Source organism: Myxine glutinosa, chromosome 8 (assembly GCF_964187855.1).
Source record: "Myxine glutinosa chromosome 8, kmMyxGlut1.1, whole genome shotgun sequence".
Taxonomy (NCBI): domain Eukaryota; kingdom Metazoa; phylum Chordata; class Myxini; order Myxiniformes; family Myxinidae; genus Myxine; species Myxine glutinosa.
This window is the reverse complement of record NC_136268.1, coordinates 68943262-69087440: the sequence shown is the minus strand read 5'-3', so window position 1 is coordinate 69087440 and position 144179 is coordinate 68943262. Positions and strand designations below refer to the sequence as shown.

The 144179-nt window shown below is 46.6% G+C and overlaps 1 protein-coding gene, 1 long non-coding RNA gene and 1 other non-coding gene across 3 annotated transcripts; 1 reads left to right on the top strand and 2 right to left on the bottom strand.

Annotated features, from left to right (window-relative positions):
- Positions 1-24393: 24393 nt before the first annotated feature.
- LOC137433246 (U6atac minor spliceosomal RNA) lies at positions 24394-24520 on the bottom strand. The gene has a single exon (XR_010985638.1). It is a non-coding gene; the product is annotated as a U6atac minor spliceosomal RNA (small nuclear RNA).
- A 931-nt stretch (positions 24521-25451) lies between these two features.
- On the top strand, positions 25452-79383 carry PRPF6 (pre-mRNA processing factor 6). Its single transcript, XM_068124614.2, has 21 exons — positions 25452-25624; positions 26119-26287; positions 30018-30136; positions 30266-30344; positions 48892-49071; positions 49623-49784; positions 49938-50032; positions 50148-50304; positions 53436-53598; positions 54152-54270; positions 56141-56359; positions 57081-57203; positions 59622-59743; positions 60072-60210; positions 60433-60552; positions 63540-63716; positions 63881-64014; positions 64630-64721; positions 68623-68737; positions 78118-78244; positions 78561-79383. Exons 1-21 carry the CDS (start codon positions 25551-25553, stop codon positions 78711-78713), a joined length of 2838 nt encoding a protein of 945 aa, XP_067980715.1. The 5' UTR covers positions 25452-25550; the 3' UTR covers positions 78714-79383.
- LOC144893290 (uncharacterized) lies at positions 65952-107048 on the bottom strand. The gene is made up of 2 exons (XR_013624320.1): positions 106905-107048; positions 65952-66591 (listed from the first exon to the last, which is right to left on the bottom strand). It is a non-coding gene; the product is annotated as an uncharacterized LOC144893290 (long non-coding RNA).
- Between the last annotated feature and the right edge of the window lie 37131 nt (positions 107049-144179).

Here is a 144179-nt window from a genome sequence, read left to right as displayed (position 1 = left end):
CTATGTTTTTTCGTTCAAAATTTTGGTAGATTAGCAAAACTATACATTTTTGGAATATTCAGAGCATGAGGAATCCAAAAATTAATGTTTACATTTGTGTAGACACCTTTGCGAAAATGACACTCAGGACAGTGATGAAGATCTGTAAAAGCATATTCCTGAACGGTATAGACCTCGTAGATCCTGTGTATAGGACTTATAGTTCAATCTGATACTACCTATAACTTCCTATAACAACCTATAACTTCAAAGGACTTGCAATATCATGTATTATGTAATACAGTTATATCACAAATATAAAGACAATGGTTTTCAATTACCTTTGTTTGTTGCTTTTCTATAACCCTGAGCACTATTTTGAGGCCTTTATTGGATTCCTTGACCCAGAAAACATAGGATTAGCATATTTAATTAAGTCTCTAGGTTGACTAGAAGCCGAGATCGCGCAAAATATGTATTTTATGGCGGCCATTTTCAAAATCCAAAATGGCGGCCATGCAGGTGTCTGTGCAAATGCCAACATTGATTTTCAGATTCTCCATGCTCTGATGATTCCAAAAATGTACAGGTTTGCTAATCCCAAAATTTTGAAAGAAATTATATTTGTTAACATAGTGAACCTGACTATCTTCATCACTGTCCCGAGTGTCATTTTCGCAAAGGTGTCTACGCAAATGTAAACATTAATTTTTGGATTCATCATGCCCTGAATATTCCAAAAATGTATAGTTTTGCTAATCTACCAAAATTTTGAACGAAATTATATTTGTTAACATAGTGAACCTGACTATTACTGTGCAGTGTGCATTCTCCTGCTGAAACACCCTACACCGTGGACGTTGCGTTCAGACGGACCAGTAGCCATGGCTGGCAGAAGCAGACGATGGCAGAAACTGAAGCACAAGCACCAGTGGGTAATGCCGGGAAAATGGCTCAGATGATATATGCCAGAAATAACAGTGACAACTCACTAGCTCGGAATGAAGCTATCAATTGGTGCGGTGGACAAACAAAACTGCGTTGTGCGGACCATCCTGACATACTCCTAATCAGAGAGCAAGGAGGAACGGGTTATCGCAGCTGCTACAGAGACTGTCATACTCCTCTGCGTTGGCGCTGTCCTCAGGGATTACCGAACTACCAATGTGACACTGGACTCTGTCTTAAACATGCGAAGCAACTTTTGCGTGATGATGATGAATGTGGTGTGATCCGACAGCGTGACGATGCCAACACCGATTGTAACGTCCCCGATAACGACATCGACATCGATGCTGGTGTCCTAACAAATGACGCTGCTGCTAAGCTCCTCAGAAGAAACGATATGCCCGGTGATATCATTGATCCTGAAGACGAGCCTGAAGATGCTGTAGAAGCAGCCGACATGGCCATGTACGTGATAGATGGAGATGACTTCCCGAGTAATGTGGCAGTGGCACCATTGACCACATCATCTACACTCACACCGCTGTACATGTCAGAAACATCATAAACGACAAAATCAACTCTTGGTCACTTCACCCTGAACGACTACCTGAGAGTGATGACACGAGCAACCTACGCCAGAAAACAGGCTATAGCAACGCAGAAAATCCTTCAAGACATCTGTGCGGTGACACCAGGACACTATCCCACTGCTGTATCCAGAAGGTGTATTATTCCCAACAATTTTCTGCTCATCTGTGGAACATTCGATCATCGGAGCGCTGCCATCTGCACTATATACAAAACTTGAGAAACATCATGGAGGACAAATGGCCACATTGCAAGATCACATGCACGTTCGTTTACGCAACACTCTCTGCTTGCATCGCACAACTGCGAATACTTGCAATGGACTTTTGATGTTTTGCTGAACCATCAACTCAACTACAACTCTGCTGCCATTGCTGTGAAAAAGGCCTGGAACACCTACGTCCTCCAAACATCGGTCTCAGCACCAATCCGGAAAGCTCCATCAAATTCAATGAACTCGACTCCAGACAACAAGTCAACCGGCTTGCTGCATTGATGAAAGACATGGGCGGATTTGATTACTTCATTACCGCGACCTGCAATGACAGCAAAACGTTTGGAGTAGTGCTCATCACACGAGCGATCGAAAACCCACAACACCCGGACGTCGAGCACATCCATCAGTCGTACTGCCTCATCATGTGCAGAGCATGGGAGAGAACCAGCCGCTACTTTCTACATTGGCTGCAGCACAGACCAGAACAACCGTGTGAAGAGGTGCAGACGCTGTGGATGCGCTACGAGTTTCAGTCCACTGGCAGTCCTGGTAATCGGCCCCATATCCATGGCTTTCTAAAAGTGAAGAATGAGGATGAAAAGACAAAACTCCGCTGGATACGATGTCAGATCTCGAATATCTTTGCCACAGATGTTCGTTTGAACATTGACAGTTTACTGGAAGATGGCTTTATCAAAAACTTTCAGGAATACTGCCACATGTACGCTCTGTGCAACAAAGTCCAGGTGCACGACTGCAACCATGCCCGTTTCAGGTGTCAGAAGCAAATGGCCGATGGTACCTGGAGGTGTCGTGCACAACAACACCCACCTGCATTCCAGTACAACTTCGATGAACGACCAAACCTGTATGATCGAGATGTCCTGAAATTATTGGAAGAGCTCGGACTGGCAAAACTAGATGTTTTCGGGAACTTGAAAGAAACCAGAATGCTGACTGGAGGAAAATACACATACCCGGTTCAACCCAAGAAAACGTTCGTCCCCACAATACCACGATTCTGGCTCGCCATGCAATCCTGCACTAATGTTCAGCTGTGTGACACGCAATTCCAAGTGGCGTATGTGTGCAAGTATGCTGCCAGTGTGGACGAGAAGAGAGAAGCTGATTTCAAAGGCAGCAGCAGCAGCAAGGACCCGTCAAACGACACGGTTCACGTACTGCTCGGTGATCTCACGAATAAACAAAATCACAGGACAAGCAATGAAGAGCAGCAAGCATGGAGGAGAACATATGGCAAGGGAAATTGGTTTGCCCGAGATGATGTGGCGCAGTCTCCGTCTGCCTTTCATTACGACCAATGTGGAATACACACATGTGTCGACACAAGTGCCAGAGTATAGGTCGGCTGTGACAAAACAACGTGCACCACAACCACATGTGGTGGGGGACGCCATTGGACGAGGGACACCCAAAGCAGTGCAAGCACGACAAGGGCTCCAAACATGGCGCCAGTTTACTTACAATCAGACCATCGTCATTAGGCAATTCCTTGACGGATACTACTACCTAGACAACACCTGGAAGTTCTCGGTTCGTCCACCAGAGTTGATGCTTTTTGATGATCTGCACTCCTATAACCGATGGTTCTGCATGAAAACGTGCAAGCGGTACGAGATTGATGCCGCCCTTGCCTCATCTCCCTGGATCAGCAGGAACATGCAACGAATACGCCTGCGCCAGGCACATGTAAAGGACGCTGTGGCATTCGTGGAACAACAAGTGCATAGTGACATCCCGTCACGTGCCGAACAAGCTGCACAAATGTACCAGGCCATATTCGCTCCCCTACATGCTGAACATGAACATGATGACTGTGGTGGTGAAAAGTCCGACTTCTATCGCAAATTCGTCGATGTCACTGGAGTGTATAACAACATCGTGGTATTCACAGCCGTAACACCATTTGTGTTGCCAAGTTTCCTCGTCCATCTCCTCCTCAGCATGGGCAAATTCCACACAGAAGTTCATCTCTACTCCTGCCTCGACCTGAAATATGCTTTCGTAAAAGCTGGCCTGATTCCTGACGGAGTAACTAACATTGCAAGTATTCACCACCTGCCACGTCGATTATATTGAAGAACAACTCATGTGGCTCCCAATAGGAACGAGACAGTTCTCCAGGATTGTGCGTTTGTTGGTGGCCGGATTGAAGCGTTTCTTCCAGGACGGCGACTTTATCTATGAAGCAATGCCTCTAGCGACAGAAGTCCACTCTGAACCATCAACACCCAAATCGGACGATGATGAGGACGAGGAGGAAATCCAGGAGGCCGAGGGAGACCACGCTGCCCAGGGGGGCCAGGCTGCCCAGGGTGAAAAGGATACACAGGGGGAAGAAGCTGCCCAGGGGAGAGATTAACTGTCTGACGAAGCAGAATAAGGCGGCCAGACAACACAGGGACCCAAGAAGAAGAGAGGCTCGTGGGTCCACGTACATTTTCACTGACCGACAGGAGGGGGACCTTGCGGAGTGGTACCGGGAGAACGAATGTTTCCACAACAAGAAACCGAAGGCTTTCAAGAACACAGTAATGAAGAGGCGGCTGCTGGAGGAAAAGGCAGCAAGGTTGGAACGCCCCTGTACGTGTAAGTACCTCTTAAAATGTTTCATTTTAAATTTCCAATGTCCTGAAAATATGTCCCATAAATTTTGCCCAATGATCATTATTTTTGTGTTTGAAATTGGAAGCAAATATTTGCCCAATAGGGCCTATTGCTAAAATATTGCTAAGATGTTGGCCATATAATGCTCCTTAATATTGTACTAATTGTGACAAAGTATTACCATGCAGGCTGCTTGTCCTATTAAAATAATTAATGTCAAGAAACTGTAATGAAAGGGTCATTCACAATTTGTAAATGTCGCAGGGATACAGGGTATTGTCTGTTTTCTTGGTATGCTTTTCCAGTGAAATAATATCGACAAGTCTTGGCAGTCATTAATTTTTTATTTTTTTTTCCAGACCAGCAGCTGAAGACCTCTTTGAAAGTATGTGGACCAGATATGGGAAGATTACAGCACTCAAGTCAGGCCAGGGGGCTGTGGAGGAACTTTCTGAGAGGGACCAGACCATTTACAACACCAGTAGTATGAATCGGGGAGTCCTAGGACAGACCATATTCTCCCACATCCCCACATCCCCCTTGTCCCCAAACTGAAACTGCCTCAACTCAAAAACAGGAAGTGACTCACCACAAACCGGAAGTGACCAATTTATTTAATTTTCAGATTTCACGATTTTCAAAAAATACAAAAATGATTTTCAAAAAATTTCCGATTTGTCATTTTTCCCGATTTTCCCGATTTTTGTGATTTTATTGATTTCATGATTTTCCCCCAAAAATAATTATAACAACCAATTTTTAACCGTATGATTTAAAAAGATATCAGTACAACATTACAAGTTTGCGAGCATTTGTGAATATTTGTACATGTTTGTGAACCTTTGTGACCGCGAATGTGAGTTCCGACAGCGGGTACGGAAAAACCCAGGCTTACCACGGGCAATGCAATCCATAATGGGAATTACTCCCACATTACTCCCACATTACTCCCTCATTACTCCCTCATTACTCCCTCATTAATCCCGCATTACTCCCTCATTACTCCCTCATTACTCCCACATTACTCCCACATTACTCCCTTATTACTCCCACATTACTCCCTCATTACTCCTGCAATCTGTGACACACTATCAACTGCTCTCCCTACCTCCCCTCTCATCCTTCATCTGACCGCACTGTCATGAAATTCTGTCTAACGTCTGAACCCAGGTGTCATGCGTCTTTTGTCAGCTACGCGGCCGTTATAAGAACTCGGTCATTCAGCGCTATGATCATACCTGAGACATTAACTGTATGCTATGCTGGTGCATAAATAGATGGTACGTACCGCCACTTTGTTACGGCTTGCTTGTGCTCATCTGTAAACTCATTACTAGTTCAGATGTATGCTGAATATTGATATGATGTTCCCTGGTTCTCTTTACAGGTATTGTTAGGGATCGATTGATATTAAACTCATGATCTGAGCCAATGTTGTAACTCTGATTTTTCAACATTACTTCCTCATTACTCCTGCAATCTCTGACACACGATCAACTGCTCTCCCTACCTCCCCCTCTCATCCTTCATCTGACCATACTCCTCCCCTCCCTCATTACTCCGACGTTACTCCCTCATTACTCCCTCATTACTCCCTCATTACTCCCACATTACTCCCTCATTACTCCTTCAATACTTCCTCATTACTTCCTCATTTCTTTAATTCTTTGGGTTGCATGGACCACACGTCGTTTCAAAGGTGGAGGCATCTTTGACCATTTCGGTGTTTTTTGGGTCTTCATGGTGTTTTGGGTCTTTGGGGTCTTTGGTGTCTTTTTGGTCTTCATTTGGATGCATTACTCCCTCACCACTCCCTCATTACTCCCTCATTACTCCCTCATTACTCCCACATTACTCCCTCATTACTCCCACATTACTCCCTCATTACTCCCACATTACTCCCTCATTACTCCCACATTACTCCCTCATTACTCCCACATTACTCCAACATTACTCCCTCATTACTCCCTAATTACTCCCACATTACTCCCTCATTACTCCCTCATTACTCCCTCATTACTATATAATTACTCCCACATTACTCCCTCATTACTCCCACATTACTCCCTCATTACTCCCTCATTACTCCCGCATTACTCCCTCATTACTCCCACATTACTCCCTCATTGCTCCCTCATTGCTCCCTCATTACTCCCGCATTACTCCCTCATTACTCCTTCATTACTCCGTCATTACTCCCGCATTACTCCCTCATTACTCCCATATTACTCTCTCATTACTCCCTCATTACTCCCACATTACTCCCTCATTACCCACTCATTACTCCCTCATTACTCCCACATTACTCCCTCATTACTCCCACATTACTCCCTCATTACTCCCACATTATTCCCTCATTACTCCCTCATTACTCCCACATTACTCCCTCATTACTCCCACATTACTCCCACATTACTCCCTCATTACTCCCACATTACTCCAACATTACTCCCTCATTACTCCCTCATTACTCCCACATTACTCCCTCATTACTCCCTCATTACTCCCTAATTACTCCCTCATTACTACATCATTACTCCCACATTACTCCCTCATTACTCCCACATTACTCCCTCATTACTCCCTCATTACTCCCGCATTACTCCCTCAGTACTCCCTCATTACTCCCTCATTACTCCTGCATTACTCTGCCATTACTCCCACATTACTCCCTCATTACTCCCACATTACCTCCTCATTACTCTTTCATTGCTCACTCATTACTACCTCATTATTCTCGCATTACTCCTGCAATCTCTGACACTGTGGCGAGCACAAGGGACAATAATTCCGCGCACCAGTGGGTGGCGCGAGCGTCCAGGCGGGGAACTGAAATGCATGCCCCGCCTTTCGACCGAACGGCCACGCCCACCGTGGCCTCGGGACATATATGCGGGCTCTAAGCTCGAGCCCGCCGAGTGCTGAAGTGCGAGCTCTGAATAAAGACTCTTGTTGTATCAACGCGTTGTGGCCTACCACTCTGGCAATCGAGTCGTGTGTGCGCAGCACCACACTGGTGACCCCGATTGGTTCAGCCATTGATGACCCCCGAACGCGCCATGGCTACCAACGCCGTCGCAATCAAACTCCCGGAGTTTTGGGAACACAAGCCGACGTTTGGTTTGTGCAGGCCGAAGCTCAATTTCAGCTCCGGGGCATCACGGCGGATGAGACCCGGTACTACCACGTGGTTGCAGCCCTCGGGCCCGGCAGTGCCGTCTGAGTCGTGTCCATCCTTCGGCGCCCGCCGGGCGACCACAAGTACGAGGCACTCAAACGTCTCCTCCTCGCCACGTTCGGACTCACAGAGATCGAACGTGCCGACCGCCTCCTGGACCTTCCCGCCCTCGGCGACACACGACCATCCATCCGGATGGATTTCATGCTGTCGCTGCTTGGAGACCTGCGCCCGGATTTCTTGTTCCGCGCACTTTTCCTCCGCCAGCTACCGATACAGGTGCACCTCGCGCTGGCCGGTTCCAACATCACGGAACCCCGCGCCCTGGCCGGAGAGGCCGACAAGTTTTTCGCGGCCTGTGACACGCGGTCGGTTTACGGTGCTGCCGTAGTGGATTCCGGTGCAGAGGCTACAGCGCCCCCGGCTTCCCTCGTGGCCGCTGCTGCACCCCGCCCACTACCGCCGCCGCCACCACCACCGCCGCCGGCACGGCCGCCGCGGCCGCCACCGCCACAAAGCTGGTGCTACTACCATGCCAGGTTCGGCCGCAAGGCTAAAACGTGCCACCCGCCGTGTTCTTTTGACGGGTCGGGAAACGACCGGCCGGCGCTCACTGGCGGCCCTGAGCCTCGGCCATTCCGGCAGCCTCCTGTTCATCACGGACACCTTGTCCGGGCGCCGTTTTCTTTGCGACACGGGAGCGCAGTAAGCATCCTCCCTGCCTCCACGTCCGACAAGCAAGCCGCGGGCCGGGGCCCCGCTTTGCTTGCCGCCAACGGTACACCCATCCGCACATTCGGGAAGCGTTGCCTCTCACTGCGGTTCGGAGGGCAGCGCTTTCAATGGTCGTTCATTACCGCCAGCGTGCCAATGGCCCTGCTCGGCGCGGACTTCCTATGTGCGCATGGGCTGTTGGTCGACGTTAAGCGCAGACGTATCGCCCAGGCCAAAACCTTCAGCTCGCTCGCTTGTTCGCTGAGCGGCTCGTTGAGCAGCTTGCTGAGCGGCTCACCGAGCGGCTTGCCAAGCGGCTTGCTGAAAGGTTCCCTCCCGGCGAGGTTAGTCTGCACGCTTCCGGCAGCGGACGAGTTTACCCGCCTCCTTGCCAGTTTCCCGGCCCTCATGCGGCCCACCTCCTCAGCGGTGGCCGTCAAACACTGGGTGGAGCACCATATTCCCATGGTCGGGCCGCCGGTCTACACCCGGGCACGCTGACTCGACTCCACGAAGCTCGCCGTGGCGAAAGCGGAGTTCGCCACGCTGGAACGGCTGGGGATCGTACGGCGCTCCAACAGCGCTTGGGCTTCTCCTCTGCACATTGTGCCGAAGCCTGGCGGAGGATGGCGGCCGTGCGGTGACTACCGCTGGCTCAATGATGCCACCACCCCTGACCGCTACCCGGTCCCGCATATTCAGGACTTTTCCGCCCGGTTGGCAAACACGACCGTGTTCTCCAAGGTGGACCTCATCCGGGGCTACCACCAGGTCCCCGTCCAACTGGACGATGTCCCAAAGACGGCCGTCATCACCCCTTTCGGCCTCTTTGAGGTCCTGCGAATGCCTTTTGGGTTGAACAATGCGGCCCAGGCGTTCCAACGGCTCATGGACAGCGTCTTGCGCGACTTACCTTTCATCTATGTCTACCTGGAAGACATCCTAGTCGCGAGCGCCTCCCGGGAGGAGCACCTGCTCCACCTCCGCATGCTTTTCGAAAGCCTGGGCCAGCATGGCCTGATCATCAACCCCGCAAAGTGCCGTTTCGGCGTCGCCGCCATCGACTTCTTGGGGCACCACATCACCAGGCACGGGGCCGTCCTTTTACCGGCCAAGGTGGAGGTGGCCAGGGATTTCCCGTGCCCCTGCACGATCAAGGGGCTCCAGGAGTTCCTGGGCATGGTAAATTTTTACCACCGCTTCGTGCCCCACGTCGCCCAGCTCCTCCGCCCCCTGCACGAGGCCCTCCGGGGCAAGCCGGGCAAAAGTGACATCGCCTGGTCGGACCCGATGGCCGCGGCGTTTGCAGGCGCAAAGCTGGCCCTGGCCAACGCCACCATGCTGGCGCACCCGGCGCCCGACGCACCGATCGTCCTCACCACCGACGCATCGGACTACGCGGTGGGCGCGGTGCACGAGCACTGGGTGCGTGGTGCTTGGCAGCCGCTGGCGTTTTTTAGCCGGCAGCTTTGCCCGCACGAACGCCGCTACAGCACCTTCGACCGCGATCTGCTCGGGCTCCACCTGGCGGTCCGACACTTCCGCCATCTGCTCGAGGGCCGCCCGTTCACGGCTTTCGTCGACCACAAGCCCCTTGTGTTCGTGATGGCCAAGGTCGCCGAGCCATGGTCGGCATGGCAGCAGCGTCACCTCTCTGCCGTGTCCGAGTACACGACGGACATCCGTCACATCGCGGGTAAAGACAACCCGGTGGCGGATTGCCTTTCCCGGTCCGTCGCGCACACGGTCCACCTCGGGATTGACTATGCCCGGATGGCGGAGGACCAGACCGCCGACCCTGGCATCCAGGCCTTGCGGACCGCCATCACGGGCCTCCGCGTCACCGAGGTGCCATTCGACGTCGCGGGCGCGGCCCTCCTGTGCGACGTCTCCCTCAGCCGGCCTCGCCCAATCGTGCCCGCTGGCTGGCAGCGCCCGGTTTTCGACGTCATCCACGGCCTGTCCCACCCGGGCACGAAGGCCTCCCAGAAGCTCGTCGCGGCGAAGTTCGTCTGGCATGGCCTCAGGAAGGACGTCTGCGACTGGGCCAGGACGTGCCTCGCGTGCCAGCACGCAAAGGTCCAACGCCACACCCAGACCCCGTTGGCCCCGTTTACGGTGCCCGAGCGTCGGTTCGACCATGTCCACAGCGACCTGGTGGGACCTCTGCCCCCCTCGCGGGGGTTCACCCACCTCCTCACCATGGTGGACCACACCACACGGTGGCCGGAGGCCGTGCCATTGGCGGCGACGTCTGCGGCTGATGTGGCGCAAGCCTGCATCGCCACTTGGGTTGCCCGGTTCGGTGCCTCCTCGGACATCTCGTCCGACCACGCCCCCAGTTCACCTCGGAGCTCTGGGGCGCAGTGGCGCAAGGGCTCGGCGTCAAACTGCACTGCACCACGGCCTACCACCCACAGGCCAATGGCCTGTGTGAGCGCTTTCATCGCTCGATGAAGGCCGCACTCCTGGCCAGTCTCCACGACGGCAGCTGGGCCGACAGGCTCCCCTGGGTCCTGCTGGGCCTCAGGACGGCGCCCAAGGACGACCTGCGCGCGTCCTCAGCGGAGCTGGTCTTCGGGCAACCATTGCGGGTACCGGGCGAATTTATCCCCGACTCCACGGCTCTTTGGTCCGTGGCGCAACAGCGCTCCACCCTGCAGGAGACCGCCCGGAGGTTCGCCCCTGTGCCGACGGCACACCACGGTTGCCCGTCCTCCCACGTCAACCCAGAGCTTCGCACGGCGGAGTACGTCTTCGTCCGGCACGATGCCCACCGGGCACCGCTACGGCCCCCGTACGACAGGCCCTTCCGCGTGCTGGAGACCGGGTACAAATATTTCACCGTCGACATCGGCGGTGCCCTGGATCGTATCTCAGTGGGCCGCCTCAAGCCGGCCCACCTCGATCTGGACCACCCCCCGCAAACAGCTCTGCCTCCGCGTTGAGGCCGCCCCCCGGTGGTCAGACCCCCGGCACCCCCCAGCCTCGCCGTCCCGCTACCTCCCAGCCCTGCACGCATCGCCAGGGGGCGTTTCAGCCGAGTCATCCAGCTTCCCCGCAAGCTCACCCTTCAGGTGCACGGGAATTCTGGGGGGGCGTGTGTGGCGGGCACAAGGGACAATAATTCCGCGCACCAGTGGGTGGCGCGAGCATCCAGGCGGGGAACTGAAATGCATGCCCCGCCTTTCGATCGATCGGCCACGCCCGGGAGCAAGGCGTGGCCTCGGGACATATATGCGGGTTCTAAGCTCGAGCCCGCCCAGTGCTGAAGTGCGAGCTCTGAATAAAGACTCTTGTTGTATCAACGCGTTGTGGCCTACCTCTCTGGCAATCGAGTCGTGTGTGCGCAGCAGCACAACACTATCAACTGCGCTCCCTACCTCAAATACACAGCCAATACACAACAACCAATACACAACAACAACGGGCATTTTAAGGCCATTTTCCCTGCGAGAGTGTGGGTTAGCCGTTACAAACAATACCTGAGTAGAATTCTACAGCATAGAAACATCACCTGACCCAACTTTTGGCTTGCTTCGGGTTCGAGCCCACAGGCCGATTATATCAAAAGTGCCATGACCTCACGTGCCAAGTGCCAAGTGCCAAGTGCCAAGTGCCAAGGCGCTTAGAAAAGGCATCTCAATTGCACATCGTTGACATGATAGCTTGATAGAATGATACGACCACTCTGGGTGTTTTGGGTCTTCAGGGTATTTTGGAACTTTGGGGTGTTTTGGGTCTTCGGGGTTTTTTCGGTCTTCAGGGTCTTTTAGGGTAATTTGGGTCTTCAGAGGTCTTGGTGGTCTTGAAGGCCTTGTGGGAATTAAAGGGTTGTCAAAGGTCTGAGGGGTTTCAGTAGTTTAAACGTAATGAAGAGGGTGTAGCGGTTACCTTATTCGCATGTGGCGGTTACCTTTACCTTATTTGCATGTCCTTATTTGGTAATAATCCACGTGCGCGGGCCTGTGGGACTTTTGGTTGTGTGGTCGTGACGCACGCGCGGCTGTTGGAGCCACGCCCACCGAAGAGGGTTTTTGGTTTTATATAAGCCATTACGACTTCCGTTCGCGAGCAGTTGCTGGAGATTTCTGTACAATAAACAAGCTTTGTACCCAACGAAATGGCCTCTTCTTCTCGCCTTCGGCAACTCCTAAATTGGTGACCCCGGCCTCCCCCGAACGTATTCGGGGGCTGCAAATGAACACGGCAGTATTTCAACCGCAATTTCTTCCACAAGACCTAAACTCGAACTGCCGGAGTTTTAGCAACGACGAGCGGCCATGTGGTTCGCGCCTGCTCCGGGACCCTCCGAAGGAACGCCGTTACGAGGCATTGGCGGCATGGCTACTTCGTCGCCTTCGCGCGTACTGCTGCTCGTACCCTCCGCGCACACAGGCCGAGTACTGCTGCTCGTAACCTTCGCACGCACAGGCCGAGCACTGCTGCTCGTAACCTCCGAGCACACAGGCCGAGGACTGCTGCTCGTAACCTCCGCGCACACAGGCCGAGTACTGCTGCTCGTAACCTTCGCGCACACAGGCCGAGCACTGCTGCTCGTAACCTTCGCGCACACAGGCCGAGCACTGCTGCTCGTAACCTCCGCGCACACAGGCCGAGTACTGCTGCTCGTAACCTCCGCACACACAGGCCGAGCACTGCTGTTCGTAACCTTCGCGCACACAGGCCGAGCACTGCTGCTCGTAACCGCCGCGCACACAGGCCGAGCACTGCTGCTCGTAACCTCCGCGCACACAGGCCGAGTACTGCTGCTCGTAACCTTCGCGCACACAGGCCGAGCACTGCTGCTCGTAACCGCCGCACACACAGGCCGAGCACTGCTGCTCGTAACCTCCGTGCACACAGGCCGAGTACTGCTGCTCGTAACCTTCGCGCACACAGGCCGAGCACTGCTGCTCGTAACCTTCGCGCACACAGGCCGAGCAATGCTGCTCGTAACCTCCGCGCACACAGGCCGAGTACTGCTGCTCGTAACCTCCGCGCACACAGGCCGAGTACTGCTGCTCGTAACCTTCGCGCACACAGGCCGAGCACTGCTGCTCGTAACCGCCGCGCACACAGGCCGAGCACTGCTGCTCGTAACCTCCGCGCACACAGGCCGAGTACTGCTGCTCGTAACCTTCGTGCACACAGGCCGAGCACTGCTGCTCGTAACCTTCGCGCACTGGAGCCTCGTTACCTTCGCGCGCACTGGAGCCTCGTTACCTTCACGCGCACTGCTGCTCGCCGCTCCCGCAACTCCTACTGCTGCAACTACAACTGCTACCGCTGCTCGCCACTCACGCAACTACGACTCCGACTCTACATCCTCGGGAGGCCCGCGAGGTACCTCGGCAGCCTCCCCCGAGGCCTTGACCAGCCCCTCGGTCGACTCAACCCCACGGCGGAGTTTTTTCACGCGTATCGAGGCCAAGCACAGCTCGCGCCTTCTCGGCAACCGCCGAGCGCGCCTGCGAACTACGTACAAGCTCGTGAGAGTGTATTCTGGGGGGGCGCATGTAGCGGTTACCTTATTCGCATGTGGCGGTTACCTTTACCTTATTTGCATGTCCTTATTTGGTAATAATCCACGTGCGCGGGCCTGTGGGACTTTTGGTTGTGTGGTCGTGACGCACGCGCGGCTGTTGGAGCCACGCCCTTTGAAGAGGGTTTTTGGTTTTATATAATTATAAGCCGTTACGACTTCCGTTCGCGAGCAGTTGCTGGAGATTTCTGTACAATAAACAAGCTTTGTACCCAACGAAATGGCCTCTTCTTCTCGCCTTCGGCAACTCCTAAAAGGCTGTTAATTTTATTTGAAGAAGAAGAAGAAGACGTTTCCATCGCATTTCAACATAACGACGTACATAACCATATACGTTTACTCTATTATAATTAGACTAGCGGGGTCACCCGTGGGAATCCCACGGGCATGGATGTGTGTGACATTTCGACATATTGAGTTATATGCTGCACATTCATTTTTACAAAATGGTTACTGGCAAGTCATCAGATCCAGAAATGGTGTGAATTTAGTTATTTCACATAATATGTGACCCCTCACTCCTCTCCACCTGACACTCTCCTGTCTCCACCTGACACTCTCCTGTCTCCACCTGACACTCTCCTCTCTCCACCTAGCACTCCTCTCCTCTCCAAACCCTCACATCCCTCTCCTTTCCAATCCCTCACCTCTCCAATCCCTCACACTCCTCTCCTCTCCAATCCTTCACACGCCTCTCCAATTGCGCCTCACACTCCTCTCCAAGCGCGCCTCACACTCCTCTCCAATCGCGCCTCACACTCCTCTCCAATCGTGCCTCACACTCCTCTCCAATCGTGCCTCACACTCCCCTCCAATCACTCCTCTCCAATCGTGCCTCACACTCCTCTCCAATCACGCCTCACACTCCTCTCCAATCGTGCCTCACACTCCTCTCCAATCGCGCCTCACACTCCTCTCCAATCGCGCCTCACTCGCCTCTCCAATCGGCTTTCCCCGTCTCGTTTCTCTCCTTTTTCTCCCGTCTCGTTCTTTTTCTTGCTCCAAATCGGCCCGTCGGAATCGGAAATCGGCCCGTCTCGCCCGTCGGCCCGTCGGAATCGGAAATCGGCCCGTCTTGCTTTTGTGCTTGTGCGTAAATAAATTGTGTTCATGACACCATTTCTGGTGTTGGGCTAGCGGCTAGGGTGCCGGCTTAGGATCCTGGGTTCGAATCTCGGTCGATCGCCGAATTAATGCCAGGGGGGTTGACTCAGCCTGTCATCCTTCCGAGGTCGGCTAATTGAGTACCAGTTCACTGGTAATTCCCTGTTTGTCGTTGAAGGCGGCAAAAAGGGTTGGCGTCAGGAAGGGCATCCGGCCGTAAAACATTGCTTCAAAAAGGGGACAAAAAAACAACAACTACCACGGTCCCCGAAAAGGCCAACCCCCGCTTTGCGGGGAAAAATGGCCTCTAAACGGTGGTTTTTACACCATTTCTGGATCTGATGACTTGCCAGTAACCATTTTGTAAAAATGAATGTGCAGCATCTAACTCAATATGTCGAAATGTCACACACATCCATGCCCGTGGGATTCCCACGGGTGACCCCGCAAGTTTGCATTGACGTTCGTCGATGGACTCGTTCGCCCGTCTCATTCGTTTTCTTGCTGCATCCTGTTCAAGTCTGCGTTCTTCATCGATCGTCTCATTCATTTTGGAAATAGAAGTTTCCACGCAGCGCATGAATTGTCACGATCCTCAAGAGGAATTTGTCTCGTAATCATCAAATGATAAATGGCAAGTAAATTATATTGTGGAAAATTAAAGATTTCAAATAAACCTATTTAAAGTGTATTCGCACATAACTAATTTTAAAAAACGAAGAAATATCTCTCGGTAATTTCCTGAAACATATTTTACTTCCGGCTAATAATGTTGAATTAAATAAAAACGAAGAAATATATGTCGGCATCATTGTTGACGTTTTTGTGACGACTGTCATCAAACGAAAAAGTAATATATCTTAACGGAAAAGCAAAAGCGAATTTTTAATATATATCGACACGTTGCCGTCGGTGTCATGTTGGGCGGTGTATGATACACCATGACGCGATTTTTAAAAATATATCTCTGCATTTTCCCGCGTGTGTGGAATGTTCTCAATTATTGCTGACACCGAGTCCAAAACCATCGATAAAAATGAAATCATATGGTGAGTTAGATTGGAGATAAAGGCGTGAGAGAGACTCAATGGCCTTGAAGTTGAAGTTACAGGCGTTTGAGAATTCATTTCGTTCTATAAACGGCAACTTTCATTGGATTTCCTTCCCGTTTTTTTTCAACCGAGTCGAAAACTATGTTAGCGACTGTGAAAAATGAAATGATATATCGAATTTTTAATATGTATCGACACGTTGCCGTCGGTGTCATGTTAGGCGGTGTATGATACACCATGACGCGATTTTAAAAAATATATCTCTGCATTTTCCCGCGTGTGTGGAATGTTCTCAATTATTGCTGACACCGACTCTAAAACCATCGATAAAAATGAAATCATATGGTGAGTTAGATTGGAGATAAAGGCGTGAGAGAGACTCAATGGCCTTGAAGTTACAGGCATTTGAGAATTCATTTCGTTCTATAAACGGCAACTTTCATCGGATTTTCTTCTCGTTTTTTTTCAACCGAGTCTAAAACTATGTTAGCGACTGTGAAAAATGAAATGATATATCGAATTTAAAATAGATATCGACACATTGCCGTCGGTGTCATGTTGGGCGGTGTATGATACACCATGACGCGATTTTAAAAAATATATCTCTGCATTTTCCCGCGTGTGTGGAATGTTTGTGGAAAATTAAAGATTTCAAATAAACCTATTTAAAGTGTATGCGCACATAACTAATAAAAAAAACGAAGAAATATCTCTCGGTAATTTCCTGAAACATATTTTACTTCCGGCTAATATGTTGAATGAAATAAAAACGAAGAAATATATGTCGGCATCATTGTTGACGTTTTTGTGACGACTATCATCAAACGAAATAGTAATATATCATAACGGAAAAGCAAAAGCGAATTTTTAATATATATCGACACATTGCCGGCGGTGTCATGTTGGGCGGTGTATGATACACCATGACGCGATTTTAAAAAATATATCTCTGCATTTTCCCGCGTGTGTGGATTGTTCTCAATTATTGCTGACACCGAGTCTAAAAGTAAAACCATCGATAAAAATGAAATCATATGGTGAGTTAGATTGGAGATAAAGGCGTGAGAGAGACTCAATGGCCTTGAAGTTACAGGCCTTTGAGAATTCATTTCGTTCTATAAACGGCAACTTTCATCGGATTTTCTTCCCGTTTTTTTTCAACCGAGTCTAAAACTATGTTAGCGACTGTGAAAAATGAAATGATTTATCGAATTTGATTTGAAATAAAACTGGGGGAGAGCAAGACACCACGGGCCTACAAAACAGGACTCAAAGCTATGCGAGTTAATAAAATGGTGGATATTTGTTTATAGCCACTCCCAGAATGGGTGGAGCTATGGGTGGAGCTACTCTGCAAACCGAGTAAGCCACACCCCGGACAGACACCCAACAGATAGACAGACAGACAGACAGACAGAATCATCTACGGCTATTATAATATAGATGTGATCTTGAATGCCATGAGCTTCATGCGTACTCAAAAATAGCGTACGTAATATATCGACAAATCGATGGTTTTTTTCTTTCTTTTTTTCTAAATTCCCCTCGTTTCTCGATCTCTGCTGCTCATCTCACATTCTCGCCTCTCAAGTCTCAACATCAACCCCTCGTTTTGTGCTGGGCTGCAGCAAGACGTAAAGCAGTCTGATGCTGAAAAATACCATGCCTTTGACGAAGAGCAGGCGAGTTATCGCCGGCATCATGAACAAATGACAAATTCCGGGTGTTACAACGATCCTCCAAGAGGCTTCACGTGGCTGCAATTTGCAGATGCTGAGATGACCCATCGCCTCCACCTTAGGAAGGTACGTACTTAAACACCTGGCACTTGGAGCTGCTGGTGGAACAGAGCAGAGCCGCGGGTAAAGCAGAGCAGAGCCGCGGGTAAAGCAGAGCAGAGCCGCGGGTAAAACAGAGCAGAGCCGCCGGTAAAGCAGAGCAGAGCGGCGGGTAAAACAGAGCAGAGCCGCGGGTAAAACAGAGCAGAGCCGCCGGTAAAACAGAGCAGAGCCGCCGGTAAAACAGAGCAGAGCCGCGGGTAAAACAGAGCCGCCGGTAAAACAGAGCCGCCGGTAAAACAGAGCAGAGCCGCGGGTAAAACAGAGCCGCCGGTAAAACAGAGCAGAGCCGCGGGTAAAACAGAGCCGCCGGTAAAACAGAGCAGAGCCGCGGGTAAAACAGAGCCGCCGGTAAAACAGAGCAGAGCCGCCGGTAAAACAGAGCAGAGCCGCGGGTAAAACAGAGCAGAGCCGCCGGTAAAACAGAGCCGCGGGTAAAACAGAGCAGAGCCGCCGGTAAAACAGAGCCGCCGGTAAAACAGAGCAGAGCCGCCGGTAAAACAGAGCCGCCGGTAAAACAGAGCAGAGCCGCGGGTAAAACAGAGCAAAGCCGCGGGTAAAACAGAGCAGAGCCGCCGGTAAAACAGAGCAGAGCCGCCGGTAAAACAGGGCAGAGCCGCCGGTAAAACAGAGCTGCCGGTAAAACAGAGCAGAGCCGTGGGTAAAACAGAGCAGAGCTGTGGGTAAAACAGAGCAGAGCCGCCGGTAAAACAGAGCAGAGCCGCGGGTAAAACAGAGCAGAGCCGCCGGTAAAACAGAGCAGAGCCGCCGGTAAAACAGAGCAGAGCCGCGGGTAAAACAGAGCCGCATGTAAAACAGAGCCGCGGGTAAAACAGAGCCGCCGGAAAAACAGAGCAGAGCCGCGGGTAAAACAGAGCCGCCGGTAAAACAGAGCAGAGCCGCGGGTAAAACAGAGCCGCCGGTAAAACAGAGCAGAGCCGCGGGTAAAACAGAGCTGCCGGTAAAACAGAGCAGAGCCGTGGGTAAAACAGAGCAGAGCTGTGGGTAAAACAGAGCAGAGCCGCCGGTAAAACAGAGCAGAGCCGCGGGTAAAACAGAGCAGAGCCGCCGGTAAAACAGAGCAGAGCCGCCGGTAAAACAGAGCCGCGGGTAAAACAGAGCCGCCGGAAAAACAGAGCCGCGGGTAAAACAGAGCAGAGCCGCCGGTAAAACAGAGCAGAGCCGTGGGTAAAACAGTGCAGAGCCACGGGTAAAACAGAGCAGAGCCGCGGGTAAAACAGAGCAGAGCCGCGGGTAAAACAGAGCAGAGCCGCCGGTAAAACAGAGCAGAGCCGCCGGTAAAACAGAGCAGAGCCGCGGGTAAAACAGGGCAGAGCCGCGGGTAAAACAGAGCAGAGCCGCCGGTAAAACAGAGCAGAGCCGCGGGTAAAACAGAGCAGAGCCGCGGGTAAAACAGTGCAGAGCCGCGGGTAAAACAGTGCAGAGCCACGGGTAAAACAGAGCAGAGCCGCGGGTAAAACAGAGCAGAGCCGCCGGTAAAACAGAGCAGAGCCGCCGGTAAAACAGAGCAGAGCCGCCGGTAAAACAGAGCAGAGCCGCGGGTAAAACAGGGCAGAGCCGCCGGTAAAACAGAGCTGCCGGTAAAACAGAGCAGAGCCGTGGGTAAAACAGAGCAGAGCTGTGGGTAAAACAGAGCAGAGCCGCCGGTAAAACAGTGCAGAGCCACGGGTAAAACAGAGCAGAGCCGCCGGTAAAACAGTGCAGAGCCACGGGTAAAACAGAGCAGAGCCGCGGGTAAAACAGAGCAGAGCCGCCGGTAAAACAGAGCAGAGCCGCCGGTAAAACAGAGCAGAGCCGCGGGTAAAACAGGGCAGAGCCGCCGGTAAAACAGTGCAGAGCCGCCGGTAAAACAGTGCAGAGCCGCGGGTAAAACAGTGCAGAGCCGCCGGCAAAACAGTGCAGAGCCGCCGGTAAAACAGTGCAGAGCCGCCGGTAAAACAGGGCAGAGCCGCCGGTAAAACAGAGCAGAGCCGCCGGTAAAACAGTGCAGAGCCACGGGTAAAACAGAGCAGAGCCGCGGGTAAAACAGAGCAGAGCCGCCGGTAAAACAGAGCAGAGCCGCCGGTAAAACAGAGCAGAGCCGCGGGTAAAACAGGGCAGAGCCGCCGGTAAAACAGTGCAGAGCCGCCGGTAAAACAGAGCAGAGCCGCGGGTAAAACAGAGCAGAGCCGCCGGTAAAACAGAGCAGAGCCGCCGGTAAAACAGAGCAGAGCCGCCGGTAAAACAGAGCAGAGCCGCCGGTAAAACAGAGCAGAGCCGCCGGTAAAACAGAGTTGCCGGTAAAACAGAGCAGAGCCGTGTGTAAAACAGAGCAGAGCTGTGGGTAAAACAGAGCAGAGCCGCCGGTAAAACAGAGCAGAGCCGCGGGTAAAACAGAGCAGAGCCACCGGTAAAACAGTGCAGAGCCACGGGTAAAACAGAGCAGAGCCGCGGGTAAAACAGAGCAGAGCCGCCGGTAAAACAGAGCAGAGCCGCCGGTAAAACAGAGCAGAGCCGCGGGTAAAACAGGGCAGAGCCGCCGGTAAAACAGAGCTGCCGGTAAAACAGAGCAGAGCCGTGGGTAAAGCAGAGCAGAGCTGTGGGTAAAACAGAGCAGAGCCACCGGTAAAACAGAGCAGAGCCGCGGGTAAAACAGAGCAGAGCCGCCGGTAAAACAGAGCAGAGCCGCCGGTAAAACAGAGCAGAGCCGCCGGTAAAACAGAGCAGAGCCGCCGGTAAAACAGAGCCGCATGTAAAACAGAGCAGAGCCGCCGGTAAAACAGAGCAGAGCCGCCGGTAAAACAGAGCAGAGCCGCCGGTAAAACAGAGCAGAGCCCCGGTAAAACAGAGCAGAGCCGCGGGTAAAACAGAGCCGCATGTAAAACAGAGCCGCGGGTAAAACAGAGCCGCCGGAAAAACAGAGCAGAGCCGTGGGTAAAACAGAGCCGCCGGTAAAACAGAGCAGAGCCGCGGGTAAAACAGAGCCGCCGGTAAAACAGAGCAGAGCCGCGGGTAAAACAGAGCTGCCGGTAAAACAGAGCAGAGCCGTGGGTAAAACAGAGCAGAGCCGCCGGTAAAACAGAGCAGAGCCGCGGGTAAAACAGAGCAGAGCCGCCGGTAAAACAGAGCAGAGCCGCCGGTAAAACAGAGCAGAGCCGTGGGTAAAACAGAGCCGCCGGTAAAACAGAGGCGCGGGTAAAACAGAGTCGCCGGAAAAACAGAGCCGCGGGTAAAACAGAGCAGAGCCGCCGGTAAAACAGAGCAGAGCCGTGGGTAAAACAGTGCAGAGCCACGGGTAAAACAGAGCAGAGCCGCCGGTAAAACAGAGCAGAGCCGTCGGTAAAACAGAGCAGAGCCGCGGGTAAACAGAGCAAAGCCGCGGGTAAAACAGAGCCAGGGGTAAAACAGAGCCAGGGGTAAAACAGAGCCAGGGGTAAAACAGAGCCGCATGTAAAACAGAGCAGAGCCGCGGGTAAAACAGAGCAGAGCCGCCGGTAAAACAGAGCAGAGCCGCTGGTAAAACAGAGCAGAGCCGCGGGTAAAACAGAGCAGAGCCGCGGGTAAAACAGAGCAAAGCCGCGGGTAAAACAGAGCCAGGGGTAAAACAGAGCCAGGGGTAAAACAGAGCCAGGGGTAAAACAGAGCCGCATGTAAAACAGAGCCGCGGGTAAAACAGAGCCAGGGGTAAAACAGAGCCAGGGGTAAAACAGAGCCAGGGGTAAAACAGAGCCAGGGGTAAAACAGAGCCAGGGGTAAAACAGAGCCAGGGGTAAAACAGAGCCAGGGGTAAAACAGAGCCGCATGTAAAACAGAGCCGCGGGTAAAACAGAGCCAGGGGTAAAACAGAGCCAGGGGTAAAACAGAGCCAGGGGTAAAACAGAGCCAGGGGTAAAACAGAGCCAGGGGTAAAACAGAGCCAGGGGTAAAACAGAGCCGCATGTAAAACAGAGCCGCGGGTAAAACAGAGCCGAGGGTAAAACAGACCCTAACCCTAACAACTTTTGTGGCAAAACTGCCTCTATTCGGCAGACCAGATTGGTTTGGCACTAATAAGATTTCTTGTCAAATACGTGTTATTTTGCTCTTTTCAAGCACAATACACACTGTTTGATGAAACACACGTTTGTGCATGAGAATATCGACTTGCAACCAAAGAAACTTGAACTTTGGTGTCAAAACTGCTTCTATTCGGCAGACCAGATTGGTTTGGCACGAATAAGGTTTCTTATCAAATACGTGTTATTTTGCTGTTTTCAAGCACCCCCTGCTTTTTCTGTATTGTTTAATTGCAATGGCAATTAAAATATATATATTATTAAAATATTTTTTATGCTGGGATATTTTGGGTTTAGTGTAAGACTATGAGCAGAGCAGAGAGGGTGGACATTTTATTTTTATGTTTGATTTACTTATTTTCAAAATGTGTGCATGCCACTGATCTTCAGCACCCCCAACTCAAAATGCTTTCCAGCGTCCCTGGTTTGCAGATCCGTTAAATACAAGTTCCAACAACTCAGGTCGCTCCTGAAAGGAAATACGACCTGGAATATGAATTGCGCATAGGGCACAGAATTTGATGTATGCTCTTTAAATGTAGTTAAGAGTATATCTTTAAATGTAATTAAAAGTTTATCTTTAAATGTAATTAAAAGTGTATCTTTAAATGTAATTTAAAATGTATCTTTAAATGTAATTAAAAGTGCATATTTAAATGTAATTAAAAGTATATTTTTATATGTAATTAAAATTATATCTTTAAATGTAATTAAAAATGTATCTTGAAATGTAATTAAAAGCATATCTTTAAATGTAATTAAAAATGTATCTTTAAATGTAATTAAAAGCATATCTTTAAATGTAATTAAAAATGTATCTTGAAATGTAATTAAAAGCATATCTTTAAATGTAATTAAAAATGTATCTTTAAATGTAATTAAAAGCATATCTTTAAATGTAATTAAAGGTAAATATTTACATGTAATTAAAAGTGTATCTATAAATATATTTAAAAGTGTGTCTATGAATGTAATAGACACACTTTTAAATATCACCCTCTTCTCTCCACTCCCCCATCCTCTTCTCTCCACTCCCCCACCCTCCTCTCTCCACTCCCCCTCCCTCTTCTCTCCACTCCCCCTCCCTCTTCTCTCCACTCCCCCTCCCTCTTCTCTCCACTCCTCCACCCTCTACTCTACACTCCTCCATCCTCTACTCTCCACTCCTCCACCCTCTTCTCTCCACTCCCCCTCCCTCTTCTCTCCACTCCCACACCCTCTTCTCTCCACTCCTCCACCCTCTACTCTCCACTCCCCCACCCTCTTCTCTCCACTCCCCCACCCTCCTCTCTCCACTCCCCCACCCTCCTCTCTCCACTCCCCCTCCCTTTTCTCTCCACTCCCCCTCCCTCTTCTCTCCACTCCCCCTCCCTCTTCTCTCCACTCCCCCTCCCTCTTCTCTCCCCTCCCCCTCCCTTTTCTCTCCACTCCTCCACCCTCTACTCTCCACTCCCCCACCCTCTTCTCTCCACTCCCCCTCCCTCTTCTCTCCACTCCTCCACCCTCTACTCTCCACTCCCCCTCCCACTTCTCTCCACTCCCCCTCCCTCTTCTCTCCACTCCCCCTCCCTCTTCTCTCCACTCCCCCTCCCTCTTCTCTCCACTCCCCCACCCTCTTCTCTCCACTCCTCCACCCTCTTCTCTCCACTCCCCCTCCCTCTTCTCTCCACTCCCCCTCCATTTTCTCTCCACTCCTCCACCCTCTACTCTCCACTCCTCCACCCTCTACTCTCCACTCCTCCACCCTCTTCTCTCCACTCCCCCTCCCTCTTCTCTCCACTCCCCCTCCCCCTCCCTCTTCTCTGCACTTCCCCACCCTCTTCTCTCCACTCCCCCACCCTCTTCTCTCCACTCCCCCACCCTCTTCTCTCCACTCCCCCACCCTCTTCTCTCCACTCCCCCATCCTCCTCTCTCAATTCCCCTCTCTTTTTAATTCTGTCCGAAACGACTCTGCGTTACCCGGCAACGCAGGGTACTTTTGCTGGTCGTAATAAATGAATAATGAGTGATTTTGAGACGTGAATGCAAGTATCTGCATTACACCTACCTGATTGCTCCCTCCCCGACACCTCCGTTCCCCATTTGTGTTCAATTATATTTTATGCTTTCTTCGGTTTGGCTTCTGGCTGCTCAACTCCTTGTTATTCTCAATACCGGGATAGTTATCTTGTTTTACAATATTCTCCTTACTTCTGTCCCTTTTTACTTTAATATTTTTTTCATTTTTAAAATATATTTTAATCACAATACATTGTCAAGTCTCATGGGGATCTGAAATCTTACAAGCCCTGAATTTTTCTCGGGTTCCTCCACCGTTTTCTTATTTGATGTGTTTCTCTTTGTTGTTTGCGTTTCATCGAGTTCAGCACGAAAAAAAAATAAACTGAACGGATTTGAAAATCCATCCGAGGGACTGTACACACACACACACACACACACACATTGAACTAATGTGATGCCAGCAGACGTTACGGCACACGATCTAATCGCACAGGCGAGACATTTTCGAGGTGTGTCTCCCTTGTCTCTTTTCAATGAAAGTGATAAAAAAAACTTGGTAAGACGCCACAAGGTAGGTGGCAATGCCTTAACCGTATATGTATTGTATAGGCCCAGGGGCCTCTTCCGTCCTTGTCAAGGGGAGTGCTAACCTTCTCTCCTTTCATACAACACAAATACATCTGGTGTCGCGTTCCTTTATATGGTAGATGTCGTTCAGGCAACTTATAAGTCATGGTGACATGCATTTATTATTATTATCGCTTTATGAAGAACAATTCGTCTTTATTACATTAGATCACAATGAAAAAGCTGAAATATAGGTTTTCTTAATTAGTTGCTGTGTGTAATATGTATATTTTTCATCATGTTGCTTTGGCGAAATATAAATTTGAATATCACGTGAGTTGGTAGTCCAATCGGCATCGCCATTGTATTTTCTTTAATCCGTACTTATTCAGCGTCACTAATTCTTCAGAGAAACGTGATGTTGAAGTAAGCATTAGGTATAAATGAAAACGATACTTTATGTCGACTCGAATAATTCAATTCTAATGACAAGACCGAACTGAACCGGAAGTATAGCGATAAGAAAAAATCAGCTGTCACAGAGTTCGGATAGCTGGTTGGTTGGTTCTAAATGGGTTGGAATGTTATTTTCCCAATTTGAACTCTTATCCATGTGGGTAACCCTGGTTATATTACCAAAGTACAATCACTTTAATAAAGTACAAAAACATAATAATAATAATAGGCCTAATAATATCAAAACGTCAACCAATCGACTCTGGTCAAGTGCATAACTATTAACTAAGACCAAAAAACTAGTTTTCAGTTTCTTTCATAAAGAGTTCAAAAAGAGGAACGAAATCATGAAATGAGCAACATATTTGAGAATTATTGACCCCTCAAACTTCGAACGACAAAAAGTGAAAAATGCTCTTAGGCGGTGTATAAGTCAGCTACTCTTAGTGGTTATTAACGTTTTGCAACAAAAAATATATGAACGTAATGTCTAACCAAATACAGTTGAATATAAACGTGTTTCCGCCTCTAATAAATGGTTTTTATATTAAACTTGTCACTTTTAAGTGAGAATGAAGGCATTGTAGAATGAAATAATTATTAGCCCATTTAGCCGTCTCCGTACTCCGTAGTCCGTTGATCTAGCTGGGCCGACGCATTGGAATTGAGCGTTGCGAATATGTCCTCAAAGAAGAAGAAACACTTTCTGGGGATGCCCGCGCCACTGGGTTATGTCCCTGGTTTGGGCAGAGGGTATGGCGAGGTTATTACTGTAAACATTGTTTAAACAACCATGGTTATCATCTTCGCTTACTTCTATTTATTTGGGCCCTGGATAGTTAGGCCTCTACTTGATTTTTTGTTTATATTGTTTATATTATATATATATATATATTTTTTTTGAAGCGAGAATTGCATGTTCCATCACTACGACTCGTAGTACGAGGAAACATTCATTTTTGGGCAAAAATCAACGATTGACTGACCTGCGGGTCGCCTTGCAGATATTTCTATCATCACTCAATGTGTGGTAATCCATGTTGATGTAATGAATATTCTTTCCTTACGTTATTTCAATCCTGAGACACCAAGTTTCAGTTTGCAATTGGGAGAAATCGCGGTTTGATTGCGGAAGATGTATGTGATCAATACAATAGGGAGGATGTGATTCATCTGGTTGCTATGGGGACGTGCGCCACAATTGTATTTGTCTAAAATGGATTGTTTAATGTTTTGTACATTCGTAGAGCGACGGGCTTTACAACACGTTCAGACATTGGGCCGGCACGTGATGCCAACGACCCGGTGGATGACAGACATGCTCCACCTGGCAAACGGACTGTCGGTGATCAAATGAAGAAGAGCCAGCAAGAAAACGATGATGAAGAAGATCTTAATGATTCTAACTATGATGAGGTGCGTTTGACTGGAGAAAATTCCCATCCAGCAGTTTTTTTGCAAGAGCTGAATTAATTATATACTTGAACACTGTATAACACAAATCACCTCTTTGGCACTTTCAAATGCCCTATCTAAATAATAATAGCGTAAGGACTCGACTTTGTTATCCCTTTTACGCCGCACCCAGTGACCCGATGCCCACGGCACTAATGGATTTACGATCTACGAACCACGCTCTTTGTTTATCACGTACAGCCATACTCGAAAAATCTGAATTAGCCGACGGGGCCCAAAAGCATCTGATTAACTACCGATACGACGCCATTTTACGACGCCATCGTATTGGCGTCTGCTGGGCGAAGGCGAAGCAAGCCGTCCGCTGATTGGACAGGCGAAGGCGAAAGCAAGCCGTCCACTGAGTGGACAATCCAGAGCATGCATTTGTGCCGGTGTCGGCAATCGTTGTTCATATACGCACTCTTCATTCTCATCTTTCTTCCTAACTCTTACTCGGACAAGCAAATCCCCTATAAAACCACCGTTTAGAGGCCATTTTTCCCCGCAAAGCGGGGGTTGGCCTTTTCGGGGACCGTGGTAGTTGTTGTTTTTTGGTCCCCTTTTTGAAGCAATGTTTTACGGCCGGATGCCCTTCCTGACGCCAACCCTTTTTGCCGCCTTCAACGACAAACAGGGAATTACCAGTGAACTGGTACTCAATTGGTCGACCTCGGAAGGATGACAGGCTGAGTCAACCCCCCTGGCATTAATTCGGCGATCGACCGAGATTCGAACCCAGGATCCTAGGATCCTAAGCCGGCACCCTAGCCGCTAGCCCAACACCAACACCAACACTAGCCCAACACCCAACAAGCAAATCCCCTATGCCATCCATAATGGTACACTCTATCCATACACCACATCCTCCCTTCCGTGGATGTTCCACGGGTTTTGGCTAGTTTAGCAGTATTTGGATAAAATATTACGGCATTTTACGTCATCTCGACCAATCAAATTTGCCGTTCGTAGACCCCGCCCATGTCCTTGCTTCTAAAGAGTGTGCGGGGTCAGGTGTTCAATGAATTCAAGTTGAATGCGAGGTGTTTGGAACATTTACCATTTCTACCTCTGACCAATGATGCAGGGCACCCATGTTCAAATCTCATATGCCACAAGTGTTTGTCTATTCCCTTACTAATGTCCTTGTGATTCATGTAAACTACACTGATGTCCTGCAGTGTGATTGTGAATGAGCACCTTCATGAATGAGCCTTAGATCACTGAAAAAAAAAAACTAGAACGGCACTCGATAGAGAGCATACCTCTGCCGGGTTGGCCATATCACTCAATGGTGAAGAATCACTTAAAAATTCTACTAGCTGGATCCGGATCCAGATCTTCACCAAAATTGAATCGATTCTTCCTTGTCACACACACAACTTGTCCAACAAGTGTCGTCCAAATCCATCCATAACTTTTCGAGATATCCTGCTATGTATCGTTTTTGGCCCTATCTCCTAATGGTGAAGAATCACTTGTAAATTTAAGTAATCCTCATATCCGAATCCATATTCAGATCTTCACCAAAATCGAATCGAATCCTCCTTTTCAGACACCCAACCGGGCCACCAAGCTTTGTCCACAACTTTTTGAGATATCCTGCTATGTATCATTTTTGGCCCGATCTCCCTATCTCCCAGGATATCTCAAAAAGTTGTGGACGGATTTGGACGAAACTTGGTGGACCGGTTGGGTGTTACCAGTGAACAGGGAATTACCAGTGAACTGGTGCTCATATTTGCCGACATCAGAAGGATGACAGGCTGAGTCAACACCCCCCCCCCCCCCCCCCCCCGGCATTAATTCAGCAATCAACCAGGATTCGATCCCAGGATCCTAGGATCCCAAGCCGGCACCCTGACCGCTAAGCCAACACCAGGCTAGAATTGTAAACCCCAGTATGTAATCAAAACACCTATTTTTTTAATTTACTTTTATTACCTCCGCCACCAAAGGTAGATGGAGGTTATGTTTTCACTCCTGTCTGTCTGTTTGTGAACAAAATATCTCAAAAGGTTGTGGATGGATTTGGACGAAATTTGGCAGAGATGTAGCGTATGTGACAAGGACGAAATGATTAGATTTTGGTGAAGATCCGGATTGTCCCATATGCTACATCTCTGCCAAATTTCATCCGAATCCATCCACAACGTTTGAGATATTTTGCTCACAAACGGACAGACAAACAGACAGACAAACAGGGGTGAAAACATAACCTCCATCCACCTTTGGTGGCGGAGGTAATAACAGTACAAATTGTAAGGGAATTTATTTGATTGGTCCCGAGAGATGTTACAACTTCAGATGGGAAGTAAAAAAAAAAAAAAAAAAGGTCATTCAGGTAAGGGTTATCACCGAATGGAATCGTATGATATCACCGTATGAAAAGTACTGTATGGACCTACCGAAATAGTTAAAAGTTAAATGATTGTTATTGGCTAAATATATACTACAGGGCTCAACATTTACGATGTAACTATCGGGGATGCCTCTTTGAAGTGGTTGTACCCCCAAAACAAGTCGGGGGGCCAAATCTTCCCCACTCTACCCTGCTGCCCAGATTCGTCATGGCAGGGAGGCCACACTCAGAGTGCCGATTGACCCCACGGATTGGCCCACTCCCTCTTGTCTCTGTCTCTCCCTCTCTCATGGCCCTGTCTTCATGAAGTTTGGCCTGGGGTACACCATCTTGGATGTGAAGGATCTCTGGATCGCCCTTGCAAGATTGAACGGCTGTCTCCATGCTGCGGGCCTCTTTGAGAGAACCGTCCGGGGCTATACAACAACATTAACGGTCGTCAGACTGTGTGGGACAGGCAATTTTGTCAGTGGGATGAGTGGAAACCTCAATAAACCTGTTCAGAGCACAGGTCAATTTTACCACGCGGAAGTTACACAAACCAAATCTATCTTAACCTTGAATATAGTTCATTTTCGTGTAAAGCCACAGCGATTAGCAGCGATGAAGAAGATCTTTTTTTCGACCTGACCACCTCTCGTGAAAAATTAAAAGTAACATAATTGTATCGTAAAACGTAAAACCTACCTGTCCCGTGAACAACTTAATGTTGAACCCTGCACCATAGATTAAATAATAATCAAATTAGATAAAAGATGGCTTTATTTAATTTTCTCACTTTCCTTTTCTAATTGATCTCCTGTAAAGCAGGATGGTCTTTTTTTTAATGCCTCCGGCGACTTGTGTTTTCGGGTTGTGTGTGTGTCCATCTGTCCGTCCGAGGGTCCGTGATTGATTTTCGTTACCGCGATACCTTAAGAATGGGTGAATGGATCAAAGTTAAACTTGGTGCAGGTATGTATGATGATGGAAAGATGAACTGATTCGATTTTGGGGTCACGAGGTCAGAGGTCCCGTCAGGTAAATATTCTGTTACTTTGCTAACTTGTGAACCAGTGATGGGATTTTGACCAAACTTGGTATAAGTACATATTATGAGGAAAAGATGAACTGATTAGATTCTGGCATCAGAGGTCATGTCAGGTAAAACTGTGATACTTGAGAACAGCTGAAGGGATTTAAATCAAACTTGGCATTAGTATGTATAATGATGTAATAATGTGGGCGGAGGCATATTGGTCGATGTTGCGACGTCGAAGAGTGTTCTAGTTTATACAAACATTGCCAATCACCTTTGCATTGTGCTCATGATATATTTTGATGTTCCAGTTTAATGGATACGCAGGAAGCCTTTTTTCCAGTGGCCCTTATGAGAAGGATGATGAGGAAGCTGATGCCATCTACAATGCTGTTGACAAGCGTCTTGATGAGCGACGCAAGGATCGGCGGTACTGTACACAGCTCATTAAACGTATTACAAAATTTCCACATGCAGTGGTATTTTTTGTAGCTGTTAGTGATTCAAGTTTCTTTTGTCCTGCTATTGAATAAAATAACACTTGTAATCTTAACACCAGAGAGCAAAGAGAAAGGGAGGAAATTGAAAAGTACCGTATGGAACGACCCAAAATCCAACAGCAGTTCTCTGATCTCAAGGTAAGCGTTTTTCTTGATTGGAAACTTTTTGCAGCCATTCTTTTTGGGGGGGATTTTGTTTTGTGCCCATGACCCAAACTTGGGTACCCCCAGCTCATGTGCAAAATTTGGTGGAGATTGGTCAAGGGGTGTGGTGTATAAAAAATCAATAGAAAAGTCTTTACACACAGTGACACACACGCACCTCTCTCTCTCTTTATATATATATGAACTCTCAAGTATATATATATATTGTTGTGGATATGAGGATTGTGTTTTTTTTATTGTGTTGTATTGTATAGTAAATTGTTGTAAATATCACCCTCTGTAAAATGTAATGATTCCTTGTAAATACCTCCGTAGTGTAAAGGTCAAAGGGCGTCCCATAATTAGTCCATAAAGCATACACGTTAGCCAATCATAGAATACCCCTGTTCAATAGTGGGACTCACTGGGACTGACACAATCTGTCAATTTCCCAACCCGGATCTCAGTCAACGGAGAATCTTCTCTTCTGGACTTGGTTATGACTAACTTCCCTGAAAATGTCTGCTGCTCTTCTTCTGCTCCAATCGGCTCTTCTGATCATGTGCTTGTTAAAGTGGACATCTCTCTGACCATTTTCAGAGAGCCTCCTCAGCGTCGACGAGTCTGGCATTTCACTCAGGCCAACTGGCACGGTCTTCAAGCAGCCATCAATCATCTGGACTGGTCTCCCATCTCTACTGCCTCTGACATCAACTCATCCTGGGAATTCTTCCAAAGTAAATTGCTCTCTCTCATGCACAGATTTATCCCTTCTCGTCTTCAGTTGTCATACCCTTCCTCCCGTCCATGGTACACGGAATCTTCTGGTGAGGCTATTGCCCAGAAACAACTTGCTTTCGTCTCCTGGAAAGCAAATCCAACGGAAGGAAATCTCATTTCCTTTCACAAAGCCCGAAACAAGTGTGTGTCCACCCTCAGGAGAGCCAGGAAACAATATCTCTCCGTCCTCAGGACCGAACTCTCTTATCTGTCTCCCTCTTCCAAATCCTGGTGGCGTCTGGTGAAATCTGTTTCTGGTGTTTGTTCTCCCTCCATCCCCTCCCTCACCTTAAATGGCCACACGGCTGACACGTGAAAAAGCTGAATGCCTCAACTCTGTGTTTGCCTCTAAATCTTGTGTCCCAAACCCATCCCTCTCTGTACCCACCGTACCCAGTCGTACCCAGCTGCTCCTGGACTCTGTGTCCTTTCCTCCTGACAAGGTGGAAAAGTTTCTGTCAACCCTCGACTCTGATTCTGCAACTGGACCTGACGGCATCAGCCCACGGGTCCTAAAATCATGTTCTTCCGCTCTTTCACTCCCCCTCTCTGTTCTCTTCACCCTCTCTTTTGCTCAAGGTCATCTTCCATCTGCTTGGAAATCTGCCAACATCACCGCTTTGCACAAAAAAGGTGCAAAAACAGATCCCAGCAACTACAGACCAATCAGCCTTCTCCCAATTATCAGCAAAGTCATGGAATCCATCATTGCTTCAGATATGAAATCTTTCCTCTTTTCCAATGGCTTGATCTCTGATCATCAATTTGGTTTCAGACCTGGACACTCCACTCTGGATATGCTGCTTCTGCTTTCTCAACAATGGATGGAGGTCCTCAATGCCAAACAGGAAATTAGAGCAGTCTCCCTTGACATATCATGTGCCTTCGATACGGTCTGGCACCCCGCTCTGCTCACCAAACTCTCCTCTTTTGGTATCCATGGAAATCTCCACGCATGGCTGGCTGACTTCTCTAGTCGTAGTCAACGTGTGGCCCTGAATGGGTTTCTCTCATCTCCTCTTCCTGTTCAGGCTGGAGTTCCCCAAGGCAGTGTTCTGGGCCCTGTGCTTTTTCTGGTCTTCATCAATGATCTCTCTGACTCTCTTGAAAATCCTCTCTATCTCTTTGCTGACGACTCTACTCTCTGTCGCTCCATTCTTCATCCCTCAGATCGGCAGTCTGCAGCCTCCTCACTCTCTGCAGACCTTGACAAAATCACAGACTGGGCAAACAAGTGGAACATGTCTTTCAATCCTGACAAATCTCACACTCTTACGATGTCTCTCCGAAAAGACCGACTGGACAACCCTCCCATCCACTTTCTGAATAATCCTCTCCAAGAAGTTCTGTCACTCAAGCTTTTGGGTCTCACTATCTGCCATGATCTTTCCTGGAAAAACCACATTTCAAATCTGGCCTCCAAAGCCAGTCGCCGACTGGGCATCCTCCGTCGTGCGAAGTCCTTCCTTGGCACACCTGAGCTCCTCACCACATACAAGGCTTTCATCCGCAGCTCAATGGAATACTGCTCTCCCCTCTGGGCTGGTGCTCCTGCCTCACACCTAGCTCGCCTTCACGCTGTTGAAACCAAAGCATTCAGAATCATTGGAATCTCCCGCGATGAAGCTAACTCCAAGGGCCTCTCACTCACTCACCGCAGGCAGGTTGGTGGTCTTTCCGTCTTCTACCGACTCCTGTCTGGCCTTGCCCCCCCAGCTCTCTCTGGGCTCTGTCCCGCAAATATTCCTACAGGTCGCACAAAATCTGCCTGCAACCCTCTTTTGGTTAAACTGCCAAAATCAAGACTCTCTGCTCACCTTCACTCCTTCATTCCTCTTTTCTCCCGCCTCTGGAACAAACTCCCTCACTCTCTTCAATCCCACTCCACCCTCCAAGTCTTTAAAACAGCTGTTCAACACCATCTCTTATCTTCCCCCATCCAAAACCTTGATCTTTTCTACCCCCGCTAATTTCACCCCAATTCCACTTTTTGAAATACCAACTTTTGTCCTGGAAGTCCTTGGTGTCCTTGTGCTTTATACTTCTCCCTGCCCCACCCCTCCCATGCCTCCTCCCCCCGGGCCCTCTCCCTTCCACACATCTCCCTGCTCTCGGATGTTGTGTATGTGTGCTTCCCCTTTTCTCCCCATCTTGACTTCCGCTCCCTCTTTTTGTGTATTTTGTTTGTGTGGTCGATTTGTTTGTGAAGTTAATGTTAGCTCTTTCACGAGCCTCGATTCAGTATACGAATAGTTATATCTTTATTATTTGTATTAGGGTAAGGCCTTGTCTCCCATTAAGATGACACTCCATTGCACCAAGTGAAATAAGATAGCTTCCCTTCATTCTTCATTCCCATTCCCAAAACCTCCATTTCCCCTTTCGTCATTGCCAAGCCTCGATTGCCAATTACATCCCCTCCAAAACCACCATTGAACATGTGCTCGGGTCGGGGAAGAAAGGCGTGCCCGCCCGTCGTCATCAAGGGCGGAGCCAGAGGGTCGCGCAACCAACCAGGGCCGAGGTGAGCACACCGATGGGCGTGTCCTGAAGGCCGGCGGCTTGATCGCCGGAGGCGTTATAAAAGCGCGCGCGCAAGGTACTGCGAGAGAGAACCAACTGCGAGAGTACATTGAGATCACCCAAGGAAGCTTTGTACACAGCAACGGCTGATCAAGTGGACCGATGTTTGTTCCTGAGCTGGTGCTTTTCCGAGCAGAGTCCGAGGCTGGCATGTGAGCAAAAGAACATAAAGAACATTAAGGAGATCATCATCCAGGGAAGCACAAAGCCTGCTATTCGTCGCCTTGCTCGCCAGCAGCAGCAGACAACAGCAGCAGACAACAGCAGCAGCAGCGCCGGCCACAGCAGCAACAACAGCCGCTTGGGGCCTGGACGGCGGTTTTGAGCAGGGCCGCGAAAGAACGGCGGCTGCCAAACGCGCCGATCGTGCTGCAGTACCGGTGGACCTTCCTTTCCCTCCAGCCATCCACCTCCTGCCTTTCCATCCTCTTGTGTACGTGAGTTTGTTTTGTTTGTTCTGTCCTGGGGATTAATTAAGCCTGTTTAGATAAGCTAGCGATTTTCACTGTGTCTCTAATATCTTCTGTATATTATTTTCTTATCTTTCCTTCTCCTTGGTTATTTTTGGGTGTAAATAGAAATAAATTATATTCGTATTTCCAACCTTTTTGTCTTCTTCTTCTTCACATCCGTGTCGCCTTAGTCTTTTCCCTATTGAATATCTGTGGCGCGATCCGGCCAACGTTCGGGGATCGGGTTAATCGGGGTAACTGTTAGGCCGCGGTGCCATCCGCTCGGCAAACCAACATCCTTATCCGCGGGCCGTAACAATATACAGTGGGGAGAACAAGTATTTGATACACTGCCGATTTTGCAGGTTTTCCCACTTACAAAGCACGTCAAGGTCTGTAATTTTTATCATAGGTACACTTCAACTGTGGAAGACGGAATCTAAAACAAAAATCCTGAAAATCACATTGTATGATTTTTAAGTAATTAATTTGCATTTTATTGCATGAAATAAGTATTTGATACATCAGAAAAACAGAACTTAATATTTGGTACAGAAACCTTTGTTTGCAATTACAGAGATCAGACGTTTCCTGTAGTTCTTAACCAGGTTTGCACACACTGCAGCAGGGATTTTGGCCCACTCCTCCATACAGATCTTCACCAGATCCTTCAGGTTTCGGGGCTGTCGCTGCGCAACACAGACTTTCAGCTCCCTCCAAAGATTTTCTATTGGGTTCAGGTCTGGAGACTGGCTAGGCCACTCCAGGACCTTGAGATGCTTCGTACGGAGCCACTCCTTAGTTGCCCTGGCTGTGTGTTTCGGGTCGTTGTCATGCTGGAAGACCCAGCCACGCCCCATCTTCAATGCTCTTATTGAGGGAAGGAGATTGTTGGCCAAGATCTCGCGATACATGGCCCCATCCATCCTCCCCTCAATACGGTGCAGTCGTCCTGTCCCCTTTGCAGAAAAGCATCCCCAAAGAATGATGTTTCCACCTCCATGCTTCACGGTTGGGATGGTGTTCTTGGGGTTGTACTCATCCTTCTTCTTCCTCCAAACACGGCGAGTGGAGTTTAAACCAAAAAGCTCTATTTTGGTCTCATCAGACCACATGACCTTCTTCCATTCCTCCTCTGGATCATCCAGATGGTCATTGGCAAACTTCAGACGGGCCTGGACATGCGCTGGCTTGAGCAGAGGGACCTTGCGTGCGCTGCAGGATTTTAATCCATGACGGCGTAGTGTGTTACTTATGGTTTTCTTTGATACTGTGGTCCCAGCTCTCTTCAGGTCATTGACCAGGTCCTGCCGTGTAGTTCTGGGCTGATCCCTCACCTTTCTCATGATCATTGAGGCTCCACGAGGTGAGATCTTGCATGGAGCCCCAGACCGAGGGAGATTGACTGTCATCTTGAACTTCTTCCATTTTCTAATAATTGCGCCAACAGTTGTTGCCTTCTCACCAAGCTGCTTGCCTATTGTCCTGTAGCCCATCCCAGCCTTGTGCAAGTCTACAAATTTGTCCCTGATGTCCTTAGACAGCTCTCTGGTCTTGCCCATTGTGGAGAGGTTGGAGTCTGATTGATTGAGTGTGGACAGGTCTGGAGACGGCTTTGCGGTCGGTCTTTGCGGTCTTTGTGGTCGGAGACGGTCTGGAGACGTCTTTTATGCAGATAACGAGTTCAAACAGGTGCAGTTAATACAGGTAATGAGTGGAGAATGGGAGGGCTTCTTAAAGAAAAAACTAACAGGTCTGTGAGAGCCGGAATTCTTACTGGTTGGTAGGTGATCAAATACTTATTTCATGCAATAAAATGCAAATTAATTACTTAAAAATCATACAATGTGATTTTCAGGATTTTTGTTTTAGATTCCGTCTTCCACAGTTGAAGTGTACCTATGATAAAAATTACAGACCTTTACGTGCTTTGTAAGTGGGAAAACCTGCAAAATCGGCAGTGTATCAAATACTTGTTCTCCCCACTGTATATATATATATATATATATATATATATATATATATATATATATATATATATATATATATATATATATATATATATATATATATATATATATATATATATATATATATATATATATATATATATATATATATTGTTGCGGTTTTGAGAACCCACACAGGTAACATCATTGAAGGTTAAAGGTTGCACCCCAGAATTAGGCCACATGCAAACACGTAGGTCACCTAAGAACGTTAGTTATTTCATAGTATGTGTTTAGGATAAGGCCATTTCCAATAGTTGCATCTGCGTTGTGTAAAACAAATAAGAGTAGGCCCCGTTCAGTTTGCAGCCTCCCTCCAATCGACTCCATTGAGCACTATCCAGTCTGCACCCCATTGCCCCTCGCAGTTTGTTACGCGTTGGGTCGGTAGCATTCGCTGCCCTTGGGCTTTCGCTCGAACCAGCCCAAATGCCACGAGGTAAGGCCCAAAAGGGGGCGGAACGCCAGGGTGGGGGTGTGGCCAAGTCAGGCAGCCATCAAGGGCGGAGCCGGTAAGACCTCAACAACCAATCAGGGCTGAGGCGACATCGCCTGACAGGGTGTGGCTAGAGATTCGAGAGGGTTCGCGAAGCGGCGCTATATAACCGCGAGCGCAAAGCCCTCTGCAGGACTGACTGAGCTCGCTCGCATGAAAAGGACTTAAGCGCATCAGAGGACTTTGGTGGAGGGCGCCAGTATTGAAGGACTCGTGTGAAAGGATGTCACGTTTGGCATTCGTGCAGAAGAATTGGGAAAGGCGCTTTGGTGACATCATTGTGGGAGTGGCGCATTGTACTGAGCGATACCGGGAGCGCGTATAAGGCGCCGGTACAACTATTACATACGCGAGTATAATCGCCAGCCTACCATCCTCCCAGTATAATTGTCCGGTCCGCGCCACCGACATGGGACGATCTCGCCTGCCATCTACCGTCTACCTCACCATCTGCTTCGTGGTACGAGTCGGGGACCGGAGCGAGCTGTGGACGCCATCGGTGGACCCTCAACCCGACCATCTACAAACCCCGTGTGAGTCTGAGTTTGAGCCTGAGTCTGAGTGCGAGCGGGCCCGTGTCCAGGGATAAGTAAGACTGTATAAGGCTGCCCTGTGTATCTGCTTCTTCCTCTTCCCTGTACATTGCTCTTCTTTTTCCTCTTCTTATTTGTACAAAGTGTGAATAAATTACCGGTTCTTCCTGTTTTCCTCTTAATCCGATCGTCTTAGTGATTTCTCCATTGGGTATGCGTGGCACGATTAAGAACCGCTTCAATCGGGTTAGTTCCCGTTAACGGCCCGAATCGCGGCTCGCTTTGCTCGGCGTGTCCACTAACGCCGTGGTTCGGGTGGGGTTATTTCCTTGCTTCGCGGCCGGTGTTAGTACTTAGGTAATAAGACTAATTCGGCTTACAACCCTATTTAACACCGACCGGAAAGAACGTGATAGCCCCGGATCGCGTCGGCTCGTACAAAGGACAAGGGGATTAATCCCCCCTTGATAAGGGGGAGGCCGATGTTGGAGATCCGCAACAATTGGTAGCCAGGAGTGGGGATTTGGAACCTGGGACTAAATTTTTTTAGACCAAATTTTGGACACCAATTGTGCATATTGGCCGCAACAATTGGTGTCGGGGAGTGGGATTTGACCCGAAGTGTGCCTAACGCACTCAAAATTACGTGCGGCCGAAATTGTAGTAACATCTAAATTAAATCGTGCCATGGATAGCCAAGGTGGTCGGATGCCGGTGGGGGTAGATGAGGAGGAGTTAGAATCGACCCAGGATCCCCGGGAAGAATTGGGACAATTGGGAGAAATGGAAGAGGAAATTGGAGAGGGTGCAGCAGTAGGGGTTGCAGGCGAACAAAATGGCGGCGCCTCGCACATGGCGACGAAGGCCGCGCCCGCTGCGCAAATGGGGGTGGTCGACATGCAAGCCTTCATGGCGCAATTCATGGCGGGAATGAAAAAAAAGAATGACAGTATTGACAAAATGGGAGAACAATTGGAGCGAATGGAAAACAGAATGGGGGAGCGATTGGGAAACCAAATTGGGGATTGAAAATTGAGATGGATGCGCAAAGTAACCAAATGAAGGAAATGGGTGGCCAAATGAAAGATGGGTTAAATAATTTGGAAAACAGAATGGGGAAGCAATTGGGAAATCAAATTGGGGGATTAGAAAGCAAATTGGGGGGATTAGAAAGCAAATTGGGGGGGGGGGGGCCCATTGAAGGACGTGGGTGGCCAAATGGGAGAAATGAATGAGGGGTTAACGGGGTTGGAAAACAGTATGGCCACCGAGAGAATCAAATGAAAGGAAAGAAGGACAGGTTGACGGGGTTTGAAAACCGAATGGGTGGACAGATAAAAGAATTTGGGGAGAACATAGACCGCAGGTCCGGCGGGAAAGGCACACTGGTATGCGACGAGGTAACGCGATGTGAGAAGCGCGGGTTAAGCGAGGGGGAGCAAAGCACAGCCGGGTGGACCGGGGTAGAAATCGCGACACGGGGTATGGAAAAGCCGACGACCGCCGAAGTAGAAGAGAAAATTTTATTAGCGCCGGCGGTCGTCGAGGAAAAAGAAAATGAAATAATTATAGTTGAAATCGGGGTTAAGGAGACGGCAGAGATAGGAATTAAATGGGAGAAAAAGATGGAATGCACACAAAGTCTGCATTCGCATTATGATGTCGTGCTGCCTAACCAAAATGGAAGTTTGCAGTTGGTGCAGGAGAGGAGGATCCCGAAGGTTAGCAGGATTGTGTATGGCGCAAAAGTGTTTGGCGCGAAAGGATTTTTTGCGCGTTTGGGATCCCGACGTCACCCGGGCGCTTGTGGAAGGTCCGTGGTGAGGTGTACGAGAGCGAATGGCGCGAGTGTGCGGACGGCGCCGGAGCGCGAGTGTATGATGGAATGTGAGTGGGAGGAGTGTGGAACGGAGTGTGATACAGAGTGCGAGTTGGTTGTGGAGAGTGTGCGAGAATGCACACCAGAGCGTGTTGGCGAGTGTGTGGGAGTGCACACCGGAGCGGATGATTGGGTGTGCAATAGAGTGCACACCCGTGAGTGTTACGGAGTACGTAACGGAGGAGTGTGCGCGAGGGTGTGCAGTGATGATTGGGTGTGTGCAGGAGTGCACACCCATGGTTGTTACAGAGTGCGTATTGAAGTGTGTGAACAGCGTGACTGCGCCTGAGTGGTGTGCACCTGAGTGTGGAACGGAAGAGTGTGCACAGGAGAATGCAATAACGGAGTGCATGGAATGTATGAGAGCTGCTGGAGCGCCGGGTTGTGTGCGTATGGAACGGGTCGCGAGGTGTGGGTGTGAGAATGCGATTTGGGCATCGACGCAGACCGGGGCAGCGTTTAGGGCGACGTACAGCCGACGCGAGCTCTCGGGGCGTGGTGTTCTTTGTGTGCTGCGGGAGCCGGCGGGGATCGTTGCCGCGGCGCTCTTGCAAGGAGCGCCATGCACGATTCGTGCCGGGCCCCGCCCTGTATGGTCGGTGCCGCATCATAAAGGCGATCGGCACGGTTCCGGGGGAGGAAAGCCAGGTCGGACCTTCGCCCCCTGGCGGGCGCGATGCTCCGACCGGGGGAGGTTGGGTCATCGTGGCGGAGACCGAGAGGCTCCGCGCCGGGATGGCGCCTGGAGCCTCGGTCCGAGTATGCCTCCTCCCCAGAATCGAAAATGCCGGACAGACCCAACCAACAGGAGACAGACCACCTGTATGCATTGCTCGGCTTTGCGAAGCCGAGCTGCGAAAGTGTATTTCCACCCCGAGAGGCTCAAGTATAGTGGACAAATGGTGATAGTGATGGCAAATGGTATCCGGTGTAGAGGGATGGTAGATCTACCATCCCTCACATCGTTTTCATGGGGCACATGAGCTATAGGTTATGGGGTTTGGCAGTGTAAACTAGCCGAGGGCAGGCTAGGATAATTGAGAGGGATTTAGAGATGACCATAGGAGACTGAGATGTAAGTAGAGACTTTTGTACAAGTAGAGGGGACGTAGAGAGATTAGTTGGTTGATAATGACGAGGGATGTGCTTAGCGTAAGGGATGACAGGGAAAGCACTAGTATTAGGGGAAATAGTTAGTTAAATGATGCTGAGTGTGTGGAGAAATTGTGTGTGAGCTTGAGTATGCGCTTTAGGCGCAAATGAGGAATTGTGAATGAGATTCTTGGTGGTGAGCGTGAGGAAATGAGGCAATGGTCGAGAATGGTGTGTGTGTGTGTGTGTGTGTGTGTGTGTGTGTGTGTGTGTGTGTGTGTGTGTGTGTGTGTGTGTGTGTGTGTGTGTGTGTGTGTGAGTGTATGAGTAGAGTATTGTGGACAAGTGTAAGTGTATTGAGTGATTGGCTTGCATGGGGTGCAAGTGAGAATACTGAGTGGTGTGGAATAAATGGTGTGGAGTAAATGGTGCGTGGAATGAGTGGTGTGGAGTGCATGGTGCGAAAGAGTGGATGGGGGAAGATGGACCCCTTCACGAATACCCGGGGAGGGTAGTTTAAAGTTAGGTAGAGGGAGTCGGTAAATTTGTTGGATATTGACATCTGTGGTGCGAGTAGTAGCAAGTTGTTGCTTTGAGGGGTGCATGAGTAAGTGGAATGGCTGGGCGTGTGAGCCTGTTGGTGAGTATGGTTAAATGGGAACTCCGCCACTGGTCGTCTGTTGGCCAGGTGAGGCCGCAGGTTGGCTCTGGGAGCCAGGTAGAGTTCAGTTGTGTAGAGTTCAGCGGGGCCCGATGATCCGAGGGAAGGACCCGGGTAGCCCAATGCCAGAGAGGGCATTAGTGGGGTGAGAGAGCCAGGAGGGCCTTCCCCAGGTTAGGGTAGTGAGGAGCTAGGCAAGCTCGGGTGGCGACTCCAGTGGCGGAGGTGCCCAGGTAAGTAGGACCTGCTGGTAGAGCCACACGACCCAGCCCCGAAATTGTGCGAGGGCACAGTGAGAAAAAATGGGGGAGTGAGACCCCAAATTGGAAGAGCACCACAGAATGGTCAATGGGAATTGGTTTTTAGAACCACATAGAGTAAAGTTGCCAATTGGCAGGGCAAGACCCCGGGTAGTTTAAGTGAGTTAATGTCAATTAGAAGGATAGTTAGGATGAAATCTCTTCGCACCATCCACATCCACTCACCGAGGTGACAGGACTCCACACCGGGTTTTGCAGACGATTTGGAATGAAAGACGCATCATGACGTGGGTGAGACATTGTGTGTATTCCATCCCTTCCTTCTTGGGAGGGATTGGGGACGAATTTGGCATAGAGGGGAGATATGGGAGACGAGACAGTAGAGACGAAATTTGTAAATTGTGTAAATACGGGGAAGGGCAAGGGTAGTGTAGATTGACATGGGGGGGGGGGGGGGGGGCAAACGGCTAGGGACGAGCTTTCTCCGCTCACTCTCCCGCGCCCCTCATGTCGCATTACCTTGTATTGATGTGTACCCTTGCGCCCTTGCCCTCGCTAACCTCTGCTTGTCTTCCCTCCCCACCCATGGACCCATTACCTTTTGTTGAGGGGAGTGTGTAGGTGCCCTGAGCCGTGCGGCCGCACTCTTGCGCTGCACCCTGCTACCTGCTGCCTGCACCGGTACACCATATGGACCACACGTTCGGTGGCCTCTCACCTTTGCTGGGCAGACAATCGCGGAAAACATTACCTTGCCCTGCGGACCACTGTGTTTTAAGTGGCATCGATGCCATGCAGTCGGACCACCTAATAGTCAGGTTCACTATGTTTTTTCGTTCAAAATTTTGGTAGATTAGCAAAACTATACATTTTTGGAATATTCAGAGCATGAGGAATCCAAAAATTAATGTTTACATTTGCGTAGACACCTTTGCGAAAATGACACTCAGGACAGTGATGAAGATCTGTAAAAGCATATTCCTGAACGGTATAGACCTCGTAGATCCTGTGTATAGGACTTGTAGTTCAATCTGATACTACCTATAACTTCCTATAACAACCTATAACTTCAAAGGACTTGCAATATCATGTATTATGTAATACAGTTATATCACAAATATAAAGACAATGGTTTTCAATTACCTTTGTTTGTTGCTTTTCTATAATCCTGAGCACTATTTTGAGGCCTTTATTGGATTCCTTGACCCAGAAAACATAGGATTAGCATATTTAATTAAGTCTCTAGGTTGACTAGAAGCCGAGATCGCGCAAAATATGTATTTTATGGCGGCCATTTTCAAAATCCAAAATGGCGGCCATGCAGGTGTCTGTGCAAATGCCAACATTGATTTTCAGATTCTCCATGCTCTGAAGATTCCAAAAATGTACAGGTTTGCTAATCCCAAAATTTTGAAAGAAATTATATTTGTTAACATAGTGAACCTGACTATCTTCATCACTGTCCCGAGTGTCATTTTCGCAAAGGTGTCTACGCAAATGTAAACATTAATTTTTGGATTCCTCATGCTCTGAATATTCCAAAAATGTATAGTTTTGCTAATCTACCAAAATTTTGAACGAAATTATATTTGTTAACATAGTGAACCTGACTATAAGCTGGCCTTGCTGGCCGAAATAAAAAGCGGACACGGTTTGTGCACTTTACATTAAATTCCTTTGTTGTGTCAGGACAAGAAGACTTTAAGTTTGATGATGGCACACCGAAGAACATGAAGCAGGAAGACGTCGCAGCCCAGCAGCCAGCCAAGCACAAGGCATCATGGTTTATGGAATGTTTTTTGTGCAAATGTGATGATTGTGCATTTTTGGTGATGGTGCTTTTTGTGCATTTTTTAAATTTTGGTGCATATGGGTGTATGGTGTATTGGTGCAGTGCAGTGCAGTGCAGTGCAATTGGTGTTTCCTCTTTTCAAAAATCCTTCTTCCTCCCACAAAAGACAGGTCCTGGGTTCTAGTATTGTAAATAATTAGTCGTATTGTAAATAATTAGTCGTCTTGTAAATAACATGCTCGCTCCCCACCGGCTTTATGTGTAGTTTGAAAATAATTCCGTAATTCGGTTAATTGTGGGCGTGAGTCAGTTAGTTAGTACACAACGCAGCAGGTGGGACATATCTAGTGTCTAAAAGGCCCACTCCTGTACGCTCTTTCACCTACCTCATTCTCATCGACCCTCTCTGAAAAAATGTCCACTTCTCCCTTCGTTGACCTCCACACCCCTTCTGACCTCACTGACTACTACAACCACACTCTCTCCTCCTGTCTTGACCAACTAGCGCCTATAAAAACCAAAACAGTTTCTTTCACCCATTCTGCTCCCTGGTTTACCCCTGAACTCCGCCTGATGGAAACGTTTCCGTTTCCGGTCCGGTCGTGAGAGGACGCTGGCGTCACTTGCTCGCCGCTTCTCTGACTGGACCATTGTCCGTATCTTGCTTTCCTGGTGGTCGTGGCGGATTTTTGGCCATTGAGTCTGCCCTCTGCACGGTCCCAGCTCTGCTCTGCTGCTCCTGGCTTCACCTGCTCGGCTCCTTCGCTGTTTCCTCGGGCTCACTCTCGTGGGTTGTGCCCATTGTTTGCAGTGGTGGCGGTTTGCCGCCGTGATCTTGATTAGCGGCGGCGGTCGTTTGCCGCTGCATTTGCCGCTTTGCCTCCTCAACCTTGGCCTCGTGCTCGTCTCTTCGCTCCTGTCTGCCCTCTGCATGGTCCCGGCTCTGCTCCTGGCTTCACCTGCTCGGCTCCTTCGCTGTTTCCTCGGGCCCACTCCCGTGGGTTGTGACGATTGTTTCGCCTCCTCACCCTTGGCCTCGTGCTCGTCCCTTCGCTCCTGCTGGCATGGCTCTGCGGTACTCCGCCGCAAGGCTTCTCCTGCTTAAAACCCGCTCCACCCCATCATGCATCTCTGCAATCAAATCAAATGGACTCCTGCGTCGACCCAGGTACATTCACCGTGGCTCCGGTCGTAAGTTTGTTTATTTACAATCAGGTCACTCCATCCCCATCCTCTGGTCGGCTCAGCGCACTCCCACTCATCGTCCCAACACACCTGGTCACAACAACGCACATAATCGCACCTCCTGTCTGCGAACCCTGGCCAAATCACCTGGATTCATACCCGCCGTACAAAACAACATCAAGCTCACCCTGTTCAATACCCGGTCCCTCAACAACAAATGCCTCATCCTGAACGACTACATCCTGGAAAATAAACTGGACTTTCTCTGTCTCACTGAGACCTGGCAACAACCACTGGACTACTACACGCTCAACCTCACCACACCCAATGGATATTCTTACATCAATAAACCACGCTCGGAGGGCCGAGGTGGTGGAATTGCCGTTATTCACCGACAAGACATCAAGACCAACCTCATCTCAATCTCATCTGCTCCATCATTTGAACACCTGGCTTTTAAACTCTCTGGTCACACACAGTCAGTCATGGCTGTTGTCTAACCGCCCTCCCAAACCACACCCATCATTCCTGTCTGACTTCTCCTACTTTCTGACCCAGCTATGTTCCCTCTCCCCCTCAATCCTCCTCCTTGGTGATTTCAATATCCACATGGACTCCACTGACTCCACGCTAACCACTGACTTCACTGATTTACTCACCTGCTTTAACCTCACTCAACATGTCAACTTTCCTACCCATAACCGTGGTCACATTTTGGACCTTGTCTGCTCTACTGGACTAATTTTGCACCATCTCTCTGGCTCCGACCTCACTCTCTCTGACCACCTAGCCATCACTCTGACCATCAACATCCCCACCCCAGCACCAAGGCATTATCGCACTATCAACTTCCGTAAGCTAAACGCTCTTTCACCTACCTCATTCTCATCGACCCTCTCTGAAAAAATGTCCACTTCTCCCTTCGTTGACCTCCACACCCCTTCTGACCTAACTGACTACTACAACCACACTCTCTCCTCCTGCCTTGACCAACTTGCGCCTATAAAAACCAAAACAGTTTCTTTCACCCATTCTGCTCCCTGGTTTACCCCTGAACTCCGCCTGATGAAAACTCGTGCTCGCCAACTTGAAAGACTCCGCAATAAAACAGGTCTCACAGTTCACTCCCAGGCCTACAAGGACCACATACAACACTATAAAGATGCCCTCTCCCCTGCCCGCTCCGCCTACTACTCTCAAATTATCCACTCTGGCTCCGGAAACCCAAAAGCACTCTTCTCTACAATAAACAAACTCCTCAGCCCCCTGAACACCACCACCCAGTCATTCACAATAGACAACTGCATCTCCTTCCTTTCATTCTTCCAATGCAAAATTGAAAACATCTACAACAGCTTGACCACCGCCGCACCCGCTCCCCCTCAAACCACCTGCCCCCCCTTATCCTGCCATCCCCTGTCTCAATTCTCCCCAGTCTCCCCTAATGACCTCTCTGAACTCCTCATCGGAATGAAAACTGCCACCTGCACTCTTGACCCCATCCCCTCCAGCTTTGTCAAGGCCTCCCTTCCTGCTCTCTCTCCACTTATCATTGCAACAATAAACTCCTCCCTGTCTACAGGCATCGTCCCACCATCCCTCAAAATTGCTGCTGTTACCCCCATTCTGAAAAAACCTGGACTAAACCCTGACACCCTAAATAACTTCAGACCCATCTCCAACCTACCCTTTCTGTCAAAGGTTTTGGAACGCGCTGTAGCCACTCAACTCAAACATCACCTCTCTGCCAATAACCTGTATGAAACATTCCAATCCGGATTCCGCTCCAACCACAGTACTGAAACTGCTCTCCTCAAAATCACCAACGACCTTCTCCTCTCCTCTGACGCTGGCAACCTCAACATTCTCATCCTCCTCGACCTCAGCGCCGCCTTTGACACCATCGATCACACCATCCTCCTCACCCGACTTGAAACCACCTTTAACATTACCGGCCCTGCCCTCTCTTGGATTAAATCATACCTCTCTGACAGACGTCAGTTCATCTCCATCAATAACTGCAAATCCCCCACTGCTCCCCTCCCCCAAGGTGTCCCCCAAGGTTCAGTTCTTGGCCCCCTCCTCTTCATCCTTTACCTGTCCCCCCTCGGTCACTTAATCCGCCGTCATGGTCTCCAATTCCACTGCTTCGCCGATGACATCCAGCTTTTCATCTCCACCAAGTCCATCTCCACCGCCACCCACTCTATCCTGACAAACTGCATCACTGAAATAAAATCCTGGCTTCAAATCAACTTCCTCAAACTTAACTGTGATAAATCTGAAATAATCATCATTGGCCCAAAAACGCTCACCAAGTCCACCCATAACTTTGCCCTCAACATCGACGGTTTCCCAGTATCCACCTCCCCTCACATCCGGAATCTTGGCATCATCTTTGACCAAACCCTCTCCTTCGACAAATACACTAAACAGATCACAAAGACAGCCTTCTTTCACCTGAAAAACATTGCCCGTCTCCGTCCATCCCTCTCCTCCGTGGCTGCAGAAACCCTCATCCACGCCTTCATCACTTCCCGTCTGGACTACTGCAATAGCCTCCTTTATGGTTCACCCTCAACAATCACCAATAAACTCCAATACATTCAGAACTCCGCTGCCCGTCTACTCACCCATTCCCGGACCCATGACCACATCACCCCCGTCCTTTACAAGCTTCACTGGCTCCCCATCTCCCAGAGAATCCAGTACAAAATCCTCCTCTTGACCTACAAAGCCCTCCATAACCTGGCCCCATCCTACCTGGCTGACCTCCTCTCCAGACATACTCCCACCCGCAACCTCCGCTCTGCTGGTACCAACCTCCTGACCCCCCCCATCCGGACCAAATTTAGATCCTGGGGGGACAGGGCCTTCTCCATCGCTGCTCCCACTCTCTGGAACTCGCTACCTCACACCATCAGAGACTCCTCCTCACACCACATTCAAAACATCACTCAAGACCCACCTGTTCAACACTGCATTCAACATTTAACCCACAGCATCTAACCCCTGACTATCTCCTCTCCTTCTCCCTCCTTTGTGCTTTGAATATTTCCCTATTGATTCTTCTTTTTTTGCAATTGTTTTTATGTTTTGCTATGCATTATGTTTTGCCTGGTGTTTTGCCTGGATTTCAGTATCCCTGGTGTTGGGCTAGCGGCTAGGGTGCCGGCTTAGGATCCAAGGGTCCTGGGTTTGAATCCCGGTCGATCGCTGAATTAACGCCAGGGGGGTTGACTCGGCCTGTCATCCTTCCGAGGTCGGCTAATTGAGTACCAGTTCACTGGTAATTCCCTGTTTGTCGTTAAAGGCGGCAAAAAGGGTTGGCGTCAGGAAGGGCATCCGGCCGTAAAACATTGCTTCAAATAGGGGACCGAAAAACAACAACAACCACGGTTCCCGAAAAAGGCCAACCCCCGCTTTGCGGGGAAAAATGGCCTCTAAAGGTGGTTTTTTTATGCATTATGTTTTGCACTCTGTCAAAGCGTCTTTGGGCTTCCTGAAAAGCGCTATATAAAATAAATGCATTATTATTATTATTATTATTAAAACTGTCGCTCTCAGGGTGTTAGAGTAAATGTGGAGGGAAAACCACACCTGAGTGTCACACTAATTTAAAAGGTAGTCCTGACACCTGCTTGAAGCCGGCCGTCCTCACTGGTATGTGGTTCGGCTCGGGGATGAGCCTGGCGAAAGGAGGGGTGCAGTGTTGCGGTTTTGAGAACCCACACAGGTAACATCATTGTTGGCAGTTGTCAGCTGAACAAGTTGGCAGTTGTTTGGAATCTTCTCCACATGTAGATTATCTTCTGGACAGTCGAATGATTGATTTCAAATTGTTTGGAGATCTTTTTAAATCCCTTCCCAGACTCGTAGGCATCTATAACCTTCTTTCTGAAGGCCTCAGAGAGCTCTTTTGATCTAGGCATGGTGACGCCGCGCACTTCAACAACAAAGAGCAAACCAAACTAAATGTCTGATGTTTAAATAAGACAGGTTCCTCCAAGATTCTCTCTAACGATGTTCTAATCATTTGCACCTGAGTTGGTGCACCTGAATCTAATTTTAGGTATTTGAAGTAGTGATAAATGTAGGGGTGTACTTACTTTTTCCACATGTGAAATTTGCATTTATGTTTATTTAAATTATACAATGGACTACAAAATGTTAATGTTTCATGATATTTGTTATATTATATCACCTTTATCTTTCAATATTGTTGAAATGAAGATCAAATAGCTGTATGTTGAAATATGTTGAAAAAGCCAAAACTTTACAAAACTAAAACTTTACTTTTTCACGTGACTGTATATATAGTATATATTTACCTCCGCCACCAAAGATGGTTGGAGGTTATGTTTTCACCCCTGTCTGTCTGTTTGTCTGTCTGTTTGTGAGCAAGATATCTCAAAAAGTTGTGGACGGATTTGGATGAAACTTGGTGGACCGGTTGGGTGTCTGACAAGGACGATTCGATTCGATTTTGGTGAAGATCTGAATATGGATTCGGATATTAGAATTATTTAATTTTTTCAGTGATTCTTCACCATTGGGTGATGGGGCCAAAAACGATACAGAGATGGATATCTCAAAAAGTTATGGATGGATCTGGACGAAACTTGTTGGACAAGGAAGAATCGATTGTGTGTGACAAGGAAGAATCGATTCAATTTTGGTGAAGAATATTTCTACATTATATAAATTCTGGTTTGTGATTTTCTGGTCCACTCTGAGATACAAAACGTAAACTGTTCACCAGGCGGAGGTATGCTCTCTACTGAGTGCCGTTCTCGTTTAATGTATATGTGGTGTGCAGCGTAAGCTGGTAGAAGTATCTGAGGAAGAGTGGTTGAACATCCCGGAGGTCGGAGATGCCCGTAATAAGCGACAGCGGAACCCACGACATGAGAAGCTCACTCCAATTCCAGATAGCTTCCTGGCTAAGCACATGCATGGCTCCAGTGACCAACACAACTCAGTTGACCCACGGCAGCTGGTATGCTTTTATTTTATTTTGTTTACAATTCTCACTTTACGATATCGACGTCTTTATGTCTTGCCCTCAGCATGAAATGTCCTTCTCCATATTATAAATGCAAAAATATAATTTCTGAACCCTCCCTTTCCTTTCTGCATGCCTGCTACACTGCCCTGCCCCAATCTCTTTCCTTCTATCCCATCTAAGCTTAACCACCCCTTCCACCAATCATTGCTTCCATAAGAGGACAGACATGTGTGGCATTATTACTCTCAAAATGGGAAATTTGAGGGAATGCCTTTCCTTTTTCTTGCCCGTTTCATATTCCCATATGAGCCATTGTCTCATGCTTCGAACCCAGGTCCAAATCCCATTTACATTCCATGGCCTACTAATGTCCTTGTAAGTCGTGTAAAAGTACACTGATGTCGACTAACCTTTTTTTTGTCCTGCATTTACTTTATATACAGGCTTTATCTACTTTGAGCCTTAGATAAATGTAAAAAATAAAATTATTGAAATAACTGTAACAAAGTTGTCCCTTTCTGTTCCAATCATTCTCCTGGTAGAAATACGGTGCTGGACTGACTACGCCTTACCCTGGCACTGGGCTGAACACACCTTTCCCTGGAGGCATGACCCCAGGCTTGATGACACCTGGATCTGGGGAGTTAGACATGCGAAAGATCGGACAGGCCAGAAATACACTTATGGACATGAGACTTAGTCAGGTACGCTGTGTAATAGTTGTCAGCAGCTGTTGCTGCCATCGTTGTAATATTTACAACAATAACATGGTTATTTGTGAGTCTCTCAAAGTATATTGCTTCCTTTGAGGCCTTGTCTAGCTGCGTTGAACTTGGTGTTAAAACCTTGTTCCACAGGTCTCTGACTCTGTGAGTGGACAGACGGTTGTAGATCCGAAGGGCTATCTGACGGATCTGAATTCGATGATTCCAACTTACGGAGGGGACATCAAGTATGTTTGCCCACCGAGGGACAAGAATGATTCAGCTAATGTTAAAAGTAAAGCAAAACATCCTGCATATCATTGTCATGCAATAATTATTGTCTGCAAACACTCATTCCCACAGTGACATCAAGAAGGCCCGATTGTTGCTGAAATCTGTGCGTGAGACAAACCCACACCACCCACCGGCATGGATCGCTTCGGCCCGGTTGGAGGAGGTGACGGGAAAGCTTCAGGTTGCACGCAACCTCATCATGAAAGCAACAGAAATGTGTCCCAAGGTAAATGGATTTTCACAGTCATAATTTATTTGATTTCACTAACTCTTAAAATCATGGAAGGTTGACCCTTAGTTTTTCTCTGCAATTTTTTTTGCATAAAAACAAAAATCAAACTAGAGCAAAGGCGATGGTGTGCCATTGCAAAGCCCAACGCTCCGACCATAAAGCAAAGTTGAAAGATGACAAAAAGTTCCACCAGGAATGACCCAATATTAAATTTTGAGTTTCAAATATTTTTTCTCAGTTTTGACCCCTGGGGCTTGGACCGGAGGTCAAATCCAAAAAATCATTGCATATTTCATGTATCCCCCAATGTTGATTGCATCTACAAAGTTTCATTTAAAATTGTGCCCGTAATTGCGTTTTTTGGTATTTGACCTTTTGACCCCACCTCTTTAATTATTGGCAGAGCATGAAAGTTATAAGGCAGCCAAGGAGGCTGCAAAGAAAGAGGTAGCAAAGGCGCAGGAGGCATGTAGGAAAATGTTCGGAGAACGTTTGGATTCGGAAGAGGGTCAGAGAGCGGTATTCAGGATTGCAAAGCAGATAGCGAAAGAGAGGTGTGATGTGGTGGGGGTGAGTTGCTTGAAGGATGAAGTGGGACAAATCGTTGTGGACCCAGATGGAATTAAAGGAAGATGGAAGAGATATATGGAAATACTGTTGAATGCAAAGAATGAATGGGATGGCAACATAGAGAGTAACCCAGTTTTAGGATCGGCAGAGAAGATAACTGAGAAGGAAGTTGATGAAGAGTAGAAAAGCGGGAGGGCCGATGGGAGTTGTGGGAGATATGTTGAAGGCAGCAGGAAGTTGGGGTGTGAAGAAAATGACAGAGATCTGCAATCTGGTGGTGAAAGAAGGCCGCATTCCAGTGGATTGGGAACTGAGTACCCTCGTCCCTCTATACAAGGAGAAAGGTGGGACCCTCTGGACTGTGGCTCGTATCGAGCGATAAATTTATTGGAGCATGGAATGAAGGTATTGGAAAGGGTGTTGGAGAGGAGGATAAGGAAGAAAGTGAAGATCGACGAAATGCAGTTTGGATTCATGCCAGGAAGAGGAACGACAGACGCGCTTTTTATTGTAAGGCAGTTGCAGGAGAAGTACATGGAGAAGAGGAAGAAGTTGTTTCTTGGGTTTGTTGATCTGGAGAAAGCATTTCATAGGGTTCCACATGAAGTAGTGACATGGGCATTGAGGAAGTTAGGAGTGGAGGAATGGTTGATCAGAGTAGTGATGGCAATGTACAAAAGAGTGCACACAACTGTCAGGACGAAGGACGGGAACAGTGGTGAGTTTGAGGTGAAGGTGGGAGTGCATCAGGGATCGGTACTAAGTCCACTACTATTTGTAGCTGTGATGGAGGTGCTGGCTCGGAACGTAAAGGAGGGTTTACCGTGGGAGTTGTTGCATGCAGATGATCTGGTGTTGATTGCGGAAAGTATGGATGGACTGAAGGAAAAGATGAACAAGTGGAAGGAATGTATGGAGACAAAAGGTCTGAAGGTGAATATCGGAAAGACGAAGGTGGTGGCAAGTGGTAAAGCATGTGGTGAGGTGGAAAGAACTGGGAAGAGGCTGTGTGCAGGAAGGGTGTCGGAGTGAACTCCATTCAATGTACAATGTGCGCTGAGTGGGTTCATCAAAAATATAGTGGTCTGAGAGGGTCATTAACTAGTGTGGCAGCTACATTCAAATGTAAGGTGTGCACAGAGGGAGCTGCAGATGGAGGAAATGTTGAGTTGGATCTTGGAGACGGCGTGAAGCTGGAAGGTGTGAAAACATTTTGCTACCTCGGAGACATGCTGAATGGAGAAGGTGGATCAGACTCGGCAACGGTTGCTGGAGTGAGATGTGCATGGAAGAAGTTTCGGGAACTGAGTGGTGTGCTGACGAGGAGGGGAGTGTCTTTGAAGCTGAAGAGAAAGGTGTATGCTGCATGTGTGAGAAGTGTTATGATTTATGGGAGTGAGACATGGGTAGTGAACGTAGAGCAGCAACGAAGGCTGGAAAGGGTGGAAATGCGAATGGTTCGGTGGATGTGCGGAGTATCGTTGAGAGAGAGGAAGACAAATGATGAATTGCGAAAGATGATGGGAATAGAGCCTGTGATTTATGCTGTGAAGAGAAACAGGTTGAGATGGTTTGGTCATGTGTTGAGGAAGGATGAAAGTGACTGGTTGAGAAGAGTGATGGAAATGAATGTTAAAGGAAGTAGAGGACGGGGAAGACCGAGAAAGACTTGGCTAAAGATGGTGGAAGAAGAAATGCGGGCAGGGGGGTTAACAAGGGGAGATGCAGAAAATAGGGCAAAATGGAGAAGATTGTCATGGGGACCGCAAGGCCAACCCCCGCTCTAGCAGGGAAAATGGCCTTATAATGCATGTTGTTGTTGTTGTTGTTGACCCCACCTCAGGGGCTCGAGGCCAAAAATAATATTGCTCTCGTTCCTTCTTGCCATGTGCTGGTCATAATTACCATTTTGAAATTATGCACAACCGTTTCGGAGGAGATAGCATGACGGATGGATGGGGCCATTGACAACGTCCCCCCATTTATTTATTTTTAAAGCGTGAGGATAAACATGTATTCGATGCAAGAGAGGTGTAGCCGTTGGTGAGGTGTTCAAACTCGTTTCGCATCTGCATTTGAATGATCTCAACATGGTGCATAATTAATTTTGAAGTAGAATTTGAATACAAGCATTGCTCAGCAAAACAAGCATACCATCCATCAATTGCATCAAAGGCCCTGGTGTTTGGCTAGCGGCTAGGGTGCCGGCTTAGGATCCTGGGTTCGAATCCCGGTCGATCGCTGAATTAACGCCAGGGGGGTTGACTCAGCCTGTCATCCTTCCGAGGTCGGCTAATTGAGTACCAGTTCACTGGTAATTCCCTGCTTGTCGTAAAAGGCGGCAAAAAGGGTTGGCGTCAGGAAGGGCATCCGGCCGTAAAACATTGCTTCAAAAAGGGGACCAAAAAACAACAACAACCACGGTTCCCGAAAAAGGCCAACCCCTGCTTGCAGGGAAAAATGGCCTCTAAAGATGTTTTTTTTTTTTTTTTTTAATTGCAGTATCCTTGTCTATCCCATTGTTGTTCTCATCCTCTCACGATGTCCTGCTGCAGAGTGAGGACGTGTGGCTGGAGGCTGCTCGACTGCAGCCTGGAGACTCTGCCAAGGCGGTGGTAGCCAATGCTGTGCGTCATCTTCCACAGTCCGTGCGTGTTTGGATCCGCGCAGCCGACCTCGAGACTGAGCTCAAGGCCAAGAAGCGCGTACTCAGAAAGGGTGTGCTGACCTTATCGGCTTTGACGTTTCATGCCGTGTTGTCCAAACTTGCTGTGGCATCGATTGGAACACCTGAGTGGTCACAAATTTGATTTAACTATATCAAACCGGCTTATGTAAAATCTAATTTTCCTTCAGTTTGTTTGCTTCAGTCTTGTCCTTACCTTTTTGATTCACAATGTAGTTTTTAAACATTTTTATGCCTTTACAGCTCAAGGAAAGAGACATTATGTTCTTGGGTTGTCCTCCGGCTGTCTGTGTGTGTGTCGATCTGTTTTTCTATCCATCTGTCTGTTGTCGGTTTTTGTTAAAGCCATAACTTGTGAAGTACTGAAGTGATTTCAACCAAACTTGGCACAATGTGACTGTGACTGTGACTGTGATCTCGCGCGTGACTTTTAATTGAGATCAAAGGTAACGGCGAGGTGACGTCTAATGCAGGCGGAGACATATCCACCGACACATTTGTGTAAAATTCTATTTTCTAGTTCACTTTAGTAGTTTTATTTCCTTTAAAATATCATGCTATAATTTTTTTTCCTGGCCCCCACAGCTCTGGAACAAGTGCCTAACTCAGTGAGGCTCTGGAAGGCCGCTGTGGAACTCGAAGACCCAGATGATGCCCGCATCCTCTTGAGTCGTGCGGTTGAATGCTGTCCCACCAGTGTGGAGGTTGGGATTTGTATATTTATTTTTGTATAGTCAAGGCTTGTGGAAGAGCTAGAACACTGAATGGATCAGGACACAATAGAACAAAAGTAACAGTAGAGAGAGAGAGGGGAAACACCAACAGCAGGGCTGAGAGAGGGGGGATACACCAACAGCAGGGCTGAGAGAGGGGGGAAACACCAACAGCAGGGCTGAGAGAGGGGGGAAACACCAACAGCAGGGCTGAGAGGGGGGAAACACCAACAGCAGGGCTGAGAGAGGGGGGAAACACCAACAACAGGGCTGAGAGAGGGGGGAAACACCAACAGCAGGGCTGAGAGAGGGGGGAAACACCAACAGCAGGGCTGAGAGAGGGGGGAAACACCAACAGCAGGGCTGAGAGAGGGGGGAAACACCAACAGCAGGGCTGAGAGAGAGGGGAAACACCAACAGCAGGGCTGAGAGAGGGGGGAAACACCAACAGCAGGGCTGAGAGAGGGGGGAAACACCAACAGCAGGGCTGAGAGAGGGGGGAAACACCAACAGCAGGGCTGAGAGAGGGGGGAAACACCAACAGCAGGGCTGAGAGAGGGGGGAAACACCAACAGCAGGGCTGAGAGAGGGGGGAAACACCAACAGCAGGGCTGAGAGGGGGGAAACACCAACAGCAGGGCTGAGAGAGGGGGGAAACACCAACAGCAGGGCTGAGAGAGGGGGGAAACACCAACAGCAGGGCTGAGAGAGGGGGGAAACACCAACAGCAGGGCTGAGAGAGGGGGGAAACACCAACAGCAGGGCTGAGAGAGGGGGGAAACACCAACAGCAGGGCTGAGAGAGGGGGGAAACACCAACAGCAGGGCTGAGAGAGGGGGGAAACACCAACAGCAGGGCTGAGAGAGGGTGGAAACACCAAGAGCAGGGCTGAGAGAGGGGGGAAACACCAAGAGCAGGGCTGAGAGAGGGGGGAAACACCAACAGCAGGGCTGAGAGAGAGGGGAAACACCAACAGCAGGGCTGAGAGAGGGGGGAAACACCAACAACAGGGCTGAGAGAGGGGGGAAACACCAACAGCAGGGCTGAGAGAGGGGGGAAACACCAACAGCAGGGCTGAGAGAGGGGGGAAACACCAACAGCAGGGCTCAGAGAGGGGGGAAACAGCAACAGCGGGGCTCAGAGAGGGGGGAAACAGCAACAGCAGGGCTCAGAGAGGGGGGAAACACCAACAGCAGGGCTGAGAGAGGGGGGAAACAACAGCAGGGCTCAGAGAGGGGGGAAACACCAACAGCAGGGCTGAGAGAGGGGGGAAACACCAACAGCAGGGCTGAGAGAGGGGGGAAACACCAACAGCAGGGCTGAGAGAGGGGGGAAGCACCAACAGCAGGGCTGAGAGAGGGGGGAAACACCAACAGCAGGGCTGAGAGAGGGGGGAAACACCAACAGCAGGGCTGAGAGGGGGGAAACACCAACAGCAGGGCTGAGAGGGGGGAAACACCAACAGCAGGGCTCAGAGAGGGGGGAAACAGCAACAGCAGGGCTGAGAGAGGGGGGAAACACTATGTTTTTGGGTTGTCCATCTGTGCGTCCGTGATGGGTTCTCTCTCTCTCTCCCTCTCTTTCATTTGCCGTTTTGAAGGGCATTTTGTTTTCTGGTCGTGATGATCTATCCATACTTTGTCCAGCATTCCGCTCTTGTCCTGTCTTTCTCAATTTCCTGCTTTAGTCTCTCGATTCATATCTCGTTTACACATTTAACCTCTTTAATTCCCTTTCTGATTTTGCCTCTCTCCTTTAATTTACTGTCACATTTTGCCCGTTTCTCCTTTAATTTCTCCCACTGTCGGATTTGTGCCTCTCACCAGCCTTTCTATCCCGTCCCATCCCTCGTCTTTCCCAGCTTTGGCTGGCGTTGGCTCGGTTGGAAACATACGAGAATGCACGGCGGGTGTTAAACAAGGCCCGAGAAAATGTGCCAACTGATCGGCACATTTGGGTCACTGCTGCCAAACTGGAGGAGGCCAATGGGAACACCACTATGGTGGATAAAATTGTGGACCGTGCCATTGCATCCTTGCGCGCCAATGGTGTGGAGATAAATCGAGATCAGTGGATACAGGTTTGTGAGCATCGCCTCCAAATGTATTACAGGAATAGAGTTTCATCGTACTTGCATAATTCACAAGGAATATTTTGCTTGTTTTTTCTTCTTCTAATGAACGTGCGTTGTAAATTGCCCCCAAGTATTGTGATAAAGTCACCAAAATTGCTGTTAGATAAAGCCTGGTGTTGGCTTAGCGGTTAGGGTGCCGGCTTGGGATCCTCGGATCCTGGGTTCGAATCCCGGTTGATCGCTGAATTAACGCCAGGGGGGTTGACTCAGCCTGTCATCCTTCCGAGGTCGGCAAATTGAGTACCAGCTTTCTGGGATGAATGATCCCGGTGTGTACCCCGATTTAGAATAGGTACACCGTATCCCTGCGCATCGTAAGCGTGACCAAGGGTTGGCGTCAGGAAGGGCATCCGGCCAGAAAAACATTGCCTCAAACAGGGAACCATGATTGTCATGGGGCCCGCAAGGCTAACCCCCGCTCTGGCGGGGAAAATGGCCTTAAAAAAAAAACGATCATTCATTCATTCATTCATGCCAAATTGTGGCCATTTGACAAATGTGCAGAATTTTATGCCTTTTTGAGCCTTTGAATGCAAGAAAAATAAATAAACGAGTTGAATCATCGATTCTTCCCACTGGTTGCATAATTACAGACATGGCTGATGGAAGAACTGTTTGAACACTGGTTTTGTTCATGGGTTCCTGCAATGCATGTTTGTAACGACAGGATTCCGAAGAGTGTGACAAAGCAGGAAGCGTAGCCACATGCCAAGCTATCATTCGGGCAGTCATTGGAATTGGAGTGGAGGAAGAGGATCGCAAACATGCGTGGATGGAAGATGCGGAGAGCGTGTGTATTTTGGTTGGGGTTGAAATGGGAAATTGTCTTGTGATTAAATTTGAAGCTTTTCTGGAATGTTTATTTTCCTTTTTAATTAACATTTAATTTTCAAACATCTAAAGCTTTGGTATTGAAACTACCGTATTTTTTGGCCTACAAGTCGAAGTGGCTAACTTCCCCATTTTTCTTTCCTTGATTAATAGACAAGTGATCTGGAGTATAAGACTAAGTGCAATCACCTACAGTAGTTAGCAAAACTGTCATTCAGAGCAATAGAGGTGTTAATTCCTGACATCCACAACGCATCGCTAGCGAAGGCATGTCCATGGTCATGAATATTAATGAGCATATTTATTTTGTGCATATTATTTCAATTACTTTGTGGGACAATGTTTTGGATAAATTGGGAATGTAAGTCGTTTTTTTCAATAATTTTGTTATCATAATGGAGAGACAGTAATACCCCGGTGAAGGAAGGTTCCTGAGAGATTCCCGCAATAGCAATTCCGAGAAGAGCGGGACTAATAAAGATGCATGGACCGGATGCGCTAATTCCAGGGTAGACGCGTTACGTCTGTGGACATAAGAATGTTATATGTTAACCGTAATAATCTGCAAGCATTCATGTATACTGTTAAAGGAATAAACATTAATAATTAGTAATTTAAAAAATGTAAATTTTGTACATTTACCCATCGTCACCCAGACCTTTCTGTTAGATTTAAAGACGGGCAGATGATCTTTTGTATAACCATTCATAGCCTGTGGTATCACAGAATGCTACCTGAGAAGGGGCTTTAGCTTCAGGTCTCATATGGCATTGCTGCCAAGGAGGAGTGTCAAGCGGTATTGTACTACCTTGAAGCCAGAGCGCTCTTCCTTGGAGATGAACGTATGGGACGCCATCCTTTTCCAAAAAAAGCCCCGTTTAATCCACATTAAAGACTAGCTGGGGAGGATAAACTTTCACAGGGACCTTAAACTTAGATGGAAATTGAGCTGCTGCCTGCTCATCCGCGATCACAGCTGCGCCAGTTATGAAAATGTTATATAAATTGCTGTGGTGCTTAAATCTAACGAACCACCCTCGACTGGCCATAAACGTCTCCTTGGTAGATCCCTGGCCTTCCTGCTCTTTCACTTCATCATATAAACTCAGCACATTATCCCTCACCTTCCTGCTCTTTCACTTCATCATATAAACTCAGCACATTATCCCTCACCTTCCTGCTCTTTCACTTCATCATATAAACTCAGCGTCTTAGCCATAATTACTACCTGGCTTAAAGGTATATCACGCTGATTCATATCCTCAATTCAGGAGAATAAAAGTCTCCCCATCTTCTCCAGTAAGCTGCTTCTAGATTTCAGTAATTTTGTAGCACATACGAGAGTCACGGACTGACTGGATAGATGCTTTAATCTTTATTTATCTGTTCTTTATAATTGTCCTTCGATGATTGCCTAAAAGCAAATTCACATCCAACAGTGGTGGTGGTGGCACCAACACCCGAATGCACCGGCCTTAATACTTTAAATTTCAGCTCCAGGCTGATGCTTTTTCCTGAGACCTTTGGCATAATTCCCAAAGCCTTTGGTCCAATTACCAATATGGTGGTGCACAGAGCAGGAAGACAACAATGTGTGCATCGATTTGTTGAGAGGATGTGGACGTGCTCAGATACATGCTCTGATTGACTGCCAGCGATGTCAACACTAGTGGTCGTGTTTACGGTCAACATGGTGCATTTAATCTTATAACTTTTGACTCGCTTGAAGGATAAATTTTTTTAGGAAATCAAAAATTTTATATTCAATTGAAGCTAAAGCAAAACGGTGCAAGTGCAGGGTATTACCGTACAGTTTTTAAACCAAGCTGCAGAATCATTATCATAGCACATTACATCTTGTCTCAGCCATATTCCCACCATTTCCTCGGCAAACTTAACTTAAAAGGTGCCGCGTACGACTTGCATGACTTTACGGGAGCATTTTGAGATGACGTAGAAAGGATGGATACATATGATTGGGATTGAAAGGGATGGGTCAAACGTAATTGGTGAGTGCTCGCTCCCTATTGATTGGATAATCTTACATGCGTCAGTAAGCGGATTGACGTTTAATTGCTCACCCAATCAGCAAACGTTCCGTGCAATGATTTCTGTAGTGTTTTAAATTACCAATTATGCAATTTATTTTTGAAAATATCACACTTTTCCCTTGATGCAATTTTCCCTCGATGCAATTAAATGTATTAAATTAAACCACAGATAAGTCCAATCTGAGTACGAGTTGAGGCGTGGGATTTCAGCGAAAAAAGTGTCGACTTGTACGCAGAAAAATACGGTACGTCGTTTCAGTGCCAATGCTACACAAAAGGTGAAAAAGATACATGGAGACTAACCACTGTTCTGTGACGTCCCGCAGTGCATAGTGCACAGTGCATTGGAGTGTGCCCGGGCTATCTACGCTTATGCCTTACAAGTGTTTCCCAGCAAGAAGAGCGTGTGGCTGCGTGCTGCATACTTTGAAAAGAATCACGGCACGAGGTGTTTCCTCACTTGCTTCAACCTTGCTTTCTGAAGAAATATCTCTTGTCTTTTATTTTATTTTAACTTTAAGGTTCATGAGGAGCTTGTACAGATAAATATATGCAGTGCAATCATATTGAGAGACATCCTTTTACTGTGGATTATTGAACGTAGCTTGTATAACTTTTTGAACACTCCTAGCATGCATTTATTTGTTTGGGAATGAAAATAGGGAAGAGGTAGCTCAAGTGGTAAAACAGGGTTGAGTGCAGTTGGATTACAAGTTAATTTGTGAATGGTGTCGCATTGTATCTTACAATACGCTGCATTATTTTGTGTGCGGTAGGGATTCTCTCGAGGCACTGCTACAACGTGCTGTGGCCCACTGTCCCAAGGCAGAGGTGCTGTGGCTCATGGGAGCAAAATCCAAATGGCTGGCAGGGGATGTTCCATCTGCTCGCAGCATCCTGGCTTTAGCCTTTCAGGTGAGGGATTTACAGTTGGGGTGGTTGGTTGAAGGAATAGGAAGTGGATTGGGAAAGGGGGAATGCCCCTCACCAAACCGTCCACCCTTCCCCCCTCCCCACTCCAAAAAGCATTTAAACACCAAAATCCAAGCTTGGAAATGTTAATCTAACCTTACTCTCCAGGTCTGCCAGATGTGATGTTAACTCATAAAAGTATTTTTTTTTTTTTTTTTTTGCAAGGCTAATCCTAATAGTGAAGAGATTTGGCTCGCGGCCATAAAACTCGAGTCGGAGAACAACGAAGATGAAAGAGCAAGGCGTCTGCTTGCTAAGGCTCGCAGCTCGGCTCCGACTGCACGAGTGAGTATCTGTCGTCCCCCTTTTGTGTTCTTGAACTGTGGTTTTCACTTCACATTATTTCGTAACTGACACCATTTTAATGCTCAGCTGATAAAGAGGGCTGGGAATTTCGTCCTTTCGTGGCCTTTGAAGGCATTGATAAGCTTGTTATATATTGATTGGCAAACAGCAGAGACTATTTTTGTCATACCAAACTGCCTGTTGTGTGTGTTTAATGAGGTTTCAACATTTTAATTTTCGACATCAAAGTTCATAATAGAGCATTATGAAAGAGCTTCAGAGGGTGAGAGGCCATTGCTCTGAAGGTGGAGCTGAAAGAAACAGGCAAGACAAGAAGAAGGTTCACAGAGAGACACTCAGCACCAGAGATAGAAGATAATAAGTGGATGAGGGGTAGGTCAGTCTTCTTTCAAATACAGCACATGGCTGCGAGTAGCATCATTGGCTGATGGCGCAGCTGTGTCGTTGATGCAATGCCCGCTGTATGTTGGGGCAGGAAATTTTAATTTGGCCATGGTGCCGGTGATAGCTCGGAGCCGGTGAAACTACAGGAGGGAGGGCGGAAGTCTGGGTTAAAATTCCTATCAGTTGCATACACAACTGAGATTGCTCCTAAAATGTTTAAATTGTTGATTTAACTGCATGTGACATTGTGCTGTCTTGCTTTCTACAACAATGAGACATCAGGTGTTTCATTTTAGTTATCAGGTTTTATCATCGTTGCAAAAATGACAGGGGTTAATTAGGGAGCTGCTTCATAACATGTGACCTGCTTCTGCATTCGTGCTTCGTGTAATCGCGGTTTAAAATATATATACAGTCACGTGAAAAAGTAAGTACACCCCATGTAAAGTTTTGACTTTTTCAACATATTTCAACATACAGCTATTCGATCTTCATTTCAACAATATTGATAGATAAAGGTGATATAATATAACAAATATCATGAAACATTTACATTTTGTAGTCCATTGTATAATTTAAATAAACATAAATGCAAATTTCGCATATGGAAAAAGTAAGTACACCCCATGAAATGTTTTTAAAATCTTTTTTAACATATGTGGACATATCAATATTTGATCTTCATTTAAACAGCATCTACAGATATAGGTGATCTAATTGAACAAAAAACAATGACAAATTGACTTTGCAATAATTTATTCAACAAAAAATTAAGAGAGATGCCATTTCATTCTGTGGAAAAAGTAAGTACACCCTTGGCTCTAATAGGTGGTATTGCCCCCTTTGGCAGAAACAACCTCAAGTAGATGTTTCTTATAACTGTCTACCAGTCTCTGACATCGACTGGGAGAAATTTTTGCCCACTCCTCCATGCAGAATTCTTTCAGCTGTGCGATGTTTGAGGGGATTCTTGCATGCACAGCTCGTTTCAAATCCCCCCACAACATCTCGATGGGATTTAGATCTGGGCTTTGACTTGCCCATTCCAGAACCCTCCATTTCTTTCTTTTCAGCCATTCCTCGGTGGATTTACTGCTATGTTTAGGGTCATTGTCATGTTGCAAGGTGCACCTTCGGTTGAGCTTCAACTCGCCGATAGATGGCCTCACATTATCCTCAAGCACCCTCTGGTACAATGAAGAATTCATAGTGGATTATATGATGGAGAGCTGCCCAGGCCCTGATGCAGCAAAGCTGTCCCAAACCATAATATTTCCACCACCATGCTTTACAGTTGGTATCAGGTTCTTGTGGTCAAATGCTGTCTTTGGTTTTTGCCAAACATGTCTTCTGGTACTGTGGCCAAATAGCTCTACCTCTGACTCATCTGTCCAGAGCACATTGTTCCAGAAGTGCTTTGTCTTTGCCTCGGTGTTCATTGGCAAACTTTAGTCTTGCCCTGATGTTCTTTCTGGACAGCAAAGGTTTCCTCCTGGCACACCTCCCATGTAGATCAAATTAGTGTGCAGCCTCTTTCTAATGGTAGACTCGTGCACTTTGACAACAACAGTGGCAAGAGCTACCTGTAGGTCCCGTAATGACATTCTGGGGTCCTTAGAGACTTCTTTCAGCATCTTGCGGTCTGCTCTCGGGCTGAACTTGCTGGGGCGGCCTGGCCTGAACAATTTGGCAGTTGTTTGGAATCTTCTCCACTTGTCGATGATCTTTCGGACAGTCGAATGATTGATTTCAAATTGTTTGGAGATCTTTTTAAATCCCTTCCCAGACTCGTAGGCATATATAACCTTCTTTCTGAAGGCCTCAGAGAGCTCTTTTGATCTAGGCATGGTGACGCTGCACACTTCAACAACAAAGAGCAAACCAAACTAAATGTCTGAGGTTTAATTAAATAAGACAGGTTCCTCCAAGATCCTCTCTAACGATGTTCTAATCATTTGCACCTGAGCTGGTGCACCCGATTCTAATTTTAGGTATTTGAAGTAGTGATAAATGTTGGGGTGTACTTACTTTTTCCACATGTGAAATTTGCATTTATGTTTATTTAAATTATGCAATGGACTACAAAATGTAAATGTTTCATGATATTTGTTATATTATATCACCTTTATCTGTCAATATTGTTGAAATGAAGATCAAATAGCTGTATTTTGAAATATGTTGAAAAAGTCAAAACTTTACATGGGGTGTACTTACTTTTTCACGTGACTGTATTTACCCTCAGGTGTAATTAAATTATAGTTGAACAGAGGGCATTCCTAAACCTCGGCTTGCAGACCCAATTAGTTAGTTAATCACCGCACCACATGACTTGTGCATCACCTCCAAGCTTGGGTCAAACCTTGCCAGCTCATTAATGACCTTCAGTCCACATAGGCTGGTCCATATGTGATGCTTGTTATGGTCATTTATTTCCTTTTTTGAAGGTCATTCTGAATGACTGTGGGTCCTTCTCTTGTCTTGTACTTTCCACAAAAAAGGCACCATATGTCGTGCAGTAAACAATAGTCTGAGTTCACTTGGATATTTTTCTGAAGCGATTGCTGTTCATCTCCTCCACACAGGTTTTCATGAAATCCGTAAAGCTGGAGTGGGTTCTCGAAAACATCTCACGAGCACTGGACCTGTGCCAAGAGGCATTGCATCACTATGAGCAGTTTCCTAAGCTGTGGATGATGAAAGGACAGGTTTTCCAGCAGCTGGAAAATGTTGAGGATGCACGGCAGTCCTACTCACAGGGGGTAAGTGTGCTGCACGGTCTGTTAGTTTTTATAATCCTTTGTTAGAATTTTTTTTAGATGTTTGATTGGTGGTATACATTCCAACAGTACCTTGTCATCCACTGAAAAAAGGACCGATGTTTATGATTCTCTCCAACTTGCTTTGCTGTTCTCCACCCTCACAGCTCAAAAAATGCCCACAGTCAGCCCCTCTGTGGCTTCTACTTTCTCGGCTTGAGGAAACAGCTGGGCAACTCACGCGAGCTCGAGCCATCCTGGAAAAAGCTCGTCTCAAGAATCCACAGCACCCTGAGCTCTGGTGGGATTACCAGCTACTAGGGCATGCCCGTACTATATATATATCTAAAATTATATCCCCCCCCCCTCTATTTACATGAAATGGTTTGGTCCAAAGCGAACGGCTTGCGAGTACGGTGACAATCCCCCCCCTCTATTTACATGAAATGGTTTGGTCCAAAGCGAACGGCTTGCGAGTACGGTGACAATCCCCCCCCTCTATTTACATGAAATGGTTTGGTCCAAAGCGAACGGCTTGCGAGTACGGTGACAATCCCCCCCCTCTATTTACATGCAATGGTTTGGTCCAAAGCGAACGGCTTGCGGAGTTTGGTAAAGAAATCGCCATAGCTCGGTAACTACTTGTCCGATTAATATGAAACCTTGAAAAGGCACATCCTCGGGTCCCCAGCATTATACCTGGCAAGTTTCAAGTATATCGGACCGGTAGTTGTCGAGAAACAGCGGTCGCATACACACACACACACACACACACACAGAGATTACTGGAATTATAGATAGATGAGCTATGAGAGTGCCTGGGAAAGTTGCATGATAGGCTGAAAAATGGACATTGATACATTTGGCTGATAAAAACCATAACTACTTTCATGTTGCTGTTTGTCATTGTGCGCAGGCTGGAGTCTGTGAGGCTGGAGTACAGGGCAGGCCTTAAGAACATTGCTAGTACCCTCATGGCAAAGGCGATGCAAGAGTGTCCTAATTCTGGTAATCCTTTCTCGTTGTTAAATACCTCATGAAGACTCTTCTGGAATTGTATAGTCAAACAGAACAACCTCTTTGAAAATTATATATGTACATTAGGGTGGTCCAAAAATTTGAAGATTGGATTTTCATTTCTCCACAATCCTGTCCCTATTCCTATTGAAGAAAGTAGTTTGTGGTGAAAATTTGAGCTTGATTGGACAATATTTAGAGGTTGCTCAAAATGTTGACAAATTTTAATGAATAATAATATGCATCATTTTTAGCATCATACATCAATTCATGGATAATTATCTATTTTCAATTACTCAAATTATTTGTTATTGTTGGCTTGCACTTGTCTTCAATGGTATGACCAAGAGATTGTGCAAAAGCACCGGCCACAAACATAGCACGCCGATCTGAGAGATTTACTCTGTCCAGAGTTGCCACTATTGCTGGAGTGATCACCTTGATGGGAGCCTTTATCGCCTGTTTTGCAGAAGATGGCCATTGGAGTTTGAATTCATTGTCCCCTGAATCGGAGCTTTCAATCTCAGACTCATCATCATCAACCACAGCCGATGTTGATGGAACAGATTGCATTGCTGTTGGAGTCTCAGCAGCATGTTTCTTCTTTCTTTTATCTTCATTCTCAAGCCTGATACGCTTTCTGTTCTCCTTCACTGCCAGAGTGTTGTCCACAGATCCCATACGTGAACTTGAGGAATCCTCACGCTGCATGATAAGGCCAAACAAAAAAATATTCATGTTTAGCGTCCCCACCCGCTTCCTCTTTAGAGGCCGCCTCTTTTTTTTTTTTCTTTTTTTTTAAACATCGTTCGACTGATCGCGAGCAATCAATTTTCTCACTCTCTCGATTTGATAGTCTCCATCATAATTGTTTCATGGCCGCTCACACAAAATAATCCCGTCTGTGATACACGTACATACAGGTCCGGCAGTAATATGCCGCTGGTTGTTGGACTAGCAACAACCAGCGTGCTATAGAATGTTAGCGCTAGCACTAGCGTGCTAGCGTGCTGTAGTTTATTTGCAAAGTAGAGTACATGTAGCTTTACCATGTTAGGAAGAAGATATGGTTGAGAAATAATGAAATATAATGTAAAATGCATTTGGATACATTATTGTATTGTAATAATAAAATAGGTAAGATATTGTTTGCAAATCTCATCTTGAATTTTTCTGTATACCTGTATAAAGACACAAAAGAAAAAGTACAGTATGCAAATATATGAAATGGTCTCTTTTACTAGTCTTTTATTAATATGTTACTCAGTACATGTTGTATTTTGTCAACACAGATCGTCAAGACCCAAACATTCTACATGTATTTCAAATCTAAAGAAACAAAAAAGCAGGCGACCATCTTGGGAAAAATGAGCCTGGTGGCCATTTTGAAAAAAAAAAGGTGCCGCCGCCTCCTTTTTTTCAAAAAGGCAGGACGCTAAACATGTTTTTTTTTTTTTGGCCTAAGGAATGCTTTGTCTTCGTTCGTCATTTTCTCAAGCGCATCATTTGGTGAGATATCAAAGAGGGATTGAAGATCATCTTTGAACATCTGCTCCTTCACTCTATAGTTTTCGAATGTCTTGGTTCTATTTTTCTTTACCAGTTTGGAGGCATCATACAACTTCAAAAGTTGGCGCTCACAGGAATCTACTCTCTGCACTGGAATTCGTGCTTTCTCCCAGTATGCACACACAGCTTGTACACTAAGTTTGGCACTTTCACGAACTGTATGGTGTTCTTGTATGTGATGGTACACCATTTTCTGCAATGTGTGTCCTTTGGTTGGTAGTCCCCCACATATTATTTCCTTTTCAGATTTGCCCAGCAACCAAACTGTGGAAGAGCTGCGAGTTTCTGCCATCTGAAAAAAACAGGATAAATAAAAAATGTTATTTTTTGAGCAACGTCTAAATAAGTTCCAATTGACCTCATATTTGGTTCATATGATCTTTATAAACATAGGAACAAGGGCAGCCTTGTGGAGCATGGATTTTTAATAGTATTAAATATTACATATATCTGTGGATCACCCTAATATATACTGAAACGCAAAAGAAACTTACCACCTTTGAAACCTTTAAATATCAACAATAACACTGCGTGTAGGAAATGTGTGAACTTATTTGTGGACAATAGTGTCCTCACTGTCAGACAAAACGGTCACGGATGGTCACTTGAACCTTCAATGGTCACTTCATAGCACAGCTGTTGAACAGCCGTTTTGACTGTCAGTGATTAGCCAAGGGGTACGGGATGATTTTAATGAGCTGCACGTGATGTCTTGATATTGGCTTTAAAAAGGCCAGTGCAAAATGGGCATTTCAATCAACATGCCACGATTGTCAAGGGATCAACGGCAGCGTGCCCTGGGCATGCTGCAAGGCGGACTGAGCTACCGTGAGGTGGCACGTCGCCTTGGCTGTTCACACCAGACGATATCGGCCCTGGTGGACAGAGACACCCTCCACAACTCTGCAGATGACAGACCTCGATCAGGGAGGCCAAGAGTCACCACTGCAAGGCAGGACAGGCAGATGGTCCGAAGTCACCTGTGGGATCAATTCCGTCCAGCATCCCGCACTGCGGCAGAAACTCCGGGGCGTGCAAACCCACAGATCTCCAATGATACTGCACGAAGACGACTGCATGACTATGGTCTGACTGCCAGAGGATTCCAGCAGCAATCCATCCAAAGACTGGTAGGCAGTATACGCCGATGATGCACTGCCTGTATCCAAAACAATGGTGGCCACACACGCTATTGAAAGGGGACTGACATTGCACCCTGTGCTGTTCTGTACTGTAGAACAAACTGATGAGATGGTGTATCTTGGTCAAAAACTTGACATGTCATCAATAAAATGCCAATGTTTCAATTAGCAATTGTTGGTTTGTTTTATTTTGAACTGTTACAATTTTATTACATTTCAAACAAGTGGTAAACATTTCAAACTATCTCTGTCGGTTGCGGCGATGGGCAGCCGTCATCACGGGGCCTCTGTATGGTCTTCTGGCAGTCAGACCATAGTCATGCAGTCGTCTTCGTGCAGTATCATTGGAGATCCGTGGGTTTGCACGCCCCGGAGTTTCTGCCGCAGTGCGGGATGCTGGACGGAATCGATCCCGCAGGTGACTTCGGACCATCTACCTGTCCTGCCTTGCAGTGGTGACTCTTGGCCTCCCTGATCGAGGTCTGTCATCTGCAGAGTTGTGGAGGGTGTCTCTGTCCACCAGGGCCGATATCGTCTGATGTGAACAGCCAAGGCGACGTGCCACCTCACGGTAGCTCAGTCCGCCTTGCAGCATGCCCAGGGCACGCTGCCGTTGATCCCTTGACAATCGTGGCATGTTGATTGAAATGCCCATTTTGCGCTGGCCTTTTTAAAGCCAATATCAAGACATCACGTGCAGCTCATTAAAATCATCCCATGATCACTGGCCTTGGCTAATCACTGACAGTCAAAACGGCTGTTCAACAGCTGTGCTATGAAGTGACCATTGAAGGTTCAAGTGACCATCCGTGACCGTTTTGTCTGACAGTGAGGACACTATTGTCCACAAATAAGTTCACACATTTACTACACGCAGTGTTATTATTGATATTTAAAGGTTTCAAAGGTGGTAAGTTTCTTTTGCGTTTCAGTATACATGCACATGTATACAGCTCAGGAAAGTGTTGTTGGATGTCTGTTTGTAATAAATTTGCAGACATGTGATGTATCATGCCTTGTTAACCCTTATGCTTTTGGAGGGTTTGTTGTTGTTGGGGGGGGGGGGGGAGGCATACCTATCGTAAGACTCTTGTGTTGCATGGTACATGGAAAGTAATGTTGATGCTATGCTATTGGTGATAAGATTGTTGTATGACATGATGTGATGTTTGTGTGGCAAGGCATTTTGTGGGCAGAGGCCATATTCCTGGAGACACGGCCACAACGCAAGACCAAAAGTGTGGATGCGCTGAAGAAGTGTGAACATGACCCTCATGTTCTCCTCGCTGTTGGCAAGTGAGTGAGATTCTTGCAGAGCAAGACTATTATATTCTCCCAAATATGTGGATCTTCTGTGAAGCATCAATTACCAGGATCCAGAATGACCAAAAGCTAACTGGTTGAGATTTGGTCAAAGACAAAGGGAGTGAGGGAGGGGGATTCTCAACCCTGACTACTAGCCTTAATCCATTGGCACTGTACATCTACAGCCCAATATATTCCAGCCAGCTTCTATAAGCCCTCCCAATGCTTAAGAGCTGCCCATTCCATGTTTGAGTTGTCGACACAAAGCAGCAGTGCTAACTGTGGCTATGCTTGCCAATAAATCATTTGGTAGAGTCTGCACACTTATTTGTAAAGGCTCAGTGTACATTTGTGCAGCAGACTGTGTCATTGCATCGTTGTTTGTCTTTAACAAGTATTTCCAATTGTACCTTGCATTTGGCATGGTTGACGTGAACCTTTCCTCAAGCCTTACCTCAACAGGCAATGCAGCACCCCCTCCCCTACTGGAGCTGCCATGACCACATCAGCAAGCTCCACATTACCACACATTGATTGGCTCAACTGCAATCACAGCTGCTTTAGCTAATGTGGATGGTTAACATTAATCGTTTGTTCTCCTCTCCAGTCGAGCTGCACCATAGAAGAGTGTGCATTCTGTAACCATGATAGCTTTATTAATGACTGGTTTCCAACATCGATTTGCTTTAATCTCACCATTCCCATGGAAACTTTGCCCTTACGTTTACTCATTACCTCCACCAACGAAGGGGGATGGAGGTTATGTTTTCAACCCTGTCTGTAAGTCTGTCTGTCTGTGAACAAGATATCTCAAAAAGTTGTGGACTAATTCGGACGAAATTTGGCAGAGATGTATCGTATGTGACAAGGACGAAATGATTATATTTTGGTGAAGATCCGGATTCGGATCCGGCTACTAGAATTTTAAAGTGATTCTTCACCATTGCGAGATGGGGCCAAAAACGATATATAGCAGGATATCTCAAAGAGGTAGTGTCGGATTTGGACGAAACTTGGTGGAGAGGTTGGGTGTGTGACGAGGACTAATCGATTCGATTTTGGTGAAGAACCTCAATATGCATTGGACACAAGAATTATTTAATTACTAAGGGATTCGTCACCATTGAGTGAAAGGGGCAAAACCGATACATAGCACGATTTCTCAAAAGGTTATGGACAGATTTGGGAGAAACTTGGTGGACAGGTTGGGTGTGTGACAAGGACGAATCGATTCGATTTTGGTGAAGATCTGAATATGGATTCGGATACGAGAATTATTTAATTTTAAGTGAATCTTCACCATTGAGAGATCGGGCGAAAAGCGATATATGACATGATATTTTAAAATGTTATGGACGAGTTATGACTAAACTAGGTGGACCAGTTGGTTAGGTGACAAGTACAAGCCGATTAGATTTTGATTCAGATCCGAATCCAGATCCGGCCTATCAGTGGGATACAAAACGTAAACTGTTCAGTCTGGCGGAGGTAAGCGCTCTACTGAGTGCGCTTCTAGTTTCACATGTACTTTTCAACTCAGTTGAAACTTTTCAACTTTTCAACCCGGTGTGTACCCCGGTTTAGAATAGGTACACCGTATCCCTGCGTGTCGTAAGAGGCGACTAAAAGGGTTGGCGTCAGGAAGGGCATCCAGCCAGAAAAAGATTGCCTCAAAAAGAGAACCATGACAATTACAACTACATATGGGCAGGGTACAGCCCGAAGTACCCCGTGGGGGACCCCACTTCCTCTCGTAAAAACTCAAGGTGGGGAACCCGATCGAAGCAAGGGTGGAAATCACTCCATTTATGACGACGAAACGTCTGATGCCCGAAGTGGAGATCGGTTTCTGAGGTTTGGGACATGGAATGTAGGGACAATGACAGGGAGATCAGGAGAAGTGGTGGAAGTATTGGTCAGAAGAAGAGTGGACATATGTTGCGTGCAAGAGACGAGATGGAAGGGAAGTGGTGTGAGAATGGTGAAGGGTAGGCAGGGACAGAAATACAAGTTTGTGTGGCAAGCGTGCCCGGAGGGCGTGCATGGCGTTGGTGTCCTGTTTTCTGAGGAGTTTATAGACAGTGTGGTGAGTGTGACGAGAGTGAGTGATAGGTTGATGATGGTGAAAATGATGATTGGAAAGCTCTTGGTGAACGTCATCTCGGGATATGCTCCACAGATTGGTCGGAGCGATGAAGAGAAGGACAAGTTCTGGTGTGCAATAGAGAAGCTGATGGAAAATGTGAAAGATGAGGAAGTTGTTGTGGTAGGAGGAGACCTAAATGGACATGTGGGAAGGAGTATGGACGGTTTTGAGGGAGTACATGGGGGTTACGGATATGGTGTGAGAAATGGAGAAGGTGAAAGGATTTTGGAGTTTGCTGATGGAGCTGATTTGTTGATTTGTAATACTCAGTTCCAGAAAGAGGATAATAAGCTTGTTACATATACGTCAGGTGGGTCGACGACAACCGTTGACTACCTGATGGTGCGTAGGCGAGATAGGGGGCACCTCTGGAACACAAAGGTGATCCCGGGGGAGGAGGCTGTTTCACAGCACCACTTGGTTGTCTGCGACATAAAGGTGAAAGGTGCGAGGAGAGCTCGGCGGGTGAAGTACCAACCGAGAATGAAGGTGTGGAGGTTGAAAGAGGTGACAGTAAGGGAGGCATTAAAAGAGAGGCTGAGTAGGGTAGAGGATGATGTGGTTGAGCTTGAAAGTGGTTGGATGTCAATGAAAGATAGTCTGTTGGGAGCCGTTGGTGAGGTATGTGGATGGACAAAAGGACCACCGAGGCACTCGGAAACATGGTGGTGGGATGATGAAGTTGGAAAGAGGATTGACGAGAAGAGGAAGAAGTTCAAGGAGTGGCAGAAGGCGAAGGGCACGGGGGCAGAAAAAGCAGAGCATGAAAGTTATAAGGCAGCCAAGTTGGCTGCAAAGAAAGAGGTAGCAAAGGTGCAGGAGGCATGTAGGAAAATGTTCGGAGAACGCTTGGATTCGAAAGTGGGTCAGAGAGCGGTATTCAGGATTGCAAAGCAGATAGCGAAAGAGAGGTGTGATGTGATGGGGGTGAGTTGCTTGAAGGACGAAGTGGGACAAATCGTTGTGGACCCAGATGGAATTAAAGGATGATGGAAGAGATAAATATGGAAATGCTGTTGAATGCAGAGAATGAATGGGATGGCAACATAGAGAGTAACCCAGTTTTAGGACCGGCAGAGAAGATAACTGAGAAGGAAGTTGAGGAAGCGATAAAAGCAATGAAGAGTAGAAAAGCGGGAGGGCCGACGGGAGTTGTGGGAGATATGTTGACGGCAGCCGGAAGTTGGGGTGTGAAGAGAATGACAGAGATCTGTAATCTGGTGGTGAAAGAAGGCCGCATTCCAGTGGATTGGGAACTGAGTACGCTCGTCCCTCTATACAAGGGGAAAGGTGTCCCTCTGGACTGTGGCTCGTATCGAGCGATAAACTTATTGGAGCATGGAATGAAGGTATTGGAAAGGGTGTTGGAGAGGAGGATAAGGAAGAAAGTGAAGATCGACGAAATGCAGTTTGGATTTATGCTAGGAAGAGGAACGACAGACGCGCTTTTTATTGTAAGGCATTTGCTGGAGAAGTACATGGAGAAGAGGAAGAAGCTGTTTCTTGGGTTTGTTGATCTGGAGAAAGCATTCGATAGGGTTCCACGTGAAGTAGTGACATAGGCATTGAGGAAGTTAGGAGTGGAGGAAAGGTTGATCAGAGTCGTGATGGCAATGTACAAAAGAGCGCGCACAGCTGTAGGGACGAAGGACGGGAACAGTGGTGAGTTTGAGGTGAAGGTGGGAGTGCATCAGGGGTCGGTACTAAGTCCACTACTATTTGTAGCTGTGATGGAGGTGCTGGCTCAGAACGTAAAGGAGGGTTTACCGTTTGTTGTATGCAGATGATCTGATGTTGATTGCGGAAAGTATGGATGGACTGAAGGAAAAGATGAACAAGTGGAAGGAATTTATGGAGACAAAAGGTCTGAAGGTGAATATCGGAAAGACGAAGGTGATGGCAAGTGGTAAAGCATGTGGTGAGGTGGAAAGAACTGGGAAGTGGCCGTGTGCTGTGTGCAGGAAGGGTGTCGGAGTGAACTCCATTCAATGTACAATGTGCGCTGAGTGGGTTCATCAAAAATGTAGTGGTCTGAGAGGGTCATTAACCAGTGTGGCAGCTGCATTCAAGTGTAAGGTGTGCACAGAGGGAGCTGCAGATGGAGGAAATGTTGAGTTGGATCTTTGAGATGGCGTGAAGCTGGAAGCTGTGAAAACATTTTGCTACCTCGGAGACATGCTGAATGGAGAAGCTGGATCAGACTCGGCAACTGTTGCTAGAGTGAGATGTGCATGGAAGAAGTTTCGGGAACTGAGTGGCCTGCTGATGAGGGGAGTGTCGTTGAAGCTGAAGGGAAAGGTGTATGCTGCATGTGTGAGAAGTGTTATGATTTATGGGAGCGAGACATGGGTAATGAACGTAGAGCAGCAACGAAGGCTTGAAAGGGTGGAAATGCGAATGGTTCGGTGGATGTGTGGAGTATTGTTGAGAGAGAGGAAGACAAATGATGAATTGTGAAACATGATGGGAATAGAGCCTGTGATTGATGCTGTGAAGAGAAACTGATTGAGATGGTTTGGTCATGTGTTGAGGAAGGATGAAAGTGACTGGTTGAGAAGAGTGATGGAAATGAATGTAGAAGGAAGTAGAGGACGGGGAAGACCGAGAAAGACTTGGCTAAAGATGGTGGAGGAAGAAATGCAGGCAAGGGGGTTAACAAGGGGAGATGCAGAAAATATGGCAAAATGGAGAAGATTGTCATGGGGACCACAAGGCTAACCCCTGCTCTAGCAGGGAAAATGGCCTTAAAATGGTTGTTGTTGTTGTTTTGTTTTCAACTCATTGTCTTATTTATATTTATTTATATATATATATATATATATTTTTTTTTTTTGTCGCGATCCCGCCTGTGAAATGTTTCCCAGCACGGAATACGGACGTTAATGTCCGGGCTTCAAGTAGTCCACGGAGTGGACAGAGAGAACTCAATAAACACAATTGTGTTTTAATCGGCCTCTAGGGGTAGGCGCGATGATTTATTGGCTCGATCACAAAATCCAGGGATGGTAACAAAATGGAATAAACTGCACAAAGCCTGCAGGAACTGTCGGCAACAGACGCTCCAAACAGGACGCAGGTAAGATCACTCGCGGCTCCAATCGACGATCTCCGGGACTCGGAGGGTAACAGGATGGAATTCACCGCACAAGGCCGGCAGGAACGGTCGGCCAGCAGCTCCAACACGAAGCAGGCAATCACTCGCGGTTCCAATCTATGAGATCCGGGAATCACTCGTTCTCTTCCGGAGTTACTCGCTCGTAGAATACCGAGCTGTAATCGACCAGCCCAACTCGGCTGTCGTGAGGATTCAAGGAAAGCCCTTCTGAGATTTCCCACTCGGAGCCTTCGAGCCGCGTCCGTTGCACAAGATCGCGACCGCCTCTCTGGACTCTCCACCAATCACGTGCCGAACCCCTCCCGATCGCGTGAGGCTCCAAGGAGGCCACGTCACGCGGTGGGCGGGGCACCAAATCTGGGTGAGAACAGGTGGTTTCACCGGTGGTTTCTCACAGTCCTCCCCCCCTAAGTAAAAACCCCGTCGAATAGACGGCGTTTTTAAAACCAGTATTTGTAGTAGGTGCAAATCACATGGCAAGATGATGGCGGTAATCGCTAACAGGCAATTAACAGGCATTAACAGGTTAACAATGAACCAGTTTGTTTTTTTTTTTTTTTTTTTTTTTTTTTTTTTTCACACACAAATTTTAACACCATACACCACATTAATATCTACCCTACAAGAGTTACACTTCACACAAAGCACAATAGAGAGGCAAGGGGGCCAAACTCAAGTTGGGGGAAGCGTTGACAGGAAGGAAACGGGCCGAGACCTAGAGCGGCGGGTACTCCTCCGGTGTCGAGAACAACAGTCATATGCGTAATGACCCCTTTCACCGCACTGGTAACATCGATCGTTCGGGTCGAAAGGCCTGCGGACCAAAGGGCGTCTGAAACGAGGCCGCCGCGACATGCCATTCGACATCTCGACGCACACACGCGATCCGCAAATTAACCTTCCATCAAGGGCTCTGACCGAATCTTCAGCATCTCGTGGCTCTTCAAACTCAACAACTGCAAATCCAGGTGGGTTTCGAGCAACCCATACGTTGCGGAGTGGTCCGTAATGTTCGAAGACCCTCCCTAGCTCGGCTTTCGCTGCTCCATTGCCCAGGTTTCCCACATATACCTTAGCATTAGCGTTCCTGCTGAATCGTGACATGGCGGGAGCGGTCCCTGAGGAGCACGGCACCTGAGGGTGGCTTGACGGGAGGCTCGGGTGGACTTCAGCTGACGCAACGTCACCGTCGGGAACTGGAGTCGAGGCGCTAGGCTCCTCGGGCCAGAGTGAAGATATGTCTGACTCCGCCACTCTCTCCGCCTGTTTACTCTGGGATCTAGTGACCCCCCCACAGGTCAGAGTCAATGACTCCTCCCTGGCCATGGCATCATTGCCAATCAGCAAGGAGACCCCGGGTATCGGGTAGTAGGGTACCACCGCACAGGTCACTGGACCCTTAAAAATGTCACTCCGGACCTCGAGGAGGGCAAGGGGATACCGGCCAAGAACCCGGTCAATGCCCCGAAGGAGGGTATACTCGCCGGTATAACGCATCTGAGAGGCCGGAACTACCCCCGCCCGGAGAACACACCGTGTCGCCCCAGTATCCCGAAGGTATTGGGCCTCAAACTTCAGCATCGAATCAGGGCCACCCACTAAGGCTGTCCCTGAATAATCCTGGTACAGTGGATGAATGGAATTAGCCTCGGTGGCAGTGACCTCGGTCACCGATGCCACCGTCGTGTGCGAGGGCCCGGCGGATGAGCTCCACTGATCTCCCTCCGACTTAACAGGAGGGTTGCCTCGGTAGGCCGGACTAGCGGGATTAGAGAAGCAGCGGTTTTCACCGTGCCCCACGCGTTTGCAGAAATCGCACCAGGGCCCTGCCCTGGTCTGCGGCTCGCGACCGCCACCAGTGGAGGGCATCGGAGAACCCCTCCCCTCGATCCAGCCGCCGGGCAGACGGGGGGCGGTCTTGATCGCAGACTCCTCCGTCTTACGACGCGACTGCGTGACTTGCAGCATTTTGCACGCCAAAACATGTTTATCAATAAGGTTGACGCAGTCTGCCAAGGAAACAGTGTCTTTGTCGACAAGAAACAATGCTAAGTCAGGCGGAAGCTGTTGATCAATACGGTAACGCACCAGGAGTTCCGCAACCGCTTGAGGTAACTCAACCTTGCTCCCCTTGAACCATCTCTGCAGCTGTTCCAACAAGGCCCGCGAATGTTCCTCATAGGTTTGACTGGACTCACGAGTCCAGCTGAAAAAATTTCTCCTATAAATACATGCGGACACCGCATAGGCGTTCAAAATCTCGGCCTTCAATGCCCTGTATTTGTTTGCGTCCTCGGTTGCCATCCTCGCATATACCTCCCTCGCCTTCTCAGATAGATGGCTCACAAGATGGCCGACCCACAAGCTCTCATCAATGCCACCGGCAGCCAACAACTTCTCCGCCATCTCCAGATACGCTTCTGGCTTCGTGTCTCCCGTCCAGTCCGGCAAACGAACATGAACAGTTTCCGGGACTCTTGCAGCAGACCCCTCTGCCCGCGGTCGTTCAGTCAACATTCGCAACTCATGCTCTCTGACGCGTTCAGCTTCTGCTGCTGCCGCACGCTCTCTCTCTCTCTCTCACGCTCTCTCTCTGCTGCTGTCTCTGCTGCCGCATGCGCTCTCTCTGCTGCCGCATGCTCTCTCTCTGCTGCCGCAGCACGCTCTGCCTCTGCTGCCGCAGCACGCTCTGCCTCTGCTGCTGCCGCACGCTCTCTCTCTCTCTCACGCTCTGCCTCTGCCCTGTCATTCTCCCTGTTATACATGTCAAGTTGTTGAACCAGAGTCAGCCCGGTCCAGAAGGGCGAACGCATGCATTTAGTCATGATGGAATCGCTTCCTAACATATCGGGTTTAGTGACTGGGTCAAGGCTGATTGCGTCGCTCGCATCGCCACCCACGCGACTGTCAACATGATCAGGTTGAACTCTCACTTCTCTGGTCGACATAGCTTGGCTACGAGTTATCATAAGACAAGGCACAAAACACAACGCTCAAACACAACGCTCTGTTGGGGAAATACGACACGCACTACACAATATCACCACCGCACATCAAATTGCCAATGAGAAAAATACCACGTACAAATACTCACGTTTTTTTTTTTTGTCGGTTGTTTGGAGGGATCCGAGGCTCACTTATTCTGCAGTGAAGCACCACCCAAGACAGCGTCCTACGGCGAGAAAGTTCCTCCAAGACGGCGTCCGCTGGTGAGAAGATGCAGAGAAGATGCAGATGCCGAATTCCCGTCTCAATTCGAATGTCTCTCACTTGAAAGATCCTGGACGGGCCCCCATTTGTCGCGATCCCGCCTGTGAAATGTTTCCCAGCACGGAATACGGACGTTAATGTCCGGGCTTCAAGTAGTCCACGGAGTGGACAGAGAGAACTCAATAAACACAATTGTGTTTTAATCGGCCTCTAGGGGTAGGCGCGATGATTTATTGGCTCGATCACAAAATCCAGGGATGGTAACAAAATGGAATAAACTGCACAAAGCCTGCAGGAACTGTCGGCAACAGACGCTCCAAACAGGACGCAGGTAAGATCACTCGCGGCTCCAATCGACGATCTCCGGGACTCGGAGGGTAACAGGATGGAATTCACCGCACAAGGCCGGCAGGAACGGTCGGCCAGCAGCTCCAACACGAAGCAGGCAATCACTCGCGGTTCCAATCTATGAGATCCGGGAATCACTCGTTCTCTTCCGGAGTTACTCGCTCGTAGAATACCGAGCTGTAATCGACCAGCCCAACTCGGCTGTCGTGAGGATTCAAGGAAAGCCCTTCTGAGATTTCCCACTCGGAGCCTTCGAGCCGCGTCCGTTGCACAAGATCGCGACCGCCTCTCTGGACTCTCCACCAATCACGTGCCGAACCCCTCCCGATCGCGTGAGGCTCCAAGGAGGCCACGTCACGCGGTGGGCGGGGCACCAAATCTGGGTGAGAACAGGTGGTTTCACCGGTGGTTTCTCACAGTATATATATGGATTGTGCTCTCGTCTGAATGAATCCAGGCTACGCTAGCTCTTAGATCTATTTTTTTAACTGCATAAAAAAACTAAAATGTATCACATATTTTTGTTTACTGTGCATTGTCCCACATTACCAGGCTGTTCTGGAGTGAACGCAAGATCACAAAGGCTCGGGAATGGTTCCTGCGCACAGTGAAGATTGACCCAGACTTGGGAGATGCTTGGGGTTATTTCTATAAGTTTGAACTTCAGCATGGAACACAGGTACAGTTTTCTAGCAGATCTAACTCCCATATCATTTCGTATAATAATTAAATACCTGCTGCATCTAGCATTGAGCATAAAAATAAATCGTTTTCTTGATGCAACATGTATACAAGCTATTCGTAAAAGTACCGAAGATGAACCGTTCTTAACCTGTATATTAGAATTGTACTTTGATGCTGTTTTCATCACTCTTCATAGGTTTACTTTGATCAACATTTGCGTTTGAAAACGTATTCACTCACTGTCACATGTGATCGTTTTAAAATTGTTTCTTGAGAAGTCTGCCCATTGATTTCAGTCTCTGATCTAACAGGAGCAACAGGAAGAAGTTATGAAGCGCTGCGAGAATGTTGAGCCACGGCATGGGGAATTGTGGTGCCAGATGTCCAAGGACATCAAAAACTGGCGAAAGAAACCTAGCGAGGTCTTAGAGTTGGTCGCCAACAAGCTGACGAACACCTTTTGATAGTTGCATAGTGAACCTTCAAAAGGAACTATTTGCAATTTTCTATACGTGATAACCTCTATCGCAGCACTCGTCCAAGCAGATGCATTCTTAGTCACGTCATACTTTCCTCCTACCAAAGTTCATGAGCTAATCTGAGACACGGTATGTTTTCAAACTCAATGCATGTTTCAAAGTGACTTTCAACTATATTGGGCTTTGAGTTGGATGTTCTTATACCAGTGATTAAGCCAAGGTGAATGGAGGTATTTCTTCAATGCCCCAATTATTCATTGATGAAAATACTTGGTACAAGTGTTTTTGGGTTTTTGTTTTTGAGAAATAGCTCATGAATGTTTTGTAAATACCTAGTGCTACGAGTGAGTAGGCCTTTATTCTCAGTTTGATATAACATTACAAGAGAGAAATCATGTGTAAAAAGATACATAAGTTATGCTCTACATTGTCACTATGCTACATGGTGTGCATTATGGATGCAGATCATGCATTTTATGTTTTACAAGGTAAAAACCTATAACTAAAAAAAGAAAGCTCAGGCTAATTTAACGTCGTTATTGATTCCAAATTGCCACAAAACTACGGTAAAGTAAATGTTAAGGTTTCAATTTCTCATTCTGTTTTGAGTGCGTAACTGATGGATGCGTTTACAATAAACCGATTCCTTTCTTTATGTTTGTGAGCTTTCTTGTTTGTTTTCTCATTTCCTAACTCATGGCAGCATTTTCTGAATTAAGTAAAACTCAGTAAGTTGAGCCAGAGGAAGGAAAAAGGGAGATGTGGGAGGACAATAAACTAAATAAAACGAGTTCATAGAACACGATACCCCGGGCAGTGTTTACGTTGTACTGAAATTTTATTAAAATAATTATTTTATAGATAGTTTTTAAAAATCCAGAAGTTTAGTGATATTGAAGCAGTCGTATATATACCAACTACCCTTATACACCACCCTATAGAACATGTCAAAGTACCGCAAAACTGGAGATTCTTGGAAGTGCAAAGAAGATTATTTATGTTCTTACAGTGTTCAAGTATATAATGCAATTTAAAGAAAGGTTTAAAGGCATATAAATAAATGAATTCCAGGTTTTACTCCCGTTTTAGGCAGTGTCTATTACAACATCTTATCTAACATGTTGCATTAGTTAGTTGCCTTCAACATTACATGTTGCATTCATTGATAACATAGGCCAGGTCACCAGTGGACCTGCCTTTGTGGAAGCCATATTGGTTGTCATTGAAGAGAGAGCAGGATTTGAGGTGGGTTAAAAGTTTTTGTTTTTTTTTAAATATTGATGAGAGCCTCCATCACTTTGGAGATATTGGAGGTCAAGGTAATTGGACAGTAAATGGAGGAATAAGATGTGTTGCCCTTCTTCGGGACAACTTCCCATGTGTAATATACCCCAACTCCTGGAAGCACATCTATGCTCCTTTAAGTCCAAGGAATGTTGTAAAGCCCTCCTCAACTACCACAAATTCAACAGAGTAGCTTTTGCTGTTGTGGTTGCGGATAGTTAGGGGGCTGTTCTTCTCGGTGCAGCTGTAGGAGAGGTTGAAATGCTTGGAGAAAATATGAGATCACATATGAAATTGGGATCACAGTATTTGAGGACAACAGCAGAAATACCATCTGGACCATTGGCGTTGTTGGTGAGAATGGAGAGCAGGTTCGGGTGAACATTGCGAGTGGAAGTACAAGGGTGTTGGATTGAGGAAAAGCATGGTGGATTCTATTGGAGTCATCCAGATTAGAGTTGGCTGCAAACTGAGAGGCAAATGTGTTTGCTTTAGATTTATGGGAGCTGGAGAAGGAGCCATCAGGGTTGTTAAGAGGAAGAAAAGATGACTCACAGAAGTGATGGAGATGCACTTTGCCAAAGACCACAAAGCATGGCTGCTGCTGGAAAGGAGAACTTGGTAGAGATCTGGACAAAGGCAACTTTGGCTCTGGAGATGCATGCTTGCAGTTCTTGCGGACAGCCACATAAGCACTATGACTATGATCTGAAGGTGAGGCATTTTTTAAAGGAGGCAGAGGAAGCACAATGATGGGAGAACCACTTGAGGGGACAAGGCTTTTCTGTATTTGGATAAGTGGAGTATGTGAAAAGCCATGCCTGGAAGGATGATTTCAGTAATTTGGTCTACCAGGGGTTTTTGGTCTACCAGATTTGGTCTACCATTGAGTACCAGTTCACTGGTAATTCCCTGTTTGTCGTTAAAGGCGGCAAAAAGGGTTGGCGTCAGGAAGGGCATCCGGCCGTAAAACATTGCTTCAAAAAGGGGACCAAAAAACAACAACAACCACGGTCCCCGAAAAAGGCCAATCCCCGCAAATGGCCTCTAAAGGTTTTTTTTTTTTTTTTACCAGGGGTTGTCTGCAAAACATTTGGCGAAGGCCACCCAAGTTGGCAGAGTCCTAAAGGCAAATGATGTGGGAGGTAGAATAAAAATATTGATAATGCTGGAAGGGATGGCAGGTAGTAATGAGGCAGTGGTCAGAGGATCTAATAGGTGCAACAAGGATATTAGTGCAAAGCTGAGGTTTGAAAGTGAGAAAAAGACCCAGAATGTTGGAGCTATCGGAAGAGCAGTCAGGAATGCATGTGGGTTCAGAGAGGAGTTGGCAGATGTCAATGAGGACAGAAGGCTTCGACTTCTGTCGAAGCCTGGTTGAGGCAGATAGAGTGGAAAAGCTAGCAGTAGTTGTGAATGTTGAAATCCACAAGAATGATAACTTCAGAAAATGGAGAGGATTGTTGGAGTTGATCAATATAGGTTGTGAGGTGGTCAAAGAGCTGTACGTCATTGTCAGCGTTGGGAGAGCAGTAGAGGCAGCAATTAACTTATCAAAATTGAGGAGGGAGACTTTGAACCAGAGAAGTTGAAAATCAGGGTTGGAATGCTCAAAATGGGGAACCAAAACAAATAATAAACTAGAACGGCACTCAGTAGAGAGTGAACAGTTTCACCTGGTGAACAGTTTACGTTTTGTATCCCACTGATAGGCCAGATCTGGATTCGGACCTGAACATAAATCTAATCAGCTTGTTCTTGTCACCTGACCAAGTCATCCCCCAAGTTTATTCATAACTCGTCCATAACTTTTTAAAATATCATGTTATACTGTATATCGCTTTTTGCCCGATCTCTCAATGATGAAGAATCACTTAAAAATAAAATAATTATTGTAGACAAACAACAACAACAGGCATTTTAAGGCCATTTTCCCTGCAAGAGCGGGGGTTAGCCTTGCGGTCCCCATGAAAATCTTCCCCATTTTGCCCTATTTTCTGTATCTCCCCTTATTGACCCACTTGCCCGCATTTCTTCTTCGAACATCTTTAGCCAAGTCTTTCTCGGTCTTCCCCGTCCTCTACTTCCTTCGACATTCATTTCCATCACTCTTCTCAACCAGTCACTTTCATCCTTCCTCAACACATGACCAAACCATCTCAACCTGTTCCTCTTCACAGCATCAATCACAGGCTCTATTCCCATCATCTTTCGCAATTCATCATTTGTCTTCCTCTCTCTCAACGATACTCCACTCATCCACCGAACCATTCGCATTTCCACCCTTTCCAGCCTTCGTTGCTGCTCTACGTTCATTACCCATGTCTCGCTCCCATAAATCATAACACTTCTCACACATGCAGCATACACCTTTCCCTTCAGCTTCAACGACACTCCCCTACTCGTCAGCACGCCACTCAGTTCCCGAAACTTCTTCCATGCACATCTCACTCTGGCAACCGTTGCCGAGTCTGATCCACCTTCTCCATTCAGCATGTCTCCGAGGTAACAAAATGTTTTCACACCTTCCAGCTTCACACCCTCTCCAAGATCCAACTCAACATTTCCTCCATCTGCAGCTCCCTCTGTGCACACTTTACACTTGAATGTAGCTGCCACACTGGTTAATGACCCTCTCAAACCACTACATTTTTGATGAACCCACTCAGCGCACATTGCACATTGAATGGAATTCACTCCGACACCCTTCCTGCACACAGCACACGGCCACTTCCCTGTTCTTTCCACCTCACCACATGCTTTACTACTTGCCATCGCCTTCGTTTTTCCGATATTCACCTTCAGAGCTTTTGTCTCCATACATTCCTTCCACTTGTTCATCTTCTTCAGTCCATCCATACTTTCTGCAATCAACACCAGATCATCTGCATACAACAACTCCCATGGTAAACCCTCCTTTGCGTTCTGAGCCAGCACCTCCATCACAGCTACAAATAGTAGTGGACTTAGTACCGACCCCTGATGCACTCCCACCTTCACCTCAAACTCACCACTGTTCCCGTCCTTCGTCCTTGCAGCTGTGCGTGCTCTTTTGTACATTGCCATCACTACTCTGATCAACCATTCCTCCACTCCTAACTTCCTCAATGCCCATGTCACTACTTCACGTGGAACCCTATCGAATGCTTTCTCCAGATCAACAAACCCAAGAAACAACTTCTTCCTCTTCTCCATGTACTTCTCCTGCAACTGCCTCACAATAAAAAAGCGCGTCTGTCGTTCCTCTTCCTGGCATAAATCCCAACTGCATTTCGTCGCCTTCACTTTCTTCCTTATCCTCCTCTCCAACACCCTTTCCAATACCTTCATTCCATGCTCCAAGAACTTCATCACTCGATACGAGTCCAGAGGGTCACCTTTCCCCTTGTATAGAGGGACGAGGGTACTCAGTTCCCAATCCACTGGAATGCGGCCTTCTTTCACCACCAGATTACAGATCTCTGTCATTCTCTTCACACCCCAACTTCCGGCTGCCTTCAACATATCTCGCACAACTCCCGTTGGCCCTCCCGCTTTTCTACTCTTCATTGCTTTTATCGCATCCTCAACTTCCTTCTCAGTTATCTTCTCTGCCGGTCCTAAAACTGGGTTACTCTCTATGTTGCCATTCCACAAAAAATAATTATTGTAGCCGAATCCATATTCAGATCTTCACCAAAATTGAATTTATTTGTCATTGTCACACACCCAACCTCTCCACGAAGTTTCGTCCAAATCCATCCACAACGTTTTTGAGATATCCTGTATCGTTTTTGGCCCTATCTCCCAATGGTGAAGAATCACTTATATAATTAAATAATTATCATATCCGAATCCATATTCAGTTCTTCATCAAAATCGAATGTATTTGTTCTTGTCAGACACCCAACCGGTCCACCATGGTTCGTCCAAATCCATACACAACTTTTTGAGATATCCTGCTATGTATCGTTTTTGGCCCCATCTCCCAATGGTGAAGAATCATTTTAAAAATTATACTAGCCGGATCCGAATCCGGATCTTCACCAAAATCTAATCATTTAGTCCTCGTCACAAACGCTACATCTCTGCCATATTTCGTCCAAATCCGTCCACAACCTTTTGAGATATCGTGTTCACAAACGGACAGACAGACAGGGGTGAAAACATAACCCCCATCCACCTTTGGTGGCGGAGGTAATAAAATACCTATAATGGTAATTGATCCGCTGTGAATAAAAGTGAAGCTGAGGTTTCGGGCCTTACTCTTCAATGGTCCAAAAGAGCAAAAGAGAAGAGCGGTTGCTTCCTGTTTTTTTTCTCCTTTGGGTTCTTTCGTAGTTTAGGCAGAACACCCAGCAAAAGGTTTCATCACTGTCACAATGCTACATGTTCATGATCATCATGGACGTCAGAAGAAATTACATAAATAACTCAAAGTACATGAGAAATGCATGTTTAATGTCTGACACAGTACATAGCCATGGCTCCCCAGCACTCCCGACTCCTTGTGGTGTCTCACACAAACTGATTATTACAAGACATAAGTCCGTTTATTCTGCAGCACGTAATGCTCCCACATACAAGATGGCGTCTCTCTTTATGACTTACGTCGCCTTCCCCCTTCCTCTTATATCATGATGCATTTTCACAATAGTCCACAACATCCGGCACAACAACAGCAACAACATAACGCTCTTCAGATAAAACTAGAACGGCACACGGTGGAGCGCATACTCCCGCCAGGCTGAACAGTTTATGTTTCGTATCCCACTGATGGGCCGGATCTGGATCTGGACCTGAACCAAAATCGAATCGGCTTGTACTTGTCACATAACCAAATCATTCGCCTCGTTTTGTCACAACTCTTCCGCAACTTCTTAAGATACCATGCCAGATATCGTTTTTGGCCCGATCAATCATTGGTGAAGAATCACTTAAAAAAAACTTGTATCCAGGTTTCGATCTTCACCAAAATCAAATCAAATCACACCCAACCTGTCCACCACGTTTGTTCCGAATCCATCCATAACTTTTTGAAATATCGTGCTATATATCGCTTTCAACCCTATTGGTGGAAAATCACAGTAAAAATTCTAGTAACCGGATCCAGATCTTCTGGTTGCCCCCCAAAATAGGTATTTGCTTTCTTCTTAGAAACTACACATGCAACCCCTACCCCCATCCCATCCTGTATACCTTTGAATCCTGTATACCTTTGTTATGTGTGTACACCTTTGTATATTGTATATATAATCCTGTATACATTTGTATCCTGTATATCTCCTCAGACCGTCATGGGTGATGAGGGTTGTGGTCAATTTTCATCGAAATATTGTGTGTAGTTTCAGAGAAAAAAAAGCAAATTCCTATTTTAGGGGGTCCAACCTGGATTCACTTTGACCCCTGTACACCCCCTTAGACCTTAACCTTTGTTTAATGCCGTGAACAAACTTTAGTCACAACACAACAAATATAATTTGTGTCAAATTTGGTTGCAATCTCATCAGCGGTTTCAGAGAAGAAGTTTCAAGTCTTTACGGATGGATGGACAGACGGACTGACGGACGGACGGACGGACGACGCGCCATCGCATAAGCTCCCCTGAACAACAACTCAGGTGAGCTAAAAACCAACCAACTGAAAAAAAAATAACCTGCCCACCAAATGTAATCCAAATCTGCCCAGAACGTTTTGAGATATCCTGTTCAGACAAAAAAAAAAAAGACAGAAAGACAGACGGGGTGAAAAGATAACCTACGTCCACTAGTGTGCATCTTTTTCCCCCTTTTTTCAAAACGTTTTGACAATCATCTTATCCCAAGGTATATTTTGTTTGCACTACCCGAACGTTAACTCTATCACAAATTTCAACAAAATTGGTGCAAATATATATATATACATATATATATGTATATATATATATATATGTATATATATATATATATATATATATATATATATATATATATATATATATATATATATATATATATTGTTACAGACGCGGTTTTGGATGTTAGTTTACCGAGCGGTTTGGTATGACCGCATCTGCACAGTTTACCCGATTCCACTCGAACGTTGGCCGAATCGCGCTACGCTAGATCAATGAAGGAAAGGACACAACGGCTGGGTTAAATGACACGACACCAGGGGTACAGTTCTCAAGACCTCCGGAGGAGGTTATAATATTTGTATGCAGAACGTTTTAGATTACACCGACAAGAGGTACAGCACAGGAAGGTGGGCACTTATTCACGGTCTTATCTTATTCCCGACAGACCACAGACAAACGGGACAAGACTGACTCACACAGGGATTGATGGCAAGGAGGGGCAGGTAGTCGATGGCTCAAGGTGCACCTTGAGCTCAGGGGCAGAATCGACCCGGTCCGGTCCAGAGATGCGGGGAGGTATCGTCGCGCTGGAGGTGGCGTCTGTTTCTCTTCAAGCTGGGGGCGCATCTGACGTCACCTCCGGTAAGTGGCTGCGTATATCCAGCGGGGAGTGACACGCCCTCGGCTCGTTAGCTCCACCCAGATGGAATCGGCCCGCCGCTTCTTATTGGGTGCGGGGGGGTTACCGGGCTCCGCCCTTGACGAGGAGCTGACAGTCAGCCCCTTCGTGGTAACCCCGTCGGAGCACATGGGCAATGGCGGCCAACCAAGCCAGAGTGAGGACGCCCACTCCCCGCACCGCCGCCGCGCCGCCCCCGCTGTGGTTGTAGTTCCATGAGATGATGGGAGGATGCGGAGATGAGGTTGTGGGGAGGTATTGGGAGGTCCTAAACTCACTACTGGTGCCATACAATCACATTCTGGTGCAACGAAGAGTCAGAATTAATGGAAACGAGTCCTTAACTGACATAGACTAAGAATAACTAGCAAGATGTCCTATAGTTGTCTACGTGAGATGCGGTGAACCTGGGCACGACATTTAATGGGGGAAAAAGGGGAAGGTCGGGGCTACAGAGTGTTGTTTACAGACAATGGGACTAGGGAATGGGGGATTGGGGATGGTTGGGGAGTATTGGGGAAATAGGGGAATATTTACAAGCGGATATGGATGGAGGCCAAATCCCATATCCGCAACATTGCACCCTTCTCTACCTCGGGGCGTCCCGACCCGATAATTCTTTACCTACGTTAGTGTGGCACTCAGATGTAGTTCCCTCTACTATTAACTCTACCCTGAGTGCGACAGTTTTACAGATGTTCACAATTGAGTAAATATGTCCCCCTGCGACGTTGCACCCTTCTCCTCACAGAAACACACCCACAGGATAACCGAATCGCGGAAAGAATCCTCAAACTAAACATACAGCCGGTAGGGAGCATTATTTACACAAGACTACGCTGATATTTACACTACGATCCAGGACCTGTTTTTGGAGGAACACATGCAGATGTTATGCATAGAGAGAGCACGCATGCCAGCATCGATACACCAACCCACGAGTGCTCTGTGGCCCTACGGCCTTTAATAATGTGCAGAGCACCCCGTTCAAACACCAAAAGCACCACCCCATCACACAGTCAGCACCATCCGGTGCACCAATAAAGTGCTCAACGTCACCGGTGGTGTCGCAGCCGGCCGATGTTCTGCCGCTGGTCTTGCCTTCATGTGGTGCACTTGGCCTTCTGGCTTCTTTCAAAAATAAAGAAAGGCGCCAACCGCGTCCATTTCTTTATTGTGGCCGTCAGGGGGCCAACTAAAAGTGGTTCACCTGTATGGCATAGGTGCCACGTTGACCCATAGGTCCATCAACGGGTGGTGCTTGCCCGCAAAAGACTGCGGTCCATGGTGGGCGGCCACAAAAATTGCGGTCCATATGGTGTATCGATCCCGGCAGCAAGCAGCGAAAGTGCAGGCCCACAACTGCGGAGCCAGCACCTCTCTCTCCTCTCTCTCTGCCCCAAAGCCAGATCCTCGGAGGTGGGAGACAAAAGAAGAAGACAAGTGAGTAAGGTGGTAAGGGCGCAAAAGTGCACGCAATATAAGGTAATGCACACTGGGGGCACATGGGAACCAGGTGAGACAGGTACGTTCCTACCGTACGCCCCCCCCCCCCCCACCAGGTAACCTACATTGCCCCTCCCTTACCCCTTACTGTATCCACAAAACACAACACTACCCATAAACATCTACTTTACAAATCAACAAACGTCCCTACTGTCTTCCCCGTTCCTCCCATAAACCAAATTCGTCTTCTCTCCCTCCTAACCAATCAAATTTGCCATTTCCAACTCTCATCACAATTTGCCATCTCCAACTCAACATCATAATTTGCCATCACCAATTCATCATCAGTCCCTCCTAAGGAGGGAGAGATGGAATCACCCCAATGTCTCATCCACGTCGTGATGCGTCTCACAAATCCTCACAGCAATTCTCATTTCCTGCAACACAAAACAAAGAAAACACAGGTGTGGAGTCATCATCATCACCACAGGTAAGTGGCTGCGTATGGTGCGACAGGTTCATCAATCCTAACTATTTCCTAAATGACTTTAACAACTTTACATTACCCGGGGTCTTTCCCTGCCAATCCATTGGCCCTCTTACACTATGGGTTCTAAAAACCAATTCCCATTGACCAAACTGTGGTGCTTTTCAATTTGGGGTCTCACTCCCCCGATTCATCTCCCGGTGCCCTTGCACAATTTCTGGGCTGCGACGTGTAGCTCTCCTAGCCGGTCTACCCACCTGCACACCTCCACCACTGTAGTTGCCACCCGAGCTTACCTGCTCCTCACCCTAACCTATCTACCTGGGGAAGGCCCTCTGGCGCTCTCCCCACTCGGTGCCCTCTCTGGCACTGGGCTACCCGGGTCCGTCCTCCGGATCCTCGGGCCCCATCCACAACTCTACCGGCTCCCAGAGCCCACCTGCGGCCTCACCTGGCCGACATCCTCACAGTGGTGGAGTGCCCAACCAACTACACACACTAACAGGCTACACGCCCAGCCATTTCCACAACACTAATGCACCCATCCACAATACCATTCTGCAACCGCACCACAAATGCCAATATCCAACCACAATTTACCTATACCCTCTACCTAACACTTACACTACCCGCCCCGGGTACTCGTGAAAGGGGTCCACTCTTCCCCCATCCACACCTTCGCACCATGCACACCACTCCGTACCACTTACTCCAACTCTCTCCACACCACTCATTCTCTGCTCCATATATTCCACACACCTGTACTTGCACACCTGTGCTCTCACACCTGGTGCCACCTGCACCCTTCTCTCCCCAAGCGCATTCGCGCTGATCCACAACACTTACTACTCATACACTGCTCCACACACCTGTTCAGTTGCACACCTGTGCAATCACACCTGTTCAATCACACCTGTTCAATCTCACCTGTTCAATCCTCAAACACACGGCATCATCTCAGCTAACTACTCCCCTCTGAAACTTGCGCTTCCCAGTCGTCCCTTTAAACTATTGCGCTCCCTCGTCATTATAATCCACACTAATCTACCTGCGTCCCCACTACAGGTATCAGTCACTAACTAACCTTAACGTTACCTAATGTCATCTTCGCTAGATCCCTACAATATAACCTAACCCACCCGGGCTAGTTTTCACTGCCATACACCCCATAAGCTATTGCGCATTTGCCCCACATGGGAAGGGTGGCAGGGATGCCACCCTTACCCACCGGGCCCATCGCTCACTACCAATTTTGCACATCAAATTTCAACAAATCAAAAATTTGCCAATCACTGCCCATCATCTGCCAATCACTACTGCCAATCCTTTGCCAATCATCAAATTTTGTTTTTCTCTAATTTTGGGGCCAAAACACTATCCTCGTCATTACAGTCTACTCACTAATGCCTCTCGGTGCGCCAATTCCTGTCCAAAGCCCGGCTTCGTAAAGCCGAGCTATGAATGCGGGTTGTTTGGTGCCAGCGGCTGGATACGTCCCGCATTCGGGGCAGGGACGGGGGTTTACCCGGGCCGAGATCCCACGCACCATCTCGGCGTGGAGCCATCCAATGTCCCGATCTCGACCTGCCGGCACGTCTCAACAAAACGTGGTCGCCATGACGACCCTTCCTATCCAGCTGCCCGCTCCGCCTAGTGGAGCACGGACGCGGCCGTTCAAAGCGAGGCCCGGCATGCACCGAGGGCCCGATTCGGCTATAAGTCGTTCTAACCTTTAACCCGGTTACCGTCGATGCTTCACCTGCATGGTTACAAGCATACGGTACCCCTTTCTTGCTCATACATGCAGCCGTTTCCATCCTCCTCGTACCTTTCCTTACACACCTCGGTACACTCCTTCCGCTCACCGACTTGGTCACACACCTGACCACCGAACACCTTGGCACACATTCGTCGCTCGCACACCTCACCAACACACCTCTTCGCGCCCCCTCCTCGGTCACCTCCTCTGTGACAATCACAGGTGTGCTCTCACTCGCACACCCAACCACGTGCCTCACTACCAATTCCAGCGTGCATTCCCACTCACGCTCTACCATTCCAGGTGTGCATCCTCCCATTCCAGGTGTACATCCTCGCTCACCTGTCACAACCAACTCACGCTCCTTGTCACTCTCACTACTCTCACCTCCATTCTTGACAGCGCACTCACCCTTACTCTTGACAGCGCACTCTTTCCTCATGCACCCGTCCGTTACACACCTTTCCCGCGCACACCCTTGCGCACACTCTCCCGTCACACCCTCTGTAACACTTACCACACCGCGCTTCCATGTGCTCCCTCGCACACGCGCTACGACCGACTCACTCTCGCCAGCACCCTCACTCCTTGGCACGCACTTTTTCCTCACACACCCCAGAGTCGGACTTTCTCGCACACCTCCTTTTTCGCACACCAGACCTGTCGCACACTTCACCAACAGCCTCTCACGAACACCCGGGTCCATCTCGACCCCCAAGCTCATTAAATCACCTGGCGCATCATACGCACGACCATATTGGTCACCACTTACACCGGGTCCTCTTTCTCTTCGCTTCTCCTCCATCACCTGCGAATCCCTCATCCGGTTAATGAGCACATTATCACGATCCAAACACAGACTTTGAACCAATTCTTTTACCTCCTCTTTTATCTCTTTCTTATCCTCTCTCCGTCGCTTCTTAATTTCGCTCACCCCTTCTTCCACTTCTTCTAATTTCTGCTTCACCTCTTTTATGTCCCGGTACGTCTCCTCAAGCTCGTCCTCTAAGGCTACCTTGACCGTTTCCATGTGCGTCCTCACCTGCCGGTCCTACGTCTCCATTACCTCTATCACCTCGTCCAACCTCGTTGTCAGTCCCTCACGTACCATCTGACATTCCCTCTTCGTCGCTACCAAGTCATTTTTTAGGTCAATTTGTGTCGCTTTTAACCCTCCTATTACCGCTGTGTTCTTCTTTACCTGGTCCGTTAGTTCTTTTTGTCCCTCTGTCAGTTGTTCTACTTCCTGCGTCAGGTCCTCTATACCCCCTTGCAATTTTACAGTCCCCTTTCTCACCTCCTTCTCCATGCGCTCCTTACAGTGCCTCACCTCCTCGCGCACTCCTCCGACCTCCTCACTCACACCTCTTCTGATCTCTTCTCCCATCACTTGCATCTCCTGCCCAGATGCCACCCTCATCTGCTCCATTTCCTCCCTGTGAGCATCCAGTTTAGTTTCTACCCCCATTCTGACCCCCTCTATCTGCTGCCCCATTTGTTTAACTTCCCTTTCCGCTTGGTCCCTCATGTCCCTCAATTTGCCTTCCATACTGTTTTCTAACCCCTCTAACCCCTTTTGCATCCCTTCCATTTGATTCTCTTGAGCGGCCATTCTGTTTTCTACCCCCATTAACCCCTCCTGTATTTCCCCTAATCTATTGTCTAATCCCTCTATTCTACTCCCTAACCCTCCGATCTGGGCCCCCATGTCATTCCTTAAACCCCCGATCTGGTTTCCCATGTCATTCCTTAAACCCCCGATCTGGTTTCCCATGTCATCCCTCAATTTCTCGCTATTGGACCCCATTACCCCCATTTGGTTTCCCATTACCCCCATTTGGCCCTGCAATCGCTCACTATCAGCCCTCATTTGCTCACTATTCTGGGCCATAAGGGCCTTCATTTGTATTAAAAACAGGTTCAAATCCACCGGTGGCGCTACCACGGTCGCGGGCGTGGTCGCCGTGGCCATGTGCGAGGCGCCATTTTGCGCGCCCGTAACCTCGTGCGCGACGACGCTATTTTGCGACCCTGCCACCCTCACTGCTTCGCTCGCCTCATGTCCCTCATTTTGGTCCTGGATCGACCCTGCCTCACTCTCCTCTACCGGAACCCAGCCGTCTTGGTCTGCCATAGCGCGACTTTCAAAATTCGGGTTTTTATATTTTTTTTTTGTAAAACACAATTAAATTTCGCTGTTACAATTTCGAGCGCGTGAAACGCGCTCCGGATCGAATCCCACTTCCCAACACAATGTTACAGACGCGGTTTTGGATGTTAGTTTACCGAGCGGTTTGGTATGACCGCGTCTGCACAGTTTACCCGATTCCACTCGAACGTTGGCCGAATCGCGCTACGCTAGATCAATGAAGGAAAGGACACAACGGCTGGGTTAAATGACACGACACCAGGGGTACAGTTCTCAAGACCTCCGGAGGAGGTTATAATATTTGTATGCAGAACGTTTTAGATTACACCGACAAGAGGTACAGCACAGGAAGGTGGGCACTTATTCACGGTCTTATCTTATTCCTGACAGACCACAGACAAACGGGACAAGACTGACTCACACAGGGATTGATGGCAAGGAGGGGCAGGTAGTCGATGGCTCAAGGTGCACCTTGAGCTCAGGGGCAGAATCGACCCGGTCCGGTCCAGAGATGCGGGGAGGTATCGTCGCGCTGGAGGTGGCGTCTGTTTCTCTTCAAGCTGGGGGCGCATCTGACGTCACCTCCGGTAAGTGGCTGCGTATATCCAGCGGGGAGTGACACGCCCTCGGCTCGTTAGCTCCGCCCAGATGGAATCGGCCCGCCGCTTCTTATTGGGTGCGGGGGGGTTACCGGGCTCCGCCCTTGACGAGGAGCTGACAGTCAGCCCCTTCGTGGTAACCCCGTCGGAGCACATGGGCAATGGCGGCCAACTAAGCCGGAGTGAGGACGCCCACTCCCCGCACCGCCGCCGCGCCGCCCCCGCTGTGGTTGTAGTTCCATGAGATGATGGGAGGATGCGGAGATGAGGTTGTGGGGAGGTATTGGGAGGTCCTAAACTCACTACTGGTGCCATACAATCACATTCTGGTGCAACGAAGAGTCAGAATTAATGGAAACGAGTCCTTAACTGACATAGACTAAGAATAACTAGCAAGATGTCCTATAGTTGTCTACGTGAGATGCGGTGAACCTGGGCACGACATTTAATGGGGGAAAAAGGGGAAGGTCGGGGCTACAGAGTGTTGTTTACAGACAATGGGACTAGGGAATGGGGGATTGGGGATAGTTGGGGAGTATTGGGGAAATAGGGGAATATTTACAAGCGGATATGGATGGAGGCCAAATCCCATATCCGCAACAATATATATATATATATATATATATATATATATATATTGTTGCGGATATGAGGATTGTGTTTTTTTATTGTGTTGTATTGTATAGTAAATTGTTGTAAATATCACCCTCTGTAAAATGTAATGATTCCTTGTAAATACCTCCGTAGTGCGAAGGTCAAAGGGCGTCTCGGTAGTTATTCCATAAACACCACATTGCAGGACACGATAAAACCCTTGTTCAGTAGCTTATATCTTATTATGTGTCTTAGGGTAAGGCTGTGTCTCCCATTAATTTAAATACTCCATTGCACCAAGTGAAATAAGAGTAGATCCCCTTTCATTTCATTTCAATGGCCAACTGCATTTTGGGCGGTTTTCTTCAACCACCATTGGCCACGAGGCAGGGTTGGGAAAGAAGGGCGTGTCTCCACCTCGTCATAGAGGGGAGGAGTGAGCCAGCCCCGAACAACCAACCGAGCACGAGGGGTTTGGTTTGAGAGGGCGGAGGAAGAGCATTTGGGGGAGGTTCGCAAAGGTTGAGGGGCGGGGCCTATATAACCCGCCGCGGGGGTGTCCCCCAAGGAGATGGGCTGGAGAGAAGTGTGAGAAAGGCTGAGCTGAGCTGCGTGGAGAGGTACACGAAAAGGAAGGGTCCAAGAGAAAGCCGAGGAGCTTTTACGAAGCAAGCTACACGAGAGATACAGCAGAGGAGTGCAGCCCCGTTTCAACCAGCCGCGTGAAGCCCTGACGGTGTGCGCTGTAAAGCGGATTTCAAGGAGCCGCCGGCCCCCCCGCTTCCCGCCCGGAGTGGACCCGCTCGCTGTGCCCTGTGATCCCACCTGCTCATCCTTTCCAGCCATTCCTGCCTGCAAGTTCCCCATTTTGCCTACGTGAGTTTGTTTTGTTTGTTCTGTCCTGGGTAGGAAACTAAGTCAGTATAAGCTAGTAATTTGCACTGTGTCACCTGCATCTCATGTCCCCTGTAAATAAACGTGACTGCTTTCTTTTTGCTTATGTGTGTAAATAATAATAAACCCAGTTACTCTTCTGTATGTCTTCTTCCTCTTTGCATTTGGTCGCTTTAGAGTTTTCCAGATTGAGTAGCTGTGGCGCGATACGGCCAACGTTTGGGTAAATCGGGTGAATCGGGGAAGAACAGTTCGGCCGCGGTTATACCTCCGCTCGGTAAAAATAACATCCTAATCCGCGGACCGTAACAATATATATATATATATATATATATATATATATATACTGTATATATACTGTATATATATATGTATATTGTTGCGGTTTTGAGAACCCACACTTGTAAATAAATATAACATCATTAAAGGTTAAAGGGAGCACCCCATAGATAGGCCACAAGCAACACGTAGGTCACCATAGGACTTCAGTTATTCCTTAGTATGTGTTTAGATAAGGCCATTTTCCAATAGTTGAATCTGCGTTGTGTCAATCAAATAAGAATAGGCCCCCTTGCGTTCATTCCGTCCATTTTGCCAGCCTCCCTCCAAGCGACGCCATTAAGCGCTAGCCATCGCCCTCGCCCTTTAGGGCCAGCGGCGTGTGCAACCTCGCTGGGCTTCCGCGCAAACCAGCAGCCTTCGCTGCCCTTGAGTTTGAGCTCGCTCAAACGCCGCCATAAGCCACGAGGTGAAGCCCAGAAAAAGGGGGTGGAGCGCCAGGAAGAAGGTGTGGCCACGTCACCCAACCATCAGGGCGGGGCCGGTAAGCCATAACCAGCCAACCAGGGCTGGAGGGACATCACCTGATAGGCGTGGCTTTTGGGCTCGCAGAGCGATCGCTGGCTGGATTATAAAAGCGAGCGCACAAAGCCCTTTTACAGGACTTATTGGGAGAGCGCACATTCAACAGGACTTGTTGGGAGAGCGCACTGGTAACAGCACTGCGAGGACGAATGCGCTTCATCGTGGGTTTTTTTTTTTTTTTTTTGTATACAGAGTCGAGGCTCGTGAAAGAGCTAACATTTATCAAAGAAACAAATCAAACAAACAAGCAAGCAAACAAAGTATATAAAAAGGGGAGCGGTCGACAAGATGGGGAGAGAAGGGGAGGAAGCACACAAGCACAACATTTGAGAGCAGGGACATTGGGAGATGTGTGGGAGGGAGAGGGCCTGGGGGGAGGCAGGATAGGTATAAAACGCAAGGACACCAAGGACTTCCAGGAAAGAAGACAAAAATCACCTCAAAAAAGTGGATTTGGGGTGAAATTAGCAGGGGTAGAAAAGATCAAGGTTTTGGATTGGGGAAGATAAGAGATGGTGGTGAACAGCCGTTTTAAAGACCTGGAGGGAGGAGTGGGATTGAAGAGAGTGAGGGAGTTTGTTCCAGAGGCGGGAGAAAAGAGGAATGAAGGAGTGAAGGTGAGCAGAGAGTCTTGATTTTGGCAGTTTAACCATAAGAGGGTTGCAGGCAGATCTTGTGCGACCTGTAGGAATATTTGGGGGACAGAGCCCAGAGAGAGCTGGGGGAGCAACGCCGGAGAGGAGTCGGTAGAAGACGGAAAAACCACCAACCTGCCTGCGGTGAGTAAGTGAAAGGCCCTCGGAGATAGCGTCATCGCGGGAGATTCCAATGATTCTGAACGCTTTGGTTTCAACAGCGTGAAGACGAGCTAGGTGTGAGGCAGGAGCACCAGCCCAGAGGGGAGAGCAGTATTCCATTGAGCTGCGGATGAAAGCCTTGTATGTGGTGAGGGGCTCAGGTGTGCCAAGGAAGGACTTCGCACGACGGAGGATGCCCAGTCGGCGACTGGCTTTGGAGGCCAGCTTGGAAATGTGGTTTTCCCAGGAAAGATCATGGCAGATAGTGAGACTCAAAAGCTTGAGTGACAGAACTTCTTGGAGAGGATTATTCAGAAAGTAGATGGGAGGGCTGTCTAGTCGGTCATTTCGGAGAGACATCGTAAGAGTGTGAGATTTGTCAGGATTGAAAGACATGTTCCACTTGTTTGCCCAGTCTGTGATTTTGTCCAGGTCTGCAGAGAGTGAGGAGGCTGCAGACTGCCGATCTGAGGGATGAGGAATGGAGCGGCAGAGAGTGGAGTCATCAGCAAAGAGATAGAGAGGATTTTCAAGAGAGTCAGAGAGATCATTTATGAAGACCAGAAAAAGCACAGGGCCCAGAACACTGCCTTGGGGAACTCCAGCCTGAACAGGAAGAGGAGATGAGAGAAACCCATTCAGGGCCACACGTTGACTACGACGAGAGAGGAAGTCCGCCAGCCATGCGTGGAGATTTCCATGGATACCAAAGGAGGAGAGTTTGGTGAGCAGAGCGGGGTGCCAGACCGTATCGAGGGCACATGATATGTCGAGGGAGACAGCTCTAATTTCCTGTTTGGCATTGAGGACCTCCATCCATTGTTGAGACAGCAGAAGCAGCATGTCCAGAGTAGAGTGACCTGGTCTGAAACCAAATTGATGATCAGAGATCAAGCCATTGGAGAAGAGGAAAGATTTCATATCCGAAGCAATGATGGATTCCATGACTTTGCTGATAATTGGGAGAAGGCTGATTGGTCTGTAGTTGCTAGGATCTGTTTTTGCACCTTTTTTGTGCAAAGCGGTGATGTTGGCTGATTTCCAAGCAGATGGCAGTTGACCTTGAGCAAAAGAGAGGGTGAAGAGAACAGAGAGAGGGAGTGAAAGAGCAGAAGAACAGGATTTTAGGACCCGTGGGCTGATGCCGTCAGGTCCAGTTGCAGAATCAGAGTCGAGGGTTGACAGAAACTTTTCCACCTTGTCAGGAGGAAAGGACACGGAGTCCAGGAGCAGCTGGGTACGGCTGGGTACGGTGGGTACAGAGAGGGATGGGTTTGGGACACAAGATTTGGAGGCAAACACAGAGTTGAGGCATTCAGCTTTTTCACGTGCGGAGTCAGCTGTGTAGCCGTTTGAGGTAAGGGAGGGGATGGAGGGTGAACAAACACCAGAAACAGATTTGACCAGATGCCACCAGGATTTGGAAGAGGGAGACAGATAAGAGAGTTCGGTCTTGAGAACGGAGAGATATTGTTTCCTGGCTCTCCTGAGGGTGGACACACACTTGTTTCGGGCTTTGTGAAAGGAAATGAGATTTCCTTCCGTTGGATTTGCTTTCCAGGAGACGAAGGCAAGTTGTTTCTGGGCAACAGCCTCACCACAAGATTCCGTGTACCATGGACGGGAGGAAGGGTATGACAACTGAAGACGAGATGGGATAAAAGATGGGTTAAAATGGGATGGACGAGATGGGTTGAAAGGACTTGCACAATTTGCACTTGTGCACAGGACATTGGAGAGGAGGCGTTTGGCGCGAGTCGTACAAATATTAAGTACGCCGCCAGGATACCAGCCTTCCGCCCGTGACATAATTGTCCGTTTGCGTTACACTGTGAAGAGCTGCCTGCCGGGTTTTCCATCGCCTGGACCGGAGCCTGACTGGAGCCTGGACGCGCTGGTGACCATCAACCTGTTCCTCTCCAATCCCCGTGTGAGTGACTGTGTGTGAGACGGGCCCGTTTGTCCAGGGAATAACTTAAGCCTGTAATTAAGACTGCCCTGTGTACTTCTCCTTCCTCTTTCTATCTTATACATTTCTTTCGTTTCCTCTTCTTTCTGTACATTTGTAATAAATTGCCTTGTTCTTCCTGGTTTCCTCTTATCCGATCGCATCAGTCTTTTCTCTCATTGGGTAAGCGTGGCACGATTCGGAACCGCTATAATCGGGTCTAGTCGCCTGTTTACAGCTTGGATCACGGGTTGCTATCCGCTCAGCATATTCCATCCATATCCGTGATTCGAGCGGGAGTTAATCCCTCGTTTCCGGTCGGCGTTAGTAATTAGGCAGTAGTGAATCCCTAGGCCTAACAAACCCTACCTAACGCCATGCCGGGAAGGACGTTATAACTTCCAGGACTCGCGTCGGCCAGATAAAAGACAAGGGGACTAACCCCCCCCCCCCCCCTTGATAAGGGGAGAGCCGACGTCGGAGATCCGTAACAATATATATAGATACATCAAAGGACACAGAGCTGGTGTTATAGTCCATTATTTTTAGGCGAGTTATATGAGGCAACCCGGCGGAAAAGTTTATCGTTTTTATACTTTGCACACATACAGTATAATCATCATTGCTTACTGTCTGAAAGTTCCTGAAAAATCCAATGTCAGCAACTTTGTCAAATGTCACACCAAACATGCCTACCCTTTTAACGACTGCGGCAGAAGAATTTTTGGAGGTCGGTTTGCTGGGAAACAAATATTGTTAATTGTTATTGCCTTTTTTGTGTGTTGGCAGGCTTGAAAAATGGCAGAAGATTGCTTGTTCTGTGATGAAAGTTTGAACCAGGGTTCCACTTGTGCTGTTTCAAGACGACTTCAAACCATTATTGAGAAAAGTTTAGAGTATGGAGATAGGCTGCATACTAAGCTCACAGACTGTTCCTCAATTGTTGTGCATACAGACTGTCGGAAGTATTATACCCATCCAGGATCCAAAAAGAAACCTTCCAGCACAGACAAACCAACATCAGAAACACCCCGGTCTACGTTCTGCCATGCGAGAATTTGATATCAAGACTGACTGCGTCTTCTGTGGCAAGGAAGCCAGCACAAGGGTTGAAAAGAACAAAGGAGCTAATTTTCGGAGGGAAATCTGTGAAGTCAGAACCATTGAAATGAGAGACAAAGTGATTGCCCGAGCTCTTCAAAGAGGGGATGAGTGGGGTGAGGTTGTTCTAGTCCGGGCAGAGAGTGTCATAGATTTTGTGGCAGCTGAAGCAAAGTACCACAACAAGTGCTATTCAAGATACTTTTCTGACAAGATCTCTGATAAAAGTCAAGGTCGTCCAGAGGATGAAGAAAAGCAGTATGCGTTCAACAAGCTTTGTGCATATCTGTGTGAGAATGATGAATGTCAATATTCTATTGCCGAGCTTGAAGAAAGAATGAATGAAGAAGGCAACCAGGCATACAGCAGGAAACATTTTAAAGAAAAACTACTGGCAAACTTTGGAGACAATCTCACCATAACTGAGTTACCAGGGAAGAATGGAGTGGTGAGTTTCAGAGACAATGCACAGAAGATCCTTCATAACAAGTGGTACACAGATAAAGCGTCTGACACAATGACTGAACGAAAACGGATAGTTGAGACGGCAGCAGCAATTGTCCGAGAGGATGTCAGGTCGTAAATCTTCGATGGTGAGACCTATCCAGCAGCGAATTCTTTGGAAGAAACAGCTGGTAAGATGGTTTCCAGAAACGCTGAAATGCTTCGTTGATGGTGTCACTCAACCACGCAAAAGAAGAAACAAAAACTCAGACAGAAAGTCAGCAACTATCCAGCATGCTATCATGTTTGCAAACCGCCCAAGATCCTTTGTGTCACCAATCCTGTTGAGTGTTGCGGTGTACATACATCGTAAATATGGCCATAAGGATCTCATCAATCTGCTGCATCATACTGGATTAGCAGAGAGCTACGCTGAAGCACTCCGATACGAAAATTCCCTTGTCCTGGACTCATCAGCTCCTGACAACACATTGACAGAGGGATTCATGCAACTTGCATTCGACAATGTTGATTTCAACACCAACACCCTTGATGGTCATAACACATTTCACGCATTGGGGGGTATTGAGTGCATCACCCCTTGGAAGGAACACACCAGTGCCAAGGTGCAAGGAAAATTTACTTGCAGGTGTCATTGGCACTTTTGGAAATGTACCCATCAGAACATGCAAAAAGCCAGAAACACTTGGACTGCAACGAATCGCAGTCAGAAGCCTGTCTCTGTGTCCTGAGGAAGCATCTCAATCCTTGGTGAGGGCCATGAAGTTGGACTCTTTGTGGATGGCAGGCTGTGCCATGGAAATACTACCAAGGCCATCATGGGCTGGTTTCATGGAGGAAGCAATGCAAAATTCAGGACTGTTTGCAGTCAGTTCGGTTGATGCACTTCCATTCATAAACCTTGACCCAACCAAACCAAGTGCCATCTATACAGCTCTGATGTTTGCTGTTGATGAGTGCAAGAAGAACAAAGCCTGGTGCGTCGTGAAGTTTGATCAACCATTGCATCAAAAAGCTTCAGAAATCGTCGCAGCATCATCAGAAGACTTCGGAAATGTCATTGTGAGGCTCGGTGGTTTCCATCTGTTGGTGTCTTTCATGGGAGCAGTTGGCAATATAATGGCTGGGAGTGGACTTGAGCAACTGTGGAGCACTGTGTATGCTCCTTCATCTGTATCACACATGGTCACAGGCCACGCATACTCGCAAGCACTCAGAGCGCACTTTCTGACTCAAGAAGCATTGGCAACTATTCTTCTGAAGACCTCAACACTACTTGATGGCACTTGCAAAGAGAGTCTTCGTCAACTGTATGCAAGTCTTTTGGAAGGTTCTGATCTTGAAGAAGCCTTCTCCTCTGAAGACGTTGCAAAACTGTTTGATCACATACAACAAATCTGCAATCAAATGAAGGATAGCAACAGAACAGGTAAACTGTGGATTCAGTACTTTGAGCTTGTGCAGATCATTAGACTGTTTGTCCGTGCAGAGCGAACAGGCGACTGGCATCCTCATCTATACACCGTCAAACAGATGCTTCCCTACCTGCATGCTGCAGGACATCTTGCCTATGCCAAGTCTGCTCACCTGTACGTGCAGCAGATGGAAGAGCTTAACTCAGAGGTCCAACACTTGTTCGTGGAGTCCGGCTACTTTACAATCCGCCGCTCAGACAAACTTTGGGGTGGAGTGTGGTCTGACATGACCATAGAACAGGTGTTGATGAGGGCCATGAAAACATCTGGAGGATTCACTCGAGGAAGAGGGATATCTGACAGCACCCTTGCCCGGTGGATAAAAGCACTACGTTTGACAGTTGCGCTCTGCAACAGCCTTGAAGACTTTGCAGGTGTTGTTCATGAAACATCAGAACAACACAAAGAGCTTCGACCCTCAAGACAAACCAAAGACAAAAACGACGTGGACTGCTTCATCCAATGGTTAACTTCTCATTCACCCTTTGAAGCCAAGCCTGCCAACATGCTGGTCAGTTTGTTAACAGGAGTGATTGCTGATGAATCTGTCAACTGTGACAATGCACTCAGAGTGGGGATTGGTTCCCAAAAGGGCATGATCGGCAAAACTTATGCTGAAGTGAAACTGCAATGCAAAAACAGAGTCAAATCCCTTGTCTCCATGAACAACTCAGTGAAGATCCGAGGGAAAGAAGTGGTTGTTCAGCCACAACAGATGCTGAATCTTATCCTCTCAATTCTGGACTCAGAATCAAATTTAGCAACATACATGAAGCATGAGCTTGTGCCATGACCACCATCTCTGGTTGATGTCAATTCATTGAGACGACCCTCAAAAGCTGCATTAGCATCACTTCTGTTGTCACTTCTTCCACCTGGGCCTGCTGACGTGCCTCACGACCCACTTTATGTCATTAATGGAGGTCACCTTCATTGTGTTGTATGGCCGTGCCCAGCGACATATGCAGAGATCTGTCAGACATACGTGAGGCATGTTCCCACTCACTATGGAATGACTGCAACTGTGGTTTTTGATGGTTATGCTGGCCCTCCCTCCACAAAGTCAGAGGAGCAGAGGAGACGAGCAGCAAAGCGCACATCTGCTGACATTGACGTAGCTGGTCATATTAAAGCTACTGTGTGCCAGGCTGATTTTCTTGGGAATTCACACAACAAGAAAGGACTCATAAAAACTCTCAGTGAATGTCTTCAAGCTGCTGGCATTGATGTGAAACAAGCAGTCAGCGATGCAGACACTCTGATTGTGTCCACAGCCCTCCATCACACGACAGAGGGCCAGCCAGTGGTAGTCTTAGGAACTGACACTGACCTCCTCGTGATCCTCGTGGCCAGAGCACCTTCTGATTGCAACATCTGTCAGGTCAATACTATTACTGGGCACAGTAAAGCCCCACAGAAAGTATTCAGTGTGTCTGCCATCCAGCAAGCTCTTGGAAACTTGAAGGACAACTTTCTGTTTCTTCATGCTGTAACCGGCAGCGAAACAACATCAGTGCCGTATCAGCAAGGAAAAAAGAAAGGCTACAAAGTACTGAAATCAAATGACCACCTGGCACAGACTGTGACAGTCTTCAACATCCCAGAAGCAGACGCAGAGGACATTGCAAAGGCTGGTGAAGAATTTTTGCTGCCACTGTATGGTGGTTCACCTTTCAACAGTTTGGATGATTTCAGACTCGCAGCGTTCAAGAAAAATAATGCCAAAAACTCGACAAACAGTGTTTTCCAAATGGCAAGCCTGCCACCAACCAGTGCAGCTGCTCGTCAGCATTCCTTCAGGACCTACTGCCAGGTTCAGCAGTGGATGGAAAACAACATTGATCCAAACAAATGGGGATGGATTCTGTCCAATGGTTCCCTTCTGCCAGTGCCAACGGATTTGCCTTCAGCACCGGATAAACTGAAGCGCATTGTGTCATGCAAGTGCAAGGCTGGCTGCACTGGTGGTTGTGGCTGTCGAGGAGTAGGTATGCCTTGTTCCGTCATCTGTAACTTTATGGGGCTAACATGCAACAATGCATTGGAACTGAATGACTTGGAAGACTGATCAAGAATGTTTTGTGAATTTTTAGTTTTCAGTACGTTTTCAGACTGAAAAATCACTATTTCAAGCTGACATCAGCACAAATATAACATCATGTATGATTATTATGTTGTTAAAAATGGGTATGATTATGAAGATAAATGTGTTTACTTTCATTTTTATGTGATTAATGCACCAATAATAATAATTAGTATTTGAAAGGCATTGGATAATCTATCCATAAAATGAATGAATGAATGATCGTTTTAAGGCCATTTTCCCCGCTGGAGCGGGGGTTAGCCTTGCGGGCCCCATGACAATCATGGTTCCCTGTTTGAGGCAATGTTTTTATGGCCGGATGCCCTTCCTGACGCCAACCCTTGGTCGCCTCTTACGATGCGCAGGGATACGGTGTACCTATTCTAAACCGGGGTACACACCGGGATCATTCATCCCAGCAAGCTGGTACTCAATTTGCCGACCTCGGAAGGATGACAGGCTGAGTCAACCCCGCTGGCGTTAATTCAGCGATTGACCGGGATTCGAACCCAGGATCCGAGGATCCCAAGCCGGCACCCTAACCGCTAAGCCAACACCAGGGATAATCTATCCATACCCTCTAAATATCCGACACACGATTCTATTGCGGAAATAGCTTAAAATGAATGCAATAAATAATTTTGTTGCTGACACTGGATGTTTCGGGAACTTTCACAGGATAAAGTTTGGCCCCTCTTCTTTTTGTGTGCGAAAAATGAAAACTATAACCTTTATCCCCACCCCAATACCTCATTATACTGGACTATTAATTCAAGTAAACCATTTTGCATGTCCCAAATCCGGATCTGCAGTAGACTGCATAAGTGTTCACATTTTGATGCCACCTGAGTTTATTTCATGATACTTTCAAATCAAACTTAATATATAGTCTTCACAAAGTACTCCAAAGTTATAAAGCTAAAAAAATGCAGATAAAATGTGAATAAGTTGGATTAACAGAGAAAATCAGATGATTCTCAGTTGCATAAGTATTAAATCCTTCGCTTAATGAACCCGAAATCACTTCAGGAGCAAATTATTTGTTAGAAAGGTTACAAAATAAGTGTAATAGGTTTCAACTTCATGTAATCAGTGGTTTAACTTAAAAATTGAGCTCCCTCACTTATTGAAGGAGTTTTAAGGTGCAACTCACTTGGTCAACCAACAATGCCAACATGAAGACCAATGAGCTTCCAAAGAGGTCAGACAAAGTGGTGAAGAAGTACCGTTCAGGAGAGGGTTACAAGAAGATTTCAAAGTCACTCATTATCCCTTTGAGTATGGTGAGATCATCATTAGGTAGTGGAAGATGTATCATATCACCTAGAATCTACCCAGATCAGGTTGCCCACCCATCCAAACTCAGCAGGCGGGCAAGCAGGAAACTGGTTTGGGATGTAACTGTAAATCCAACAATGACTTTGAAAGATCTACAAGGCTCTATTTGCCGTTTGAATATTATCCAAAATGGGGGTCAGTGTTCCATCAATCAACAATATCCCATTCCATTCACAAAGTTGGCCCCTGGGCAGGTGATAAGAAAGAAGCCATTACTGAAAAAGACGCATCTAAAAGCTGGTATGGAGTTTGCGGAAAAGCATCTTAATCACCCCCAAATATACTGCAGGCATGTTCAGAAAACAAAAAAACGGAACTTTTTGGTCTAAATTCAAAGCGTTTTATCTGGCGAAAGCCTAACACTGCACATCACCCAGTCAACTCCATCCCTACTGTCAAGCATGGTGGTGGTAGCATCATGTTATGGGGCTGCTTTTCATCAGCTGTTCAGGACAGAAGGGACCTTGATGAAAACCTGCTTGAGTCAGCCATTAATCTGAAACTGGGTAGGAGATTCACATTTCAGCAGGCCAATGATCTGAAGCACAACGCTGAAGCCAAGTCCTGACCTGAACCAGATTGGACATATATGGCAAGACTTGAAGAATGCAGTCCATTGACAATTCCCATCAAGCTTTGCAGAACTAGAGCAATTTTCACATGAAGAATGGGCAAATAATTTCACCATCTCACTGTGCAAAGCTGTTAGAGGCAGTCATTGCTGCTACAGGTGCTTCCTCCAAGTACTGAATGAAGGGGGGCTGAATACTTTTTCAACCTGTGAATTTTAATTTGTACATGTTTTTTACAGGTATTCCTGACATGCATCCTCCTTCAACTATAAGTGTTTAGGATGATCTTTTCAGTTGTAAATAAAAAAGTTAATTTGGAAAAATTGTTTCTACATAATTCGTAATTCATCTAAATGTTTCATTATTGGTAGAGGTGAATACTTTTGCATGCCGCTGTGCATGTACACAGTATTGCAATGTAATAGTCACCCACTAGGCGGTGTCATGAAACAGGCCAACACTCATAACAGCTCCCTTTTTAACATTACTGATATCTTATAATGCAATTTATTATACTGCCCTTTTGGAAAGAGATGTAAACCGGTAATACAACAATTTAAATATTGGAAAATGTTACCTCTAGGTAAGCACAATTTCAGCATACCAAATTTATTCAAATACATTATTAGCCCCCATTGGACTTAGTCCGAAACGGGGGCTTATGGATTGAGTCTCGTACGTCCGTCTGCAACAATATCTCAGAGATATAAGGACTAATGTTATCCGTACTTGGCCCACAGCCAATACATGATGGCGTACATATGCACATCATTTTGTTTCGAGATCAGGTCCAATATGGCCGACTGGTGGCCATTTTGTTACTTAAACGTGTCCCCAACCATTTCTCGGACATGCAAGGACCGAGTTTGTTCAAACTTGGCACAAAGGCAATACATGAGATAATACATATACAGAAGATTTTGTTTTGTAATCCGACTAAAGATGGCTGACTGGCGACCTTTAACTCCATACAGCAAAATTACTAGAACCACAGGGGCTATGACATCCTTGTTTATTGTACACAGCTCCTTTCCTATTCCATCTCCAGGTGCTGCTTGACACACGCCATAAGGGAGTACTCCGATTTCACTCTGTTTGTTTGTTTTCTTGTTTTTCTGGGTGATATCCAGCCATCCTTTGAACTGGAAAGCTGAAATTTGGGCACAATAGTGAGCACATGCTTTGGCAAAAACTGTATTTTTGATTAATCAATTAATTGATTAATTACTTAATTATTATCGATTTATTAAGTACTTATTTATTTCCTTTCTCATCTGGGCAATATCTGAGGCACCTTTTGATATAGGAAGCTGATATTTGGACACGACAGTGACCAAGTGATTTGGCTGTAAAGGGTATTTTTGATTTATTGATTCATCAATTAATCGATAAATTGTTTACTATTTCGATTAATTAGTTAATTCATTAATTTTCAAAATGTTAGACTTTCAAAGAGTTGGATGAAACGGTGGTGGTTTAGGTATGCTATTAGCCAATTGACTAATAAATTAATTATTTTATGACTATTATTTATTTAAATTACACAATTAATCAATTAATTACTGTATACTGCTTCGTCCCCATTCCATCTCCATGTGCTGCATATATTCTTTATTTAGAATGTCTTTTATTTATTTATTTCGCATTGGGGTGGTGTACTTTAAAAGTATGTCGACTTGTTTATTTATTGGGGAAAGAAATTGACTCCTGTTCCTCTGGCAAAATTATAACATAGGACTATGCCAGGCGCTGAATAGTTCAACCATAACAGTCACATCAAAGTAATAAATGTGCTTGCTGTTACTGTTGTGAGGGAGGCTCTTTGACCTCGGCTGGTGTTGAGGGTGTGCTGCTGGTCCTCCCGGCTGGTGTCTTGCGATGCTCGAGCTGCGCCTTTCCTCCACTAGCCCATTCAAGGGCAGTCCATAACAGGGAGGTGGTGCTGACTCGGCCACTCTCAGGTCCACGTGACTGTGGCGATACAGGGCACCTTCCACATTCATGAAATAGGAGCGCAGGGCAACTTGTTTCACACCAGTTCCTACCTTCCGGGAAGCGGTTTAATGCAGATGTACTCACCAACATTCAGCTCAGGAAAGTCTTTGACACACCCAAGGTGACTCTCCAAGAGTTTTGACGCAAGGTGAGTTTTGACGCAGTTTCTCCAAGATACCTGGGATGACACAAGGCTCGAGGAAGTTGTTGGCCACAGATAAGGACGTCTTCAGCCTCCTTGACATCAAGCACTGCGCTTGCTGAAAATTACATAAGAAAAAAGTAAGAAAATTACTTGCACTGCACTTGCACGGCAAAGACACTGGGCTTGCTAAAAATGGCAATGAGTGGCTTGTGATCAGCCTCTGCCATGATCACTTCCTGGCCATGCAGGTAGTATGGGAAGCATCGACAGGCAAACACTATTAGTCAGGTTCACTATGTTTTTTCGTTCCAAATTTTTGGAGATGAGCAAAACTATGCATTTTTGGAATATTCAGAGCATGAGGAATCCAAAAATTCATGTTGGCATTTGGGTAGACACCTTTGCGAAAATGACACTCAGGACAGTGATGAAGATCTGTAAACGCATATTCCTGAACGGTATAGACCTAGTAGATCCTGTGTATAGGACTTATAGTTCAATGTGATACTAACAAGGCTGCTTTCTTGCTTTATAAACCCATACCTATAACTTCAAAGGACTTGCAATAATCATGTATTATGTAATACAGTTATATCACAAATATAAAGACAATGGTTTTCAATTACCTTTGTTTGTTGCTTTTCTATAATCCTGAGCACTATTTTGAGGCCTTTATTGGATTGCTTGACCCAGAAAACATAGGATTAGCATATTTAATTAAGTTTCTAGGTTGACCAGAAGCCGAGATAGCGCAAAATATGTATTTTATGGAGGCCATTTTGAAAATCCAAAATGGCGGCCATGCAGGTGTCTGTGCAAATGCCAACATTGATTTTCGGATTCTCCATGCTCTGATGATTCCAAAAATGTACAGGTTTGCTAATCTCCCAAAATTTTGAACGAAATTATATTTGTTAACATAGTGAACCTATCTCAAGCATCCTTTTTCGATCTGTACATAGTTTTGCTACATAAATGTTAACACCCTTCATGCAAATGCAACTGGTTGTCCCTCCTGCAAGAGACAGCACCTTGGCTTTAGTCACTTTGCATGGTGACTGGCTTTGAGATGTCATAGTGCCTTAATTCAGGCACGGTGGTGACCAGGTGCTTTATTTCATGCACGGCAGCATCGTCTTTCGGTAGCCAGTCATATCGTGAATTTGGCCAGGTAGGTCACAAAGCCAATGAAACATTGGACCGCCTTCACGTCTGTTGGGTGTGACATTTCCAGGATAGCTCTTGCCTTTTCAGGATGAGTTTTCGGACCATTTGAAGACAGTATAATATGTCAATGGAAACGGACCTTTCTCACCTTGAACTGCAGCTTCTTCAGTCCAAGTCTTAGTTTAACCTGCCTGCAGTAATCCATCAGTGCCAGTAACTTATCAGTGCCAGTAATCCATCAGTGCCAATACATATCACGTGCCTTCGATACGGTCTGGCACCCAGCTCTGCTCACCAAACTCTCCTCCTATGGTATCCATGGAAATCTCCATGCATGGCTTGCGGACTTCCTCTCTGGTCGTAGTCAACGTGTGGCCCTGAATGGATTTCTCTCAACTCCCCTTCCTGTTCAGGCTGGAGTTCCCCAAGGCAGTGTTCTGGGCCCTGTGCTTTTTCTGGTCTTTATCAATGATCTCTCCGACTCTCTGGAAAATCCTCTCTATCTCTTTGCTGATGACTCCACTCTCTGCCGCTCCATTCCTCTACCCTCAGATCGGCAGTCTGCAGCCTCCTCACTCTCTGAAGACTTGGACAAAATCACAGACTGGTCAAACAAGTGGAACATGTCTTTCAATCCTGACAAATCTTACACTCTTACTATGTCTCTCCGAAAAGATTGACTGGACAACCCTCCCATCTACTTTCTCAACAATCCTCTCCAAGAAGTTCTGTCGCTCAAGCTTTTGGGTCTCACTATCTGCCATGATCTTTCTTGGGAAAACCACATTTCCAAGCTGGCCTCCAAAGCCAGTCACCGACTGGGCATCCTCCGTCGTGCGAAGTCCTTCCTCGGCACACCTGAGCTCCTCACCACATACAAGGCTTTCATCCGCAGCTCAATGGAATACTGTTCTCCCCTATGGGCCGGTGCTCCTGCCTCACACCTAGCTCGGCTTCACGCTGTCGAAACCAAAGCTTTCAGAATTATTGGAATCTCCCGCGATGAAGCTATCTCTGAGGGCCTTTCACTCACTCACCGCAGGCAGGTAGGTGGTCTTTCTGTCTTCTACCGACTCCTCTCCGGCCTTGCACCCCCAGCTCTCTCTGTGCTCTGTCCCCCAAATATTCCTACAGGTCGCACAAGATCTGCCAGCAACCCTCTGATGGTTAAACTGCCGAAATCTCGGCTCTCTGCTCACCTTCACTCTTTCATTCCTCTTTTCTCCCGCCTCTGGAACAAACTCCCTCACTCCCTTCAATCCCACTCGTCCCTCCAGGTCTTTAAAACAGCTGTTCACCACCATCTCTTATCTTCCCCCATCCAAAACCTTGATCCTTTCTACCCCCGCTAATTTCACCCCAGATCCACCTTGTTTGAAATTCCAACTTCTTTCCTGGAAGTCCTGGCAGTGTCCATATGTTTTATACCTCTCCCACCCCCCCCCCCCCCTTCCCATGCCCCCACCCCCCAATGCCCTCTCCCTCTCACAGATCTCTCGATGTCTCCATGTCTCTCGGTCCCTGCTCTCAAAATAATGTTGTGTTTGTGTGTTGTGTTGTGTTTGTGTTTGTTGTGTTGTGTTTGTGTTTGTTGTGTTTGTTGTGTTGTGTTTGTGTGTCCTTCCTCCTCTCTCCCCATCTTGTCTACCGCTCCCAATGTTATATGTTTTATGTGTCGGTTTGTCTTTCTGTGTGATTAATGTTCGCTCTTTCACGAGCCTCGATCTTGTATACAAAAAAACAAAAAAAAAACAACTTTGCGTCATGTTCGCGGTCTGCTTCGTCATCTTTGTCCCCACAGCCAACAATGAGGATGTCAATTGCTTCTCAGTCTTTTTCACAATGACTATGTTACTTATCCAGTTTGTTGTGACCATCTGCTTCATGTCTATTGTGCCTTCATGGTGGACTTCAGCTGTGCCTACATGGCGGACTTCAGCTGTGCCTTCATGGTGGACTTCAGCTGTGCCTACATGGCGGACTTCAGCTGTGCCTTCATGGCGGACATCGTGCCTTCATGGCTATGGGCATATTGCTTGGGTTGCACTGGACTGGACAAATACTGGCGTCCATTTCAAAATGTACCGGCTCTATTGGCCCAATGAAAACATCGTTGTATGCGCTTATCAGTTGTTGTTTGTTCAAGGAGACAGTCAGCTGGTGCTCCATTTTGCGCAGCTCAGCAGGGACAATGAAGTGCATCAGTCCCAAGCGCTTACATGTGGAGCCTGACAAAATGGGTTTCTGGGTGGCCTTCACAATTTAAATCTCAAGCTTGTGTGTTCGTCCACATATTACACACTTTGTTTTGGAAGTCCAAATGACTTCATCAGCTCGCCCGAATACAACTCCAGTCTCGTGTCACTTGGTAAGAGTTGGGCTTTAGGTGCTAGAATCATCTTGTTTTTTCAGCTCATTACATCACATGTTGCCCCACTGCCCCAGAGTCAAGCTGGCATTGCTGTATCTTGTTATGCAGTTGTAGTGTGATAAACCATTTTTTCCTCTCTCAACCTCACAGCACTGATACACTCACTTGTGTAAATGACATGCCGCTGTTATTGTCTTCCTAATCAGATTCAGTATTCTCCACCCTGTGTAGCTGCTCTGCTGTGGGCCTTCTAATGCTTTCCAAACACTAACGACATTCCCCTGTTCAAAAAGCAGATTTTTTTACTTCCTCAAAAACTCTTGGACTATTCTCTCTTTCTTCACTTTTCTATCAATGCAGCTCTTTTATTTAAGACCTGGCGTCGATGAGGACTATATAGTCCGTGATTGGAGCCTTCGACATAAAAATAAAAAAATACAATTTTTGTATTTGCAAAAAATACAAAAATACAAAAAATAAATGTAGTTATCAATTTGAATTGTTAAAGTTTTTTTTTTTTTTAAAGTAACATTTGATTTATTTTTTTTTCTTTACAGTTCGTCTACAGTAATACCTCTTCGGTAATACAAGTTCACCCACATCAGTAGATCTAACTTCAGTAAGTTAGTTAAACTTATTAACTTCAAACTTTGCTTTGATTATTTTAACGTTTTGCAGCCATTAACTGTAGCTTTTAACGTATGTGTAAAAGGTTACGTGTGGTTACATGTAAATTTACATCTAAGTGATGGTAAGAGAGTGACAAATGGAGGAATCAAAAACGACTCCCCAAACTCCATCAGATTTATCAAACTAAAAGAAAGTTAGCCTGGCTTTGGCATGGCTTCTGTTAAATTTAGCCATAAACCCAGACCACATGTTACATTTAGCCATTAGCCCAGATCACATGTTAAATTTAGATCTTGGACCAGATCACATGTTAAATTTAGCCATAAGCCCAGATCACATGTTAGATTTAGCCATAAGCCCAGATCACATGTTAAATTTAGCCATAGGCCCAGATCACATGTTAAATTTAGCCATCAGCCCAGATCACATGTTAAATTTAGCCATTAGCCCAGATCACATGTTAAATTTATATCTCGGACCAGACCACATGTTAAATTTAGCCATAAGCCCAGATCACATGTAAATTTAGCCATAAGCCCAGATCAAATGTTAAATTTAGCCATAGGCCCAGATCACATGTTAAATTTAGCCATTAGCCCAGATCACATGTTAAATTTATATCTCGGACCAGACCACATGTTAAATTTAGCCATCAGCCCAGATCACATGTTAAATTTAGCCATTAGCCCAGATCACATGTTAAATTTATATCTCGGACCAGATGTTACGTGTTCCTCCCCGACCTCCTGGTCTCGGTGTACCTCCGAACCCTGGGAGGAATCACGGCAGAAAAATATATACTACTCCGTGTCGAAATCAACAAGGAAACCACACCAATGGGGATAACAAACCAATAATATATTTAAAAACCACACAATAATAATATTACCAATAATGATGGCAAATCCAGACAATCAATATATCTTAGGTTGGTACCAACACTAAGTCACATAACTCACTGCGTTCCCGGTGACTGGAACAAAAACCCCTCAATGTCTCTATAACTCAACGGAGATGAGGCGACGGGGCGATGGCAAGTAAGGAGGTGTAGGCAAGGCGTGGACTGTCACGTGATCCACGCCAACAGCAAACGGGCAGTGGAAAAGGAGCTCCCAAGGACGCGATCCAGACGTGCACATGCACCGTTCAATCCGCGAACCGCAGTGCAATCTTCAAGTGCCGCTTTATTGCACAGCCGTCCCCGGCAAGCCACCGGAGGATAAGCCCAGCCGACGTGACAAAAAACCTTTTCCGATGAAGCTAGCGCGCGGGGCGAAATGGCGGACGGCTCTCACTCGAGCCGCGGCCTTGCGGCGAAGATTCTCCGGAACCTCACGCCTGTACCTGACTTCGCAGGATCTTCCACAACTCCAGCGATAACACCGATCGCACGAGATTCCTCTCAAGGACTCAAAGTCCCCTTGCCATGTACGCTCAATCACGCTAGGTACGGAGCTTCTTCAGGACGCCTCATTTTTCCCTGTCCTCACGCTTCATGTCTATGTCTATTCTTCATGTCTATTCTCCTTTACCGCCTTTTTCTTCCGGGTCGGTTTCCTGTATCATTTTACGTTAACCTTTTTAACTTTAGATAGCTGTTCCTGAATACTAAACCTTTTGAGAATAATAATACTACATGATATCAGAAACATGTCAAGTGGGTGAAAACCACAACAGCGGAAGTGACGAATCCGTAACACTTCCCCCCCTCAAGAAAGAAAGTTTGAACACAGCGAAAACTCTCTTTGCATGCAAACTCTTTAAACAAACAAAAATAAACTCACAACCCCAAATCACCAATTCCCGTGAGCAGCAATTAATAGCTCCCAAAAATAAAGCAACAAACTTCGAACAACCCACAGAGATTTCCAACATTAATTGACTCTGGACAAAGCGTCAGCCACGACATTGTCCCTGCCCTTTACATGTTCAATTTCCAAGTTGAACCCCTGCAAAGCCAAACTCCATCTCATTAACCTCTGGTTTTTATTTTTCTTTTTTTGAATGAAGGTTAAGGGGTTGTGATCCGTGAAGACTTTTATGGGAAAGGACGTAATTCCTAGATACACCTCATAATGCTGCAGCCCTAGCAGGAGAGCCAGGGTCTCTTTCTCCACGGTGGCATAATTTGCCTGATGTTTGTTGAACTTCTTGGAGTAGTCGCACACCGGGTGATCCACTCCCTCCTCATCTTCTTGTAATAGGACTGCCCCAGCCCCTACATCACTTGCATCGATGGCCAACTTGAAAGGTGCTTGAAAGTCCGGGGCTGCTAGGGCCGGAGAGCTCATTAATATTGCTTTGACGTGGGCAAAGGCCGCCTGACATTTGTCATCCCAAACAAATTTGGTTTCTTTTCTCAGAAAACTCGTTAAAGGGGCTACCACATCAGAAAAATTCCTACAGAACCGCCGGTACCAACCCGCCATACCTAAGAATCTCATCAGCTCTTTCTTCCCTTTTGGGACTTGGAAGCGATCAATGGCTTCTATCTTGGCTGTCACCGGTTGCACCTGACCCTGACCTACGACATGGCCGAGGAACACCACCTTTACAAACTCACTCTTAGCTAAGTTGATGGTCAACCCTGCCTCGGTCTTTTTCTGAAAAAATGCATGGATTTGTTTAATGTGGTCTTCCATGGTCACGGTGTGGATGATGACATCATCCAGATAAGCCTCCACCCCCTCAAGGTCTGCAATGAGCTTATTAATCAGCCGTTGAAATGTAGCCGGCCCGTTTTTCAATCCAAAGGGAAGAACCTTGTACTGATACAACCCATTTGGAGTGACTAAAGTGGAGATTTCCTTGGCTCTATCAGTAAGAGGCATCTGCCAATACCCTTTCAGCAAGTCAAATTTGGTTACAAATTTAGCTGGGCCTATCCGATCAATAGAGTCATCAATCCTCGGGAGGGGATCGGAGTCGGTCTTGGTCACTGCATTAACCCGTTTTAAATCCGTACAACAACGAAAACTGCCATCGGGTTTCGGAACCAACACACATGGTGAGCTCCATTCACTGTTACTTGGTTCGATGATGTCATTTTCCAACATATATTGCATCTCCTTCCGGAGATACTCCATCTTCACAGGGTTCATCCGATAGGGGTGTTGTTTCACCGGAGTGGCTTCCCCCACCTCAATATCATGATATACCAGGTCAGTACGACCAGGTACATCAGTGAACAAATGTGTAAATTCCAAAATTAGGCTGGATAGTTGCCCTTGTTGTTCCCTCGTCAAATGACCTAATTTTTTATTTAAATGACTCAACACTTCTGTGTTCGTCAATCTGGGACAAGCCTGGTCATCCAAGTTATCAAACTTCACCCCAGCGTCCCCCTCTGTATTCACTTGTTCCCCGGCCATCGGCACGACAGGTGAGATAGGAACCATTTCTTCCACAGGCTGCCTCTCATGCTATTTCTTCAGTCGGTTGACATGACACAGCTGTTGCTTTTTCCGTCGGTCGGGAGTTGCCACCACGTAATCTGTCTCATTAACCCTCTTTTCCACTGCATAAGGACAAAAATACCTAGCCTGTAGTGGCTGACCTGGAACAGGAAGCAATACTAACACCCGGTCCTTGGGACTGAAGTTCCTTATCTGAGATTTCTTGTCATGTCTCTCTTTCATTTTTCCCTGGGTCATTTTGAAGTTCTTTCTTGCCACGTCACAGGCCTTTGCCAACCTGTGTCTTACCGTGGACACATACTCCACCATCGGTGTTGGTGACTCCTGCTGTAACCACTGTTCTTTCACCAATTTCAACGGTCATCGCACTGCGTGTCCAAACACAAGTTCAAAAGGACTGAATCCCAATGAATCCTGCACGAACTCCCTCGTAGCAAACAACAATAAGGGTATTCCTTCATCCCAATCCTTGTCACATTCAAAACAATACGTTCTAATCATATTCTTCAACGTCTGGTGAAACCTTTCCAAAGCCCCTTGGCTCTTGGGATGGTAAGTGCTTGATCTGATTTGTTCCACGCCCAACAGGTGTTGGATGCCAAGCAGCAGCCAATGCCTCTCTCACAATTGAAGTGTCAGCATCATTGTCACACTGCTCCACACTGATGTGATGTTTTCGGAAGGTTGAAGAGAGAAGGTGGATGAGCTCACTCTTGTTATGAGTGTTGTCCAGAAACTTTGCTCTTGGGGTCCAGTTGGACATATCCGGTCGAATCTGGAGATTACAGCAGGAATTCTTGGTACGCCGGATGTGGTCGTGATCTTTTGGTGATCACTTGTTGAAAAAGCATGGACATGAAATTGGAACCCTGATCAGATTGGATGACCTTAGGTAGACCAACCAAAGTGAAAAATTTAATCAAGGCCTTCACAATAACTGCCGCTGTTATTTTCGTAAGAGGCACTGCCTCTGGGAACCTTGTGGACGCACACGTGATGGTCAGCAAATATTGATGTCCAGCCTTAGTTTTGGGTAAAGGGCCCACACAGTCAATAATGACTCGGGTGAATGGCTCTTCAAAAGCTGGAATTGGTTTTAAAGGGGCGGATGGGATTTTTGTCCCCCGTCGCACAGCGTAGCGAAAGGGGGACTATGGCTTTCCCCTCTGTCCGTGTGTCCGTGCGTGCATGCGTGCGTGCGTAAGCGAAGGACCGCATTCGAATTTGGTGTGTGGGTGCAACCCACGTCAAAATCCAAGATGGCCGCCGCCATGTATGTCTGATGCCATGTATGTCTGATGCCATGTATGTCTGAACCTTGTGAGATGAATATCTTGAAAAATAAGCGAAGTACCAACTTCTAATCTGGTGTGTGGGTGTATCTAGGCATAAGGAAGAACGCTATTGAAAAGTGGGTCGCCACGTCAAAATCCAAGATGGCCGCCACCATATATATGTCTGAACTTTGTGAGCGAAATATCTTGAAAAATAAGCGAAGTACCAACTTCTAATCTGGTGTGTGGGTGTATCTCGGCACAAGCAAGAAGGCTGTTTAAAATTGGGTCGCCACGTCAAAATCCAAAATGGCCACCGCCATGTATGTCTGAACCTTGTGAGATGAATATCTTGAAAAATAAGCGAAGTACCATCTTCTAATTTGGTGTGTGGGTGTATCTCGGCATAAGGAAGAACGCTATTGTAAATTGGGTCGCCACGTCAAAATCCAATATGGCCGCCGCCATATATATGTCTGAACTTTGTGAGTGAAATATCTTGAAAAGTAAGGAAAGTACCAACTTCTAATCTGGTGTTTGGGTGTATCTAGGCACAAGGAAGAAGGCTATTGAAAATTGGGTCGCCACGTCAAAATCCAAGATGGCCACCGCCATGTATGTCTGAACCTTGTGAGCGGAATATCTTGAAAAATAAGCGAAGTACCAACTTCTAATCTGGTGTGTGGGTGTATCTAGGCATAAGGAAGAACGCCATTGAAAATTGGGTCGCCACGTCAAAATCCAAGATGGCCGCCTCCATGTATGTCTGAACCTTGTGAGCGAAATATCATATCATAGCATGTTTTCTGCGTCTTCCACTTTGTCAACTCACATCACTTCGCCGACGGGGGAGCTAGGCGTAACGCTTGTTTGATTAGGCTTTCCCACCAGTTGACAAGAATGGCAAGATTTGCAGAACTCCGCCACATCCCGTCGCAATCCTGGCCAGAAAAAATGTACCAATATTCTGTCACAGGTCTTGTTCACTCCCAGGTGCCCGGCCCAAGGTGTCTCGTGTGCCAAACCCAAGATCTCCTTCCGGTACGGCGGTGGCACCACAATTTGGTAATGAACTTTCCACTCATCGTCTGCCGGCACGTCCGGTGGTCTCCATTTTCTCATGAGTATTTCCCCCTTCATGAAGTAACCAAGAGGTATCTTCGTAGCCTCTTCCTCTGTAACGGCTTTCCCCAGTAAACTCCGGATCTCCGAGTCCCCGTGTTGCTCTTCCACCAGTCTCTTTCGGACCAGCACAGTTTGCTCACCCTCGTTCCCCGCGGTCTCCGACGGACACTCCATGTCCCCTTTTGTTCCATACGCCACCTTTTCCTTAAGTTCTTGGAGGTCACTCCCCTTGTCATTATTTCTTTCCGAGGTTTCTTCCAATATCTCTAAGGACCCAAAATCCCCCTCGCTTTCCTTTTCCTTCTCTTCAGAGTGCCTTCTACCCATAGCCCGAGTCACTGCACAGGATGGAAAGATACCCGGAATCTCCTTCTCTAACCGCGTGGTGTTATTTTCCTTACTGGGCTTGTCCACCAACATTGGATTACCAGAAACTCGACCACCGGCCAAATCATTCCCGACAATAAAAGAGATTCCCTCTACAGGAAGAGTGGCTTGTAAACCTACGGTGACCGGTCCTGACACCAAATCAGACCTCAAATGGATGACATGAAGTGGAGCTTTAACATAGCCACCAACCCCCTGTAAAAGCACACTAACCCCAGTTGCCGTCTTCTCTGACAATGGCAAAATGCCCTCAAGCATCAAAGATTGGTGTGCTCCTGTGTCCCTCAATACCCTAACAGGTCTCGGGTTAGTCCAGTCCCCATCCAGTGACACAAACCCCTCTGAAATGAAAGGTTTGTAACCCTCTTGAACAAGGTCGCTCCGGGATGCCGTAACTTTGGCAGGGGAACCTTCACAAGGCTCTGCTCTCCAAGAACGATTTCTCACATTTGCCAATGCATTCGGAGTCATACTAGGCTGATTCCGTTCTTGGTTTTCCCTTTTCATGGGGTAACACTGAGACATCAAGTGTCCAGGTTTATGGCAAAAAGCGCAACTTGGCCCGGAGGAGAACCTCATGGTCTGCCTCGAGCCCCCCGGAAGATGGGTCTGCCTTGGGACCGCAGTTCTCTGATTTCTAAAAGTTGTGGTATCAGAGTGGTCCCCATCATCATCTCGAGACCGCCCTCATGCCTTTTCGTTCTCCGCACCGGATGTACCATAGCTCCCCTGTTTAAGTCTAGGCGAGAAGTTAGGTTTGTGGCACCCCACCCTGTGTGTTAAGGCATAGTCATCTGCCATGGTTGCTGCCTCATACAACTTTGGAACTTTCCTTTCCTCCAGATGTACTTTGATGTCCTCGTGGACACACTGCTGGAATTCCTCCACCAGGATCAATTGTCGTAATAGTTCGAAGTCTTTCCCAACCCCTTTTGAATCACACCACCTATCAAACATGGTTTTTTTCATTCTGGCAAACTCCACATGGGTCTCACTCTCCCTCTTCCTGGCATTCCGGAATTTTTGTCGGTAAGCTTCCGGGACCAATTCATAGGCTTTGAGAATGTTTTTCTTCAAAATCTCATAATCTGCACATTGGTCAATCGGTTAGGCCGAATAAATATCTTGAGCTTTGCCCACCAGAACACTTTGCACTAATATGGTCCAGGACTCCTCAGGCCAGGTTAGCAGTTGAGCCACCTTCTCAAAGTGTGAAAACAAATTGGCTACCTACTTTTCATTGAAGGGTGGAACCAGCCTCACATGTCTGCCAACATCCCAGGTGTTCTGACTCGGTGTCGAACCAGTCGGCATGGATGGTACATCTCCCCGTTCTTTCATCACATCCAGCTCCTTGAGTCTAATTTCCTGCTGAAGCGCCATTTCACGGTCCTTTAACTCCCTGTCGGCTTTTCTCTCCTCTGCTTCGAGTTCCCTGGCAGCTCTCCTTTCCTCTGCTTTTTTCTCTTCTAACCTTTCCTGGAGTTCTCTTTCCTGTTCTGCTCTTTCCTTTTCTGCTTTCCTTTCCTCTGCTTTTAACCTTTCCTGGAGTTCTCGTTCCTGTTCTGCTCTTTCCTTTTCTGCTTTCCTTTCCTCTGCTTTTTTTTTTTTTTTTTTTTTTGTGTACAGAGTCGAGGCTCGTGAAAGAGCTAACATTTATCAAACAAACAAATCAAACAAACAAGCAAACAAAGTATATAAAAAGGGGAGCGGTCGACAAGATGGGGAGAGAAGGTGAGGAGCACTCAAACACAACATTTGAGAGCAGGGACATCAGGAGATGTTTTTGGAGGGAGAGGGCCTGGGGGGAGGCAGGATAGGTATAAAACGCAAGGACACCAAGGACTTCCAGGAAAGAAGTCAAAAGTCACCTCAAAAAAGTGGATTTGGGGTGAAATTAGCGGGGGTAGAAAAGATCAAGGTTTTGGATTGGGGAAGATAAGAGATGGTGTTGAACAGCCGTTTTAAAGACCTGGAGGGAGGAGTGGGATTGAAGAGAGTGAGGGAGTTTGTTCCAGAGGCGGGAGAAAAGAGGAGTGAAGGTGAGCAGAGAGTCTTGATTTTGGCAGTTTAACCATAAGAGGGTTGCAGGCAGATCTTGTGTGACCTGCAGGAATATTTGGGGGACAGAGCCCAGAGAGAGCTGGGGGAGCAAGGCCGGAGAGGAGTCGGTAGAAGACGGAAAGACCACCAACCTGCCTGCGGTGAGTGAGTGAAAGGCCCTCGGAGATAGCGTCATCGCGGGAGATTCCAATGATTCTGAACGCTTTGGTTTCAACAGCGTGAAGACGAGCTAGGTGTGAGGCAGGAGCACCAGCCCAGAGGGGAGAGCAGTACTCCATTGAGCTGCGGATGAAAGCCTTGTATGTGGTGAGGAGCTCAGGTGTGCCAAGGAAGGACTTCGCACGACGGAGGATGCCCAGTCGGCGACTGGCTTTGGAGGCCAGCTTGGAAATGTGGTTTTCCCAGGAAAGATCATGGCAGATAGTGAGACCCAAAAGCTTGAGTGACAGAACTTCTTGGAGAGGATTATTCAGAAAGTAGATGGGAGGGTTGTCCAGTCGGTCTTTTCGGAGAGACATCGTCAGAGTGTGAGATTTGTCAGGATTGAAAGACATGTTCCACTTGTTTGCCCAGTCTGTGATTATGTCCAGGTCTGCAGAGAGTGAGGAGGCTGCAGACTGCCGATCTGAGGGATGAGGAATGGAGCAGCAGAGAGTGGAGTCATCAGCAAAGAGATAGAGAGGATTTTCAAGAGAGTCAGAGAGATCTTTGATGAAGACCAGAAAAAGCACAGGGCCCAGAACACTGCCTTGGGGAACTCCAGCCTGAACAGGAAGAGGAGATGAGAGAAACCCATTCAGGGCCACACGTTGATGACGACTAGAGAGGAAGTCCGCCAGCCATGCGTGGAGATTTCCATGGATACCAAAGGAGGAGAGTTTGGTGAGCAGAGCGGGGTGCCAGACCGTATCGAAGGCACGTGATATGTCGAGGGAGACATCTCTAATTTCCTGTTTGGCATTGAGGACCTCCATCCATTGTTGAGACAGCAGAAGCAGCATGTCCAGAGTAGATTGACCTGGTCTGAAACCAAATTGATGATCAGAGATCAAGCCATTGGAGAAGAGGAAAGATTTCATATCCGAAGCAATGATGGATTCCATGACTTTGCTGATAATTGGGAGAAGGCTGATTGATCTGTAGTTGCGGGATCTGTTTTTGCACCTTTTTTGTGCAAAGCGGTGATGTTGGCTGATTTCCAAGCAGATGGCAGTTGACCTTGAGCAAAAGAGAGGGTGAAGAGAACAGAGAGAGGGAGTGAAAGAGCAGAAGAACAGGATTTTAGGACCCGTGGGCTGATGCTGTCAGGTCCAGTTGCAGAATCAGAGTCGAGGGTTGACAGAAACTTTTCCACCTTGTCAGGAGGAAAGGACACGGAGTCCAGGAGCAGCTGGGTATGACTGGGTATGGTGGGTACAGAGAGGGATGGGTTTGGGACACAAGATTTAGAGACAAACACAGAGTTGAGGCATTCAGCTTTTTCACGTGCGGAGTCAGCTGTGTAGCCGTTTGAGGTAAGGGAGGGGATGGAGGGGGAACAAACACCAGAAACAGATTTGACCAGATGCCACCAGGATTTGGAAGAGGGAGACAGATAAGAGAGTTCGGTCTTGAGAACGGAGAGATATTGTTTCCTGGCTCTCCTGAGGGTGGACACACACTTGTTTCTGGCTTTGTGAAAGGAAATGAGATTTCCTTCCGTTGGATTTGCTTTCCAGGAGACGAAGGCAAGTTGTTTCTGGGCAACAGCCTCACCACAAGATTCCGTGTACCATGGACGGGAGGAAGGGTATGACAACTGAAGACGAGATGGGATAAATCTGTGCATGAGAGAGAGAGCAATTTACTTTGGAAGAATTCCCAGGATGAGTTGATGTCAGAGGTGGGAGAGATGGGAGACCAGTCCAGATGATTGACGGCTGCTTGAAGACCGTGCCAGTTGGCCTGAGTGAAATGCCAGACTCATCGACGCTGAGCAGGCTCCCTGAGAATGGTCAGAGAGATGTCCACTTTAACAAGGACGTGATCAGATGATCCGATTGGAGCAGAAGAAGAGCAGCAGACATTTTCAGGGAAGTTAGTCATAACCAAGTCCAGAAGAGAAGATGCTCCGTTGACTGAGATCCGGGTCGGGAAATTGATAGATTGTGTCAGTCCCAGTGAGTCGCAGAAGTCCTTTGCTGAGGAGCCATGGCTGGTGAGAGTGGTACCCACACCCAGCCAACTGGCATGGTGACAATTGAAATCACCACATATGAGGAAGAGAGAGTTGGGATGAGTCGATAGAAGTTGGTCCATATTATCAGACAGCGAGATGTAGATGCAGTCATCACTGTTTGGTGGACGGTACAACACACATATGAACAAGAGGTGGGAGCGAAGGGGAAGCCGGAGCCAGAGGTATTCCTGGGGGTGAGGTGGAGAGAGTGCAGTGCAGGGCGAGTGAGGAAGAGAGTTTTTGATAAAGATAGCAACCCCACCTCCAGGACCAGGCTCAGGTCTATCATACCGGAGGAGGGAGTAACCCGGGAGAGATACTAAGGAATCAGAGACATCATGTAGGAGGAAAGTTTCTGTTAAGCAGATCACGTCTGGTTTGACAGAAGCAACCTGTATGGAGAGATCAGTTAAGTTTGAACGAAGGCCCCGGATGTTTGAGGTCCATACCGTTAATGAAGAGGAAGGGGGAGCATCGGATACAGAACAGGGGGGAGGAGGGTAGGGTAAGATGTGGAAGAGGTGGAAGAGGTAGGGAGAGGTAGGGAGAGCTGTTGAAGGTGTGTCAGAGATTTCAGAATAGCTCGGAGAAAGGGAAGGATGGGGCGGACAAAAGGTTTGATGGTGATTGGGTGAGGGACAATGAGGTGTTATTGGAGGAGGGGGAAGAGCGAGGCAGAAGGTTGGGGGAGATGGAAGTGAGAGTTGGAAGGGGGAAGAAGCGGGGAGGACGCTTTGAGGAGGGGGAGTGAGAGGGGGGAAATTGAGAAGAAATGAGGGTGGGGAGATTTGAAGGGGAGGGGCGAGGGGGCAGTTTGGGAGGGAAGGGACAAGGGGAGGGATTTGAAAGGGCTGGGATATGGGGGAGATTTGGAGGGGAGGGGTGAGGGAGGAGTCTAGGAGGGGAGGGGTGAGGGGGAGTCTTGGAGGGGAGGGGTGAGGAGGTAGTTTAGGAGGTGGGGGGAAGGGGGGAAATTTGAAAGGGATGGGTGATGGGGAGGATTAGGAGGGGAGGGGAAAGGGGGAAGATTTGAAAGTGATGGGTGATGGGGAAGATTTGGAGGGGAGGGGTTATGGGGAAGAGTTGGAGGGGAGGGGTGAGATTGGATTTTAGAAAGTGTACGATTAATGGGAAATGAACATTTATTGCAAAATGAGTTTCTTGTGACCTTCGAGTTAAAAATACGTTTAAGGACGCTGGATGGAGGATGGAGTGCAGGAGAGTTTAGGGAATGTAGAAAAAAGGCACTATAGGAGATGGAATTTTTTTGGGGGATGAATAGATTTGGTGAGCAAGTCGAAAGCAGCCTTTTAAAGAAGAAGAAGAAAAAGGTGTTATAATATATGATGGAATACAGAACTTGAGGGGAAAGTGTAAACATTGAAGGTTAATAACAGTGAAAACTATCTGGGGAAATGGGGGAGAAACACGTGGTCGAAGAACGAACGAACGAATAAGAATGAATAAACGAATGAGAACAAAGAATAAGAACAGAGAAGGAAAATGTTTTTTTTTTGTTTTTTTGGAGTTGAGATTTACACAAGGAAGTAGGCTATGGGGTGAAAAGACTGGGAAAAGCAGAGAACGAAAGTTATTGGATCACAAACGACGGACCGCTGAGAGAAAAACAAAGCCTCAAGGTTGTACACTGTACAAGGCCTCAAGACACGACACGAATTAACACGATTTTCAATACAGGTATGAAAGATTTGCACCGAAAATCTTCCTCGGGACACAATATACGTACACACACCATAAAATAAATACAGTTATAACGAAAATACAAATGGGAACAATTACTTAACTTCGATTTCAAATCGCTCGCGACGCGGCAAAGGCCTTGCTCTCGACGCGGCAAACAGACGATTAATTTATGAAAGATAAACACCGAGAAACTTCCAAGGTGCACACTATAACTTCACACACCGAAAGATAAATACAGTTTCGACAAAATACAATTGTGAACAGACTTAACTTTGAAAACGTGGAGACCGTGTGGAGCTTCGAAAATCCCTGCCGCCATCTCCAAGATCTCGCGATGGTTTTAACCTTTCTTGGAGTTCTCGTTCCACTCTCCTTTCCTCTGCTTTTCTTTCTTCGAGTTCTCTTGCAGCTCTCCTTTCCTCTGCTTTTTCCCTTTCCTGGCTCAGTAATTGCATCTCCAATTTCCGGAGCTCCACATCTTCTGGTTCCTCGGGTAACCAATCCCAGGCTACCTCTTCCCATGTTCCTAATCCCACCATAGATTGTATCACCACTGTCTGCATCTCTGCCTTCCTCATATTAGTTCGGACATCCAAGCTAAAATGTTTGGCCAATTTCAAGAGGTCCGATTTTACTAACGCTCTGAACTGTGCTTCACTAGGGGGTCGCTGCAAACTTCTCTGCGTCAAACTCCATGGTGACTATTGTTAACACCTGTTAACCTTCACACAAGAAATTTTAAAAAACAAATATTTTTTTGTTTTTTGTTTTTGGAAAAATTTGGGAATGTTGGAACAAGTTCCAAATTTGGGAATTCTGGGAATGTTAGGGCATTCTTTCCTGGACTTAATTTAGGGGATTTTTAGATCCCGGACGAGCCCCCAATTTTTGTTATGTGTTCCTCCCCGACCTCCTGGTCTCGGTATACCTCCGAACCCCGGGAGGAATCACGGCAGAAAAATATATACTACTCCATGTCGAAATCAATAAGGAAACCACACCAATGGGTATAACAAACCAATAATATATTTAAAAACCACACAATAATAATATTACCAATAATGATGGCAAATCCAGACAATCAATATATCTTAGGTTGGTACCAACACGAAGTCACATAACTCACTGCGTTCCTGGTGACTGGAACAAAAACCCCTCAATGTCTCTATAACTCAACGGAGATGAGGCGACGGGGCGATGGCAAGTAATGAGGTGTCGGCAAGGCGTGGACTGTCACGTGATCCACGCTAACAGCAAACGGGCAGTGGAAAGGGAACTCCCAAGGACGCGATCCAGACGTGCACATGCACCGTTCAATCCGCGAACAGCAGTGCAATCTTGAAGCGTGCGCCGCTTTATTGCACAGCCGTCCCCGGCAAACCACCGGAGGATAAGCCCAGCCGACGCGACAAAAACCTTTTCCGATGAAGGTAGCGCGCAGGGCGAAATGGCGGACGGCTCTCACTCGAGCCGTGGCCTCGCGGCGAAGATTCTCCGGAACCTCACGCCTGTACCTGACTTCGCAGGCTCTTCCACAACTCCAGCGATAACACCGATCACACGAGATTCCTCTCAAGAACTCAAAGTCTCCTCGTCATGTACGCTCGACCACGCTAGGTATGGAGCTTCTTCAGGATGCCTCGTTTTTCCCTGTCCTCACGCCTTCTTTTTCTTTACCGCCTTTTTCTTCCGGGTCGGTTTCCTGTATCATTTTACGTTAACCTTTTAAACTTTAGATAGCTGTTCCTGAATACTAAACCTTTTGAGAATAATAATACTACATGATATCAGAAACATGTCAAGTGGGTGAAAACCACAACAGCAGAAGTGACGAATCCGTAACACGGACCACATGTTAAATTTAGCCATAATCCCAGATCACATGTTAAATTTAGCCATAAGCCCAGATCAAATGTTAAATTTAGCCAACAGCCCAGATCACATGTTAAATTTAGCCATTAGCCCAGATCACATGTTAAATTTATATCTCGGACCAGACCACATGTTAAATTTAGCCATAAGCCCAGATCACATGTTAAATTTAGCCATAATCCCAGATCACATGTTAAATTTAGATCTCGGACCAGATCATATGTTAAATTTAGCCATAAGCCCAGATCACATGATAAATTTAGCCATAAGCCCAGATCACATGTTAAATTTAGCCATAAGCCCAGATCACATGTTAAATTTAGCCATTAACCCAGATTACATGTTAATTTTAGATCTCGGACCAGATCACATGTTAAATTTAGCCATTAGCCCAGATCACATGTTAAATTTATATCTCGGACCAGATCACATGTTAAATTTAGCCATAAGCCCAGATCACATGTTAAATTTAGCCCTAAGCCCAGATCACATGGTAAATTTAGCCCTAAGCCCAGATCACATGTTAAATTTAGCCCTAAGCCCAGATCACATGTTAAATTTAGCCCTAAGCCCAGATCACATGTTAAATTTAGCCATAAGCCCAGATCACATGTTAAATTTAGCCATAATCCCAGATCACATGTTAAATTTAGCCATAACCCCAGATCACATGTTAAATTTAGCCATAAGCCCAGATCACATGCTAAATTTAGCCATAAGCCCAGATCACATGTTAAATTTAGCCATAAGCCTAGATCACATGTTAAATTTAGCCATAAGCCCAGATCACATGTTAAATTTAGCCATAAGCCCAGATCACATGTTAAATTTAGCCATAAGCCCAGATCACGTTACATTTAGCCATAAGCCCAGATCACGTTACATTTAGCCATAAGCCCAGATCACATGTTAAATTTAGCCAAAAGCCCAGATCACATGTTAAATTTATCCATAAGCCCAGATAACACATTAAATTTAGCCATAAGCCTAGATCCCATGTTAAATTTAGCCATAAGCCCAGATCACATGTTAAATGTAGCCATAACCCCAGATCACATGTTAAATTTAGCCATAAGCCCAGATCACATGCTAAATTTAGCCAAAAGCCCAGATCACATGTTAAATTTAGCCATAAGCCCAGATAACACATTAAATTTAGCCATAAGCCTAGATCACGTTAAATTTAGCCATAAGCCCAGATCACATGTTAAATGTAGCCATAACCCCAGATCACATGTTAAATTTAGCCATAAGCCCAGATCACATGCTAAATTTAGCCAAAAGCCCAGATCACATGTTAAATTTAGCCATAAGCCCAGATAACACATTAAATTTAGCCATAAGCCTAGATCACGTTAAATTTAGCCATAAGCCCAGATCACATGTTAAATTTAGCCATAAGCCCAGATCACGTTACATTTAGCCATAAGCCCAGATCACATGTTAAATTTAGCCATAAGCCCAGATCACGTTACATTTAGCCATAAGCCCAGATCACATGTTAAATTTAGCCATAAGCCCAGATCACATGTTAAATTTAGCCATAAGCCCAGATCACATGTTAAATTTAGCCATAAGCCCAGATTACATGTTAAATTTAGCCATCAGCCCAGATTACATGGTAAATTTAGCCATAAGCCTCGATCACATGACTTGTGAACAAATGAAGGTGTAATCCGACACGGTCTCGCACAGCATCCCTCTGGCATCTTTCGCGCCACCATTGGCAGCTTTTACTTTTAGCCATAGAATACTTACCGTACTTCTCTCTGGCTCAGTCGCTTCACTTGTATCAAATAAAACGAAAGTTCTGACTTCTTTGCTTTGTTGTTTGTACAACTGAAGATATAACTTTTGACCATGGTTGCAATAACGGAAATATCGAAAGAAGAAGATAATAACATGGCCAAGTAGTGTAAATCGTGTATACTTTACATACACACACCACGTGCCTTTCCCCTTCGAGTTCGTGTTTCAGCGGACATTGTATTATGGGGCGACAAATATCCCGGATGTCCTGCCCTGAGGATCGATCATCTGAGTCGGCACTGCCAATGAAGAATGAGCACAAATACATCCACGTATGTATCCAACCTGACTTGTTTGTTTGTTGCTAGGCGGAAGTGCTGGCGCTAGTGTACAAGTGCACGGATGTCCTCTAGTACTGGCTGGAATAAATGAAACCCCCTTGACCTCGAAGCTCGAACTCACACGAATAACTAGATCTCGATCTCGTTCAGGTTCAGATGAGATTTTAACAATGTATAAATGGAGAATGACGTCACCAAGAGTCTTGCACATTCATCCGCAGCGAATCTGCCAAGTGGAATCCGTTGATATCAATTTTTATTTTCATCAATCCGGTATCTCTTTAATTATTTGAATCCAATTCGAATATATATTTGCAGATCAATAAAATCGGATGAATTATGTTTATTTCTGACTGGGAGGTGGACATTTGTACAGTGTATGAAGTCCCTTTATTACACGTTGCCTTGGGGTGTGTTGATTTTCCAAGCAGCTACAGCTAGCATTTTCCAAGCCACCCGTTCCTTATCAACGGTTTTGAATGGAGTGCTTGCTTGAGTGCTTAAGCTACTTAGCGACCACCCCCTCACCACAACGTTTAGTTGTTTTTAAAAGTGTACGTTTTGGTGACGGTTGTGTGTGAGAGGCTCGCAGGTCCTTTCCCACAAATCGTGATCTTTTATCCTCTGGGCAGTTTTATTCATAATCCGCGGCTCCTGTCGACGCCTTCACTCCGCAATCGGCGTGGTTATGACACTTGTTTATTTATTTTTGCTCATTATCCACGCCTTTCAAATGCTGTCGTGTTCTGCGGTGTATGGTGAGAATATTAAACCCCTACCCACGATATAATTACCGTAGCAACGCATGATGGACTTTATTTGGAAAATGTGCTTTACAATGAAATTCCCATTCACCATGAAGTTGATTATATTAGGAATATCACTGGGGGGGGGGGGGGGGGGGGTTGGAGGGGACGTGAGGAAAGAAGTGGGGTGAGAGGAAGGTCAGGGGGAGGTGAGGGGAGGGCCGGGAAAGATATCCTACATATCATCTATTTTGGTGGCGGGGGAGGGGGGGCAAAGGAGGAAAATTTTCCCCTGCAAAGAGTGCTTTTACCTAAGTGTTGCCTAGGTAAAAAAGGAAATTGTAATACCCTCTGCCACCATCACCAGGTGGCGCGACACGGTACACATTTACATAGAGGATTATCCACCCCTGTCCCGGTCCCCCACACTCCCGCATGAGGCCGCAGCCACATAGTCTATGTTACCCTCCAGACAAAGTTGTATTTGTATTTGTATTTGTACCCCGAGTAAAGTATTTAAGTGTTCATAGCTGGAGTACCCGGCGTTGCTCAAGCAAAAAACAAACATTAACATATTTGAAATGAGGGCAAATATAATGGAAAAGCAATTACATCCAAATCAGAATCCATCACAAATGTCAAATCATCATTTTACCTTTTCGTTTAATATATGCTGGTGGATGTGCCGCTGATGACGTTTCTGAGTTAAGTATGATGACGTTCAGGAAGAATAAGAAGCCTGACCAACTTCGACTGCTTCCGGAATTGTTTTATTAATTATTTGTGTTCAAATGTCTGGTGATTGTTTTGTATTTATTTATGCGAATGTGTACTTGTATATAACTGTCATTAATCAAAAAGGCTTAAGCACTATAGACCGATTTTTTTTTAAATCCCAAAAAATGAACTTTTTGTTTTTCAATTTTTTTTTTGTTTGCCTAAAACACTCCCAAGCAGTCACTGATGAACCTCTGAAAATTTGACGTAGATCCGTTCAGCCATCTTTGAGAAAAATGGTGACACAGACACACAGCTCTCTTATATAGTAGAACTAGAAGATATGCAGTGAGTTATGTTGGTGTTAGGGATGGATAAGGGAATGAAGAGAAGAGTTTCGGTGGGTCTTGTGATGTTTGAGGAGTTCACTGTGAACATTATCGGTTTGAAGCAGGAAAGTGCTCTCAGCCCACTAGTGTTTATCATGGTGATGGAGCTGGTAAGCAGGAAGGTAAATATGAGTGGTATTCTGGGGACGTTATTGTATGCGGAGGATCTGTCTTTTGGTGGAGAGTGTGTGGGAGATGCAGGAAGTACTGGGGGAAAGGAAGGATCATTTGGGAAGCATGGGCTTAAAATGAGCATGGAGAATATTGAGGTGATGTGGGTCGGATAGCAGAGAAAAGAAATGAATATCAGGTTGGAGGAGAAGAAGATCAGACAAGGAAATCGGTTTGAGTATCTGGGTGGAACATTGACCAGGGATGCTAAGTCAGAGGTTGAGTAGTGGAGGAGGATTCAGGTGGTGTGAATGCATGGAGGAGGGTGGATGGAGTAATGTCAGACAGAAATATATCAAGGAGATTGAAAGGAAAGGTTCTGATGTTGTGCGTAACGCCGGCCTACCTTTATGGTCTGGAGATGGTGACTGACAAAGAGACGACAATAGAGGCTGCGGGTTTGCGAGAACAATTGGGTCAGGACTCAGGAGGATTGCGGGAGTGAAGAGGGTGGATAGAAGGAGAATGGATGAACTGAGGGAGGAGGTTGGTGTAATGGTGTACAGATGAGCTTGATGGGGAAATTGGTGAAATGCCGGCTAAGGTGGGCTGGACATTTGGTGCGGATGCAGGAAGAGAGAATGGCAAAAAGAGCGGATAGTTTGAGGGACGAAGGTAGGAGGAAAAGAGGTGACCACGGAGAGTGGAGAGACTTGGCTAAGGACAGAGGGGAGTGGAGGAGTATCGTGGTCAAGGCAGGGTGGGAGCGTGGTGCCATTGGAGCTCACCCCTTATGAAGAGAAGAGGACAATTCGAAGTCCAGGAACGTGGAAGAGCGAGGACACTGAACGGATCAGGATGTATTACGAAACAAACTTTTTTTACTGAAGGTGAATCGGTGATGTTAAGCAGGCTTCTTCTTATGCTTTTACTTACTTCTAGTCACTAGCAAGTTGCCCGTGCCCACAAGAGATTCTAAATGGGGTTGGGATTGGTGCGGCAAAAATACAAATGGCCTCTTCTGTCATTGAGCAGCAAGTTGGAAGCAACAAATCCCATTTATTGCCACATCTGATGCGATAGAAATGCCACTTCCATTTGAAACTGTTTGTTTGATTTTATATGTAGCTTTTTAGCACCTAAGGTCCATAATAAAAATTTGTATTGGTATCAAAGCTAGGGACGAGTTGAACGTTAATAGTAGGATGAGTGAACATGTCCTGTGTAGTATTTTCACAAAGAGTAAGCTTTTGAGCCAACGCAAGGACAAAACTCCAAACACACGTTGTCTGGGTTGAGTCTTGGCCTTAGTTGCATCTTTCCTGATCTGGAGCTGTGGCAGTGACGACTAAATTGTGTGACATTTTACATATCGGATAATTTTGAACAGCAGCAGAGTGCATCTAATTAATTATTACTAGGGCATGCCCGTACTATATATATGCCCGTACTATATATATATCTAAAATTATATCCCCCCCCTCTATTTACATGAAATGGTTTGGTCCATTCGCAACGCCAAAGCGAACGGCGAACGGCTTGCGAGTACGGTGACAATCCCCCCCCTCTATTTACATGAAATGGTTTGGTCCATTCGCAACGCCAAAGCGAACGGCGAACGGCTAAATCGCCATAGCTCGGTAACTACTTGTCCGATTAATTTCAAACCTTGAAAAGGCACATCCTCGGGTCCCCAGCAATATACCTGGCAAGTTTAAAGTATATCGGACCGGTAGTTGTCGAGAAACAGCGGTCACAGACAAACATACATACATACATACATACATACAAACATACAAACATACACACAGAGATTACTGGAATTATAGATAGATTATCATGAAACATCTCAGGACTTTATTTGGACATTTACGGCGAGATGCGGAAGAGTGAGAAGTGACCAACGTGAGATAATCCAAGTCTCTTATTATGCCTTAAATTCTCTTTAAAATACCAGATTGTAGTAATCTATGTGAATGTGAAAAATATTGTTTGCTATCAGTGGAATGAAATGTGTAATTTTGCATCTAGCACGTACAAAGAAATACAGGCTTTTACATGTGTCAATGTGACCTGAACTAGATGCCAAAGTAAAACCCCATTGTTACACCTTTGCAGCACCAGGGAACCTTCCACAGATCCCCGTACACCGTGTACACTGCAAATCCACAGGATCATCATGGCTGACACATGTGAGGGTCCCACGAGCTTCCCGTTTACCAAACAAGGCCAGTTCGGATTCACAGGGGCCTGGGTCTCTCAATATGAAAATGGACAGGGACGTACATGCCTCAAAAGATATTCATGACAAAAAAATCAATAAATGTAAGTAATATCTATGGTAAGTATGCCTACAAAATACTACTTTTTGAAAAAGATAACATTGAATCAACTTCAAATTTTCTTTCAAACATAAGGAAAGAAGCTACGGCATGCACAGGCTGTATTTTCCATTCATCGTTAGGCCAAGGCAATTTTGCACACCTAGCAGGTACAGCACTGTTAGTGTACCAACGTGAACAAAACACTTTCATCTGCTCAAGGTTTGGAGAAAGTAATATCATTGCAGCGGTGTACTGAAGGTGTCCGGTGCTCAGGGGCAAAACATAATATTGCACTGCCCCTCCATACCAGATTGTAGTAATAAGCCCCCCTTCCACACCCCTTCCCTCCTCCAAATCCCCAACCAAACTCGCCATTGATATAGGGAAACTAGGATCTTCATATTAAAATTCCAATTAATTAACCATTGACCACTCCACTGGATGCAGTATTCTTTTTTGTATACAAAATCGAGGCTCGTGTAAGAGCTAACACATAGAACATATAATAAAGGGAGCAGGAGAGAAGAGGGGGAGAGAAAGGGAAGCACAAAAACAGTAAAGAACAGGGACATCGGGAGGTCTGTTGAAGGGAGACGGCTGAGGCGGGGGTACATGGCATAAACAAGATGGACACTACAAGGATTTTCAGCCCAGAAGAAAACGGAATTTGCAAAAGGTGGATTTGGGGTGTATTAACGGGGATAGAAAAGATCAAGGTTTTAGATGGGGAAAGATAAGAGATGGTGGTGAACAGCTGTTTTCTGGGTATTGAATGAAATGAGGGCATGGAGGCTGATGGGGATGATGAAATGCAGAACATGTTCAGAAAGAGGAACAAAAGAAAAGGAGATTTACAAACCAGTTGGGGAGGGAGGTGTATAAGCTTGTTAGTACAGGGGTATGGGAGGGGGGGGATCATTTTTATTTTCTTTATTAATGCCCTGTGGAAAGATGAGACCAAATTAGAGCTTTTTAGTAAAGCACATCATCTCTATGTTTACAGAAAACAAAATGAAGCCTTCAAAGAAAAGAACACCTTCCCTACAGTCAAACATGGAGGAGGTTCAGTGATGTTTTGGTGTTGCTGTGCTGCCTCTGGCACTGGGCGCCTTTAATGTGTGCATGGAATCATGAAATCAGGAGATTACCAAGGCGTTTTGGAGTGCAATGTTCAACGTAGTGTCAGAAAGCTGGGTCTCCGTCAAAGGTCCTGGGGATATATTAAGTTCTGAATCAAAAATAAAGATTTTGTAATATTAACAGTAAAATTAAGAATTGTGGAGACCAAATACTTTCGTCAATTTCAACTTATTCTTCGGGAAAATTGTGAGTTATTTTTAAAAAGTGCAAGGGTGCCAATATTTTTGGCCACAACTGTACACAGCAAAATAAGCAGTAGAAATTCGACAAAAACGATTAGGAGAAACTTATCTTTAATGATAGCCCAGCAACCACAGGACACACAACCGAGCCCAAGGAACCGGAAGCGGGACATCAAACATTGGTTTGTGGAGTTTTGGCACATGTCATCTCAAATTTTAGAGACGTAAACTTGAAGGGCTTTGATGTCATTACATGCCTCTTGGAAGTTCATGCCAGGATGTTATCGTATTTTTTGTACACGATTTATTTTCACCAGGATGTCATGCCAGCAAAAGAAGAAGAGTAAAAAGGTTGAAAGTGAGGGCACTTTGCAACAACTGTCCTGCATCCCCCTTGGTTTCTGATGTTTCCTTCTGATCCTCAGACAGTCTTTCCTTTCCAATAGGCCCACCACGTCATCGAGGCCATCGTGAATAGCTTTGACAGCCTCTCCTCTAGCACTCCAGCGGGTTTCAGACTCCCGCTTAACTCTAATGGGTATCACCTCTCTAATTCCCCCCACACCCCCCATCGGAGAGCTGAAGCCTGGTGTTGGCTTAGCGGTTAGGGTGCCGGCTTGGGATCCGAGGATTCTGGGTTCAAATTCTGGTTGATCGCTGAATTAACGCCAGGGGGGTTGACAGCCTGTCATCCTTCCGAGGTCGGCGAATTGAGCACCAGCTCACTGGTAATTCCCTGTGTGTCTCAAGAGGTGGCCAACAGGGTTGGCGGCAGGAAGGGCATCCGGCCATAAAACATTGCTTCACAAACTGGACCAAGGTGCCCAAAAAAGGCCAACCCCTGCTCTGCAGGGAAAAATGGGCTCTAAATGTGGTTCTTCTTCTTCTTCATCGGAGAGCTGAACATGAAAAAAACTGATATAAACTCTCATTATTTGCAAAGAATGGCACTACAAGTGGTTCTAGACTAGTGGAGTGAGCTCCCAGTCAGGTTCAAACTGTGATTGTCACAGTTGATGAACACTGCCCGGGAATATATATGGCTGAGAGCCGCTTCTGTACACCGGATATACAGCAACACATTACAGCTGCATTGTCATAGCACTGAGACCTACAATCATCTAATGGGAGTTTTTCGGAACATAAGGTTGTTGATCAGTTTCTTGATGGCCACTGGCCCATTGCATCCTTTGAATGAACTTGGATGAAATCAAGAAAGGCTTCTATAATGGACACATTCTTGTTGATGAAATCTGCACCAACATACCTGACAACCTCAGACATTTGTTCCCAGTGTGTTGCATCAGGAGTTGAGTCAAGCAAGATTCCGTAGTACGTTTTCATTCTGATGTCACGCAAAAGTTCATCCCTCACCCCAGAGGCACGAAGGTTGATGAACTCATTTTGAGTTTGAGGGGATTTTTTTTTTAATACTTGGGCTAAGGATCGTAATAGAGCTGACACACACACACACACACACACACGGACATACTGACTAGACAAATGCTCAACACAGCCACTGAGCTTGGGGAAAGTGCTGTCACTACTGTCACTTCTCGGGATACTCTGCGTACCAGCGACATCATAACAGTCGCGCCGCTTTTCTCACTACTCATTGGAGCATTTCATCCGCCCCTTGGATGCAAACTGATGGGGATTGTCCATGCTCTATCCTTTTCAACCAAGGAAGCAGCTCGTACCATTTTAAAGTCTTTAGTATGACATAAACTGATCCCTGGTGTTGGGCTAGCGGCTAGGGTGCCGGCTTAGGATCCTAGGATCCTGGGTTCGAATCTCGGTCGATCGCCGAATTAATGCCAGGGGGGTTGACTCAGCCTGTCATCCTTCCGAGGTCGGCTAATTGAGTACCAGTTCACTGGTAATTCCCTGTTTGTCGTTGAAGGCGGCAAAAATGGTTGGCGTCAGGAAGGGCATCCGGCCGTAAAACATTGCTTCAAAAAGGGGACCAAAAAACAACAACAACAACCACGGTCCCCGAAAAGGCCAACCCCCGCTTTGCGGGGAAAAATGGCCTCTAAACGGTGGTTTTAGTATGACATAAACTGGTCCAAATCGGATGGGTGTTTTTTAGAAGACACCATTTCCTTAATGGATGGCAGGTGTCTCCCTACGGGAGCTCATCCGCCCATTGCCAGGTGTTGTTTTTGGTACTGGCAGGGTGTCACAGTCACCCTCTCCACCAGAATCGAAGTCGAGGTTTTGACAGCCAGTTCTCCACCTTGTCAGGAGAGAAGGACACAAAGTCCAGGAGCAACTCCATACGACTAAGTAAGGTGGGTACAGAGAGGGATGGGTGTAGGACCCAATATTTTGAGGCAAACACAGAGTTGAGGTATTCGGCTTTTTCACGTGCAGTGTCATCTGTGTAGCCGTTTGAGGTAAGGGAGGGGATGGAGGGGGAACAAACACCAGAAACAGATTTGACCAGATGCCAGCAGGATTTGGAGGAGGGAGACAGGTTTGAGAGTTTAGTCTTGAGAGTGGAGAGATAGTGCTTCCTGGCTCTCCTGAGGGTAGATACACGCTTGTTCCAAGCTTTGTTCTGAGTCAGGATAGAAGGGAAAATGGATGAAGGAAGATACAGAAAAATGCTTGAGGAAACCTGCTGCTCTCTGCAAGAAAGCTGATGTTGTGACAGAAGTTCACCTTTCAGCATGACAACGACCTGAAGCACACAGCTAAAGCTACACTGGAGTGGCTAAGGAACAAAAAGATAAATGTCCTCTAGTGGCCCAGTCAGAGCCCCTCCCTAAATACAATCAAAAATCTGTGGCATGACTTGAAGATTGCTGTCCATCATCACACCCCACTCAACTTGACTGAGCTTCAACAGTTTTGTACCGAAGAATGTGCAAATATTGCCCAATCAAGGTGTTCAAAATTGGTAGAGACCTATCCCACCAGACTCACAGCTGTAATTGCTGTCAAAGGTGCTTCCAGCAGGTATTAACTCAGAGGGGTGGACACTTATCCAACTAAGATATAATAGTTTTGTATTTTTAATTCATTTTCTGAAATTTGTAGAATATGTTTTTCACTTGGACGTTGTGGGTTACGATATATAAATACAGGTGGAGAAAGTCTGTTATAATGCATTTTAATTCCAGGCTATAAAGCAACAAAAGGTGAAAATTTTAAAAGCGGGTGTAGACTTGCTATGCGCACTGTATGCTGTACGTCTTATTTGTACACCATCCCCCAACCCCTTACTTCAACCTTCCCACCAACTCACCAACTACAACAATGTTCTGCCCCTCTGCTTTCTCAACCTCCCCAACCCCTTTTTTTAACAAACACCTTTATTTTCTCCCTTTTAGTTTTCCCCCGTTTTGTAATCAATCCTACACCTCTATGAGATTTGTACAGTAAATGGCACCTTGCAATAGTTTGCTTCATTTTTTTCCATATTATTTTATTGCCTTGTATTATTTTATACCGTTGACTTTCCCTTTTTGGCTTAACTCGATCAACAGTTTATTTCCACCTTTCCGATGAATATGCGAGGCTACCTTGTTACATCCAAGTAACAGATGGAGATTTCATCAACCCTGAGTACAGGTGGTTTGACCATAATGGAAACCGAATACCAGGTACCTACTCTATTCTTTGCTTGCTTTGAATTATGGCTCAATTTTGTGTTTTTTGGTTCAATAATGTTCTGATACATAGACAACTATAACGGCAAACCCGGTGGAGTCAGGCTGAACTCAGGCAGTCAGGCTGAACAGTTTATGTTTTGTATCCCACTGACAGGCCGGATCTGGATTCGGACTTGAAAACAAAATCTAATCTGCTTCTTCTTGTCACCTGACCAACTCGTCCACCAAGACTAGTCATAATTCGTCCATAACATTTTTAAATATCATGTCATATATCGCTTTTTGCCTGATCTTTCAATGTTGAAGAATCACTTAAAAATTAAATAATTATCGTATCCGAATCCATAATCAGATCTTCACCAAAATCGAATTGATTCGTCCTTGTCACACACCCAACCAGTCCACCAGGTTTCGTCCAAATCCGTCCATAACTTTTTGAGATGTCCTGCTTTATATCGTTTTTGGCAGTATCTCCCAATGGTGAAGAAAAAATTTAAAATTTCTTCTAGCTGGATCCGAATTCGGATCTTCACCAATATCGAATCATTTCGTCCTTGTCACATACACTACCTCTCTGCCAAATTTCGTTTGAATCCATCCATAACTTTTTGAGATATCTTGTTCATAGACAGACAGACAGGCAAACAAACAAACAGACAGACAGGGGTGAAAACATAACTTCCATCCACCTTCGGTGGTGGAGGTTGTAATTTCTGGCGACACTGTCTGGGCCCTGGACCCTGAATGCGTCCAAGTCGAGCTTTAAAAGCCGAGCCAGACACGAATGGGTTTTCATACAGTGAATTGTAAGTGTTAAAATGAAGTTAAAACCCACAAACAGTACAGCATGATAATTCGCTCACTTTAATATTAAAACACAAGTTTCTCGTAGCTATTGCAACTTTAAAAAAAAATTCACCGTACACCCCAAATACAACCACCAAGTTTCAACTTGTTCCGTTCAGCGGTTTAGGAGTGCATAGATGATGGACAGACAGACAGACAGAGGTGGCTAGCTTTGTAATATATACAGTATATATATATATATATATACATATATATATATATATATATACACATATACAATTATACATATACATATACATATACATATACATACACAGTCACCTGAAAAAGTAAGTACACCCCATGTAAATGTTTTGACTTTTTCAACATATTTCAACATACAGCAATTTGATCTTCATTTCAAAAATTTTGACAGATAAATGTGATATAATATAACAAATATCATGAAACATTTACATTTTGTAGTCCATTGTATAATTTAAATAAACATAAATGCAAATTTAGCATGTGGAAAAAGTAAGTACACCCCTACGTTTATCACTACTTCAAATACCTAAAATTAGAATCAGGTGCACCAGATCAGGTGCAAATGATTATAACATCGTTGGAGATGCGGCTAACCCCCGCTCTAGCAGGGAAAATGGCCTTAAAATGCATGTTGTGTTGTGTTGTATCGTTAGAGAGGATCTTGGAGGAACCTGTCTTATTTAAACCTCAGACATTTAGTTTGGTTTGCTCTTTGGTGTTGAAGTGTGCGGCGTCACCATGCCTAGATCAAAAGAGCTCTCTGAGGCCTTCAGAAAGAAGGTTATAGATGCCTACGAGTCTGGGAAGGGATTTAAAAAGATCTCCAAACAATTTGAAATCAATCATTCGACTGTCTGGAAGATCACCTACAAGTGGAGAAGATTCCAAACAACTGCCAACTTGTTCAGCCCAGGCCGCCCCAGCAAGTTCAGCCCGAGAGCAGACCGCAAGATGCTGAAAGAAGTCTCTAAGAACCCCAGAATGTCATCACGGGACCTACAGGTAGCTCTTGCCACTGTTGATGTCAAAGTGCATGAGTCTACCATTAGAAAGAGGCTGCACAAATTTGATCTGCATGGGAGGTGTGCCAGGAGGAAACCTTTGCTGTCCAGAAAGAACATCAGGGCAAGACTAAAGTTTGCCAATGAACACCTAGGCAAAGACCAGCACTTCTGGAACAATGTGCTCTGGACAGATGAGTCAAAGGTAGAGCTATTTGGCCACAGTACCAGAAGACATGTTTGGCGAAAACCAAAGACAGCATTTCACCACAAGAACCTGAAACCAACTGTAAAGCATGGTGGTGGAAATATTAGGGTTTAGGGCAGCTTTGCTGCATCAGGGCCTGGGCAGCTCACCATCATAGAATCCACTATGAATTCTTCATTGTACCAGAGGGTGCTTGAGGATAATGTGAGGCCATCTGTCGGAGAGTTGAAGCTCAACCGAAGATGGACCTTGCAACATGACAGTGACCCTAAACATACCAGTAAATCCACCAAGGAATGGCTGAAAAGAAAGAAATGGAGGGTTCTAGAATGGCCAAGTCAAAGCCCGGATCTAAATCCCATTGAGATGTTGGGGGGGGATTTGAAACGAGCTGTGCATGCAAGAAACCCCTCAAACATTGCACAGCTGAAAGAATTCTGCATGGAGGAGTGGGCCAAAATATCTCCCAGTCGATGTCAGAGACTGGTAGACAGTTATAAGAAACGCCTACTTGAGGTTGTTTCTGCCAAAGGGGGCAATACCACCTATTGGAGCCAAGGGTGTACTTACTTTTTCCACATGCGAAATTTGCATTTATGTTTATTTAAATTATACAATCAGGGGTCGAATTATTCTGTAGGGAGGGCACAGCAATGTTTGCCTTTGATGACTTCAAATTTTTTGGGGCACCAAGGCATTTTCTTTTGGGTTTGGGGGGCACCAAGGCAATCTCTTTTGGGTTTGGGGGGCACCAAGGCAATCTCGAATTATTCTTGTGGGCACAAAGGCAAAGTGTGTCGGTAACTTAAACAGGCAGGGAAATGTTACTGACAGAACAAGTAAATCAACTTAAACTTTTTAATAATGTATTTTTAGAATATAAACAGTTTCAGAAAACTCAACTCAACTCAGAACTGCATTGCCATCATGGCCATGTAACAAAGTTTAACCTTTGTTTGACAGAACAAGTAAATCAACTTAAACTTTTTAATAATGTATTTTTAGAATTTGAATCTCAATAACAGTTTCAGCTTTGATTTCTCTCAAAACTCAACTCAACTCAGTCAGAACTGCATTGTCATCATGTCCATGTAACAAAGTTTAACCTTTGTTTGACAGAGTTGAACTTTTTTCATCATCATCATCAGACATCATCTTTACTCAATACTTACTCAGTCTTGAGTCAGGTATACATGATTATAATTCAATCACCCTTGGGGGAGAGGGGTGTAGTATCAGGCCTACGTCCAAATGCACTCATGGAATGCCACCTGGCAACGCTACGTGTAGGATCAAAGTCGTCGGGGTCGGGCCCTTCTGTACTGATGCGCAGAAGGTGTTCCTGCATACCCAACCCCAGTTTTAGCCTCCAATCCCCAAGAATACGCTTCACTGCTGAGAACTGCCTCTCTACATGTGATGTGGCCACTGGGCACACAAGGCAGATCTGCACCAGATGAAGTATATTAGGGTATTTGTGGCCCTTTTCTGTCAGAATGGTCTTCCATAGACCTAGGAAATTGGACTCCTCTCCATGATTTCTGCTGATGTCAAGCTTCAAGGACAGCCATTCTCTTTGTATTTGACTTGGATCACAACCATTTCTTTCAATGATTTGCTGAAAGTGATTGCTAAGGTAAGTGACTTTGGCATTGCCATAGGCAGCAAGGGTGTCCTTGCCCTTTGGCATGTTGCTGGGGTCAAACACCTCAAACGCAATCACGACCTCATTCTCATAGAACTCGTTAAATCCTCCGACAGCCAATGAAAAACCTGCATTTCTTGGAGATCCCTACAGCCTCTCGTAGACATGTGCGCACAGGTACAGCGGTAGATGTACACCACCGCTGACCTTGCGGGATTGTAACATACCTATAGTCGGGACGGAAGCAATCGGAAGGCCGTCCCAACCATGAGTATTACCCCCGCTAATACAGCGCGGTTGGTAGGCAACGACGTGGGTGTGCAAACGTCGGCAATAATAGCCACGCTGTAATTTATGCGCTCATAGTAGCCCATAATGCTTTGCGTTTCATTGATGATGCTGGATGACGTATGGGATGACGAATGGTCGTAGGCGGGGCCAATATAAATTATGGGATGCCCTTGAACCTCGTTTCCCGTACCCAAGGACGATAGTAGGACTGCAACATTCTGTATTCAGTAAGAGAACGGGAAACGAGGTAGCCTAGACAATGTATATGCTTACTATGCTAATGTTCCGACATGCACTGAGAAAACGAAAGCCGACGAAGTCAGTTTGTTGCTTTCATCATTACTTTATTCATTCTTTGGTCTCTATTATTATGCTTTATTGACAAAAAGGGCACAGCAGCGACTGAAGAAAAAGGGCACTGCAACTCTCTGCCGTAGTGATCATGAAAAGTTCGGGGGCAGCACGGCAAATAGCTTGGGCACGCCGGCTTTTGCCGTCGATGCCGTTGATAATTTCGACCCCTGTACAATGGACGACAAAATGTAAATGTTTCATGGTATTTGTTATATTATATCACCTTTATCTCTCAATATTTTTGAAATGAAGATCAAATAGCTGTATGTTGAAATATGTTGAAAAAGTCAAAACTTTACATGGGGTGTACTTACTTTTTCACGTGACTGTAGATATACAACGGTAGAGGGTGGAAAGGTGGAAAGTCGCTCCCTATTTTAAAGTACTTATAAATTATGATAGATAGAATTATCTATAATTAGATAGGGTTAATATATATATTATATAATATATTATAAGTACTTTAAAATAGGGAGCGACTTTCCACCCACCCTGTATATACACACACACATCATTCATTCTTGGGCATTGAATAATCACGTCACATCCACATAACTTTGCACAGTATTGAAATGGGGTTATAATTTTTGCATTTGTAATACTGTACATATACCAAATTATAAAATTGTTTTAAAATCTCTAATGGGGTAAATGTCATAATCTTTAATGGTAATAATTTGTAAATTCTTCTTTTCCAGATGGTGCTGACTTCCTCGTGGGAGGTTTTGGAATTTTGGTTTTCAAACATATCCTTCCACGATTGTCAGGAAGCTATTCTTGCATTTGTTATTACAGAAGAGGTGACTCGGTCATTTCCGCACATGCCAATCATTCTGTAATAGGCAAGTTAATTTGTACTTTGTGAAATCATATGTTGTATTTCTTTTATCCAAACGATTTATGGCAATGATGAGAATTTATATTCCATGAAAAGTTCCTTATTGTGATAAAATTTGTTTTGATTTTGACTCTTTTCATCCTCCTGAAAGTGAGAACCTCATCATCGAAATGACAACTTGAAATGTTTGCTTTTACAATGCACGTAATGACGAAATGAAACCTTCAAGTTTCATGTCCTCACACTGAACCTCCAATAAGCAATGTCTTTTGTGTTTTACTTTCAACTCAAAGATTGTGGGTGAAAATCTTCACCAAAATCGAAAAAAATAATGTCTCATAAAACTTCACTTAGCGATGCCCAGTAATGTTTAATGTAAGATTCAATGTAACATCTCTGCTTGGATTGTTAAGGCCTTGTTTGGGGAAGGGGGTTGTGGAATTGTGGAAAGGGCTTTCAAGAAAAGGAAGGTAAGTGTTATTTGTTGTTTACATTGTCTCGGCAAGGTAACAGAGGCGTCCTTAGTACCACCGTGAGGGGATGGCGTTGTATAATTTAGATGATGGAGGTAAGGAATATTGTCCCTTCCATTCTCCTATGTTGAAGTAGGCACCGCAGGGCAAGGATAGAGAGAAATACTGTACAGCATATTTCCCACAGAGCATTCCTCCCAGCTGTCCGTCAGTGCATGAGAGGTGGGCCTTGAACCTTTCTGGTTTCAGTGATTGTTGGAACTTCCGGATAAGTGATTTATCCGCGTTGCCTCGAGGAGAAAACCATATAGAGGATTCTTCATCCTGTGCCTTTTACATCTCTTTCCCAGTTTTTGTGTGCATAATCAGTGCATACGTGGTGCCATAGCAGGGTTACTTTCTTCGGTGTAGCTTTTCTTGTATAATTCATGACTCCTTTTGAGGTCATGTATGAGATTGTCTCGAGACTGTCCATGTCTCATGCCAAATCAATTATTCGTTTATTTCTTATGAAACTATGTGAACCTCATGTTACCACCGTTTTCCATGCAAACATTTGTTTCATTGGTATCCCTGGATGGATAAATTGGTAATAATCCTTATTAATTAATCGGCTTGGTGACCGATCCTGCTGGAATACAGGCCTACATTATACGCTTGGCATGGGTCCTTGTAGAACCGTGATAGTCCAACTATCCTGGGAGTTGAGGATGTGCCCCCTTTCCGGTGATTTCCATCCACGTGTTTTACTATTGCTCATTCTGGGGATACATTTCTTGGTTTAGTTAAATTGAAAGAAAATTCAAACAAATTGTCATGATGTTTGCACAATTTTAGGACTGAACTAGAACGGCACTCGGTACATACCTATGCCAAGCTGAACAGTTTACGTTTCATATCCACTGATTGGCACCGCATATCCACCTAGTCTTGTCATAACTTATCCACAACTTTTTTTAAAATATAACGCCACATATCGTTTTTGGCAGCTCCATCTCTCAATGATGAAGAGTCAATAAAAAATTATCTTATCTGGATTTGGATCTTCACCAAAATCGAATCATTTCATCCTTCATCATTATTATTAATCATAATCCTACCACCAAGGGTCTTTTTGGACCCCAGAAGAACTTAAAAAATTATCGCGTCTGGATTTGGATCTTCACCAAAATCCAATCATTTTTTCCTTGTCACACACCCAACCTGTCCACCAATTTTTTTCCGAATCCGTCCATAAGTTTTTGAAATACCGTGCTATATGTTTCTTTGGCACCATCTCTCATAGTGAAGAATCACTTAAATAATTCTCGTATCCGGATCCGTTTCTTCACCAAAATCTAATCAATTTGACCTTGTCACACACCCAACCTGTCCACCAAATTTCGTCCGAATCCATCCACAGTTTTCAGATACCCTTTTCACAAACAGACAAACAGACAGACAGTGGTGAAAACATAACCTCCGTCTACCTTCAGTGGTGGAGGTAATGGATCATTTGAAGGAAGCATCATGATCTGCAAAGGAAAATTATTTTTTAAACTTCTGGTGTCATGCAGAGATGCAAAAGTTTATTTTGGTTAACTTTTAGTTTGTCAATTTACTTTGTAACCAGATTCGGTGGCACAATCGTTAGAGCATCTGCCATGAGTGTGGGATGTCGCTTGAAAGGCAATGGCAAACCACCCAGTATAACCCTTGCCAAAAAATTATTTGGCAGCACCAACTTTGTAAAGTTGTAAAGAGATCTCTTCGTAAAGAGATCAAAATGCTA

Bases quoted from the DNA above. Each gene is read 5' to 3' on its own strand.
- PRPF6 (XM_068124614.2), top strand. From the start codon at position 25,551: ATGTCCTCAAAGAAGAAGAAACACTTTCTGGGGATGCCCGCGCCACTG. The intron at 53,599-54,151 runs GTGTGCTGACCT...TGGCCCCCACAG, and splicing joins GAAGCGCGTACTCAGAAAGG to CTCTGGAACAAGTGCCTAAC. The intron at 68,738-78,117 runs GTGAGTGAGATT...CCACATTACCAG, and splicing joins GTTCTCCTCGCTGTTGGCAA to GCTGTTCTGGAGTGAACGCA.